Below are 135,093 nucleotides of genomic sequence, written 5' to 3'. Positions count from 1 at the left end.
GCGTGATGAGATATTAATGAAGTAAGTGTCAGGTTAGGTTGGAATAGCTCTGCGACGAGTAAATGATAAGCGGTAGCGGCACAGTCGACATATACAGGGTGTCTTTCATGTACTTGGCGTCGAGACGCTACCGCGTCTCTAGATTGAAATGTTCAAGGGCCCAGGGGCACCTTTCGCCTTAGCCAATGGGGCTCAAACTTTGCACAATTTTTTTCATTATTTGGAACTATTCTGGGTGGTGCTGCGAAGAAAATTCGAAAGTCGAAAATAAGAGCCACCCTAGTGTTGCACCATAGGTGTCGTATATCAACCGATAATCCAATATTGTGTTTCCTGAATACGGACTTTGATATTTGCTGTAATAGAAAAAAAAGAAAGAGAACACTCTTGCGTCAGAATCGTTAATTCATTATGATCTATGGCTGGAACGATACTTGAAGTATGTGGGCGTTGGTCCTGTGCTTGTCACCTTCGAATTCCAATCGGTCAGAAATAATCGAAAAAAATACCGATCGATTTACTATGAACAGACACAAACAAAGGATAAGTAAGAGAACGTTTGCAGAAGGAATGGATCATACACGCTTCTACAATATATAAGTACACATGGTTACATAGAATTTTCTGACCGTTTAAAGTTGTGATATGGGATTATGTATAGCGCGGGAGTCTCTCCCTTCTATCCTAGACGCGATTGTTATGGGATGAAAGAGTTGTAATGATCCTTATGCATTCATTAAAATCAGCTAGCGAAGGATAATAAAAGGTCCTACAGCTATAGCGTAATAATTTATGGCTACCGTTACGCGTGCATAAGCATGCGTGAATCACGGAATTGTCGTGCATGTGCAACATGTATCCATGGAATTATGAAATCTTTCGTCGTGCCAAGTGCGCGTGCACCTTCCTTTTTTTTTTTATTCTCTATTAACAAGGCCCTGGTTCCGGTTACATTTACTATCGTCTGCTGACCGATTAATTGCATTGGGATAGGATATCTAATTGTAAGTGGGATATTTAAAAGTGTATAATATGGATGAATTGGCAATTTATTTTTCCATCTGTTGCCATTTGAGATTGCTGCTTGGTTTTGTAATTTCCTAAGAAATTTTCTTCGTTCTTCATATTATATGACCTGACGGGTGGTCGCATATAAGACAAATATCCTTTTCTATAGCTGTTTTTATTATAAGCATCAGACACATTAGAGATATTTTAAAATGTTCAATCTAAAATATATTCTACGGCAATCAACCTACATATTGAATTGTATTATTATTATTATTATTACGTATTATTAATCATCTTTACGATAAAGTGCTATAATTACTATAATAATTTGTTATTATTATTATATTTTGCGATAGTATCTCTGCTTCTTGTACCATTGCTTACTTATAGTATAGCCGTGATAAATTATCAGGTACAGCAAAGGAGCAGCCAATAAATGAAAGGTAAAATTGACCCTTGAAAATTTTTAGATTATGTGTTATTACTCGCGAAATGCAGGAGATAGAAAAAAGTTTTCAGGAAAAAGTTAGTTCTTTTAATTAGGACTATCATTTGGTAACTTACAGCCCCTACAGTTCTTACAGTTCGCGAGTTATAGCGCAAAATCGGAAAATAGCCGGATTTTCAGGGGCCAATTTCACCCCCCTGGACTGAATTTGGGCAGCAAAAAATTGAGTAATACATACCTATATATCCTCCACATATCTCTAAAGATTACAGTTTAAATTTATTCACTCTAAGGGGGTGAAATTGACCCCTGAAAATCCGGCTATTTTCTGATTTTGTGTTATTTTATGGCTATTTTCTGATACGTATTACGAACGTGGAGTAGTGATTTAATATCAAATACGGGGACCATAAAAAAATGTGTGTATATATACTGTTACAGTATCGAAATGATTAATTTATTACTGTATCAGATTATAGTATACTATGAAACGAATGTAGATTAGCATATGTTGACGTCAAGAGCGGCTCTCAAGTTCACGAATCACGTGTTTTCTTGCATATGCCGCGTCGACGCGACGTTGTAGTAGTAAAACACGTTACAATATAGTTTTCAAAAATATAAAGTTATGTTATATGCAATCTTATTTAGGGATATTAGGGTTATTTACGTTTGATTTTTTGTGCTCGTGTTTTCATTTTATTCCAGTTGCGATGCCAACGAGAAGTATGCTGAACTCAATATACATTTACAATATCGAAGATTGTTGTCTGACTTTAGAAGAAAAATGAATAAATAAACTTTTACGGAAGACCCTAAGTACATATAACATATATATATATATATATGTTATATATATGTAATATGTACTTATGTTATATATATACACATATATATATGTACTTATGTTATATATATACATATATATATATGTACTTATGTTATATATATACATATATATATATATATGTTATATGTACTTAGGGTCTTCCTAAAACCGCTAAAACCGTTTAACCTAGGAACGTGAAATTTGGAAAGCATCTACATATGTTATATGTACTTAGGGTCTTCCTAAAACAGCTAAAACCGTTTAACCTAGGAACGTGAAATTTGGAAGGTATCTACATTGTTTTCATGGCGTAGGCACCCACCAAGGAAGGATTGTTTGAAATTCCAACCCGAAGGGGATAAAAAGAGGTGAAATATGTTTTTTTCTGACTCCTTAATATTTCTTAGGCCCGATTAGATATCAACTTAGTTTTTACTTACAAAGGTTACCCACACAAATGCCTAAAACCCAGATTTAGCATTTTACCCTAATCAAAGCTTAAGGGAGTGAAAAGGAGTGAAATTGTGTTTCCACGGATTTCTTAAAATCTCTTCGGCCCTATTAGATATCAACTTGGTTTTTACTTCAAAAGGTCTAACTTACCACCTAAATGTCTAAAAACCAATCTTATGATTTTGCCCTAGTCAACCCCTAGGGGCTGGTGAAAAGGAGTGAAATGAATTTTCATGGCCTCCTTAATATCTCTTAGGCCCGAAGCGAAGCGCGGGGGTAGTTTGCTAGTTGGTAATATACAGCTAAAATCAAGTTGAATATACATCCTATAGTTATCAACAATATTTATTTATTTACGGGACGAGCCCATTAAGACCAAGTTGTGATAATGGTACACAATACTTAAATTATTTCGTGAGAAAAGTCAAGTTGTCACAAAAAACAAGAAATTTGGATATTTTTATTACAAATTAAAATATCTGTATCTCTAGGTTTTTTAAGGTTTGTCACAAATAGTTGATGTTACTTCTTGCCATTGTTTAAGCTCGAAATATAATCGAAATTTAATCCGTATGTATATCGGTATTTTACACGTTCGAATGCGTTCACTATTACCTGTGTAGTTCTAGATCTGGTTAGAGGCTTCCTTCATCCAAGGTTAAGGAAAGGTGGCTGCACGTGTCCCTCGTTACTATATACGTTATATTGCAACCGTTTGCAACTTGTTCATTGTTAACTGCAGAAGGAACCAAGAGACGTGCAACCTATCACGGACCTTTGTACATAGTACATATGTACGTAGAGCAGGCATCTGGTTCCTTTCAGCCTTTTCTGCGGGGTTACCGTTGCGTGTATCGATACACATTTCTCAATCTGACGTTTCACATTGCTCTTGGCTAACTGATTTTGTGATGCTTTTTGCAGGCCTTCGGGAAAGTGGTAACTCATGAAAGTGAGATAAAAGTCTTGCAACGATGGCAACAGTAACATTTCTATATACATACATTTAACGAGGACCATTCTGAAATCAGTTTTACAAAGAACAGTTGTAGCTATGATAAAATGATCGCATTGTGTACATGTAACACTTATATGCTATCGATGAAGTTTATAAGCGAATAGAAATTTTTTCCTCAACATGGAATTCAAAGATGTTTACTTACTTTTGTTTGCAATTAAAGTTAAATTCATCAGTAGCATTGATTTCCATCATCTCAGTTCAGTTCGTTCAAATAGATATTTTAATTGTTAAATCTGTGAAAATGATAATGTCCTGTTACTTCATGAGTTAATGATCTTTGCAGTTCGTATGTCCTATTCTCTCATTTAGATTTTTAAATTTGAATTGTACAAAAAAGTAATCTCCTGCAATAATTATTGAAATACTGCTTGATAATAATTCCAGTAATGTGTAAGTGTTTAGCAGTAAATTCAGTAGATCGATCACTGGGCGGGGTACTTTGAAATGAGCTGAGTTCGGGTAGACTGCTAAAGCCTATTTTACAGTGTATACATTGTATGCAATACCACTCATAAGTATTAATCTGTTTTTACACGCATTTTCCAATTACAGCTCAACAAATTTTGCATTTATTTGAAGAGAATTTTTAGTAATCGAGTTTTCTATTTCATTAAAAATATAGCGTATTTTCACTATTGTTAGTTGTTTACATTCTCGTTGATGAAAAATTTACTTCCTTGAGAAACATTGAAAAGTTCCTCATAAATAGAAGGAGCCTTATAGTAAATGTAAATTATTTTTTAGAATTCTTCAAAGAAGCAATCCTGTATTATATCTGTCTGCTAATCTTTACTGAAACGTAAAGAAATATTTTTAAAAAAATTGCCACTCGGTTGTGAACATTAGAAATGCATGGGTGATTGAACACGTGAAAGCAGTTGTGTACATACATATGAACCAATATTAGTATATGGCGATAGGTCGAATTAAATTCAAAACTTTGTTATGATACATTACATCTAATAATTCAGAACGTAGCGTGTATACACTGGAGACGCTGATATGAAATTGGATTTCATTTTCAAAAGTCGTATTTATGTCCTTCTATGACACTCGATTGTAAAGATTTTACGATGTAGTGACGTAAAACTACGGGAAACCTTGGGCGTAATATTAGATTAGCTGTAATATAATTGATTGATATTGTTGACATTTTTCTAATGTCCGTTTAAACCACGCAATTTTATAGCATTAAGTAATGGAAGATGTCGCGATATCGGTTTTGTAACTTTGGATGAACTTTGCAGTTCCATACAGATGTTTCAACTCTCCGAAAATTAAGGAAGAATTACTTTAAAATACACTTTAAACGATCACGACACGTACCAGTAAGTGTGATTTTTACAACAGAATAGATTAGGCAATAATAAACTGGCCGCTAAATAAATATCAAATATTTGTGCAATTCCGGAACGAGTACTAATATTATATCAAATGTGTTTGGCTTTTTAACAGATTTATCGCCTATTTAAGTATTCACTGAATCAGCAATAGGAAGTTAAAAGGCAAACAGCGCGAAATTATTCCGCGTTGCGCGTGTGCCATTCATCTGACCCCCTTTCATTGTCAGTCTTTTCTTCGGGTTCACTGGCGTGTGTCGATTCACGCGGCATGCACGTTCCTAGTTCTGACGTTTTCGATGCATTTGACACATACCGTATTTAAATCGTGTTTTGCCGTCGTATTGTTGCCACCACAGGATTTGCAGAACCAAAATATTAATACGCATGGCATGAATGGAATAAATGTTAACGACACATCAATTTTTAGCAGGACGATTTAATAACCTGCTAATTATTTACTTTAGGTTTTCATCACTGATTTCGATGAGTTTGAAATATGTTACTGGGGGCATGATTCTGAATACCTTTTTCCTATACATATTGCCGCCGCTCGGTTTTAGTTTTCGGGATATTCATAAAAGTATTTTGGTATTTATTCGGAATCTGTGCTGATCGTTTCCGAGATATTGGTACAGGTATGGAGCTAGATTTGCGAGCGGGGGAGGGGGAAGCTACGGTTGTGCACTTAAGAAAAAAGGTAAATGTTTACTTTAGAGGAGGATTTTCCGATGACTTTGAGCTTCACATATGTTGTCAAGGTCATCAATCTGAACAACATTTCCCTCTAAATTTGTTAGCGCTCGGCTTTGGTTTACGAGATATTCGCAAAAAACTTGGTATTGTTGCGAGCACCCTTTGGTTGGAATCCAGGGCCTGCTGGTGCTCGCGACAAGAACAAGAGGACAGCGAGAAGAAGGCGATCGGATCGATCGCCTGTCAAGCTGTCATTCGATAGCCAGACGCCATTACAAGCAGACGCATCGACATATACATACTTCTTGTGCGTTTGTGATTACATTCGGTTTATCTGTTACCCTGTTTCTGTTAATATTCTATTACTTCTATTGTACTTTTGTATTAAATGTCTACTATGCCGAACCGAAACTATAACAGTATATCTGCCTATACAGACGTTACTAACACAATCACCTTCTCGTCGCCGTCGACTGTTTCACAGCTGACAGTATTAGTATTGGCTGGGGCTAGATTAGGGCGAGGACCGCGCGCCCTCTCGCGGGAGCGTGCAGCATGGTAGCGAACCGACGTGAGTATATGTTAAATTCGGTAGTTTTAGTGTTAACTAAAGATTTTTGGGAATATCTCGTAAACTAAAGCCGACCGCCAAAAAGTTTAAAGAGAACTATTCAGAGTGATGACCTTGACAACAATAGCGATATTGACCTAATCGCGGGCTGCTTGTAACCGCAGTCTCATTTTGAATATCCCCAAACTCACATCGGTTCGCTACCATGCTTTAAGTCTCGTATAGGCCGGGCAACAATTGCTGGCAACTTTGTCGCCAGGCGACTCGCTGGGATGCATCGACTTTTCTCGAGCGACTTGTACCGAACAGCTGGTATTCAGCGACTTTTGTCCGGCACCTTATGATCAAGACCGTTCGGCAGAGCCGCCCTTAGAGTTTGCGGGTCCTATTGGAAATGGGTTATGAAATAAACTGTAAAACAGTATATTCTTTATAAACTCTAGTTTATTTTACTCAGCTCGGAAGGACGTCGTATCGTGCTGAAGGCAAGACTCGAAGTAAAGAGAAAACGCAAAGGCAATTCGAAAAGTCCGTTGTCCACTTGAAAAGGGACAGGCCGGCGTTCTGTCTCTTACCCTTGCAGTTAGAATAAGGATTCCCTAACAGACCCATGGGCCCGCTGGCCTCTGGTTTATTGCTTTTGTCAGCGGTTCTCATACGTAACCAAATTCAATTTTGTGTTACCAACAATCCAACAGGTTCCGGGACAAAAGTCGATATTATTGAAAACATCTAATTGAAAACTGATAACCTTACGTCTCTACTTCATGCATCACTTAGGCTTGACGAAAATCTATTCTAGAAAAATTGATACCTTGACAATTATACTTAATTCAATTAATTTTTATAAAATGAAGTCCCTGAGCGCGAGGCCCGGGGCAAGGGTCCCGTCTGCCCGGTGCTAAGGGCGGCTCTGCTGTGCCTTCGGACGCGCAGGTACCGTTGTCAATCGCTGACTCGCGGGGCAGTACGGTCATAAACCGCGACCCTGGCGAAACACTCTGGCCGATAAGCCTGATTAATTTTCGGGAACCAGATGGGGTACACAAATCAGCCCCTTCAGTTTTTACCTAAATCTGCCAGATATAGCAATTAAAAAGTATAATCCAACATCAATTCTCCTCGCAGAGAGAGAGAGTGAGACACAGGAAGAAAAATGGTAGTCCGCTGACTGCGCGCGGTCCCGCCTGCGCCGTCCTCCCTGCAAATTCGAGATGGATCCCTTATCTCTCGAATATAAACACGCGAACGAATTTCAAAACAAAAACACGTGTTGACGTATTCCGTGCGAAAGAAGGTACGCCTCGGGGAGGAATCGACGCACGCGGGGCCACGCGCAATCAGAATACTACCTCTTTTTTCCTGTGTCCTTCCCTCAAGTGTATTGGCGCTTGTCGCGGGTAAGCTACATATACATCGAGGCATCGAAAATATTCGATGTTTATTATTCGATACATCGAATCAATCCGATATATCACACAGGTCAAAATTTATTCGATACATCGATGTATTTCATTCGATGCATCAGAAGAGGCTGATCAAACCAATGACTCAGGCTGCTGGTAGATTATGTCCTGATTTTGCTCGACTTTGGCAAAAAAATACTCGTTTGATGCTCTGTGCCTATGGTCAATGCAATGTTTAATATTGCAGCAAAAAAAAATTTTGGAAAGAACAATTCAGAATCAAATCTATTTATTATCATTACTATAACAGTATTTTATTTAAATGTCCCAGTATTCCTTCTTTAGGCATAGTAAGAAAGATAGTTTGTTCAATCGTTTACTCTTTGATGAAGGGTCTGGGTTAGGTCTGGGTTAACAAATCTCAAAGTATTTAACGTTTTCCGACCAGGGCACTGCATTGCCGTCAATGGTCAGATTAAAGTGATTTCTAGCGGCGAGACTCTTAACACTATTCGTACCAACACTCCATGTATACCTATTCCTATAGTCGAATGACCGGTCCTCGAAAAAGAGTTATATTTTTTACAATTGAACGTAGATAGTAGTTAATTTGGTACTGAATGTAATAATAAACGAAACAACTTTCACCAAATAACAAAATAAATTTTTTTTTTTCAGTTTACTTATACACTTGAAAAGAAATTGACCGGTCGCGGTAAGTTGGACAGGCTACATATATTTGTCGGAAACAAGTAAATAAGAGTAGAAGTAAATACTGAAAAATTCATTGTATACATATTTTGAGAATAACGTTGTATGTGGGAAAATGTACGCCAAAGTTTGAAAACGGTCAAATTGACCGGTCTGGTACGAATAGTGTTAATGCCCAGTGAGAAGAAGGTGGCTTCAGTTTTGTCTGCGTTTATTTGGAGCTTCCAGATTGAGAAGAAGCGGAGGACCTCATCGGAGTACCCCTGAAGCCGCAAGACCAGCGCCGAGGGTTGCCAGGAAGAGGTATAGAGAGCGGTGTTATCCGCGTGCAGCGCAAGTTCGTAGTTGGTAGACAATAGAAGGTCGTTGATAAAAAGATTAAAAAAGTGGGACCGAGGATCGAGCCCTGCGGCACCCCGGCAGGAACCAGGTGGAGCCTGGAGTGTCCGCCCCTGGTGCACACGAACATGTATCTGTTTGTCAAATAAGAAGCTATGAACTTGATAATGGCAGTATCGAGGCCAGCACCGTACAATTTGTACACGAGCGCGCTGTGCCATACAGAATCAAACGCCTTGGACAGATCGAGCAACACCATTGCGATGCTACGATTAACATTCAGCTCGTGCATGGTGTGCTGAGCAATACGTAGAACCTGCTGGATGGTTGAATGTCCCGGATGGAAGCCGAACTGCTGGGCGACAATGATTTTAATCTTCTCTAGGAAATCATTTAAGGAATCGTGGATGCAACGTTCGAGGATTTTTCGGGGTATCAATAACAGGCTTATTGGCCGATAACTAGTTGGAAACTCGCTTGGTTTTCCCGGCTTGTGGATGGGAATGACCTTGGAAATCTTCCAAGCATCCGGAAAGTAGCTAAGCGCGGTAGTACTAACATAGATGTAATAAAGTTGGCAAATGACCTTCCGCGACGCGTGCCCCAACATAGGTACCGTGATCCCATCCTTACCTGGGGCCTTCCGAGTCCCCATGCGCTTGATAGCCTCCCCGATCCGACTGGGGGAGAGAGGAATATTGTCGGGTTGCTCGTCGTGAGCTGTCTCCAGCCAAGTGGAAAAGTTGGATACTGTGTGGTCCATAGCAGAAGGAAGTTGAGCCGCATATTCATGACTACCGACGAAGGTAGAGGCGAGAGCGTCGGCCTTGTCGGAGTCTGAGGTACAGGTAATAAGGCCTTGGCGAAGGGGTAGTAATGATTTGAGTTTTTTAGAGTTGGCAATCTTACGGTATGTTGCCCAAAAGGTGGGATCCGGTCTTGAGAAGAGCCTGATGTCACGGTCCCATTCTCTTATTCGCAAGTAAGAAATTCTCTTACGAATTGCTGCTGTAGCGTCGCGAATAGCGTCTGAGGTGATATGGGCTCCAAGTCGGTACGCTTGTCTCTGGAGAGCACGTTTATGCCGAATGAGAGTGAGTAGTTGAAGGTCGGACAAAAGGTGCCTGTCTTTGGGAGGCATTTTGTCGTCCTGTTTTGCGCGCCGAGGGCATGCATGGAGGAAGGAGGTAAGCTCCCCAATTTTCATGTCTACTTCAGCTTTGGAGCCCATGTGCTGTTTGATTTTGCAGTTATGTGTCAGCTTATTGTATGTTTCCCAGTCAACGATGGGGTTTAGACTGGTCGGCCCCACCAATTGTTTGGTCTTCAGTATAACCGGGCGGTGATTTGTATCGAAGTAGTCCGAGATTTCACATGAAAAGTCCGTCCTATGGTCGGTAATAAAGAAGTCCAGCGTGGACGGTCTGCCTCTACCGGACTGAAAAGTGAAATCCTCAAGGTGGATTGTTCGGTAAGTTTGCTTACACATGTGTGTAAATAGAATGTTTCCAGCTTTGTTGGACATATAGTTGTTCCAGTGTGAGTGTTTAGCGTTCCAGTCACCTTCAATCAGGAAAGGGGTGCCCATACGGATCAGTGCATCAAATACAGTTGAGTGTCGGATGGAAGACGGGAGGGCATACATAACGCCGACGATAAGTTTGGGATTTGTGAGTCTGGTGAAGCACGCGTCCTGCTGTGGGGCACGCACCGGAGTGAAATTTGAGAATTTAATAGACTCGTGAATGAAAATGGCTACTCCGCCGTTTTTAATGGGACGGTCCGCGCGAACCACCTAGTAGCTCGGCAGTGAGAACCTATCTTGTGGAGTTAGCCAAGTTTCTGTGGGAAGTATAATACCGACCTTGCAGTCTGGCCGCCGCCCGGATCAATTCATTTCGCTTGTGCGAAATAGAGCACGCATTCCACAGCATAAAACTGGGCAGGGGCATCGATCAGTCCAGGCACTGGAGTGTGGAGCAGAAGACTTGAAATTTGTCTGCCAGGGTACGGCAGGGGCGAATTTTTTCTATGAAGTTGCGCGTAAGTGCGAGCATTTGCTCAATGTCGACAATTGAATTCAGTTCTTTGATTGCAGCTATCAAGTCGATCATTGGATTTACATTTCCAGGCTGGAGGGTAGGAGGCCGCTCCGGTCGCTATGTAAGAGGGGGGATTGAGGGCCGCGTCGTTTGAAGTCTTAACTGGATTTTTGCGCCTGTTTAAATATTTTAGATGAGCGGCGCATTGGCTGTAGTTTGCGGTGTGTTGGCCTTAACAATTAGCACATTATGGGGGTGCTTCCTTCACCTTTTGGCAGTCCGAGGAATGATGCGAGCCTGCGCATTTGGCGCATTTGAGAGGGTGGCAGCAATTTGTTGCCGAGTGGCCGAAGGCTTGGCAGCGGTAACACTGTGTGTAGTTTCTTTTTGAATGGAATTCTTCCCAATAAATCCTGGTGCTAAAGATGACGCTGACTTTTGTTACTGCATTTGGGGAGGTACCCGGGGGGAAATTTACCCTGTACATTGGAAAGTTGACTCGATTTTTAAACCCATTTCCCGCCAGTAACACATAAGATGTGGGGCTTAGTCCCTTACTTTTAATTTCCTCGAGGATTTCCTCTGGAGGGGTATCTGGGAGGCCCTTAAGGACCATTGCGAGACTGCGCTCGGAGTTAAGAGAGAAAGTAAAATAGGGGATGTTGCCTTCGCTGAAGGATGATTAAATTTTTTTAAAAGATTCGACGTCTTCGAATTGGAGGCGAATCCTGCTTCCTAAATACTTGATAGTGAAAGTTTTTCCAAAGTGGGTCGCGAGTTCACATTCAAATTTCGCGATATTATATGAAAAGTTAGAAATGTGTAATGGGGGTTAACGTTTCGGGCTTCTTTAACGTTAACTGTGGGTGACCCAGAGCGAGGTTGTTGGTAAGGAGTCGGGTTATATGCTTCCGGTGAGGTTTTTTTCCCCGGCCCGGCAGTGACATGTTGGAAGTCATTATCTGTTTTGAACGCAGCAACTACGTTAAAACGGTTTGCAATAGATACATTTGGAATCGCCTCGGTTTCCATACTTTTTTCATCGTTTGGAAGCTGGATTTGGGGAATTGAGACCTGAAATCGGGCTTTGCGTTTTAATTTGCAATTATTGGAAGAAGTGGAGCCAAGCTGGGCTAGTACGAAAGCGTCGGCACGTCTTTTGCCGGGGGGGGGGGGCAAGCTTGCGGTTTGATTTGGTACCATGAAAACAGAGGTACTTACCTTTTTGGCTGAGCTGAGATGATCTAGATTTATCTCGAGATCATTATTGATACCGTTTGTGGCCGTAGTCAGGGCCACGTTGCTGGATTTATTTTTGGTTTCTTTTCCCTCTATTTAGGCAGGAGCGGTGGAAACCTTGGTAGGGTCCCTGGAAGGGACTTCCTGGATCGGTGCACCCTGGTTAGTTTGGGCACACGTGGCAAAAGAAACAGATTTGAAATATCCGGGTAGCACAATTCAGAAGAAAACGGTTTTATGTTGCGAGCGGTAGCAGCGCACGTCTAAACAATACGCCAGTCGCAAGAGAACTGTCGTTTCAACTGAGGAACGGAGAGCCTCGATTGTGCTCGCGGCGGCCTTTATACACTTGTCGCCGCTTATCTTCGTCAGCGAGCCGAATGCGGGGCCGGCGGCCGCCTAGCGGCCGCGACGCGCGCTATACCTATTGCCTTTACGGAGCGCGCTTGCACAGCACGTGACGTCACTACGTCACATAATGTCGAAAACACTACGGTCAGAAGAAATAGTGTTTAGCAAGGAAGCTGGGCAAAATAGAGAAGATACTAGAAGACATCCGTAACTCATCAGATGAAGCCCAGCAAACAGGAGACGCGCAGGATAAAGACGCGCATGTTGAAGACAAGCAAAGAAGAGGCCCGCTTCAAAATGGTTAGTTATAAAAACAGAAAGGTTGAATAATAGACCCCCCGCAAAAGACGAGACAAGGCACATTAAACTATAACGTCAATAAACTTGCACGAGAAGCAAAGCATATTGGTAAACAATGAGTTTACACGAGAGGTAAAACGCGTGGAAAATAACCCCTCAAGAGAGCAGCCGTTTGTGAGGGATGCAAATCCGATTGGTTCTGATACAATCTGCTCTCTATGGTTGAAATTTAGTCTAACAACTTTCACTCCTCCTAACCTAACCAATCCAACTTACATCCCTCCCAAAAGAACCGGCCATCCGAGTGTAGATGCAAGTGCGAAATAAAAGTAACGGTGCGCTTTTCGATATCGCAGATGTACCTAGCTAAGTAGCATTTTTGACGGAAAAGAATTGTCCAGCTTTTGGGCCTGCGAACCCTGTCGTAGACCTTTGGCAGGTAGGTATCAGTTTCAACAGGCAATGCCACTCGTGGCGCCAGTAAGACCGACCCCGGTCCTTGCTATTCCAGAGGGTTTTCTTTCAGTGAAAATCAGTCATTTTGCAAGCGCAATATCTTAAAAACCAGTAGAAATAAAGTGTATACATTAAAACTTATTCAATTTGTCATGGAACGCACTATCAACTCCGGTGTTAAAAGAAATAGTTCCATTTGAAAAACCGAACTTGACCATCGTATCTTTTAAAATAATAATAATAATAAAGAAAAAAATCGTCTCGGCTAATAAATTGGCCCTCTCGAACCATTCAATTACATATTTTTAAAAATTTTTCATCTCCAATACTTTAGGAGATATCGCGCTGTCCAGTCTTAGGTGGGACACCCTGTATAAGATGTGCATCCCACCGGTGCTCACCTACGGTGCTCAAATCTGGTGGGCCTCCTCTGAGTCAGATCACAAGAAAATTCATGTTATCCGAAATAAAATCCTAAAAATCATCACGCATAAGCCTAGGTGATATCCTACTATAGATTTGCATCAAGACACCAACACTCCTCTCATACACACATATGTAGCGGCCCTCATGGCCAATTATCACGTCACGGACCACATAAACCAATTGACTCGTAACACAGGATCGTACGATATTAACAAAATTCCATATCGGGTTAAAACACCTTTCCCCATGATGTTCCGTTCCATCTAACGTACTTCCCCTCATTGCCTCTCATTTCGAATGGCCTCTCCACTTGGAAAGCCAAGCTCTCAAATATATCCTCGCACTACAATAACTAAATTGTAATTAACCCATCTCAGTCCGCCTCCTCAGGCAGTATACCTCGGTACCTGCACGCTCCCCCCACTAGAACGGGCCCACCCCTTTTATGACCTTACTACCACTACTATCTGCTTTAGCTTACAGGACCAACCTCAACTCCCATCCATACTTTGAAGATACAGCGCAACACAGGGACACGCATGCGCCACACTTACTCTACGTTCCTGCACTCTGCGGCTTTACCACTCAAAATTGAACGCTGTACTCTTCGTGACGTAGCAGTCGCATCATTTCATACTTGTACCGTTTAATTCAAGTTTCTCTGTTCTCAGGTATGCGTTTTTTTTGAAAATTTTTCCGCTGAAATACATGCTGGCGATAACTGTTACATTTGTCGGTAACTCCACAACATTTCTCCGTCAGTAAATGGGCCACGGCTTATAGGCACGACCCAAAGGGGACGCTGAGTACCACGTAATGCCTCCTCCCCTACTCAAGCAACGCAACATAAAAAAAACTTTCTCCGACCACTCGCGCCCGGCGCGGCCCGCTGCAACCGAACGTTGCCGCGAGATGGCCACGCGCTGAGCGGCGCTCGCGCTGGCGAAGTACGCACGGCTCCGCATATAGGCCAGCGCGGCGGGCCCGCCTCGCAGACTACTTCGAGCGCTACGACTACTGGTTGTATCTCTCCCAGCGATCTCTTGTACCTAACAAGCTCTATCACTGCGTCTTTTTGGCTTCCACTACATCCAATCAATATACCCTCCAAATACGTTACTAAGGTCGGGGCCAGATATTTTGGCCGGCGAATTTCGTGAGGGGTATTCTCCCACCATATCGCTTGCCTGCTCGGTGTTCCTTTTTTCAATGTTCTCACTCTCTCTCTCAGGCTACGCCTGCTCGTCGCGCGGTGGGGATTTGGTGCCCCTGAGGTTCGCAAATATGCAGCGAAATATGCAGTGGTACGCATGTACCACTATAATTACATAGACGGGACACGATTCCGAGTGGTTGTCTCTCTCGCTTCTTTCTCGCCGAAGGCGAGGGCGAGATGGAATGAAAGCGAGTCTATACACTCTAAACGCTCATGCCTGGCGCGCACGCAAAGGACGGAGTATCAGACGTACGAAAAACGGAGCGAGACAAAGTACATATGTATCAACGCGTCATCTGTCTCGTACCCTTCCTTGCTTGCTTTCAGTCCCTCTGACTCGCTACCGTTCCACCTCGTTCTCGCCTTCGCAGAACAAGAATGGGCCAGAAGTAGTGGGGATAGCGCCAAGCTTCTGACATGTAGGCCAAACCGAGTTCTTAGCGTAGAAATACACACATCAGAATAGGTATGCGTTAGGTCCGAAAAAATTCAGAAGTTTCATTGGTCAGAACATTGATTCTTTCTCGATTGCTTCATGTAGTATTGGTCTACGTATAGCTTCGTAACGCACACAACTATTACGTTAAGAATAAACAGGACCCACACAGCTATGTTACAGGTGGAGCCGAGCAGCGTTCACGTTACCTCACCATACCCTTCGGGGGCCATGCAACTCCAACTGTCAAACCTTAGTTAAACGGTTTGAGTTGGGTGTTGATAAGTCAGTCAGTCAGGACGTCTTCTTTTATTGTTGCGCCGGGGCGTTTCCATCACAGGCCACCCCGATGCAAAGGAGTAGAATAATACGCGTGTACACATTGCACAACTATATTTCACACACAGAGCAATATCGGTATTCAACAGTTCAACCCGCACGTCCGAACGCTATGGCGTTCGGTACAAGACCGTCTTCCTGTCGTCCTCCCGATAGTCCTCTTGAAGGGGGCCGACCTTCTTCTTTCTTCAGCTACGAGCACAAGCAGGCCATGCACAGGCCAATACCCGGTGCTCGCAACAATATGTATGTTGCAGTTCAGTATGTTAAGTTCAGCGAATGTATACATTCCCTAGTCAATATACGCATTCAGTGATCGAATTAGATAAAGTGTTCACAAGAAATGAAATGTATACTTTTACTAGTGGATGTATCAGTGCGGTCTTATCCTTTTCGGGGGTCGTGAGGCGAGCTTCGTATGTGGTCCCCTAACTTATTCTAAATTATATAACATCAACATCACCGCTTTAACAACAGCACCTGAGAAACGATATCGATAAATCGATATGTGTAACTTAAACGTATTCGATATGTGCCTACTTACCTATGCCACGGTCCAGCTGCAGTGGACCACGCTGACGCGTAAGTGGGCCGGTTTGAAGAATTTGGTGTCTTTTTCGTATAACGTTTGAACTATAAAGGATATCGGGATGCAATTTGCGCCGAAAAATGGGGAAAAATTATCCCCTTTTAACTAACTAACCTGTTGCAGCTATTTTTTTTAAATTTAGACTGATACGAGACCAGTCGATATTGTTTTCAAACCTCATTACAGTAATATGGGATACGAGTAGTAAACCGACTATAAAAACGGAGCGCGCGGCTTGCTTACCTAAGCCGGGAAATTCCGAATAGGTAGTTCTTTGCGACGTTAATTTGAAAGAGACTATCCTAAAATTCTCGAAGCTCGGGCATCACTGCTGTCCAGCGGTCGCGGCAGCTTTCCGTACGCTGCACAGTGGCGTGTTTATAGGGAAAAATTGTGAATAAATTATTTTATGCCCTATTCCTACGTATTTCGACCTGCTGATTTCAAATATATTGTCATTTTTGTTGTAAACTAAACTGTGGTAAAAATGAAGGTTTTATTTGTTTACAAAAAAAACATAACTCATAAACTATTTATATGTGTGAAAAGAGGTTATCCAGTGGTATTTCTGCATATATTTACAAAATACAAAAACTGAATTTTAAAGGTTAGGGGTCGGGGTAACTTGCAAAGTCTCGATGTTTTGAAAACTAATTTTATGCGGTTTTGTAGATATAACAAAATATGTAACTTCTACTTAAACTTCTTTTCGATATCTCTCACCGTTCTCGAGATATTCCACGAGAATGAAATTCTGTATTGTTTCAAGGACTAATTTCACCCCCTAAAGCCGTACGATGGCACCAACTAAAGTATAGTTGTGTTACGGATGAATTACTTTACTTGCATACCAAGTTTCATAATTTTCTGAATTTCCGGATTTTCTAACTTCCCTTGTTAATCAGCTATTGACGACGATTCGGACGTTAAGTTCTTACTACTTAAGGGGGTAGGTTACCCTCAACAGACCAAAATCAGCCCTTCGTCATGTTCTGAAGTAATAAATGAATATGTAAATAATTTTTGTTTCAATTTTTAATCGTCATTTCGCTAACGCACAAAAAAAACAAATTTTAAAAACCCACAAAAACAAATTTTAAATATATTTACAAAGTTATACATATAAACGTGCGAGCGTGTACGCAATGAACCGTCTGATGGTGAACACGATTCCGGACAGGTGAGTTACCTAAAACACAATGTAAAAGCATTTTTATAATCTGTACGACACTCTCCATCTTGTGCCGGAAGCAACATTTTGATAAACAAATTATTAAAAATTTTATGTTGATGTATATGATTTTATCCTTTTTTTGTGGGTGTCACGTCCTCGGTGGCGGTGTTTAGGACAATGACAATGTGAGGTTGTATGGGAACGAGATGGGAAATTTAGACACAAAGGCGAGCTTCGTAGCACAAGGCAACCAGGGAAGGTTAAGCAATAATCGCGCACCAGGGTGACACCCGTTAGAGCACAGGTGGTGGTATTTAAGGGCTTGGTAATTGGATATACAGCTGCATTGAAATAAGAAGCCACACGTAGTATTTCTTTGAAATATGTGTAGCCATATGGTCGTGCAAGACCTAAGCAAAAGTAAGCCTTGTAAACACTATAAGAACTCCTGGCGTTCGCGAAGCGAGATCAGCTGTTGCAATGGCTTAATGTGATTGGGAATCTCCGTAACCGATCAATACAATAATTCGAAACGTTATTTAAAACAAGAGCGTTTATTTAATTGATCGCACAAGAATATGCCATGCACCATTAATGCGATAGCGGTGGAGTTAATATAATAATGCGTGGGACATTAAGCATTAGCACATAAACATGTATATAAACGATAAGCAATAGCAATATATAGTCATATAAAAGAAATAAGCATTTAGCAATAGATAGACGAGAAATGCAATAAGCAATAATGTGAAATATGAAACGCGGAAGTAATAAGAAATAATATAATGGCGATGATTTACACGATAATTAATTATAATTGCTCACTGTGGATGTCGTAGATTAATAGTTTTTCACAGAGTAGCACTGATTTTAATATAAGAACACTGAATGGGTTTTCAATAGCTGTGTACTTCGAAGTGACTTCCGCAGAAGAGTGCGCCGGCCTCTGGGGCCCTTGTATTTATATGGTGCTCCGGAATGTCAGGTATGAGGGGTATGCGCGGTATGCACCATGACTCATGTAAGAAATATGCGTTATATAATTGAAATGTATTGATGACTCATGCGCGAAATATGCGTCGCAATAGAATATCAGGGATCCTTATTTGGGGCTCTGAAAAGGGGGTACTCAACCCGTTGGATGTATTTTGGCGTTTTGGTTGGAAAGGGGTGAGAGTCGCTTTGATTTGGTGGGTCTTAGAGAGGGGGTGAGACGTGGTCTCGATTTAAGAGGGGGAGATGGGGACCGCTAAGGTACGTCTACTGGATGGCCCAGTGGTTGGGGGAAAAGAGTAAGAGTTGAGTATTAGGGATAGTGGCGGAGTTGTGGTGTAATTTATGGGGAAGACCCTAATTATGACCGCGCGAAAAATAGTGGGACGTCACATAGGAAAAATATTTTTTATCTTTTTTTAAGAATTTATATTGAAAATGTGCTCGCGACACATTGTGGGGAATAGTTCCCTGCACCTCTCAGTAAATTTTCATTCAAATCATTGGAGCGGTTTTCGAGATTTTATGTTCACCGTTTTCGAAATCGTAGTTTCTGGGAAATCGCGTTTAAAGTTGGACATGCAGTTTTGTCGCCATCCGATCTCATGTGCACGCTCGTACATTTTTGGCTGTAATTCCTTCAATTTCGGGAATTTCGGGCCCAGTTGGTCTTCAAATACGTAGAAAAGATGTAACTAGTGGAATATGCCAAACTTTAAGGGGTTTTACCTAGTCAGGTGATCGAAAACAGGCGAATGTTTGTGATTTTTTTTTGAAAATGCGAGAGCATATATTTTTACAGAACTTTTTGCACTTAAAAAAGCAATATTTAAAGAACATTTGGTAATGTTTTTGTAGAAAAATATTTACGTTTATAATAAAATTACAACTGACATCCAAGAAGCCTTTCTAAAAAGTTGTTTTGGCAGTGAACACTGCCATTCGGAACGAGATTATGTCAAATACAAAAACAAAAAAGAATTCATTAGTACATTAATGTGGCCTCTGATTCACGGAGGGGATTCCTGAAATATTAATTTAAAACAACATGGCCGCTATTTAAAGTTGAAGTCCTCATTTTTCGCGTGGTTTTTGTATACCAAATGTTCTTTAAATGTTGCTTTTTTAAGTGCAAAAAATCTGTAAAAATATATGCTTCCGCTTTTCCAAAAAAAAATCACAAACTTTCGCCACTTTTTGGCCTAATGAGATAAGTCCCATCCCGCAGTTGTTAAAACATAGCTATATAGTCATATAGCTATGACGTTTGTTGTCAATATTACTATGTGTAATGTTTGTTGTGCTGGGTACCTAAAAATTCATAATATTATTCAATACAACCTTCACTTTTTAGTTTACATGAAAAATAACAATATATTTGAAATCATCAGGTCGAAATACGTAGTAAGAGAGCATGAAATAATTTATTCACATCAGGCCGGAAAGCGAATCGGCCGGCCCTGAGTCATAATAAAAAAATATATAAAAAAAAATTGTATGCTAAACGATTTGACTAAAAATGCACCAAAAACTAAAAATAATTATTTTCTTGTACTACAATTTCGCTGGTGATATGTGACTTGAAATAAAATCATACAAACTCTGTGATTATCCTTCTCCTTTACTATTGATTTGAACAATTCTACAGGATAATCACAGAGTTTGTATGATTTTATTTAAAGTCACACATCACCATCGACATTGTAGTACAAAAAAAATTAATTTTTAGTTTTTAGTGCATTTTTAGTAAAATCGTTTAACATAATTTCTTTTATATAGATTTTTTTATTTTCTAGTGTTTAGTGTATGTGGACTTCTTTTTTTTATATATTTTTCCCCCAGTTTTTAGTGTATTTGGATTTTTTTATATTTTTTCTAGTTTCTATTGTTTGTGGATTTTTTGTATACATTTCTATTCATATATTTTATTTTTTACTTACTTGAAAAAAAAATCGTATTGCCGTCGAAAGTACACACGCCTCCAAAGTTTCAAGATAATTGGATTAATCGAAGTGGGTGAAAATTGAGTGGCCTTATTGGAACCATACACCAAATAAACAAACACCACACATACAGAGAATCGAAGCTAAGTAAAATCATTTAAAATTCGAGACGGTTCGCTGCCTAAGTAGTTTTATTTGCCTAAGTAGTACTATTTCTTTGAAATGGTTTTCGGCACCTAACACAAAAAGCAGCCCCTAGTAGCAGCTGGTTCTTTTTCCATTTGTAGTGTACACTAGGGCCGAGCGATACTATATAGGCGAAAATTTAAGTCTGAATTTTCAGTTGGCCTGGATGCGGGATAGTTGTATTTTGATTAACCAAACACAACTGTAAAATTTTTTGGAAAAATATTCATTTCCGCAGGTTCCTTCTTTCTTTTAAAAATATAAAAATTCACAATATGAATCTTATTTTTTACAGTTTTAAGAGAAAAAGGAACCTGCAGACACGAATATTTTTCCAATTTTTTTTTACAGTTATGTTTGGTTAATTAAAAGACAACTATCCCGAACCCAGGCCAGCTGAAAATTCAAATTTAAATTTTCGCCTATGTAGTATCGCTCCGCCCTAGTGTACACTTCTGCCTTCTCAATAAAACAACTTTCATCGTGACACATTGTGACAGATTTTTTATATACATAAAATCGCCACAAATAAAATGTCATTATCTAAAAACGTAAAACATTCTCTAACTCCCTACACCTTACCGTTCAGAAATGCCAGGAATTTTCATACCGGACTGGGTTACGCTAACCCAGTGTGACTTTTGAGGGCTAATTAACTGGGTTGCGGGGTAACATTGGCACATCATACCTATGAATAGCACTAACAGCTAAAGTTTTACCAATCTGAACTAACATTGACGCTTAAATTTGTTTATTTTTATGTTCAGTGCAATCTCTTTTATATTTTTTATTTTTTTATTTTGGTAGGAAATATTGTTAGATTTGCTTTAGGTATTCTATTATAACATCACATCATTTGTGATTGCAATACAAGTGTGGAAATGCATACAATTTTTGTTCCTTTCCTTCTTTAAGGGGGGAGCCTGGTGTAACGGATCGAAGAAATCGATTTTTTTTTGCATAAATCAATAGTTGAACATCACGACAATATGTTCCCAAAGCCGCAAAACGAAATTCGAAAAATTAAAGCGGATATAGCCGGTTTTGCTACGGAGCGCCAGGCTACCACAAAACTTTAAATGCGTTTTTCTCGAAACGACAGTTTCACACTTTGCGGGCAATGTAACTCAAAAAATATTCAACCAATCGACTTGGCCTTGTGCACGGATATTTGTGAACATATGCTTCACAGAGCTAAGTTATTGGTATAATGATATTGTTTAAATACATAACTTTTTTTACACATTTAAGGGGGGGAGTCTAGTGTAGGGGGTCGAAGAAATCGATTTTTTTTTGCATAAATCAATAGTTAAACATCACGATAATATGCTCCCAAAGCAGCAAAACGAAATTCGAAAAATTAAAGCGGATATAGCCGATTTTTCTACGGAGCGCCAGGCTACCACAAAACTTGAAATGTGTTTTTCTCGAAACGACAGTTTTATACTTTGCGGGCAATGTAACTCAAAAAATATTCAACCAATCGACTTGGCTTTGTGCACGGATATTTGTGAACATTTTCTTCATAGTACTAAGTTATTAGTATAATGATATTGTTTAAATAAATAACTTTTTTTCAGACATTTAAGGCAAAATTTCGTTGGAAACAGTGAACTTTTTATTCAAGAGGCCGCCATTTGTTCATTTTGCATCTTTTAAGTTTCAAATTTCTTCATTCTGTGCGTACACTCATAAACTAAAAGAAAATTGTTCGATTTTTGGTTTCAGATGACACCAAAAGACGCTACGTTGCGCGCAGTGCAATAATTGCGTCGCCAACGGACTGGGCATAACTTTGTTATTTGCCGCTCTTTTTTAATAAAATTTTTTTGTTATATACCATAACCTGTTAATACAATATCCTGAAAATTTCAGAAAGATCTATCAAATACTTAATTTAAAAAAAATTCCCAAAAAATGCCTCGGTTTTCATTTAGTTATACCAGGCTCCCCCCTTAATACATATTTAGTAATTGTCAGTGTAACCCAGTACTGCTAATGTTCCCTCAGTTTACGGTAACTAGGAAAAAATATTTTCACCATATTCAGGAATAAAAATGGAAATACCTAATAGGACATACGTGTCCCGAAAACGCATAGCCACATTCTCTATGCCCAATAAGATAAATAAAAGCAATAACTCAACAACTTTTTAAGCAAAACCGTTATATCATACTATAAATTGAAAGGCTACGAAAATTCACTGGGACATATGAGTCCCAACAGGGTCGAAAGGGTTAAAATCCCCAAGACCATCCATTTCTGAAACACACTTTTTTATCTTAAATCTCTCAAAAGTTGCCCTTCCCTCTCCGCCCGCACAGGGTGTCGCTAAACAAATCTATCTCCAACCAGCTTTTTACCTATCAGAGTTTTTTGCGAATATCTCGAGAACTAAAGCCGAGCGAAGGTTATGTATATGCAGAATAGTTGTTCAGAATGTTGTCCTTCACAACATATTTCAAGGTCATTGAAATCGGTGCTGAAACACCTTTTCTGCATAATTACCGTTCAAAAAATTAATTGCTATAAAAGTTAGATTTAAACAAGTTCAGGCAGCTTTTATAAAGTATTTAATCTTGTTTTACTTGTCGAGCAAAAAACTGTTTGTGAAATTCATGCAACAATGCCGAGCCATTAATACCTCCATGGGTGACACAGGAATACGTGATGGAATAGCGATCGTTTTTTCTGTATGCATGTTCACGGCTTCCTACAACAGATATGCCTAAGGCGAATAAAGTCCTTGCCAAGTGGGTAGAGTAAGAGCCGATAGGAAGTCCTCTGACAGAAGTCGATGTTTATCAATGTGTCTTTCATAGCGCACCTCGCCCGAAAATGGATTGTGCAATAAGACCACGGACACAGTAATAATAAAGGCAGCTATGATCAGACGCAAAAATTTGATATGAAACGATTATAATATTGCAATAAACGAAATTCTGAACAGTTCAAAGTAATGTAGAAATTTGAATATTAGTTTCACAAATAAATGTTAATTATTCTACGACTGTTCGCCGCTTCATAAACTTTCACAAATTGAAGATGATGGATGAATGGGTTTCGTGTATGTGAAGCAACGTTTAAAACTCTAAATAAATGCACTTAAGATAAAAAACAGATTTAAAATCATATAGATACAGAGCTGGCAGGACTTGCAAGACAGATGTAAAGCTTATTAAATCTCAACGTAGCAATCACACACATAATTATTAGTGTATATTTGTACGTAGTGTATATGTAATGTTATCAGGCAAACAAAGCCCGATCATTAAACCCGTAGGTAGGGGAGACCGGGGCTAGTTGATACGTTTTACAGTTTTCAATTTTTTTCATTTTTGTTTGAATTAATTAGTTGATAACAAATATGCTAAAATTTACTTGGGTCTTTCGTCTTTAATATATTGTAAATAAAAAGTTGAGAAAATTCGTACTAAATTAATGAAAAAATGTTATTTGGACGAAGGTAGAATGTATCGATTTACCCCACTGCGGGGCTAGTTGATACGTTATTCTGTTTTCAATTTTTTTTTCATTTTTTATTTGAATTAATTACTTAATAACAAATATGCCAAAATATAGTTTGGTCCTTCCTCTTTAAAATATAGTAAGCGAAAACTTGAGAAAATACGTACAAAATGAATGAAAAAATGTTATTTGGAAGATCAATTTGGATGTATCAAAACTATTTAATTTTTCTTTATATTTTTCACATATTCGGTGTAGAGATAATTCGTCTGTATCAACTTGCCCCCTGTATCAAATAGCCCCGGTCTCCCTTACATCTCAAGTACCATATGAAGATTTAGTGAATTGAAATATGTTTATATATTAGGTACATCTTGCATTTCCCTCGACCTTTCACCAACAGACGTTCATATGTCTAAGGATCTGGGCCCTTTTCTTACGAAGAAAAAGTTATTTGAAGATGAAAACTTTGTAGAAATAACGTTTAATGACCTTTGGATTTTTGGAGTTTGGACCACCAGGAAAGCAAAATAATGAAAGTAGTTGATGAATGTTTTTAAAATTGTAAAAAATAGCAATGGTAAATATTTGAAATTTAATTGAGAAAAACGATGTTTGACATTCAATAACGTAATATTTATTCATAATCCTCACAGAAATCAGTGACACTTAAGATATGTTAAATATCAGAGTAGTAAGTAATTAGGACCAGGTTAAAGAAATTATTTTAGTCGAAAGTAACATGATGCACTTATGCTTATTTTGAAAGTATACAACATACACAGAAACACAACGATGAATCACTATAAAAGGTCGGTAATTATATTATTACGCAAGAAAGAAATTTAAAAACTAAAATTTTTGAATATTTAAAGTATTTAGAGAATTTAAAAATGAAACAATTTTAAATTGAAAAAACAACTATAACTCGAAAAATTACAGTTCATTGAAAGGCGTATCTCGCAAAGACAGAACTAAAAAATGAATACAATTTTACAATACCGTATTTAATCTGCATAAGCAATATGTAAAAAAGATAGATACCAGTAAGTTTATCACAAATCGTAACATTGCTACCGTCCGTAAATAATAAGCCAGTAAATAAGAGGTATCTACACTTTGACTCTCAGTTATCCCATTATCCTCCAGTTATTAAAACCCCGTAACTTGTACATTTAATATCATCACAACATTCAGGAGAATTGTGCTTTTTTTAGAAATATATTTTTGCTATTCCCAGAGTAGTTAGAAATACCAATAATATTGTGTGTTCGGAAATGAGGCACACCTAAAACAACGAGGTTTCCTTGCATATACCTACATATGTACATTTTCTGCGTAAACTTTTGACCGCAAACAATGCTCCTGGAACGTACCATTCCTTGACAATATTTTAAAGCCAGCAAAGACTATTAGCATCCATGGATCAAGGTACTTACGTATTTCTTGACAAAGAAGGTGAACGTAGGTGGGCCTCGAAGAGATTCCAATACAGTTATACTATTGAACGTGTAGAGAAATGAAAGGGTTCCGGAGCACGGTGTATCCAGGGATTCGAGCGGAGAAGGCATCTGTGGGACAATAAAAATGTCCCACGATAGAGAAGAGCCTCGTAGATGTAAAAGGAGGGGGATAATGATGGAGGGCACGTGATAGGAGCGTAATAATTGCTCGTTGCGATACAGTTCAACGTCGTGATTTCATTATTCTCCTCTTTATCTCTCTTTCTTCTCTTTCATTTAGGTTACGGTGCAGATGTACCTTTCCTCGCCTTGCGTACGCGAGACAGCCCGTGAGACCGAATTGCGAGATAGAGTACCTACACGCGAGCGAGTTGTAATAAGTATATATACGTGGAAACGGACCCATGCTTTCGAACAAGCCGATCGGTTTTAACCGCTGCTACGGCTGCGAGCAGAGGTATGTATAATTTTCCACGATCGTTTTTTACAGTACCCATTCAGCAGTTTAGTTGACCATTGGATTAATTCCCATTTTTCACTTTTATGAGGAAAGAACTTTGTTTCAAACAAATACTGTGAAAGTAATTATAATGACATACCTGAAGAGAAAGAATATATTTTTATTAAGAGGCGTTTGCGCCTTGTTGGGCCGAAAAATAGGTAATCCTTTGTGAATTTTTTCTACAAAAACGGTTCGACAAATTACTTTGAGGTTTGGCAGGCTGATTTATTGTATCTTCAACTATTGTTCTGAATTTTTGTGTGACAGTGAAAAAAAAATTTGGCACATACGAAAAGAGCGTTGAAAAATAATCGGGTGGTCCTCGCGTTGACGAAAAGTTCTGTAAGGTTTATCCCCATAAAAAAACTTTAAAAAAGTAAAAAAAAATACGCGAAGTACATGAAATCAATTAAATCGCAAAAAAAATAGAAGATAATAATAATCACAAAATTAAAAAAAGATGTGAAATTAAAATGAGCTGGAAGTACATAAAGGTGCTTTCCCGCAGCGTGCAAAGGCGACACTGTCTAACCAATAAAAGACAAAAAAGATGGCCGAGCCTGGAAGTCAAATACTTGGCGTGGCGTGGCAAGGTATTATTCTCAGATCATCAATACCCACATACCTTCCCCCTCGCAGGCTTTCAGATAATTTGTCAATTTAAAACTCTGACAATATATGAGTACACTTTCATTATCTTGCGTTTTTAAATAATTCTAAGATCATTCATCGACACCAATACCTTCCCTTTGACAGGCGTGCAGCTAATAATTCATCAATTTAAATAAAACTTTGACACATTGCGAACACTTGCAGCATTTTCCGGTTTTTAAATAATTCTTATTCATCGACACCTTGATCTTGCCTGGCCACGCCATCAATTTAACTTCCAGGCCCAGCCATCTTTTTCGTCTTTTATTGTGTTACACAGTGTCGCCTTTGCACGCTGCGGAAAAGCACCTTTATGTACTTGCGTATTTTTTTAATTTTGTGATTATTATTATCTTCTATTTTTTGTGATTTATTTGATTTCATGTACTTGGCGTAATTTTTTTACTTTTTTTAAAAAAATTTATGAGGATCTCACTTCTTTTTACAAAGATAATTTGCACAGGGAATAACTTCAGATAATTTTTAATATTATAAATTACAAATGTTCATCATCAACAGCAATGGACAGTCTTATCACGGGACAGAATTAAGGATAAATTCTACGCAAGTTTCACAACTACGAAAACAAACCATGTGCACCGCATTGCCAAGCTATATGTATTATATTGTATTGTATTGTATTTTTGTTTTTCCTGTGTAGTATTTACACAGGATGGCGTTTCAAGCATTTTGCTTATATTGCTCAACGAACATTTTAGTCATTCCATTTTTTTCCTCCGTCTCTCCGGGTCCCAGCAGCAGCAGCGCACCGCGAGAACGGTGATGGTCACCCATCTTTCCCCAGCACACTGCCCCGCGATGCTTAACTTCGGTGATCTAACGAGAACCGGTGTATTCATCACGGCTACGGCCGCTGGTATATGTATTATATGTATAGTACTTTGTGTATAGTACAAGAAACACTGATTAAATTCATGCATTATCGAAGGTGTCCATGTATCAAAATAACTGAATAAGTATGAATACGAAATCCTTCCTGCAAAATTATGCGTACATACAGTGACTCGCATTAATATTCGGACACTTTTTAAAATCGCATAACTTTTTTAGAATTGGTCCAAACAACTTGAGTTTTTTTGAGAACCTAGAAGGATTAGTTTGCTAACTGACGGGTTTCGTCATTTTGAAAAAAAATTGTATTTGGTTGGAATAGCGAAAAGAATAGTAAAGGTCGATTTTTAAACTTTTTTTTGTGAGCGTGTAATGAAAATTAAAAAAAAACCGTTTGTAGATTGCAGTAAGTTGTATACGTGCCTAAAATTTCATCAAAATCGGTTAACGTGAATTTTCATTACAAGCTCACAAAAAAAGTTTAAAAATCGACCTTTACTATTCTTTTTGCTATTCCGACCAAATACATTTATTTTCAAAACGACCAAATACGTCATTTAGCAAACTAATCCTTCTAGCTTCTCAAAAAAACTAAAGTCGTTTGGACCAATTCTAAAAAAGTTATGCGATTTTAAAAAGTGTCCGAATATTAATGCGAGTCACTGTACATAGCCTGGCGTAGGTGACAGCTTCATTTTACGCTTCGATTATCTACATATACATAAAATCCTCAGTTTAGTTACAAATAAAAATGAGTTTGATGATATACAAACATGTCGCAATTCAAATTTCGACAACTTACCATGTGTTTGGGACTGCATTTTGGTTGCAAATAAATGGTACAACGATACGTATTTGTAAAAACACGTGGCAACTCAAATTTGGGCAACTTACCTTATTTGACACTCGTCAGGTTATAACCTCACTGTAAGCTGTCAAAATTTGGAGTAGATTGCATAGTGAAGATAGCGATTGACGAACGAAATATGTATTAGTTCGTTTTGGCTGAAGGTGTGCGTGTAACGCGTATACGAATTATGTTGACGAAAATTTGGCTTGAAGAATCAGAATCAGAATTAGAAGAAAAATCTTACCGTTTCCGACTGATCCATGAGACGATATTACAATATCTCTGTCATGCGTGGACCGATTTTATTGAATTTGGTCTTGATCGAAAGCTTATATGCGGTTTACATAAGAAAAATGCCTTTAAATTTAGAAAATATTGCAGGCGTGATGAGATATTAATGAAATAAGTTTCAGGTTAGGTTGGAATAGCCGTGCGACGAGTAAATGATAGCGGTAGCGACAGTCGACATATACAGGGTGTCTTTCATGTACTTGGCATCGAGACGCTACCGCGTCTCTAGATTCGAAACACAGAAAAGAAAAGAGATTCTTAATCTATATGAATGTGGCTATCGGTGATAGTAGATTTATTGCCGTATCTGTACCGTTCCTTTTTTATTTAAAGAAGTTTTCCCGATTTTGCGGCAAAACCTGTTTCAAAAGGCTGTCATATTAACATTTTTTTTATATTTATTAATAAATCTACTACCATCGATAGCCACATTCATATAGATTAAGAATCTATTTTCTCTTTTGTGTTTCGGATAAACCTTACAGTACTTTTCGTCAACGCCTGGACCACCCGATTATTTATCAACGCTCTTTTTGTATCTGTCATGTTTTTTTTTCACTGTCACACAAAAATTTAGAACAATAGTTCAAGGTACAATAAAACAGCCTGCCAAACCTCAAATTAATTTGTCGAACCCTTTATGTAGAAAAAAATTCACAAAGAATTACCTATTTTTCGGCCCAAAAAGGCGCAAACACAATTTAATAACTGACTAATGGTATCGTACTGAATAATCAAGTTGCATAATTATACTGAATCGAAATGTCATGTTCTCGTAAAAAAATGGCTTACACCTTACGGCAATTTTATTAATAATCGAAACATGTAGGTAAATATTGTTTCTAAAGCTCTGTAAGAAAAAAATGGTATTTAAAAATAAAGAAAAATGCATTGTGTGCGAGAAATTGAGATATAAATATCTTTTAAAAAACAGTACATAATGAAGTTGGAGAATGCGATGTTGTTTACTTGAACATAAAGTTGATATTGGTGATTATCCTCCAATTAAACAAGTGCCATAGCGATTGTTAATTATTAATCGTCGAAATGCAGTTAAAAGATATTTATGTACCTATGTATAATAGGGGGCAGCTCGTTATTGGTTGCTGAAATCATCACTTTCTGTTATCACATTACTTACTGTTGATGTAAATTATTTGATGCATATATATATATTCTCGAGTGGGCATGTTGTTCGTGCTTAAGACAGCGCTGTTCGGCCAGCTACCGAACTACGAGAGAGGCATCCTACCACCCATCGAGTTGCCTTTCTAGACAGGACAAGCAAGCGTGTCTAGGCCTGGGCGGGTGCGTCGAGAGAAAAATGAGACCAAAGAGATACAAGTGCAAGAATTTTTATAAGACTGATTTCAAAGTATTATTTCATTGTAAACTTCATATCTAAATATATTACCGAATATTAATCCAGAACAAACACAGCCTATTTTATTGCAACACTTACTGTGCCCCGATGGAAATAACTCGGTCGAGAAACTGTAGGGTCCGAATATCACGTCCGAATAGTATATCCCTATTGGCCGACGCGACAATGTCGACGAACACAAAGTAAGCAAACGGGACACGGGCGGCGGGAGCCAATGCGAGCGAAGAACTCCTCTTGCCCCTGTGACATTTCAACCGACTTCTTTCCATCGGGCCACAGTAGTTTTCAACGAATATGAAAATGTATGATGAATCGAAGGAATAAATTTAAGAAAATTTAACACTAATGATATATAAACATTATATATTATACATATAGGTACTTATTATAAATTTATAAGACACTTTTACTTAAAATGAAACATTGATCAATATTTTTTCTAACATAAAATATGATATGCTCGTGTTAGTCTGGTAAATAAAACAAGTATCTTTAGTGTTTATTATTTTTACGAGAAATTCATTTTTATTCAATTTACACTCATGCCCTTTGTCAATAATTGATAAGCTCCATTCTTGGTTCTGTCGAATCACCTTATCGTTCATATCTCATGTTCTAAACGATATTGTAACGCACTATTAATCCATGTACCGAAGCTGTTCTTCATCCAGCAACGAGATATACATTAATTCTCTGATAACATTAAAGGTTAGCAAACGTTATTTGTGCCAGTGATTATGAATGTGACATATACATATATGCAGATTTCAATGTACAATTATGCCAAGTTTTTTGCGAATATCTTGTAAACCAAAGCCGAGCGTCAAAAACTTTAGAGGGAAATGTTGTTCAGAATGATGACCTTGCCAACATATGTGAAGCTCAAGGTCATCGGAGAATCCTCCCTTAAAGTACACATTTACCTAAATTTATAACACCAAGAACACCGTTGGATTCTATAGTCCTTACGCTACTTTTTGACGTTTTACCCAGATCTTTACCTCACGCCGAAGTGTAAATATTAAATGTTTACTAAATTACCGAATATGGAGTAAAGCGGAACGCTTTTGAGTGGGGTAAAACAGAACACATATTTAACCCACTTCCACGAATCCAATTGTCTTGGAACTTTGCAGACATGCGTGGTTATGATGACACTACAAAATTATGGAAAAAACGGGGGGGGGGGGAGAAAATTATCCAGTCATCAATAAATATAACCCATAGCCACAACTTCAAACGACTTGAAATCAGCCTGTAACCCCAAATCAAATCAATTCAATCTATACGAAACAGTATATAAGCACAAATCAAAACTTAGATACTAAAAAGTAAATAATAAAAAAATATACAAAAAAAAATGAAGTTAAACAATTTTATTTAAAATGCACTAGAAACTAAAAAATTCTCCATGCACGTGTTGATTGTTGCGTACCGTACAACCTCATATTGGTAACAATGCGTTTTCCACTATATGAAGGATTTGGGGATTTTGGAGCTACTGTTAGGGCGGTATTCCCAGTCGCATCTTAGGACGGTATTCACAAACGTGTCTTAAGCTTAAGATCGTCTTTAGCATTTGCTTAAGATGCCGCCTAGATTCATAGACGTAACTTAAGATATTCTTAAGGTCGTGCTTAAGCATTTGCTTGAGGAAGATCTTGTTCAAATAAGTAAATGCTTGAATGACGTCACATGTGTCAAAATAGACGGTAAAGCGAGGTTATATTTTTAAGACGACGTTTTAGATATCTTGAGACGGTCTTGAGTCTAACCCATACGTTATTATTTGCGTAAAGGAAGCAAGAGTGACGTGAATGAAAATGGATTTTGAAGAAGACATCAATATTAATATTGATATTAGCGATATTGATGATCATAATATAGCGGGCAATAGAGTTATTAGAAGATATATTCGTGATGTGCAAAATAATGTGAGATTCCACGAGATTAACTTACTTAACTTGCAAGTAGGTTTTCATTCATGTTTTTATTTCATAATTGGTGTATTATTATGGTTAATCGATTATGTGATTGAAAACCACTCCATTTTACAGCCCAGGGTTTTTAATTAAAAAAGTTATTGTTGTAAGGAATGTACGCCGCCCGATATCCCCGGTCGAGGCACCGGCAACCTCGGAAGGCATTGCGTCGCGGCATCGTGCGTTTTTTGCCGATCTTCGTTTGTTTACATTCGACGGCGTCGCTCGTTACCGAACGTCCAATTGTAGTTAGTGATGAACCGATACCGTCAAGGTATCGAAACTTTTACTCATAACTTGTATCGAAAGAAAGTATCGATATCTATTCAGTATCGAATCAAAAGTATCGATACCTACTTATATCGAACGAAAATTAGTACAGATTTTTGTTTATTAATATATTTTATTAACGAAGACGTATTTTATTTTACTATTATTTAACGAGGAGTAGCCTTTAGTTACAACGAAGTATATAAGTAAGTAAGTACGAAGCAGTCTATAATAATTAATCTATATAACGGAAGAGAAAAAAAAATATACAGTCGTTTCGTGGCATGGAAACAAGAGAAGTGGAACATATAATAACATAAATACATAATTGATAAAATGATATATACAGATGTTTATCACACCAAAAGAATGCAGAAAAGTGTGTGACGAAGTCACGTCACGCGCCGCGCGAGCGTACAGCGCCGAGACAACAGACCTAGTTCGTGCCGCGACCGCCAGGCGGCCGCGGCCCCGCGACTGCTCTCGCATGCGAAGTTTTCGGCCTCGCGTTATAAAGCCCCGGCGAGCGAAATCAGGAGCACTGGTGCATGATAGCTATACCGCTTCAAGCAGTAAATCCAGCGCTCGATTTTTGGAACTCCCGAGGTTGTGCCAGTTTCGGCCATCGCCATACTGTGCCAATACCAGCTTCTATTCAAAATAGGCCGAGAACAATCTTGCGCCCTACCTGCGTCAGAGAGGTGTCTCCGCGCCGATTAGGCCAGTACCCCATTGCACTCTAAACCTCTATTATACGACTTCCGCGCGGACGCGCTTTATATGCCCTCCAGGGTAGAACGTGCAACAAACTCCGCATCCCACTTCCGAAGCTCGCCGCTGCCGCGAAAAAACGCTCCGTCGCGACTAACCGTACCGGAGTTACCGCACGAGACTCACCGCGACCGGACACATACCTCGCACCTGTACTAAAGACAGACCAATAAACAACTGTTATTTGTTTAAATACACGCCTCATCATTCGCCGAACCGGTAAACCGTCTCGCCACCGGAGACGGTCACAAATGAAAGGAAAAATAGTATTTTATTAACAAACATTTATTTAACATATAAATTTATAAAAAAAAAATATATGTTCTGATACGAGTACCTTTTTCCGATACCAAGTACATATCGCAGCCGTAGGTATCGATGCTAAAATTACTCGCTATCGAAACGAAAGTATCGAGTATTTACTCGTATTTACTTGGATCGGTTCATCCCTAATTGTAGTCAGTCGCTGCCGAACGCCAAGCTGGCGTGTACCTGTTCAATAAACTCTTACATTGTGACAGAAATAAGAAGAAAACTTGGAAGTTATTTACAATAATTACGATGATACTTATTATAAAACCAGGCTGTACTTCCGAAAGGCATCGGTAAAACCGATCGAGATGAAACTTGGTGGGTATTGCAACGGCTGTGGAAAGACCTCAATTATAAAATTTTAGCTTCGGAAATGAATGCGTTAAAAAAATACAGGGGTAATTGTGCATAAAAGTGTACAACTTTTTTAATTATGATCTTTGTTGCAGGCTGTCGATGATCCGAGGCTGGCATTTTTACACATTGTACCAGAGTGGCTGAATTGTGCACACGACATCTGTATATTCCAAAAATCGGCATCGCCTTTTAATTTCATCTTCGTCATAATATTCAAAAGGATTTTGCACGACAAGAATATATCCTCCAATAACACTATTGTCTGCTACATTATTAGAATTATCAATGTCGCTAATATCAATATTAATAGCGACGTATAACAAGTGTATGAATTATGTACAAAATAAATTATAATTAAATTGAGTCCCTACTATCTGAGGTGTTTTTATTTTTATATTTGTCACGCCGTCCGACACTCAATCACCACCTAGCAATCCGATGCTTCATATCCGATCGAACTCCAGATATAACTATAAGAATCGCCCCTCTGTAAATTCCGATAGTAATAATCGATTCCGTTGCCAAGGAATAATAAATGAACGTCAGTCGTTCCAAGCCTATTGTCGTGTGACGTTCATTCTGTCCGATTCTAGGTCTAAGTAATACATAAGCGTACTGTGTCAGCCGAAATTATTATTAGACCGCGTCTACCTCTAAGGAGCTGTCGCGTTACGAGTCTTATTTAGAAATTAAACATTGTTTTATGTCACGTCCACTGGTTTCACGTGCTATTCCGAGCCGTCCAGGAGGACACGTGCGAACCAATATACTGTGTCACCAATTTTGCGGATTTCCCCGTGACATATTACATCAGTTTAGTGGTTGGGTTTATATATTAGTGTATTATGTAAATCAATTTTTCATGTAATTTCCTTCATTATGCTCCGAATTACGATGTTCTTGAAGTCGTTGTAAGGCACTGTGGGGGGTTATCCTCGCCATTCCGGAGACTCTCCGATGAACTGTTCCCCCGGCATATGATTATAATATAACATAAAATATAACCTCGAGTTCTCGATGCTCACACGCATTACTCACACATGTTCGAACCCCTACTCCGTCGCCCGTCAAGGATCGAACGGAATATCCTTCAATCATTGGTTGTTGTAACAGAATTATTCCGAAAGTTTCCGAACGTGAATGAGTAAATGCTTGAGTAAATGCTTTATAAAGAAAATGGATATAAGATATAAGCAATTGCTTATTTGAAGCAAATCCTTAAGATCATCTTGAGCAACGACTGTGAATACCTGACGTCTTCAGGGAAACCAGATCGTCTTCTAGAAGATGATCTTAAGCATTTGCTCAAGACGTAACTGTGAATATCGCCCTCGGTGATTAACGAGGTTGCCTCGCGGATATGTCGGTTTATGGTTATATTGTCTCACGAGTCAGCCATCGATGTTCACCTCGCATAAATTACCAACATCGGCAATTTTAGTGTTTTATGGATAGGGGCTTGTTATTCCGAAGCAGCGAGGTTTTTTCGTATTTTTTGCTTTCATAAATTTCGACACCAATGTGTTCTTTTAACACGTTGGCTGCCAGATTTGAATTACACTTTTCTTTCCCCAGATGCCAACGTGTAAATCAATAGTATGGCTTCTCAAATACTTATTTTACGGTCAAATACTACATTATTGGGTTCCACCATACCATTTGCATATACAAATGATAAGACAAACATTCCTGATGTGCCATATAACCTTCAGAACAACTTAACGGTGTCATTAGGGTGTTTCAATTTCCCATAGGTGTTATTTTCATGTAACTTTGCTCACCCCTTTGGTTCTATTCATCTAAGTGACCGGTATGCCAAATTTTAGACAAATTGAATAATATTTAGGGGTTGTACATTTTTATCACTAGGATAGAGCGGGGGCGGCAGTAATACTTTGACTTTGGAATACGATTACGCAGGAACTATTACATTCACAACAAAAACTCTTATACGGAAATGTTACTTATTTGACATCATTGAGTCACAACAGTTTCACTGTAGGTAGGTCAAATAATATCAAAGTTAGTAAGAAAAAATGAGAAACGGAGTGTTATAACAGGACTATAGCCCTAACGTTACAGTGTAAAGTGTTACAATCGTCTCTGACTCCGGGTCAGTTGTAACACTGCATGGAATCGATAGTAACCAAATTTAACTGTACAAAATTACAATATTTATTGATTTAAATTATAATAATAAATGAAAGAAAGTAAAATTTATAACCAAGTATGCAGTATCGCAATCGTGGCAGAAATAAAAAATGCTTGGGCGGGTGCATTCTGCATGTGCAGTCCATTGCACTGATTTTTCATTTGAGTTGCTTGTGCTATGCTATAGGATTCTATGCAAACAAGGCAATTGTATTACGCGCTTCTTCCTTCAATCTCCTCGTAGTACCCTCTACTTTATGCCATTGTCCCCACAAGATTTACAGATAAAACTTAGAAACAAGCCTTGATCTCGGTCCCCGTTCCTTGATCCGTGTCACTCCGTCCAAGTCCATCATTCTTTTGTTTTGTGTCAAGGAAGCCACACGAACATATTGTGTATTTTGCTAAAATAGATAAGTGTTTCGAAACGTAGTGTTGATGACACGGAGAACAGAGTATGTAAAGAACTGAAACGTATAAGAAAGGAGTTTCAATTCGTCGGTTAAAAAGACGCCATAAGTATAGCCTCACTCTTCGGTTTCAGATAATTCAGTGATCGACGTAATGTTAATCGATATCGATGATCGAGTCATACAGAAGTCATTTTATTTCCTTTGAATATAGAAATGCTGGATAAAATTCCAGGGAAGAAGCAAGGTTTCTCTTTCAGCTCTTATAAGATAGTAAATGCGTCCAAATAGTTATTTGGTTACGAGAGAGTTCATGAACAAGTTCCAGAAAAAAGGGCAATATAGGTATAAATTGCCGTTTTCAAGCGTGAGATGCGCTTCACAGGTTGAGTAATTCTCTAATCCGTGATCCCACAGGAGAAATTAATGTACAAAATGGAAAATGTGTCAATTACGCATACTGCAAAGTGCATTGGTGGGAGGCTAAATTTATTTTCATTATGTTAGGTGAAGAGTCCTCGCAGTCAGGTTCGGAGAGTTTGACGTAGGAAATTCGACGTAATTCATTTGTTCCACCGCTCATTCCATTAGACAATCTGCTCTCAGGGAATGAGGGTTCCCAGAGGGAACAATCAGCGCCTGAAAAGGAGGTTGAGGTTGTGGTAAGGCAGCCAGTGCCTGAAGTGGTGGAAACACCCACGCAGGAGCCTGAAGAGCAGGCGCTGAACGCAGAGTTATTGAATGCGTTAGGAAAGCGAGTGGACTCAGCGAGGCCTCTGACACCTCCTTTGCATAAAGATATTATGATCAGGTGGGGTGATATCCTTAAGGAAGGGCTCCTGGAAGAGGAGAAGAAAGAATTGCAGAAAAAGTACCCGACGCTGGAAAACTGTACGACCATGGAACCTCCGAAGTTAAATCCGGAGATAAAAGTCACGGTTTTAGAACCAATCATCGTAAGAGGTAACAAAATAGAAGAAAAACAGCAAAAGGTGTCAGTCTGCCTTGCAGCAATGGGGCAGCTATTCAGTAACCTTTTGAAAGGGGATATGCCAGACAGTTTGACGTTAATTGCGACATTGAGCGACGTATGTAGATTATTAGTGGATTTCACGGCGTCTTAATAGTCTTGCGTCTGCCAATAGAGACTTTGAGCTCATAATCACGGGTGTCTCCGAGGTGCCGAAGGAAAATCTGCAACATACTATTTCTAACGTTACCGCGGCAATTAGTGTTTCCTTCTCCTCTACTGAGTTCGCTCACTTTGCCAGAATCAGGGCTAAACTGAATATGGCTCGATCCATTACGATACGATTTTCAACCACTTTTACAAGGGACGCGTGGTTGATGGGCAAAAAGAATCCGAAGGACCTTTGGGTGTCGGACATTCATCCTTCGTGGCCGAAGACGCTAGTTTTTATCAACGAGCGCTCCTCTAAAGAGGAGAGACGCAGACTTGCGGAGGCCAAGGTTTTGGGAAAAACCCACCACTGCAGTTACATGTGGATGAAGCGGGGATTGTATTTGTCAAATTGAACGATAACTCGCGGCCGATCAAATATACCTCGCCGCAGCAGTTTGCTCAAATGATACAGATGGGCAGCAAACTTATACGAATAATCCCAACGCGCGGGATATCTCTTCAACGCCTCAGCTCTCTTCTACCGGTCTACTAGACGGTTCGATACAGGCTCACTCCTTGCAGCCACAGCCGCACCCCTCCACACTTTCTGCAGCACATTCTGCAGTAACTTCCTCTCATCTGCAATGACGCTCCTCGCCAGGCTATCAGAATCGCACAGGATCCTACTTCCGGTCGGCTCCAGCGGAATCATGCTCCTGGTCGTCAGCATCCAGCTCGCACAGTCCACTGCACTCCTCGCCCGCTACTCCAGCCTCCACCGATGCCGGCTGTACCGACCTGTCAACGGGCGACGTCTCGCTTTCTAACATTATATCTGCGTACGCAATCCATCTAGTGATTGCTCATCTTAATGCACGGTCACTCACCTTGCATTTCTCGCATATTGTTGACTAGCTAACGAAGTACAATTTTGATGTATTAGCTTTATCCGAAACGTGGTTGCACGCGGGTATTCTCTCTTCGTTCCTAATAATACCCGGTTACACCTTACTACGCGTGGACAGGCACTCCGATTTCCTTCTCCGCGGTGGCGGTATTGCAGTGTACGTTAAGTCTAGTATTCGCTTTGATATCATGTGTGATAGTGTGCCAATTATGTACAACTGTGACCCGCTTCTTGATATCGCTGGTATTTTATTAGTGTTTAACCGCACTCGCGTGTTATTCTTGGCAGTATATTTCCCTTCAAGCTGCCACATTGGGTCTCTTGACGCACTGCTCAACTATCTCCTTGACACGTACTGCAATGCTGATCACCTTATCTGCCTGGGTGATTTTAATCTTAATATGATCTTGGCGCGCAGTATGGACTCGAGGCTCCCAATTCATTTTATGACTGTTCTCTCTCTTAAACAAATTATCACCCAACCTATGCGTATCACTAAATGTTCCGCGTTGCATTAATACGCGGAAGAGGTTTTTCTGGTCTTGTTAACAAAGCAGAAATCCAGATTCACCGTTAGGCATTTCTAAGATCCTCACATCTGCGTTACACACTATATTAGACGGTTTGACCGTTGCACGGGCCAATTTGTCAGCTGACAATTAAAGTCAATGGCCATCATAAACGCCATGGTAGGCCAACGCATCTGGCAGCCTCATGGTCACCTTTGGAAGGGTCCCTGGTTAACGCAGCCGCATGTGCAACGCAGATGTGGGTGTCTTTGCGCTTTCACGCCGACCATACGCAAGCAGGTAGGAAATATCTTGCCGCCAAAATTCCCGCCAAATCTAGCCCCTTTCCGGAAATGATGCGCCAAGAGCGCAGGGAATAGATGGCGTGATTTTGCTAGAGAAATTACCCGATTGGTTGACACCGACTACGTCGACCAATCAGGCCAAGACGGCCACCGCCGGACTCTTCTGGATACATCGAAGGAATCCGGAGAAGTCAGTTAGCATCTCCCGTCAATACAGGACGGTCAGCGTCAATCCGTCAACGCATTACAGTTAGCGCAAATCAGTAGAAACCACAATTCTGACCAACGCAACAATCCGCAAACCATTCCTCCGTGTTCACTTCTTTATTCGGTTTATTTGTTGTTCTTATTGTTGTATAAATATAGTTCCATTATTGTTTACCTATTATTATCTCTTTCATTTTAATCAGCCCTATCACTGTAACGCGTATAGGGTATCCGCGTAATTCCGGGGTCGATAAAATCGTAATGGAGATTTACGACCTCCGTTGACTCGACATTCAGAGGTTGAGTCTCTCCGAGGTTACGCACGAACACTAAATCATCTTCGACGCTTATTGATTTAATTATGTTATCTTGTGATCTTATTCCAGCTGCGTGTGGCTTGCTGTACCCTAGTCATATCAGTGACCACGCTTTAACTTACACCGCACTTGATCTCCCCTCGCTGTCACGCTCGCACCAATATCTGCAACGTAGGAACTTAAAAGCGATCCCGATCGATGAGTTCGATTCGGCTCTCCAATGTATTGACTGGTCTCCTCTTTACGATGCTACCTCGACAGACGATAAAGGGAACATCCTCCATGCACATATAACCTCACTTTTGACCGCTTCACGCCTATTGAACGAATAAGGGTAACGAAACCCCCGTTGCCGCGGATGCCGTGCAATGTACAAAGATTTATTAAGATGCGTAACAGAGCGTTAGTCAAATTTAAAAGATTCCACACGGCACTACAATGGTGTAATTACAAAAACCTACGTAATCTATATACATGCGCAATTCGGGCGGAAAAACGTGCCTTCTTTCTACACCTGTCTACTTCAACCCCTTCCTCCAGGCAATTTTGGCATTACATTACACTTTCCGGTCTTCACTCACTTCGACGACGCCCCTCTTCTTTCACACCCCTACACGACCCCAACCGTATAAAAAATCACTTCCTCGACTCTCTCCCTCATACCAGCATCCCGCCAAAGCTTGTTGCAAAATGTCTCTCCTCCACCACAGTCAACACCTTCACCTTCTCTGCGTTCTCTCTCAACGAACTTTACCTCGCGCTTAAGGACATAAAACTTACATCCGCCGGTCCTAATGGCATTTCTGGCACAATGGTCCTGTACTGTATTCCTCACCGTCTTGATCCGATTCTCCATTTTTTCAATTCATCCTTATCTTCTGACGCAGTCCCTTCCATCTGGAAACATGCAATAATTCTTCCTATTTCAAAATCTACCGTTCCTTCCAATGCTCAGGCATTAAGCTTGCTTTGTCCTATCTCCTTAATGCCGTTTCTGTCTAAACTTCTCGAGAGGTTATGCTGCGGGCAACTGCAGCACTTTGTAGAGCAGTATGGTATCCTTCCGCATCACCAGTCAGGTTTTCAGGTGGGTTCAGTACCACGACCTCCATGCTACATATTTCTGATACCATTCTGCGTTCGCTGGGCTCTCGTCGCTTGGCTGTCATTACGTCACTGGACTTTTCTAAAGCCTTTGATACGCTTAATCACGATCTGCTGATTGGCAAGTTGCATCATATTGGCCTTTCTTCTCTCGTGCTTAATTAGTTTCGCTCCTACCTAACGGATCGTAGTCAGCAGGTCGTCATCGTCAATGCATGTGGCCCTCAGTACTCTTCCTCACAATACATCCTGCGTGGTGTTCCACAGGGATCTGTATTTGGCCCACTTCTGTTCCTGATATATGTTGTGGACCTTCTATACGTTCCTAAGTTTTCGGTATGCGGATGACTTGCAGCATATTACTCCTGTTGGCGCTGCTCATATCGACACAACTACCGCTGAACTCGAACAGGAATTAGGGTATATACTGAGCTGGACCGAATCGCACGGGCTATCCCTTAACCCATCTAACAATAAGACCTCCTTGATTGTAGTCGGTTCCCCTACTCTATTAGCCAAGCTTCCGCCTTTCTCACTCTTCTTCGATTCGGCTGGCATCATCCCAAGCAGCTCTCTTAAAAGTCTTGGGCTCCGTTTCGATCCTCTTTTAAATTACGAAAATCATATTTCCGACCTTCGCCGTGCTACGTATACTCGTCTCCATATCCTTTACCCTTCGCGTTATCTCTCTACCACTCAACAGAAACTTCTCCTCTCACAATCGCTTATCATCTCTCTCTTCGATTATTGTGATGTTGTGTATGGTCGTCTATCCGCCAGTCTTGCCTCCTGTTTGAGAAATGATGATAACTCGGAGCGATAGGGAGCTGGTGAGATTAGGTTCGATAATGTACATTGAAGCACAGCATGTCTGAGTAAGAACGATTTCGTCAGTTTATTATAAAACACTTGGTGAGCAACAGTGAGCGTTTGAATATGAGTTTGTGAGTAATGACATTGAACTTGAGATTTTGAACAATTTGCACACGGTGCCCGGCACGTGGCGATGATCGTGAACACGCCGCGACGCGTTTTAGCACTCACGATGATCCACAATCAATCCGCGCTGACGCGAACACGCGATTGAGCTATGAGATGATTGATGGAGATTAATGCAAGATAAAGAGCTTAATGAGCGTTGAGAATTCACGAGTTGAAATATAAAGATACGGTATCGCACGCGACACGTCCTTCTACCCACGCTACGTGAACAAGAAAGCCTCAAGATAGATGAGCATTTCCGTAACTGGCGTCGTCTCGAACATTCTCGAAGATCAACCGACAATGATTGACTGAGGATCCGCCGATGAATTTCGCTGCCCGGAAGGTGCTGCGGTGAAAGTGAGTGCGGCAGTGAGATGAACTACGTGATTCTCAAACACCTCCCGTGTTCAACGCGTCCAGAATTCCTGCCTCCGCTTCTTGTTTTGTGCCCGTAAATTTGACCACGTCTCGCCTCTCCTGGAAAAATCCGGCTGGCACCCGATGAGACAGAGATGATGCGCGCCCGCTCCCCTCCTTACCTATTTAACCTTCTCCCTAGTAACGCCTCCTTTCACCCAGCTCTCAGTACTCGTTTGCAAGACATGCTTTCCATCCCTTGTCATCGTACAAACTACCTTCGCGCTTCCTTCTCCTACGTCGCCCCCCCCATTTTTATAATTCTCTTCCTTCTGAAATCCGCGCATTTCTGACTCTCTCCTCTTCCAGAGGTTCTTGTAAATGCTGCTTCACCCATTACAGTGCTATATATCTTACTTGGCGGTCTGCTCAGTATGTCCTGTCTTCTTTTCTTTTATTAATTCTCCGTATTCAGTTAAGCCTAAGTTAAGTTATCGTCTTAGGTTGAAAAACAGTTCCTGACTGAATTTCGCATTTGCGTTTGTCTTTGTTTACTTTCTTTTCGTTGTTTACTGCTTGTGTTGTGCAATAAAGACGGCTAATAACAATAATCTACAGCGCGATGAATCGTGAACCAGGCGCCTTCTTATTTTGTCTAAGCTAAACACCTCTTTGAAAGAGTCGTTAAACGCAACGAACTTGGATGAATGGCTGTTTGGGAAGGACTCGGAACAGACCCTTAAGGCGGCAAAGCTGCTGGAGCGGTCATCAAAAAACCTCAAGCTGATGGTCAAGAGTTTTTCCTCTGGCAGTGGTACAAAAAACTCGAAAGGCCCTTGTTGTCCCTCGAATTATTACCGAGTGACACGGGGAAGGTAACGAAAATCGGACTTCCAGTCTCACTACCAGAAACGGGGGTTAGAGCAGAAGAACCCGAATATGTCGCAGACCGATTCCCAACAAGGAGCAGAGCACTATGGCCAAGAAATAGTGGCAACGGTGGGTCCCAAAGGTGGCAGGTTAAGAGAATTTTCACATATATGGAGGGGAGTTGTTTGAGGAGGGGACGGTATTAAAATGGATTGACGCCTATGAAATACCGATCTCTAACAAAGTGAATCAAACATGGGCCCCGAAAGAATATAAATGGGCAAATGGTGAAAAGAATCAGGTTACTAAGCAGGTTAATACGCTGCTGTCAAAGGGAGCAATCCGTAGGAGTCATGAGGACGAAGGACAGTTCATTTCGAAAGTTTTTCTAGTGGCCAAACCAGAAGGATCTAGTCGCCTTGATTGGGTAGACTCTATGAGAATATCCGAAAGAATGCAGGAAATAAATTCCTGTTGGATAACGAATGTTATGTCAGCATTCAATCCCATCAGGAAATCAAGATTCCAGTCAGAATTTTTTTCGGTTGTGTCCCGAACGGGGTGGGGCGCATACAGCAAAAGAGAGAGAGCCCATGGGTTCTGGAATGAGACGGATCAGCAATTGCACGTTAATGCTTTAGAACTTTTAGTGGTGTTCTTCACACTTGACATTTTGATCAGAGTAGACAATACTACGACGATTTTATATGTATATCGCATGAGTGGCATTCAGCATAAAAGATTGAGTGATATTGCTAAAGAAATATGGATGTGGTGTGAGAGTCGCAGTATCTAGATTTTTACGTCCTACATCCAGTCTGAGGATAATACAATCGCGGATTTCGAGTCGAGATGACTAGAGACAGAAACGGAGTACGAGTTAGGTTCGGAAGCATTTAGATCGATATATCCGACATTTGGAAGGCCCGAAATCGATTTATATTTGCAAGCAGAGCAAATTCCAAACGTGCGAAGTATGTTTCGTGGAAGAAGGATCCGGGATCCGTGGCGATAGATGCTTTTACGATAGAATGGCATCCTTACTATTTCTATGCATTTCCCCCCTTTGTGATTATCTCGAAAGTGTTAAAAAAGATTAATGCAGAGGAGTGTAGAGGCACTCTGGTGGTACCGAGATGGCCGCCCCAGGCATGGTACCCAAGGGTTATGGCAATGTTTGAGTCGCAACCACTTATATTTAAACCTAGCAGTGATTTGTTATCCTCCTCCAATAAGGAGCCTCATCCGCTGTCTTCCCAGCTTTCCCTGGTGGCAGGAATATTATCAAGGTTGCCTACACGCGAAGGGGAATGAAACAGGAAACTGTTACGATTGCCATGGCGTCGCTGACGGATTCGTTTCTACGCCAATACAACGGGCGCGAAAGAAATGGTGGCAATTTTGTCAATTGACAGACACAAGTGTGTACGAGGCTCAAATTCCGGATGTGTTGAGATTTTTAACGAACGAATTTGAAAAAGGAGCGTCGTATGGCTCGATAAATATGGCTAGATCAGCAGTGGCCTTAATTCTAGGACCTGACAGGACGACCAAGTGAAGAAATTCTGCAAGGGCGTATCCAATCTTCGGCCATCGCGGCTGAAGTATGATTCGACTTGGGATCCCAAAATAGTTCTATAGTTAGTGTATAAGTAGCACCCGAACGAAGCGATACGTTGGATCAGCTTTCATTAAAGGTAGTCTTGTTAATGGCACTGACTACGGGGCACAGAATGCAAACGTTGGTTAAGATTGATGGCAGGAATATTCAGCTAAAGAAGGGCATGATAGAAATTAAGATTCCAGCCCGAGTAAAAACCTCTGGTAGTAATAGATCGCAACCTATCCTGAGGTTGCCCAGGTACGAGAAGGACCCTGCGCTTTGTGTAGCCTCGGCAGTAGAGATGTACATATTAAGGACTAAGGAGTTGCGAGGGGATGCGGTGAGTCTGTTCATCTCGTGGAAGAGGCCGTATAAGCTAGTCTCAACGCAGACTTTGAGTCGGTGGATCAAGACCGTTCTAAAAAGAAGCGGCCTGGATACCACAGTGTTTTCGGCTTACAGTACCCGTCACGCGTCGACGTCGGCGGCGAAGAGAGCTGACATTAACATTGACGTCATTCGAAAAACAGCAGGCTGAGCACGCCAGTCAGAGACCATTGCAACATTTTATGATCGAAGTATAGAAATAAGCAATGGTAGTGATTTTGCAGAGGCTATTTTAGATTTAAAATAAAAAAGAATGGAGATTGTGGAGGATTGGTTTTTCCATTTTGATATAAAGTAAAATATATATATATGTATACATAAATCTTGCTACTGTATGCCTTTAAACATCTACGAAGTGATTGAAGGAGGAGGCGCGTAATACAATTGAACGATTAAACGATCTAACCTAAGTGAAGTTCTATCGTAATTGTATGAAGCGTCTCCTCCTGAAAATCAGTCCGGCCCAAATAGTTCCCATACTTAACTTAGCAGTGAATCCAATTTATACGGCAGTTTTCTTTGTCTTTAAAATAATAATGGACTTGGACGGAGCGACACGGACCACGGAACGGGGACCGAGTTCAAGGCTTGTTTCTAAGTTTTATCTGTATACCTTGTGGCCACAATGGCATAAAGTAGGGGGTACTACGAGGTGATTGAAGGAGGAGGCGCTTCATCCAATTACGATAGAACTTCACTTATGTAAGATCGTTTAATCGTTCAATATTATTCGCCTTCTTTGACACAATTCGGTTCTGTTGCGGTACAACTGCCGATGTTACAATCGCCCCCGACCATGCTTTTGAAATTCAATTATAAATTTTGACTAACGAGACAATTAAAAGTGCTAAGTAACGATCAGTATTGCTTTAAAAAAACTCAGATTACAGATTTAAAAAAAAAGAAGAAAAAGCACATACTTTCAAATTTATATTACAATTATAAGTCGGTAAAAAAAATTGCTTTAGGGTATCGAAAAGTTATTTCGTTCACTCTCCATGTTAATTGCGTATCTATACTGCTAGAACATGGGTGTGTGTATTCCAAATGTCATTGTTTATCATACATCCAAAATTGGTGTTAATATCTATTATATGTTTTGAAACATTAGCGAGTTACATTGACCCCCCCCCCCCCTTCAGGTTTTAAATTGTGGGTAAACTAATAAGGTACAAGGTTGTATAGGTACAAATACTAATAATAATACTAATAATAATACGTATATTGTATATTTAAAATGAATTTGATGATTTTTTTTAATTTAAGCCTAACTCTTCTTTGAAGTTTAGTTTCTTTTTTTTATGGACTTAAGAATAAAAATAATTGTCATTGGAAATCGAGTTTCTTTAGCCTACTACATAGTATTTAGAGTGCAAAGTTTACAACCTCTAAATAGTACTCAATGTTGCTAAAATTTGTCACATATTATTTTTATATCAATAGGAATCAGGGGCATGCGGAAAGAAAAAAAAATGTATTATTTTAGTTTCAACCCTATAAAATGAAACACCCTACGTGTCATCCTAGAGTAATGTTTTAAGCCATGTTTAAAAAATAGTTGTACAATTTCGGAGTTTTGTTCTGAATTATTAATTCTTCTCGATTAAAATAAAAGAAAATGAACCTAATGCTGCTGATAGTTTTCGAGATAGAAATTCATAAGTACAGCATCTTTTCACGAACATAGGCAGAAATCGCATAATTCAAAATTCTATATTTTGTAACAAAGTTCAAAACCCGTTAAACAATGACTCAAACCTTTCCATCATTTCACGTGATGCACATAATACATATTGCATTCTGATCAAAGTCTCTAAAAATGTGATCGATTTGGCGTGGAGTGACTTGTAGATGATGTCGCAAAAAAGTGCAAGTTCATATTTTGCATATACATTTCTTACACTATAGACTATCAAATAATATAAGTTTCAAGGATGCCCGTCCATTCCAAAAAGTGTAACATGCGATTAATTACGCCCATCACATAATTTCTTATATTCTTGTTATTTATAACTTTTTATGTATTCCAATAACATCGAATGAATGCATTATTTCATCTTATGGATAAATGAAAACATTTTCAATATCAGAAGTGTGAATTTATACAAGTTATTAACCTCCTAGGTTCCGCGCGCTCAAGACCTTTTTCTCTCATAAAAACACTACCTCTGTTAATTTTTCTGAACATGATGCGGTAATTAATTTGAAATAACGCAATCGAATCAGACAGTACTGTTAAACAAAACATAATATTATTTTTTATTGTTTCAAACTCATCAAAATTTTGACCTCGAAATCAGATTCTGCGACCCCCCCCCCCCCCCCCCCCTCCAACCGAAAGACCATTTTCATAATGATAAATAGTGAAATGTGAACGCAAAGATCACGTTTTCGGGGATTCGGACCACTGTGCTCCCGAGTCATGACTTCTTTATGTACATACATTATGTTTACTCGCTTTACGTGATAAAACATAACCTATATTCGTTCTTGTTGTTCAATGATACTGTAGTTAAAATTTCGTGATTTTTGTAAGCATACAAACAAACGCTGTAGCTTTATTATAACAGTATACCAGTAGGAAGTATGATAGTATGATAATAAGGCAGTCCTTATTATTATTATAATTATTATTTTGACATATCGATCAAGCCCGTGTGCAATTTTCCACTCGTAAATCATTATGGGCCAAACAAAAGAAATCCATAATTTTATTAACTCCTGCAAATATTAATCTATTACTTCTGCTCTTTGAAACATCCTACGAGTATGTACAATACATACATACCTACTTCTAAAGATTTTGCGCATTAAATTTGACTTTTATAACTGAATACCGATAAAGAAAAAAATAAAAAATATCACGAATCTTCTATTAAAATGATCGAACCCAATATTGAAATTTTTTCTCTTTAAGTACAAAATAGTTTCAACGATTCTGGGGGACAAAAAACGTAACGCAACGATTGGAATTGGAGGTAGTAGGGAGAGAGAGGAGTGGGACATCGAGGAGCGAAAAGTGAGAGAGGACTTGCAGGCCGCGCTACTCTTCATGATCGGGGGACACCTCTCCTTTATCCCCGTTCTGTTCAGCCGGCTAAAAGTTAAAACGCTTCTCTTTCAGTCGTGTCTCGTTAACGTAGCGTTTCGGGTGGTGCGACGTACGCGAGCCTCCAGCAATTTCAACGAGCCACTCATATTTCGCGGAAGCACGTGCATCGTCCTTTGCGAATGCGTTCTTGCGGATCTCTTCCTTTCCGATCCCATCGCGAAGCGAGGTGTTTCATTTCTTCCTCTCTTGTACGTTTCACTTCTTCCTCTTATACGCTCCGTTCCTCCAGGCGGTTCGGTTCTTCCTATTGCACGCTTCCAACTGTTACTTTTCGCCCGTACGTCGTTGAATCATCGAAAGTGAAAGCGAGAAAAGAGATTTTTGTTTCGGTGTGCCATGTTGATCGTGCTTCCGCTGAATTCGTCGACCTTTCGTGACTAAATGGATCGTTAAATCAGGTGAGCTTGTAACTGTATACTGTAATTTACTAAGTTGATGCAGAAGGATTGTCGCCTAATCTAAATTAAATTACGAAGTTCCATTGAATAACGATCGCCTGTATGTAACTCGATGTAGGTAAACGGAGATTATTGAAAACCGACCCCTCTTATAGATTTCAAGGGGGTGAATTTGGGATACTTCCTCATCCACCTTACCCTTCTGTTCTTTTGCCCTCTGATTTCCATTTAGTTAAACATTTCGATCAGTTTTTACAGGGTCATTGGAAATACTGTTCGAGACATCGTAACTTTTGGAAATCTTGAATTCTATGAAAAAACGGATTAAGTAATTGAGTTCTAGGTAGTAAATGTGTATCGAAGCTAATGAAAATTATTTGACAAATACGACAAACCTTTTTCGTTCATCTAGTGCGATATTTGTATGTAGGTGATCAGTTTGATTTTAACATTCTTTTGAAATACTTAACTAAATAATAATAATAATAATAATAATAATAATAATAATAATAATCTACTAATAATCGTAACCTGCGTAATAACCGAACTAATTGTAAGTAATAATCGTAACCCTGACATAACGATCGCTAAACATATTTACGAGGAAAAGTGACACGTCACAGTTGCAGTATATGTAGCAGATTGAGATCTGGTTCGTTAAGATTTAAAAATAAGTTTCAAGTACGCCGTGAAAGACATCTATGTGGAGAATGAAAATACTGAGTACTTACCAACGCCATAAGTTACCTTTAGCCCAACTACCGAGGTTAAATATGTAGATGCATACTTTAACCTGCAAATAGATTTCACTTCGAACCAGTGAACTGCAGTGCAGATCGCACTCAAACTAATCGACAAATTGATGGCTTAACGATACTCTCTACTAATTATTGTAATTACAAGACTGTTAACTTAGAAGAGCAGTTATCCAGTAATTTTCTTTGCGTCAGCCAACAATTTGGTAAATCTCAAAATATGTAATATACCAATATAAAAGGGAAACTAAACTTATTTGTCGTTGATAGTGGGTAGGACGGAAGGAACTCGGTTCGTTTTCGGTGAAAGTGCGCTTTGCATACTCGAATTCCAAGAAAGTAATTCGGTGGGAGAAAGTGACGGGTGGCCCAACATGTACGCGTAGAAATGAATTTTATCGGTTCGCGGGTAGATCACAATCATCGTCACTTTAGTATTACATGGATATCTTTTAGGGACACGTGGTATATGCGCGCGAATTTGTTATTCTCACTTGAACGACTGTGTCCACGCGAACACCGACGCATCTGCATAATTTCGTTTTATGAAGACATTAGCCATTACTGCCTCTCGTTGAAAGTGCGCATATTTTTGAACGACACTGCAAACACCTATACATAACAGATTTAATATCGTCTGGTGTGTACTTCCATGACAGTGATAGTTGTCACTTACAATGGGAGTGCACAAAATTTGGCATGTATGTAGTAGTTAGTTCATGCCACTTAGATATAGTAACCTGTTAAATGCATAGGGTGCATTATTCAAACTTCTGTCAAAAAAATCAGTTCAAAGTGTTATCTTTACAGGACTATGAATATGGATCCATGTGCAAGAACGAGGTCGATTTAAGTACCCAGTTTTAAAAATAATTAACAAATTTTAAATAATTAAAAATCAATTGAAAGGTGTACCTACGTAATCCTGCAATTACTGGAATTGATTACAGGTAACCTACTGCTGTAACTTAATTACAATGTACATATACCTACAATATCGAGGGTCTGGAAAAGGAAAGTGTTGAAACTTGATTTTTTGACAAATTTTGCGTAGTGCCCCTTGAGCCTTTCATATATTATCATACAAGTAGTGCACTATATGCAAAATTCCAAATCGGTGATCCAAACCTCGAGCAGTCCCCTTGTGAGATTCCTGTAAAATATTCTTTAATGTTATTAATGACTATTTCATGCCTGTTGAGTGTCTCAGTACTAAAATATAATTGTTTCATCACACCCTGGAGCACGATATTATTGTTATTTGCGAATATTTCAATTCAACAATTAATGTTATTCCAATGCGCCTCTTATTTCGAATGATTTTAGATATTCGGCATTGGTCGTAAAATAAATTTCAAGAAAACGTATACCTACTTTCAGAAAGCCATTTCTTGAGTCACAATTACGTTAATAAATAAATGGTTGTTAGAAACAAATAAAATAATAGAATTCATACGTCTGGTATGATTTGGACACTTCATAAACGTGCTAATATTGTTTTGTTTCGGTATTCGTTTTGCACAAGTCAAGGATCTGCCCTTTATAAATCATACATTTATGGAGTAGGTTCGTGTCTTTCTACAATAATAGTTTAATTTACTCCGAAGCTTCCTTTACGAACAGTTGGTAATTTTTGGAGTCGATTAGTATCTACTCTTACGTATACTCCATCTAGTGTCATTCATCAATCCTGACCCGTCTATCGTACTTTTATATTCTTCTATTTCCATTAACTTGGCGTCTATCGTAATAAGATATTTATTTCTATTGTTCGTTGAATTAATTGCGAGCTGATTTGTGAGTGTAATACCCATATTACGTTCAGAGACTGTCTGTTGACAATTTGACTAGGGCTGGTATGGAATTCCTACTCGTAGTGGAGGGGAAACACGAAACGCATGCGCGTGATGTCGCCGTGAAGTCAAACCAATCGACGTCAAGGTTGGTTCCCCCTCCACTACGAGTAGGAATTCCATATCAGCCCTGATTTTTACCTTTTCGGGTGTCTAGAATAGAGGTGTGACTATTGATTATCGATATATAATCGATATCTTATTGATACTCAACCCGACGGCAGACGTGCGCGTGTACTCAGTACACGGAGGTTACTTTTTGGCTGAAAAAACCGTTTTACCGTGATGGTCAGGTACATCCGTTAAAACTGCAACCTACGCGCGCGCGAACAGACGAAATGGCAACACCGCCTCACGGACGCATTCCACTACAACCATTCACTGGCCCGGCGTTCGGAGGGTTGCTGGCGACCGCTGGACAGCGGTGATGCCCGAGCTTCGAAAATTTTAGGATGGTATCTTTCAAATTAACGTCGCAAAGGGCTATTTTAAATTTCCCGGCCCGGATTGAAGAATTTATGGCCTTTTATGCATACCTTTTGAACTATAAAAGATATCGGAATGCAATTTGCGCTAAAAAATGAGGAAAAATTATTCCCTCATGATGTTGGAGAATTTAAAATATTTTACGTTTACTTAATTTTTCTTTTATCAATTGTTTAACCATAATTGATGCGAAAAGCTTTTGCAAACTGTTTATTTGATACTGTATTTAATGCTGCTTTTAAAATTCGTGGTGTTGATAAATAATAGGCTAGTTGTTTCTGCATCATTATTTTCATAAATTGAGAAATTAAATTTTTATTCAATTATGTGTTAGTTCTGCAAATCTTAATGCAATGCATGCATAGATCGGACGTAACGAGTAACTAATAGAACCTGTCTTTGATTGTAGCGGTGTTTGATTTTTTCTCTACAATTTTTGTGTCTGAATGTTTTTACCTTTTAGCTACTCAACGGCACGTCTATATCGGCTTCCGTTAATGTCGATTTTTGGAACGATGCGTCATTATTCTAGCTTTTACACGCAGGTGGCAAAAAATCTCTCCGTACAGGTGTATAGCGCCGCGGTCAACCCTCTCGTAGCTAAAAATTTTTAAATTAAGATGGGTACGAAACCCCAGACGACATTGTTTTCAAACCTCATTACAGTGATCTAGGGCGCGAGTGGTAAACCGATCATAAAAGCGGAGCGCGCGGCTTGCTTACCTGGGCCGGGAAATTTCGCACAGCTCTTTGCGACGTTAATTTGAAAGAGACCATCCTAAAATTTTCGAAGCTCTGGCATCACTGCTGTACAGCGGTCGCTGACAGCCCTCCGAACGCCGGGCCGGTGAATGGTTGTAGTGAAATGCGTCCGTGAGGCGATGTTGCCATTTTGTCCGTTCGCGCGCGCGTAGGTTGCAGTTTTAACGGATGACCCTGTATTGTACCCAGCACCCCTATGTATTCTTCCAGCGGACATTTTTGCATCATGCTACATACTTGTCAGGTTCAAATTCAGTTTGGAAGTGTCTCTGATTGAATGAAAACGAAAGTATGCCTCGTATCCTGCCAGCGAGCGCGCCCGTGTACTCACAAGTTTCCCAGGTGTCCGCCTCCAATTGCTTTGGTTTTTGGATATGTTTTAGAGGACAGAAAAATAAGAAAAAGGTGTTTTTTATTTTGGCCTGTTTGCATGTTTACGGGGTAAAACCACCCCTCAAAGTTATAAGAAGAGGTACAAAAGTAACTGACGACAAGAATATCATGCACGTAACAAGTTATGATGCAAACGAAATTTATATCATGTTTTATTCAATACAATGTTATAAAAGCCACATTCGGCTTAAAGCATTAAATAAATATATATACAATGTAATAATATACTTTAACAATAGGAACTTACTCAATTTTAAAACTAGAAAAATGATAATGTCAATAAACAACTTACAGAAATCACATAAAAAATGAGAAATCTTCTTGCTGCAGCTCCATGTCTGTAACTTCTTCAAGTTCCGTACCTATCTTCAGTAATTACTATTAATTTCGTAACTTGTTCTGGGATATTTTCTTTCTTCTTTTTTTTTGGAATTCCGTATTTTGTGACCAGATAAGGATCGGACGATGCCAGTAGGCGGTAAAAAAGATCCTTATTTACCTGTAATAACGATTTCTTCTGTGTATGGTCCTCTTGATACTGCCATATATTTTTATTTCGGAATTCTAAGGCCTCCTCTGAATACTCGCCTATTGGCAGAGTAAAATTGTCCACTATTTGTGACCCGTGGATTAAAATTTTATATACACTAACTGGCATATAATACCAACTTATAATGTTTCACGTATAGTTCGGCAGTCTCTCGGCAATAGTCGTGAAATAGTATTTTATTTATTGGATAAGAACTATTAATAGCTTTTAGTATTGTAGAGAACCGAGAACATTCTTCATTAACTCCAGTGATATCTGCTGTTAAATGAGAATTGTTAAATATACGTCCAGCAGTATTACCGTCATTTGTATTTCCATAGGATTGTTTTACACAGTCAACTTTCAATCCCATGTGAGTCCAAAACTTTACCTGCACCATTCTTTTGCGCTTTACTAATAATTCATTGTTCCCACTTTTTTTTTTGTTGCAGTCCACGAACAAATATCTAGTCTGTAAAAAGTATGTAAAATACATTCCAAAAACCGGATGTAGCAATGCAGATAATCCAAATTGTAAATATTGTTCACAAATTTCTGAATTATACTTATCCAATTTGTTCATAGTTTTTGGGGTTGCATTGCATAAATAGCAATTCTGAGTGCTCGTGTCGGTCATAGCACTACAGACTTTACCGTCCACCATGGTTAAATACAACTTATAATTTACTGAAACGTCACCAACTTTAAATTGAGTCATTCGCGCAATTTGCTCTTCCGCGTTCATTTTTTCAGCTATAATAACTTCATTAGTTTCGTGCTTCCACTGAAGCCGGATAGGCCGGCAAAAACGTGTACTGGATGGCCGAGGATTCTTCCAAATAACTTCTTCACTAGTATTCTCATTTAATTCCGGTGGTACCAGGGAGCACTGGAAGAGGCACTTGTCAGTTTCCTCTTCGCTAAGTCCCTGTTGCTTCCACCCCGAATGTCCCGAGCTTCCATCGAATCCATATTTTACAGTTAATGTGTAAGATTGCCCTTGTAATCCTTAGAAACATTGCAACCTTATTTCGCATAATTCCTCATTTATGTGAATTCCTTCTTCTAGAAAGTTTCCTTGCGTGTTTTAGATAACGTGTACTCAGAACGATACAAGTTATGTCCGTGTTTAAGCGCACGATTTCTTAATTTTCTGTATGTAGACCTGCTCAAACCTTCAAACATAATCATGACCAAGGCTTCTTCAACAGGCATGGAACTTCGATCCGGGCTTCTCTCTCGCCATTTCTTCAATATTGTTGAGCCGGGGCATTTCCATCGCAGGATACCTCGACGCAAAGGAGTAGAATAACTGATTAGACGGGAGCACACACGACTGAACTATATTGTTACACAGAGCAATAGTTTACAAACGTACGATTCGCACTCCGAACGCAATGGCGTTCGGTACAAGATCGTCTTGTTGTCGGCCTCCCGATCGTCCTCTTGAAGGGGGCCGACCTTCTTCTATCTTCAGCTACGAGCACCAGCAGGCTATGCACGGGTCTATACACGGTGCTCGCAACACTGTTCCCCCCTCCGGAAGAGCGGTCGTCCCGGCCGCATAGGATCCTCTTCGGAATCTTCGTACCCCTGTCTTAAGAAGTGGTCGTGCTGCCCCGTGGCTTCATCAGACATCCGCCTCGGCATTTGCCTTCTCGCTCAGGGGAAAACCACGGAAAAACCCTGAGCAAGGCGTGGGTACAGCGGGTCTTCTCAGATGCTCCAACTTCTGGTCCCACGACGTCCCTGGAACTCTGCAGCTTCACGTCCCACGACGTCTCGGGAACTCTGCAGTTCTTAGTCCCACGACGAAATCCACGGAGAGCTCCGAGGCCAGCAGCCAGGTACGGGTACCGCGAGGCTTCTAATTCTCCCTCGACGAGTCGCCTCTGCTCCTTGTCCCGCGCACACAACGGCTCCTTGCGTATCGCACGCAACAGCTCCTTGCGTTTCTTTGGGATCCGTGGCTATACGGATCCCACTTCTGACACAAATGTAGCGCCGGGGCGTTTCCACCGCCGCCACCCCGACGCAAAGGAGTAGAATAATTGATTTGACGGGCGCACACACGACAGAACTATATTGTTACACAGAGCAATAGTTTACAAAGGTACGATTCGCACGTCCGAACGCAATGGCGTTCGGTACAAGACCGTCTTGTTGTCGGCCTCCCGATCGTCCTCTTGAAGGGGGCCGACCTTCTTCTATCTTCAGCTACGAGCACCAGCAGGCTATGCACGGGTCTATACACGGTGCTCGCAACACTGTTCCCCCCTCCGGAAGAGCGGTCGTCCCGGCCGCATAGGATCCTCTTCGGAATCTTCGTACCCCTGTCTTAAGAAGTGGTCGTGCTGCCCCGTGGCTTCTTCAGACATCCGCCTCGGCATTTGCCTTCTCGCTCAGGGGAAAACCACGGAAAAACCCTGAGCAAGGCGTGGGTACAGCGGGTCTTCTCAGATGCTCCGACTTCTGGTCCCACGACGTCCCTGGAACTCTGCAGTTCTTGGTCCCACGACGAAATCCACGGAGAGCTCCAAGGCCAGCAGCCAGGTACGGGTACCGCGAGGCTTCTAATTCTCCCTCGACGAGTCGCTTCTGCTCCTTGTCCCGCGCACACAACGGCTCCTTGCGTATCGCACGCAACAGCTCCTTGCGTTTCTTTGGGATCCGTGGCTATACGGATCCCACTTCTGACACAAATGTTGCGCCGGGGCGTTTCCACCGCACGCCACCCCGACACAAAGGAGTAGACTAATTGATTTGACGGGCGCACACACGACAGAACTATATTGTTACACAGAGCAATAGTTTACAAAGGTACGATTCGCACGTCCGAACGCAATGGCGTTCGGTACAAGACCGTCTTGTTGTCGGCCTCCCGATCGTCCTCTTGAAGGGGGCCGACCTTCTTCTATCTTCAGCTACGAGCACCAGCAGGCTATGCACGGGCCTATACCCGGTGCTCGCAACAATATTTTCTGACCACGTGTCGGAGTTGTTGTCGTGATCTCTTTCAGAATTTCCGCCGCTGCCACGTCTCCTTCTTTGCGCAGACTAATAGTTGTTGCGTATGTTAATTCCGCAGTAGATGTACTTGCTTCAAGCTCAGCAATCTTCTTCCTTTTCGATCGATCCCCAGATCTGTCGAATGTCTTTTTCGGTCTGCCTACTGCACGATTGGTTGAAGACCCGGCGCACAACTCATCCAGTATTGTGAAATCTTCGTTTAACCACGCTTCATACGTTAAACAAAATCGACTTTCAATGCGGTAACAGTTTCTCCACCGTTTCTTATACTTCCAGAGAAAATGTCTCTCTAAGTCTCTCTAAATGTTTCTTTTTCCTTATTGTTAACTGGTATATGGAACGTATCGATAACAAAATCAGTTAGTGTTTTCACGTTACCATGGAACTCACTATATTTTTTATGTAAAATTTTTCGAGTAACCATTCTCACTATTTTTCACTATGAAATTAAACGCGAACTGATTGCGAATTGGTTGCACGGGTCAAAACAATACGTATTGCTCGTTTGAGCTCTCGGTGATTTCTGATTTCACATCCATTAGTTTGAAGGCAAGTTTACTCGGGGGTGTAAAGGTGGGGATAGAAAACTATTGTTATTGGCTAAGGGATGAAAAGGGACAGAAGAAATGGTAGAGAAGGGATTCAAGGGTGTTTCCTTCAATAACGGGCAATCGCATTTTCTCTTTTTTTTTTAACTATGAATGTATGTGAAACCATAAACTCCCAAGTAGCGCCGAGAAGGGTGCGAGTACCCGATATTAAAACAGGTAGTATGGAATACTCTACCTGGAGTGCGCAATGCCTTATTGTACAGAAAATTAGACAAATGACTTTATAGCCATGTTTTGACAACTGCAGAATGGTTCATCAATGGTTCATAGCAAATAGTATGTCATTAAGTACTTAGGGGGACATTCTACAGTCTCGGCCGAAAATTCGGCCACTTTTCAGTGATGGTTTTTACAATGAAATAAACTCTTAACTATTTCAAACTGTTAGGGGTATATTATACCACTCTTGAAATACAAGAGAAAATCTTTGTTGTTTCTTTAATTCATTTGTTTACATAAATATTTTACAGTGAAGTTGGCGTCTTTAGAATTGCTGGCGATTGAAATTTCGGGCGACTGGAGCACTTGAAATAAAAAACCAAACATATTTTTAATTTGCAAGAGTATGGTTATCGGGTATCCTGTGAAAAAAAAACAATTTTCGACAAAAATTACTAAAATGGTGATCGATCAGAGTAGGAAGTACCGAAAATGGCATTTCTTTCTTATTTAATCGATATAAAAAAATGGAAAAATATTAAAAAGTTAACATATTCGCGGTAAACCGGATAGCCATACTCCTGCAAATTAAACAATGTTTGGTTTTTTATTTCAAGTGCTCCAGTCGCCCGAAATTTCAACCGCCAGCAATTCTAAAGAAGCCAACTTCACTGTAAAATATTTATGTAAACAAATAAATTAAAGAAACAACAAAGATTTTCTCTTGTATTTCAGGAGTGGTAGAATATACCTCTAAAAGTTTGAAAACATTAAGTGTTAATTTCATTATAAAAACTTTCAGCCGAGACTGTAGAATGCCCTTAACGTCCGAATGGTCAACAGCTGATTAACAAGGGAAGTTAGAGAACCCGGAAATTCAGAAAATTATGAAACATGGTGTACAAGTAGAGTAATTCATCCGTAACACAACTATATTTTTTGTTGGTGCCACCGTACGGTTTTAGGGGGTGAAATTACCACTTGAAAAAAAAAACAGAATTTCATTTCCGAGGAATAAATAATATGCAGAAATACCACTGGATAACCTCTTTTGACACATATAAATAGTTTATGAGTTATGTTTTTTTTGTAAACAAATAAAACCTTAATTTTTACCACAGTTTAGTTTACAACAAAAATAGCAATATATTTGAAATCAGCAGGTCGAAATACGTAGGAATAGGGCATAAAATAATTTATTCACAATTTTTCCCTATAAACACGCTACTGTGCGCCGGCGCGCCACGCAAAAGTACGTGAACACGGGAGTGAAGGATTCTTCCTTCGTGCAAGCCAGAAGGTTATACTCGGCACTACTTAGAGACAGTGGGTTCGGTCTCACATTTCTACGTCGACTCCACATGTTTTTTCCACGATCCAGCCCAGTCTTGTATTGTGTACTACCTGTTCGATGTATATTATCGATCTGCGAAATGATCGGCAAGACACGATCGTGATATACGTTCGCGAAAAGTATACGAATTCCTCGATATACCTGGATTATGGAGGATATCATAAATGCTGTTACTGTAGGGCACACTGAAACATCTGCTTTGACGGAGCTACATTTGGTTGACCTGAAGGTGCTACAAATTTTGGAAATGGTTTATAACTGAGTTATAACGACTGTAAAATTTTACAAGGGTACATTAAAAAATGTCCAAATGTTTCCCCGGCACACAGTGGGGTATTTGGCCTCAAAAGCTGGCCAAAATTCTAGATACTTTAAAATTTGTTCAAACTTGGTATATAAGGGTTTTTGGGGTCGCTGATTTTGAATCTGATGTCAAAACTTCAAAATTCAAAATGACAGCTCCAATATAGCGTCAATAATTGCAGAAAATTGGCCAAAATTATTTTTTGTTGTTCAATGAAAAATAGAAATACTTTATTGATCTCAAAAAATATAGTTGTGTTACAATAAAACAATTCGAGATCAATCAGATGATGATGTCCACGGCTCCTCGTCGGAAGACACCTCAGCTACGTCCTCTTCATCATGGGAACATGAATCTTGCGTGTCCAAGAGCCTGTCCGAGTCACCAAAAAGCATTTCTATGGTTTCTTTGAGGAAGGCATTACTTTTTTTCGTGGTATAGGTCTCATACCTGCTAACACGGGATCTGAGCTAAGCAGTAATCTATTGAGTACGTCGAAATTACAACATTTCCTCGAAAACTTCCTCGCGTAATTTTGTCTCAATAAACGGAAGTGTCTATTACGCGCTTCAGCAGCCTCCTCAGACAGTTGGCCGATTGGTAGTAAGGCCTTTTCAATAACTGTTGGACCGTGAATGAGTATCTTGTGAACAGCAGGAGTCATTGGATACCAGGGATATAATTGAATGTATAGTTTTGCGGTATCCATGGTATATGAACTAAACTTTTCTATATTAATTTTGAAACCACTAGATATTGTCTCCAAAAGTACTCTGAAGCGGTAGATTAGTTGCGAGTCAACACCTGTGATTTACGCTGCTAACTCCGAATCTATGAAGAATCTTCTGCTAGAATTTCCATCGTTTGTGTTCCCAAACCCAGGTTTAGGAACATCGACAATTAATCTCATTCTTTCTCTAAAGGCTTTTTGTATATTGAGTTTTCGTTCTTTGGCAATTGCTTTGTGACTCTCGGATCTCAGTTGCCATTTTTTGACGGGCAACTTGTACGAAAGATGTAACAAAGTTTCAAATAGTCTTATTCTCGCATGTAACACTGGTAAGCCAAATTTTAATGTTTCTGGGTTAATTTCCTTCGTTTTAGACAAGTCATTAAAATTCTTAGACGTTGCTCCACAGATGTAGCATTTTATGGCAGACGTTGTCTCTGTAGCAGCATCACAAATTTTGCCATCGATCATTGTAAATAACAGCACATGCTTAACAGTAAGGTTTCTACCTGCTACAGAAACTCTACTTTTTTGCAATGATCTAATTTTATCTTCAATGTATTGTATTTCTTTTGTGATCAGGTCAGTGGATTCTTTAATAAGTTGAATGCGAATAGGTCTGCAGTATCGTGGCGATGAAGGTGTTGGATTCTGCCAAAGAAGTTTTTTATTATCTGAACCATAAGTCAGTTGTACTGGCACACACGAGCTTTGAAATATGTTTGCGTCAGAATCCGAGACATTTTCAAATCTTTGTTTGAACTGTGCCTGTTGCGACTCATCGCATCCCCATTTATACACGAGTGTTAATGTACTCATATCTTCTTCACAATCAGTAAGCATTTCAACAACTTCTCGGAGATGTAATAAAAGTCTAGATGCGGTATGGTCTAGTAAATCCTGCAAATTGATTTCTGCAGAACTTGCTGTTACACTATATGCATCGGAATTCGGATAGCAATTTGTTTTTTCCTTCTGTAAGACAGTATAGCAAGGATAAAACTTTTTGTTGGCATTTCGTATGATTTCATACTGTCTTCTAGATAATCCAGCTTCGACAAACATAGACAAAGCTTGTACAGGTGTCATTTGTACTGGTATTTCTTCTAGGTTACTAGAATATGCCTTCCTGTATTTTGTTGCTCGTTTAGGAGATTTAATAATATCTTTTATAATACGTGAAGCATCTGTTTTTTCTTCAGCTCGCAACTTCATCTGTGTAACAAAGGTTAACTCTTCTGTATCTATAGTCCTACGAAGTTCTTCAATCTTGCGTCTTTTGCTTCCTTCACTTGAATCCTCGAATGTTTTAATTGGCCGACCGCGACCTAATGGCGTTATTACTGTAGCTAATATTTCAAACGTACCTTCTAGCCAAGTATCATTATTTTTCAAAAATATATTTTCTTTATAATGTGATTTTATCCACCTCTGCTTGATCTCAGTTTTTATGTGAGATATTTTATGCTTTAAGTTTTTTTTTATCATCTTCCGAATAATTATCGCAATTCAGTAGACAATTTTCAGCATAATCCATTTTTTGCTTAAAATCATTCTCATCACATCGTTGCACGATGTTATAAAATTGCCGTCGAGTCATAATTTTAACTCCTGATGACCCTGTAAGAAGGAAAAAACCACTTATGAATATTATAAACGAAACTCCTAAACAATTTTTATAAAATATCATTTTATTCCGAAAATTATTGTACTGTTGCATGCCACAATCCCTCCCGTATACCGTCATAAAAAAATAGAACTCGGACATTCCCAGAAATATAACAAAATCGGTCTTATTACGGGGTATTTGAAAGAAAAATGAAGTAGATTTCGAACGAATAATTGGAAACTATTAATATATACTTAAAATGTGTCGCACATACCTGCTTCTATATAATCCATTCTTCACCACTTTCCAATGTTTCGTGAAAACAAAAAATTGACTTATGGCCAGCATTTTCATTCAAATACCCTTCTGCAGCACTTATATATGAACTAAACTAATTAACTTAATGGACGCAGGATAAATATATAACACGCACTAAATATAAACTATACAAAATGAAACTTAAACTGAATAAATTGAAAGAAAAACTAGAATATAACATATAAGTACGTAAGAAATGTTTTGAATATTTTGCTGTGTAGTCTCTGGTGGCACAGTTTCGACTGAATGCAGCCAGAAAGTAGAGGACAGTCAAAGCTTTATCTACAGCATAGCATAAACATCTCATATGTCTATAATCTAAACAGTTCCTTTGAAGAGTTTCTTAGCACGGAGGCCCGGCGAACGCGACCGTATAGTGCCTCTACGAGCTATAGTGACTTAGGTGTGAGGCCTCTCAGCGGGGTCTTAACCGATATCCTGCTGGGTATGGGCCCCTAAACGTGGCCTGCTACTACCTCTTGCAGGACTGTGCTTAGGGATGACTAGGACAAAACCGGGGCCCTAAAGATTAAGTAATATAATTTCGATTTTAATAAAATAAAAAAGAAATTGAAGAAATTGATTATCAATATTAAAAGACATCAATTAAGCTTTGCTACTGGCAATTAAAATTTGTCTCGTTGTCAGCACATACTAAATAAAAATCCATTGTAGTAAGGTATATGTACTGCATTAGAACAGTTGTAATATAAATTATTTTATATTAACAACTTATTTTAAATTAAAATCACTGCATGTTTTGAAGTAATGTTGGAGACTTTGGCCTTTAGGACCCCAGGTTTGTTCTGGTCTTCCCTAAAGACAGTCCTGCAAGAGGTAGTAGGGGGTACGTTTGGCGGCCCGTACCCAGCAGGGTATCGGTTAAGACCCCACTGAGTGACCTCACACCTAAGTCACTATAACTCGTAGAGGCACTATACAGGCGTACGTGAAACGCTGGAACTCTCGATTGTCATTTCTAGCTAAATTAGCTATAAAACTACCATCCGGACGAATCCGGAACCAATTTTTTTTGCATTGTGATCACAAATCTTTATCAAATGTAATGACACCAAAAAAAGCATCCGGACGCAGCCGGAAGTATAACAAAATCGTTAATGAATTCTTATGATCGTAAAGAAAATTTACTGAACTCTCGATTATCTTCAAACGTTAATAACTATACAAATATATATGATGAAAAACTAAAACTTGTTCGAAAGTGCAGTATATACTTACCTGAAAAGCTTCCATAATGGAAGAATTCACACACTTTCCTTACAACATGTAAACATCACTAATAAGCTAACGATGTTTCAGAGGATAGTTAAGAAAGAAATGCGTGCTCTAAAATCTCCTAATTTTCGATGAAGCCCGTTGCTTCACGAGTGCACAAATGAAAAAAACAATATTGCTACATTGTTCCTCACATATTCAACTGCCACGAGCAGCAAAAATTTTACGACTTACGCGAAATTTTTTAAATCGACTTTTGGCCAGCTTTTATGGCCAAATACCCCACTGTGCGTCGGGCAACTCCTGCCCGAGAGGAATACGATTTACATAAATTACAGTACATGTGTGTTTTGTAATAAAGTGTTTCTATCGTCTCCTGAATTCAACAACTGGCATCCAGACATCTACGCTCCTACAATCCACCGGCAATACTCCTCGTGGAGAGACACAGAAAGAAAGGGGGTATAAACACAAGCTTTGATATCAAAACAAAAGCATGCGTTGACGTATTCCGTGCGAGAGAAGGTGGGCATTGGGGAGGAGGTATTGCTGTGAAGAGGGCCTCTTCAAGAGAGCAGCCGTTTGTGAGGGATGCAAATCCGATTGGTTCTGGGTTAGGTCTGGGTTAGGTTTGGGTTAGGTGCAAGTGCGAAATAAAAGTAACGGTGCGCTTATCGATACCGCAGATGTACCTACCTAAGTAGTATTTCTGACGGAAAAGTATTGTCCAGCTTTTGAGCCTGCGAACCCTGTCGTAGACCTTTGGCAGGTAGGTATCAGTTTCAACAGGCAATGCCACTCGTGGCGCCAGTAAGACCGACCCCGGTTCTTGCTATTCCAGAGGGTTTTCTTCCAGTGAAAATCAGTAATTTTGCAAGCGCAATATCTTAAAAACCAGTGGAAAGAAAGTGTATACATTAAAGCTTATTCAATTTTTCTTGGTACGCACTATCAACTCCGGTGTTAAAAAAAAATAGTTCCATTTGAAAAAACCAACTTGACCATCGTATCTTTTAAAATAATAATAAAAAAAATCGTCTCGGCTAATAAATTGGCCCTCTCGAACCATTCAATTACATATTTTTTAAAAATTTGTATCTCCAATACTTTAGGAGATATCGCGCTGTCCAGTCTTACGTGGGACACTCTGTATGAAAAGTAGAACACATAAATGAAAGATACAAAATCTATTTGCAGGACTACGCAAACTAAGTATATAATTGCAACAAATGCTAAAGTTATACTTTCTGCGCTGTACCAGCTATCTTCCAAAATAGTGATATGAAAGGATAAGATAACGACTTCCCACGAAAAATAAAAAATAGATATATACTTACTTACTTAAATAATACTTGCTGATTAGCGAATCCACGGATTATACAGCATAAACGCTAAACGGTAAATCACGAACTTGATGACACGGTACCTCAGAGGGTTAGTACAAGAGTGAGAAACCGCGTTTTTTTTTTTTAATTTGTTTGCTGAGTAGGGGGGGGGAGATCTTGCTGACTCCTCCTCCTTCCTGTGGGTCGTCCCTCTGAGCACGAGGCCCAGTTACCGACCAGGGTGAAGTAGATAAGGTATTACCGGCAGCAGGTAACGTTGGGAAGCAGTGTTAGGATGTATGTTGCGGAAAATTTGCAAAAAAACCGCAATTCTTGACGGAGCTGAAAGAAGGGTAAATTTATAGCGCCAAATAAGTGATGGGAGGTGACTGGATCGTCAGAAAAGAAAGCAGTTCCGCGCCCTGAGGCTGCAGATGACGTGAGCAGAAAGGTAGTCTGTAAGCAGGTGGAAGATATACGAAAGAAGATTTTAGAGACAGTGAGTCGGAAGGACCATGCAAGGGGACCTTAGTGTAAGGATGGTCTGAAGTAGAAAGTACGTGGTGCAGAAGCGTGCGTTGAACAGATAGAGCTATAAGCAGAATAAAGAAAATTAGCGTAAGGGGGGGGGGATAAAATGGTGAAGGGGGGAACAAAGAGGATAGGGGGGGAGAGGGGAATGGGAGGGGCAGAAGGGTAAGTTAACTGGACATTGGAAACGGAATTTTGACCTTATAGGGTATCCTATTACGGTCGTATGTGCCCGCGAGCCGGACGAGGGGATTAGGGTGGTCAGAAACTAAATAGTTTTGCATGAGAATGTCAATGATATCATGAAAGTATGGGATGTTGGTGTCCGAATGCAGTGCCCTAGTGGAATAACTAAGGGGGGAGTGCGTGATGATTTTTAATATTTTGTTTTGGAAACGTTGAGTTAGGATTCTATCGGATTTTGAAGTGGCCCACCAGACTTGGGCCCCGTATGTGAGAACAGGCCTGACGCACGATTTATAAATGAGTAGTCGGATGTTAAGTCTAAGGTGAGACCGGTGACAAATATGACGGTGAAGATGGCCGGCGACTTTAAGTGCCTTGTTGACGCGGTCTTTGATGGCAGCATCCCATAGCATTATAAAGTGAAAAATGATTCCAAGGTATTTGACCTCATTTGCCCGGGGTACTGCGTTGGCATTTATGTGTAATGTATGTCTTTGCCTGCTGGCAATAACAATCGGGTCGCGGGAAAAGATAATCGCTTCCGTTTTTTTTCGAGTTAATACGGAGTTTCCAAGTTTCAAAAAATTGAAGAACTTCGTCCAGGTAGGCTTGGAGTCGGGCGACCAGCGTCGAGAGCTGCCAGGACGACGTAAAAAGCGCGGTGTCATCCGCGTAAAGCGCGAGTTCGCAGGCACTGGTAGTGGGAATATCATTGATATAGAAGTTGAATAAAATAGGGCCAAGAATTGAGCCCTGCGGCACGCCGGCCACGACTCGATGCAGGGAAGATCTTGCTCCACCGCAGGAGACGAGCAGCTGTCTGTTAGTAAGGTAGGAAGCAATAAGCATTGTGAAACTGCGAGGGAGCCCGATGCAGTGAAGTTTGTACACAAGTGCATCGTGCCAAACTGAGTCAAACGGTTTTGACAAGTCGAGCAAAACCATCCTAACTGCCATATTCACATTTAATTCGTGAGTGACCATCTGTGCAATGCGAACGGCCTGCTGAATCGTGGAGTGTCCAGAGCGGAAGACGAACTGCCGGTCGGAAATAACGTGTCCCTCGGGAGGAACTCTGATAGGAACGAGTAAATGCATCTCTCAAAGAGCTTGCCGAAAATAGGGAGCAGGCTAATCGGCCTGTAGCTAGTCGGTAGTTCGCGCAGTTAACCAGGTTTGGGTACCGGAATGACCTTGGAAATTTTTCAGGGGTCCGGAAAATACCCATGTTTGATCGCAAATACGAAAATATAGTACACCTGGCATATGACCTTTCGTGACGCGTGCTTCAACATGAGAAATGATACTCCATCTATACCGGGGGCTTTCTTGGAAGACATCTTTTTAATATATTCCGCGATTTGAGCCGGGGAAATAGCGAAACCAGGAGTCGAAACTGGAGTACGAGGGACCGGAGAGAAAACATATTCGTTCACGGGCTGCTCCATGGGCGAGGTGAGGAGGTGGGCCTCGGAGTGAACCTTGGCAAAGGAGAAGGCCAGGATTTCAGCTTTTTCAGCCTCGGCGGTTGCAGATGATTGGCCGACGAGGAGAGGAGGTAATATTTTTGATTCCGTGGTGCCCGAGATTTTTTTAAAAGTGCCCCAGAAGGTAGGGTCGGGGCTGCTGAAGGCCCTTAGTATTCGGTCCCATTCAAGAATTCGTAGGTACGAAATTCTCTTTCGGATAGCCGCAGTGGTGTCTCGGATAACTTCTACGGATAGCTACTACCATCATTCCAAAAAGCTGGCCTCTTCTACGCTGGGCTCTGCGGTGACGGATGAGAGAGCACAGTATTTGGTCAGAAAGGAGATTTACATTCCTACTGAGATATGCAAAGTCCGGGACAGCAGAACGTTTGCGACACTCGTGAAGGAATGAGGTCAGTTCCCTTATACAGTAGTCAATTTCTCCTTTAGACTTAAAGCTGCTCATAATTTTGTGCTTTTGTGTATGATGATGGTAAGACTCCCAGTCAGTGGCCGTTTCCAGGGTGGATGGGCCACTGGAAGGTTTAGCAGTAAGAATGACTGGGCGGTGGGGCGTGTCGAAGTCATCCGTCACAACGCAGGCAAAGTCAGCGTGGTAGTTAGAGATGTAAAAGTCGATGACAAACGGTCGACAACGGCCTGACTGGTGAGTGAAGTCCTCAGGGTGAATCACCCTCTAGGGAAACTTGCTGTTGTGCTCGTGGAGTATTTTTCCAGCTTTGTTATCCGAGATATTCCCCCAGAGACGATGCTTAGCATTCGAATCTCCACCGATCACGAACGGGGAACCCAGGCGAATGAGAGAATCGAAGAGCCTTGTATCCTTAATCGCACCCGGATCAAAATTTTGGGAGTATTTAAGTTGATGAAGCACGCGTCAAACTCGAAAGCCCTGGCAGGGGTAAAGGTCGTGTAACTGATCGAGGCGTGTATAAACATGGCAACGCCACCGTTTTTAACCGGGCGGTCGGCGCGAACCACCGAGTAGCCAGGAAACGAAAAATTAACCTGAGGGGTAAACCAAATTTCGGTGATAAGAATAATACCGGGTTGCAGTCCGGCAACCGCAAGGATGAGCTCGTTTCTTTTACGCAGCAGCGATGACGCATTCCACAGCATGATCTTTGGAAGGGGCATTTGACTAGTCCAAGCAACTGAGTACAGTGCAGAAAACTTGAAACTTTTCTGCAGGCGTGCGGCAGGGCTTCAGTTTTTCTACTAACGAACGGGTTGGTTGGAGCATGTGGTCAATATCAACCAGGGAGTTCAGCTCCTTTAAGGCACCAATTAAATCCATCATGGAGTTTACTCCGTATGGGACTTGGCGGTTTTGAGTCAGCGAGGAAGGATCGTTGTGTGGGAGAGGGTAAGCGGGGGGTCTGTGAGGACCGGTGGCAAGCGCGTCAGCGTAGGAGAGGAAAGGAGAGGGAAATGACTGTGGCGGGCGAGAAGCGGAAGGACGGGGGGCTCCAAGATTTGGGAAGGAAGAAGGACCCCATTGGGCATTAAGGGCCAGCCCATTTACTGGCTTAGGATGAGAATTTCTTTTTTCAAGGTACCTTAGAAGGGCTGGACTCTGGCCGAAACTGGCTGTATGCTGACCCGTACAATTTACACACTTAGGTGGAGTATCCCGAGTCTTCTGGCAGTCAGAAGTGCGATGCGCCCCGGCGCACTTAAAACATTTTGGGGGAAGCCCGCAATTTGAAGCCGAGTGGCCGAAGGCCTGACACGAGAAGCACTGGGTATAATTTTTTTTGGAGAAAAATTTCTCCCAGTAAATCCTCGTGCTGAAGATAGCATTAACTTTGGTGACTGAAGTTGGGGAAAATTCCCGGGGGAAAGTTGACTCTGTATTTGTGAAACGGGGACGTTCTGTTCAATCCGTTACCAACAAGAGGTACACAGGATAAAGGAGTTAAGCCTTTGCTTTTTAGTTCCTCGAGGATTTCCTCGGGGGAAGCGGCAGGGAGGCCCTTAAGCACCATTGATAGGCCTCGCTCGGAGTTCATGGAGAAGGTGAAATATGGAATTTTTTCCGGAGTTGCTAGCAACAATGATGTCTCCGACGACAGTAAGGAGTAGATGGAGAGGCCAAATACGGTGAAATTGGGATTCACTGGGATCTCCGTATTTTTCCGGCTAAATAGCATGGGAAACGAATAACGGACGGAAAACGCCACCGAAAAAATAAGACGTGCGACACGCGAAAAGTGCGCGACGAGCACGAAAAACAAGCTGTTAGATAACACGTGGGATAGCACAAAGAGTCACTGTAATTCGTAAACACGACCGGTCGCGGCAGGAGACGCGAGCGAACTGACGCCAAAAACGCGCGGGAAGAATCGGCGCGAAAATGCGTGGGCAGTGGAAGGTATCCACTTCCGCACGCCGAAAAATACTGACCTGGGCAAGTCTGGCTACCAGATGGGTAACGCGACCATAGCCAGATTCACCCAGGCCCACGGGGAAAAACCCGAGAGTACCTACGCCTAACGGTGAGTCCTATCTGGAGGCATGCTGGCGACGAAGCCTTTACAACTATAGCACAAAATTGAATATAAAGTTGAGTGTTTAGAGCAGGCCTGTCCAGAGATTTGTTTGCACGAGCAACAGCGAGTTCCTCTTCGAAGGCAAGAACACAAGTTGGACAGGCCTGGTATAGAGTCTTAAGTTCGAATACCTTCCAAAGTTGAATGTTTTCGCTAGCGAAATTCGTAGAGTTCAGCTTATATACTATTTGCATAGGCAGTGCCGGTGACTAATCACCGATCGCAAACGTTTCTATTGGTGCGGGCGTTGCTTCGAACCACGGCTATCTAGTTGGACATCGTTGGAGAGTCCGCGGTCCAAAAAGTCGGAAAAGCCGGACCTAACGGTGCCTGTCCGGTGGCTCATGATTTTTCTGGAGTAAATTGTTGAAATAGTACTATAAAGATAATAAAAGAAAAATTTTCCCCGGAAGGCGAGCGCGTGTCCCCTGCACCCCTTCTTTGGATCCGCGGCTGGAGCAGGTAGAATGGGCTTTTCCTGATGCGGAGGTAGAAGACCGTCTGCCCGCCTGAGCCTGGGATGTTATAGCACCAATAAAATAATAAAACGCTGTCTCTAACCCAGGACAGAAAATAAAAATTTCCTACATTCGGTGTGCTAGTCTGGTAGTCGTCGTTGTGGAACTGCATCTACGTATACTAACATTTATTCTACAAAAACCTTGAAATAGTTGTCACTTTGGTAGATTAGTAACACTGAAGCTTGTTACTCCAAAATAGAGCTAGGCATTATTTGAAATGTTTCGAATATTTGTCTAAGATAATCATCCAAATAAATTTTTATTAGTTGAATATTTTCACCGAATACTAATTATACGTTACTTGTGGTAAATTATTCTGACAATTTATTCCAATAACTCGTCATTGTTTATACTCGTAATAAATTCGATCAGTCATTACTCGGATAACATTAAGAATAATAAACATCCAGTATTATTCCAATCACCTACTTGAAATAAATATTTATTTTCGGTCAATAGTTGAATCCGTTGAAAGTTATAAGATTTTCAGGTGTTGCCAAAATCCACAGCGATCGGAGACGGGCACCACCTATTCTCATGAAATTTAAAGTGGTTTGACCCCCTAAACATGCAAACAGGCCAAAATAAAAGGACACCAGTTTCTTATTTTTCGGCCATCCAAAACATATCCAAAACCCAGTACAATCAGAGACGAACACCCGAAAAACTTTGTGGGGTGGTTTCACCCCCTAAACGTGCAAACAGGCTAAAATAAAAAGACACCTGTTTCTTATTTTTCGGCCATCCAAAACATATCCAAAACCCAGTACAATCAGAGACGAACACCCGAAAAACTTTGTGGGGTGGTTTCACCCCCTAAACGTGCAAACAGGCTAAAATAAAAAGACACCTGTTTCTTATTTTTCGGCCATCCAAAACATATACAAAACCCAGTACAATCAGGGGCGAACACCTGAAAACATTTGAGAGGTAGTTTCACCCCCTAAACGTGCAAACAGGCCAAAATAAAAAGCCACCTGTTTCTTATTTTCCTGTCCTCTAAAATATATCCAAAAACCAAAGCAATCGGGGGTGGTCACCTGGGAATCTTGTGAGTACACGGACGCGTTCGCCGGCAGGATACGAGGCATACTTTCGTTTTCATTCAATCAGAGACACTTCCAAACTGAATTTGAACCTGGCAAGTACGTAGCATGATGCAAAAATGTCCACTGGAAGGATACATCGGGGTGGTGGGTAGAATAAATCATGGTAAAACGATTTTTTCAGCCAAAAACTGACCTCCGTGTACTGAGTACACGACGCGCCCGCCAGCAAGGTACGCGGTATACTTTCGTTTTCAATGAATCAGAGATACTTCCCAACTGAACTTGAACCTGACAAGTACGTAGCATTATGCAAAAATGTCCACTGGAAGAATACATGGGGGTGCTGGGTAGAATAAATAACGGTAAAACGGCTTTTTCAGCCACAAATTGACCTCCGTGTACTGAGTACACCGGCGCGCCTGCCGGCGGGTTAACAGAACGGAGGGTCTGCGCTCTCAACGGGACAACACTGTACTTGTCGTTTGCGAGAAAATATACGAAAGACTAAATAGTAATATGACACCTTGCATAGATTAAGGTTTACAAGATAATATTCGATTTTTAATATTCTTTACGATACTTTAATATTCTATTGTAGAGAGGAAGGTAGAAATGTCGCTGGTCAACTTCAGCTTGCCGTATCAGTCGGCGACACCTACACCGTTCTTCTATGGTGGACAGAACGGAGGACATTCCACAGCGAACAACCTCCGCTTGAATGCGGTACTTCCGCCTGCACCCGCTCACAGTTTCAATGAACGGGAACCGTTTCAAAATGAGCCATATGTACCGCCTGCGAACTACCAACAACAAAGGCAACATCAACCAGCCTTCAATCGACAGAGCAGTCCAAATTCATTCGTCGAACATTCATCGTTCTCATCGACGCAGGACACTCGATACGCAAATTACAACCAGGACTTCAGGAGGACTCATCCACGGCAGCAGCAAATGAGACCCCCGCCATCACCGCCACAACAACCACAGCAACCACAGCAACGAATCCATGTAGAGAGGGATGAAGATAATCTTCGAACATCGAAAATATCAGAGCAGGAAAGCTATCCTGAGAGACCAAATGGGTAAATACTTTTCCACTTTCGAACTGTACCAGTGTACCTGTAGTTACTCATAAAAGTATTCGCACACTGCATATGTAATTACAGAGTTGGGTAAAATTTAAAGTAATTACTAATTACTAATTACAATTGAAATGTAGTTGTTAGTTCAATTACGAATTACTTTCTGTAATCGTTAATTTTTACTGGCCTCAATTAGGTACAATTGTAATTACCGCATGTAATTGCTGGGCAATTGCAATTACATACGTGTTAATTATAATTGTGAGTGGTTAGAGCGATTCCCGGGGTTCTAACTGTTTTAAGGTGCGAAAGTACACCTTGATTATATTTACGTTACGGAAGAGGATAGAAATTCCCGAATTTTCGGGACTTCGGTGTTGCTAAATCGTTGTCGACGGATACGCGTGCAGTATAACCGCTTCCATTGGTTTTAGTTGATTCGTTCGTCCGAATACGTCCGTATAGGGCTGCGGTTATACTGGATGCGTATTCTGGCGACTAGCTGGTCGTCCGAATTTTCTTTCCTATACGCTCCACAATGTTCCGGTGGGATGGACGTATTCAGACGACCAGTAGTCGTCAGAATACGCATCCAGTATAACCGTAGCCTAAGGACAACGAGCTAGTCGTACGACTCCGCATCCAGTATAACCGTAGCCTTAAGGTAGGATTTCCTAGACGCGATTCGCCGCGGCGGCCAAACCCTAAGCACCGCTGTTATGGAGAAGCATGCATTTTAGAGTGTTTCAATTTTCCAAAGGTGGTATTTTTATGTAACTTTGCTCGGCCCCTTGATACTATTCATCTAAGTGATCTGTATGCCAAATTTTAGACAAATTTAATACTACCTAGGGGTTGCACAGTTTTATCACTAGGGTAGGTCTGGGGCGGTAGTGACACTTTGACTTTGGAATACGATTACGTAGGAACTATTACATTTACAACAAAAACTCTTATACGAATGTTACTTACTTATCTGACATCATTGAGTCAACAGTTTCACTGTATGTCAAGTAACATCCAAGTTATTAATAAAAATGAAAAGCAGAGTGTTATAGCCCTAACGTTACAGTGTAAAGTATTGTAATCGTCTCTGACCCCGGGTCAGTTGTAACACTGCATAGATTCTATGGAAACAAGACAATATTATTCGCCTTCTTGGACACTATTCGGTTCTGTTTCGGTACAACCGACCCAGATTGCCGATGTTACAATGGCCCCCGATCATGCTTTTGAACTTCAATTATAAGTTGAGGCGGGTTAACTCACATTAAAATTTGTTTTCCAATTCTTTATGATTAGTAGAGTCTATTGGAATACGTTATTGCTACTAACTCAATTTGGAAAAAAATGTGGGTTAGTCCGCTGTTGCTCTCACTGCCTCAATTGTGATTAACGAGACACTAAAAAGTGCTAAACAACGATCACTATTACTTTAAAAAAGGTCAAATTACAGATTTAAAAAAGCACATGCAAAGGGAGTGTTAACATTACAATCATAAGTCAGTAAGAAAAAGTTACTTTAGGACAGGGTTGACTAACTGGTGGCCCGCGAGCGACCGATGGCAGCTCCGCCTTGCTGTCACGCTGAACGGCCCCCTACATACCGACCATACTCTGACGATCGCAGTCGATTCCTCCTTCTTTCCTTCTCTTTTTGACTGCGATCGTCAGAGTCTGGGAGGTATGGAGGGGGGCGTTCAGCGTGGCAGCAAGGCGGAAGTGCCCCCGGTGGCTCGCGAGCCACCAGTTAGTCAACCCTGCTTAAGGGTATCAAAAAGTTATTTTGTTCACTATCATAGGACATGGACGCGTGTATCACAAATGTCATTGTTTATCATATATCTAAAATTGGTGTTAATATCCATTATATGTTTTGAGAAATATCTCATCATGATAATATGCGTGTTACATTCGCCCCCCCCCCCCTTCCTCCCGGTCTACCCTACATATTTTCGCTTCTTCAGGATTTAAAAATGTGGGTATAATAATAAGTTATAAAATTTTTACACGTGTAAACAACAATAATAATAATAATAATAATAAAATGTAAATTTATCTAACAAGGAGAGGTGCCCAGATGTCCGCCTCCGATTGCTTCGAATTTAGAATATGTTTTAGAGGACCAAAAAATGAGATATACGTGTCTTTTTATAACGGCCCGTTTTCATATTTGGGGGGTGAAACCAACCCCCAAAGTTATAAGATTTTCAGGTGTTCATTTTCGACTGCGTTGGTTTGTGGATATGTTTCAGAGGACCGAAAAATAAGAAATACGAGTCCTTTTATTTTGGCCTGATTGAATGTTTAGGGGGTGAAACCACCCACCAAAGTTCATAAGAATAGTTGGTGTCCGCCTAAGATTGCTTTGAATTTTGGATATGTTTTAGAGGACCGAAAAATAAGAAATACGTTGTCACGTCCTGGGTGGCGGTGTTTAAGACAATGACAATGTGGGGTTGTATGGGAACTTTAGGCACAAAGGCAAGCTTCGTAGCATAAAGGGAGATAGAAATTTAGACACAAAGGTGAGCTTCGTAGCACGAGGCAAGCAGGGAAGGTTAAGCAATTAATCGCGCACCAGGGTGACACCCGTTAGGGTACTGGTGGTTTATATTTAAAGGTTCGATAATTGGATTTAATATTTCTTCAAAATATGTCTAGCCATATGGTCGTACAAGACCTATGCGAAAATAAGCCTTATAAACACTATACGAACTTCTGGTGTTCGCGAAGCGAGATCAGCTGTTGCAATGGCTTATTGTGATTTAGAATCTCCGTAACCGATCAATACAATAATTCGAAACGTTATTTAAGACAAGAGCGTTTATTTAGTTAATCGTACAAAAATATGCCATGCACCATTAATGCGAAAGCGGTAGAGTTAATATAAAAAAACTTCAAAAAAGTAAAAAAAATACGCCAAGTACATGAAATCAAATAAATCACAAAAAATAGAAGATAATAATAAGTACAGAATAAAAAAAGATGTGAAATCAAAATAATGAAAATGTACTCATATTGTCAGAGTTTTAAATTGACAAATTATCTGAAAGCCCGCGAGAGGGAAGGTTTGGGTATTGATGATCTGAGAATACCTTGCCTCGCCACGCCAAGTATTTGACTGTATGCACCTTTATGTACTTGCAGCTCATTTTGATTTCACATCTTTTTTTTTATTTTGTAATTATTATTTTCTATTTTTGTGATTTATTTGATTTCGTGTACTTGGCGTAATTTTTTTTTACTTTTTTAATTTTTTTATGGGGTTTCTATATACAGTTTGTTTATGCAATACTTAATATTCAAGCTAAAAATTATAAACAAAATATTTCTCATCATCCAAAGTCAATATTTCTTTAAACATAAATTGCAATAACATGACTTAAAATATAATTTCAGAAAACTCTAGCGAAGCCGCAAAGGGTATGTTAAAAACGCTTATGTTAAAGAATATAATAATATTTAATTAAAAAGTAATACTGGTTTGTGGTTACAGGCTGATTTCAAGTCGTTTGAATTTGTGGTTATGGGTTATATTTATGATATACAAACAGGACGCAATTTAAATTTGGCCAATTTACCTTGTGTTTGAGACTGCATTTTGGTTGCAATTCAATGGTACAACGATACATATTTGTAAAAACACGTGGCATCTCAAATTTTGACAACCTACCTTATTTGACACTCGTCAGGTTATGACCTGACTGTAAGCTGTCGAAATTTGGAGTAGATTGCATAGTGAAGATAGCGATTGACGAACGAAACATGTACCCTGATAGCCAGATCTGGGCAGCAGAATCTGACGTCAGAACTGCAGCAGTCTGTGTCCGCATTTGGCTGCGTTCTGATGTGCAGAGCCCGAGGTGCAGTGCCTGATGTCAGATGGACAGCAGATCGACAGCAGATTTCGTCGTCTGCTAGGCACAGCAACAGCGCCATCTGAGATCCAGAATTACCAAGCAATTGCCTACAGATGGCGCTGTTGCTGTGCCTAGCAGACGGCGAAATCTGCTGTCGATCTGCTGTCCATCTGACATCAGGCACTGCACCTCGGGCTCTGCACATCAGAACGCAGCCAAATGCGGACACAGACTGCTGCAGTTCTGACGTCAGATTCTGCTGCCCAGATCTGGCTATCAGGGTATTAGTTCGTTTTGGCTGAAGGGGTGCGTGTAACGCGTATACGTATTATGTCGACAAAATTTGGTTAGAGAAGACGAAGAATCGGAATTAGAAGAAAAATCGTACCGTTTCCGACTGATCCATGAGACGATATTACGATATCTCTGTCATGTGTGTACCGATTTTATTGAATTTGGTGTTATTCGAAAGCTTATCTGCGGTTTACATGTGAAAAATGCCTTTAAATTTAAAAAATATTGCAGGCTTGATGAGATATTAATGAAATAAGTTTCAGGTTAGGTTAGATTACCCGGGCGACGAGTAAATGATAGCGGTAGCGACAGTCGACATATACAGGGTGTCGAAACATGTACTTGGCGTCGATACACTACCGCGTTTCTACATAATGCGCGGGACATTAAGCATTAACACATAAACATGTATATAAACGATAAGCAATAGCAATATATATGAACATGAGATACGTGAGTACTAGCGATAGAAAATGATATGAAATGCGATAAATAAAGCAATGATAATAATATAAAGCAATAAGCATTAGCAATGTTAATAATATGAAACAATAAGCATTTAGCAATAGATAATAATATAAAATGCGATAAGCATTAATGTGAAATATGAAAAGCATAAGCAATAAGAAATAATATAAATGCAGATGATATGCACTGGTACGATAAGTAATTATAATCGCTTACAGTAAATGCCGTCGATTGATAGTCCTTTCGCACAAGGTAGCACTGATTTTATAATCACTGAATAGGTTTTCAATAGTTGCGTACTCGGAAGTGATTTCCATAGAAGAGCTTCCGTAGAAGAAGGCAGACTACGGCCTCTGGGGCCCTTGTATATATACGGTGTTTAGGTATGAGGGGTATGCGCGGTATGCACCATGACACATGTGCAAAATATGCGTTATATAACTGACACGTCTTGATGACTCATGCGCGAAATATGCGTCGCAATAGAATATCAGGGGTTCTTATTTGGGGCTTCGAAAAAGGGGAGGTACTGAACCCGTTGGATGGATTTTGGTGGTTTTGTTGGGAAGGAGTGAGAGTGGCTTTGATTTGGTAGGTCGTAGAGAGGGGGTGAGACATGGTCTCGATTTAAGAGGGATTTTAGGGAGTGAGTCGTGCTCTTGATTTAGAAGGGTTTTTGGGACGAGGGGTTTGGTTAGATTTAGATGCGAGGGAGCAGATCATGCCTCGTGGAGCGAAGAGGGGAAGGGGGTTTCGCACTTGACCATCGCGAGATGGGGACCGCTAAGGTACATCTTCTGGATAGCCCAGTGGTTGGGGGAAAGGAGTAAGAGTTGAGTTTTAGGGATAGTGACGGAGTTGTGGAGTAATTTGTGGGGAAGACTAATTATGACCGCGCGAAAAATAGTGGACGTCACAACGTATATCTCATTTTTCGGTCCTCTAAAACATATCCAAGCACCAAAGCAATCGGAGATGAACACTTAAAAATCTTATAACTTTGGGGGTTGATTTCACCCCCTAAATATGAAAACAGGCCGCTATAAAAACAGGTATTTCTTATTTTTTGGTCCTGTAAAACATATCCCAAAAAAGCAATCGGAGGCGCACACCTGGGAGTCTCTCCTTGTAAGTCTAAGTCTTCTTTGAAGTTTAGTTTCTTTTTTAAGGACTTCAAATAAAAAATAATTATCATTGGAAATCGTGTTTCTTTAGCCTACTACATATTATTTACTGTGCAAAGTGTGCAGCCTCTAAATATTATTCAATCTTCCTAAAATTTGTCAGATATTCTTTTTATATTAATAGGAATCAGGGCATGAGCAAAGTAAAAAAATGTAATATTTTGATTTTAACCCTATACAGTAAATCCTCGTTATATTCCCGTTTTTACAATGTGTAGAACGCCCGGTGACTATCCCCACCATTTCTTGGAATCCTTCAGTCGAGAGTGAGAGAACTCGAGAGCTTACAGTGCTTATGACCATATCGGCTTTATCTACTGTACTCTATGAATGGTTATAGTCTATTACACATACAGGCTTTTGGAGAACCTTTTTCCCCCTATGTCTGACTAAGGTGAATGTCCCAGCTTCTGCTCATTTAAGAGGTTACTCGTCAGAAAGAAGGTGTAAAAATTTGTTTGTGATCAAAATTTGCAGAGTAATTGATTAATTCTTTAATAATAATTCAACCAGTCGAAAACTATTTAAGAAAGATATTTCAAGATGTTTAACTACTAGTAATTTATAATTAAATGTAATGCTTTAAATGTCCGTATTTCTGCTCACGAAAAATAGCGATGTACGTATTTCTACTCACCATTTGTACCAATTTCTGCTCACATAATATGTTGCCTTTTCAGGTTGAAATAAGTTACATCTTTTATGGAGATGTTTTATAACACAACAGTAAAGCATAAAATAATGATAAACAAAAAATAAAATGCCTTCAAATAGAAATAGAGGTTACAGCATATATTGAATTGTGAGGTTAGGTTGCTAAAATTTTGGTGAGCAGAAATTCGGATACGACGGTGATTAACTTGACCCTAAACCTAATCACCTGTTTTCTACTTAAAATAATAAAAAATAGTATAAAATCTACATCCAGAGCACAATACGGTATCTGCTTTTGTTATTAAATAAGAACTTTTACTGCAAAAATTATTTTCTGCCCAATTATCGAATACCAATAGCGACCCTGTTTCTTACCACAACCAGCTAAAACACGGTCGAAAAATCATCAGTCTCTCATTTTAAAAGTTTTTCGTTGCTTATGCTGCACTTTGATTAGCCCTAAGCTCGTGCAACACTCGCGTAAATGTTTAAATAATTTAAAATTATTGTGTTGCAACTATAGTACAAACGTGACGCTTATAATAATAAGAAAAATACGAAATGAGCAGAAATAGGGACATGACCAGAATTCTGCAGTATGCATAGTAGAAAGCATGTACAGTACTTCCTCGTTAGCGGCTCGCTTCTTTCTGGCCGAAGGGGGGAGCGAGATGGAACGCTTTGCGTGCGCGACGGGCACGAGCGCTCGGATGAAATCGACGCATGCGCGCCACGGTCAGATAGCCAGGCACGGCACGAGTCTTTTTTGCGCCCTAGGCAAACTTGTCCAATTGAGCTCTTTATTATAATACATTTATTTGAGATTACGATGATCTTACTCTGAATTTGTATTCGTACCTTAAAACAATTGCAGTACAATTTGTAATATATTATTTTAAAGTTCATATTCAACAATACCAGCAATGAAAATACCATTTTGCGTCCCTTGTCAACCTTACGCCCTAGGCAGTTGCCTAATTTTTCAGAGTAAACTCATAAATAATCTCAAATAAATGTATTATAATAAAGGGCGCAATTTGACAAGTTCGCCTAGGGCGCAAAAAAGACTTGAGCCGGACTTGCGACAAGATTTTGCGAAGCAGTTTCGTGCTCACGGTAAGAGCTTGCGACCATCGCGCACGCCCGTCGCGCACGCATAGGACGGAGTGCCAGACGTCCAAAAGACGGAGCGAGACAAAACACCAACGCGTCCCCTGCCTCATACCGTCCTCGCTTGCTCTCGTTCCATCTCTCTTCTGTCGGAGTCAGGGTCCAATTCTTGGCTTGTATGATCGGCTTTGAAGTTGGCGACGGGCAAAACAGGAATTATGTTCTTAAATAGGAAATGCATACCTGAGAACTATGTCATGCCTCTGGCGTCACGGATACCGACTATTTTCCTTTCGAATTTACGCTTTACTCCATCCAGAATTCTATCTGTAATCAGCAGTGCTACATCATCTGCGTACCCAATAATCGTACAATCAGGTTCAGTGGGTTTTCTTAGTAAGCCGTCATACGCCATGTTCCATAAGAGAGGCCCGATTACAGATCCTTGCGGGACACCCTTAAACATCTGGCGCGTCATTTTCTCAGTCTGTGCATCGTAAACTATTTTACGACCTATAAAATAATACACCAAGGTCCTCCGTAAATACAGAGGGATCTCACGAGTCAGAAGATCTGTGAAAATGTTTTTCCACCTCACTGTCTTAAAAGCATTTTGCGCATCAAGTGTTACTATCAGTGCATACACCTGTCTCAGCAAACTCCATCACCATGTTCAAGGGTTCCAATGTAGAGTATCCCCAGCGGAAGCCATGTTGATTAGGGGCCACTCCCGCACTATATACTCAAACAACTTGAGTGAGGCATCGATAATGCATAGCGGCCTATATGAGTTAGGAAGAGGGAGATCCTTCCCGTCCTTTGGGACCAGTATCACTCTAGTAACCTTCCATCTCGCTGGCAGCTGTCCTCTGCTCAAAAATCCGTTGTACACAGCAGCCATTACTCTCGGCTGTTTTATCACTATCGCCTTAACTGCTTCCGGTGGAATCCCGGGGCTTTTCCCGTTGCCATCCTCCTGGTCGCCTCCGTGACCTCCTCTTCGCACACCCTAGAGAAGATTAAATCTTCCACCCATGAGTGTTCCTGGATTCTTTTCGCGGTGGCTACATCCTCACGCCTCTCCATATCATTACATATCTGGAAGAGTCCATCCAGTATACGCATCGCTGTGATCGGGGCCAGTACTGAGGGCCTAGCTACTCTTCGTACCTGCGCCATTACCGTTTTATACGAGCGCCCCCATATATCCTGTTCTAACATGCTGCAATACTCTACATACGAGCGTTTTTGCTCACGATGACTGCGACATTCTCGCCATCTTATATTCTATCACACTCATCCTTCTTCTTTCAAGACCTCCCCTGCCCGGTCTCGTCATTTGTTGACGATTAAATAGCGTTCCACGCCTCAACTCTGCTATTTCAGGCGTCCACCACTTCGATGCCCTCTTCTTCATACGCCCCGATCTCCTTTCCATTGCGGCCCCACAGACCTGGAAAATCGCCCACAGGACTATTGTCGCCTCCTCATCCTGAAGCGCGTTTGCCTCCACGCCTTCTGTAAGTCTTTCAAAGGTATGTACCAGACTCTGTACATCCAGTGTCTTAACTTTCCAGCGACTCGCCTTCGGCGGATATTCCATCGGGATTCTTTTTATCCGCACTTCATGCTCCAAATACATATGATCGGAACCAGTGTAGTCCTCACTGACCTCGTTCTTTATTACTCGACGTGACACTCCCAACGAACAGGATAGAAAATCGATCTTTGTGGAGGCGTTATGCCTCCTAAAAGTATCCCCACCCTCCGAGATCGTGGGCATTAGGTGTTTTCCCACAACTATCTCATGGCAAATATTCCCCGCCAATCCAAGGTTTTTGCCCCCCTCCCCCCCAACAAGATTTTGCGTTTATATTGCCACTTAAAAGCACGTCCTCTCCAGGCAGTATAAGCAGTTCATCCAGCATTTCCATTTGATCACAAAACTCCTCATATGTCGTATTAGGTGATAGATTGTTGCTGACAAAAACAAGACCCTGTATCCGGTTCGCAACATAGCAGTCCTCGACTATTATGTCCTCTGGTCACTTCAGACGGTCGTTTGCGCCCGTTAACCATACGGCCGCATTTTTCCTCCGGCTCATATGCCATTCCCCAGGGTCATACAGTGGTTCCGCAATACCACAACATCCGGCTTGTATTCTACCACTTTTTGCCGTAGTAGGCCATGTGCCAAATGACAATGATTAAAATTTATCTGTAACACTTTTAATATCGCGAATTCTGAGCTCGGCCTCTATAGTGATCCGCTAACGTTTCTTTGTATACCGGGCACATCGTTGACGAGGCTATGTGTCCGTACTGTGCCGTCGGCCTCTTCCGTCGTATGCAGACTATACATCTGGGATCATTCTTGTATTCCCTGAGCCCGTGTTCTGCGCCCCCACATTTCTACAGATCGCTCTGGCTTCCATTACTTCGTTGCATACATATGACATATGCCCTATCTCATGACACCGAAAACACCGTATAAGGTCCGACACCGAACGAATCTTCGACATTACATATCCCACACGGATCCTGTCAGTTTCTTTAAATTTCTTAATCTTCATAAGTGGCAACACCACTTTCGCAGTTCTCGTGCCTGCAAAGCTTCCTCGTATTGTTTTAAAACTGGCCTCCTCCGGCGGCATCTGTTAATGCTCTGCGAGGGTCGTGATTATTTCCTGTCTTTCTATGACCGGATCCAAGTCCCTTATCTCAACAGTCACAGTCGGGCACAGATTTCGCACCATTTCTCCCTCGCCCACAGCCGACTGTATCTGACGGCTGAATTGAGTCGCATCCCCGTTCTTTAATAACTTATCACCAGATGGCCCGCCCTCGTACGCTTTACAATTTTAATCCCTTCTATCTTTCCTTCAACCTTGGCAGTAACCGCTTTAAAGACCTCGGCATAGGTTCGTTCTGGTTGGACTCGGAGGAGTACCGCCTCTGGTCTCATTCCAACTGTTCTATTCTCCGGTCTAAGGCGCTGTTATGCCCCTATTATTGTGGGCTTTTTCTTCGGTTTCATAAGGCGCGTGATCATTTGCGTCGTTTCCGGGCACCCTTCCTATCCAGAATGCTATTATCCACTAACCTGGTGTTTACCAGCCGCACTGTTTGGCGTTTTATCGATCCAGGCGAATACAAGTCTACCAACACACCTCCCATTGTGATTTCTGGAGTTTTCGGCAAATCGCCTCCGTCTCCTTTTCCCTCTTCCCTGTCCCTCATTTTCGAGCTTCCTGGTTCTAGGGTGGTCCCGAATTCCTTGAGCCCCTTTGCCACGTTGGCAATTGTCTCGTCTATCTTCGTCCTCTCTTCTACAAGAGGGATTTTACTTGCACCACTCAAAATCTCTCCTAATGGGGAGAGTGGGTGCCTGATCAAGTACCATCGTCGTGAGCATCACCTAGTCCGCTGACACGGTCACCGGTTAGCATGACCGGGCCCGGGTGATCCCCCTGCAGCAGCGGTTTTCCGAGGCCTCCTACATTTTCATCATCCATCCTCCTATCCACCCCTTCCGGCTAGAGTCAACCCACCATCTCATCGGACAACACATATGAAAAAAAAATGGGAGTAAAGTTTGAAATACCTGTCTATTGTTTACTGTATATGTGTATCTATTCTATGCCTGTATAGATTCATTACAAAATTGATATGGAGTTGAATAGTACTCTCAGACTATTGACATTAATGACCCAGCTGTAGGTTCCCAGCTGTAGGTTCAGCCGGTGAAATGTTTGCAAGCATATTCACCGACCGACGCGGCCTCCGAGAACTCCCGCCGCCGCACCGGGGGGGGGCTGGACGACCCTTAGCTAGGGCAGTAGCATCCCCTGTCGACCAGTGGGGCAGGGACATGTCCCTACCGCACCGCTCGGCGCGGAACCTGCTGCGCAGGAAGTGTCCGTACAACGCCACTCCGGAGGATACTTGGAAGATATTTGGACACGTGGAATGAAACACGCTCCTTGAAGCGGGCTACCCGACCGTACGTCGGGCGCCGAGTCTGAAGAGCCTTCTGGGATGACCCAACAGGGGGAGAGTCGAAGGGACGACCACCGGTAGTGGGGAACACCACTCGTGACGGCTAAGTTCTTGAAGGATCGAGAAAGGTGCTGAACCTAGCGAACTTTGCACTGGATTCTTGGGGCTTGCGACTTGTGAACTTGAATCTTGAGCAGAACACGAGGTTTACAGAGATTCATCCGCTGACAGTTGTATAAGGCCCAGGGGGGCGGAGCGCCCCGCCACGCGCGGGGCGTCTCCACTCGTCGCCGTCTGAATGCACGGCTTTAACGCGTTAACACCAGAGGGTGCAAGAGATCCGTTTAGCAACGGTCGCCAAGCGAAGAGTAAGGGATCTGCTCGCGCCGATAGTTGTACGCTTTCGTTTATACCTTGAAATCGGCGGTATACGCCTGCGCAATAGTTCGCGGCTTGCTTATTTCAAATATTTGACGTATAATATGTTATGTTTTGAATTTGTCTTAATGTAGATAAATATAATTAATTTTGTAGAATATAACAGTAGTGTTTAAAGCTTTAACTTATTTGTTTTGACAGTAGAATATATAAAAAGGTTATATGAGGAGTCTTTAATGAATATACAACTGTAGGATAGATGGCGTTAGTAGTGTGTTCTGTGTAATAGATGGTGTTGGTGGGGAGTTCCGTGGGACATTACACTACTTTCTGAACTTCTCGAACTTCAGCGCTCTGTTTATTGCGGCTGGTGACGGTTCGAGAGTTTAAAACTGAAAACTGGTCAAGCCTCATTAAAATTCATTGAATGTCTCTGAAGAGTCAACAACGCGTATCTTTAATGAGTTCTACACATTTCATTTATAACGGGCGAATAACTCGACTACACGTCAGATGCAGAGTTCATTTTTACCTATAATTTCATTCATACACAGCTCAAAATAAGATGTTATATTAAAATCTAATCTTGTTACGATGTAAAATAACAAATGTAGTTTCATATGCAAGTTAGGTCAAAATGGAACCTCTATCTCTCAGGCAAGGGTGAAAGTATGTTAGCGCCAACATGTTTATGAGTGGGGCCGAGGACGGATGGCCTCATGCTGTTCTGCTTCGAGGGTTTTATGACTCGGGCTCAGACTGAATGTGACCTTGAAGAGGGGCGTGTGAGAATAAATAGTCCTGGCGACAGGCGATTGTTGGTGATTATATTGGGTCTTCCAGTTATCGGGTGTCGAAGGAATGCTTCTTTGAATGAAGAGCGAGTTTAGAGATGGCAAGCGGCCAGGCGTCGTATTGCTAAAGAATATAACTCAATTCCTTAAGGGGAAGACGAGGATGCCTTCTGGTAAGAGGACTGTGATGAACCACACTTACTACCAGGATTTGTCTGGAATTCCTAAAGTAAATCCTACTCGTAGTGTAGCTGTTCCCCCTCCACTACGAGCAGGATTTACTTTAGGAATTCCGGACCAGCCCAACTTACTCCAGAACTTCGGATTTCGACAGTCATTCCAATGTATTTCTAACATATACGATTGCTGTTTGAAAATTATAATTATAAATAGTCAAATTAAATCATTACTTTGTTAAAGGTACACGCGAGTTAACGGTGGAAGTGGCCCAGATACAAAAACTTCAGTCCACGCTGTCCTAGATTACGATGATGACTTCGAAGACTATTATGATAACGAGGAGCAAGCAATCCCAAGGGACGCGCACGTTACACCTATTCAAGGGCCGATCTTGTTAAAAAATGGCTCAGTTCCCGTAGTGCCATTATACTCTTATCCTCAACTAAATAATGGTACATTTGTACAAATACCGGTAAGTCTGATACATCTTTTACGCTAGCTGTATGTGTGTTTCATCCGTGGAAGATTTCTCTGACAAAGAGGTTCAATGACGATGAAATAATAAAAAAAAAATGCAACAATCGTTTAAAAGTCGCGAGAACAAAAAAGTTTTTTGAAGAGTAACAGCGTAAAACAAGTGATCTTTCAATTTTTCGGATCATATCGCATGTTTGACAGATCCAGCCTTTTGCACAGTGTTTAAGAGTAGATTTAACTCGCAAAAAACGTAGACACTTGAATGATTTCATGATTTTCCTTGAAATGGCACCATGTTTTGTCAGAAATGGTAAATATGCAATTTTTGGGATCATTTTAAAATGGATTTTCTACGATGGAAAAGATCTCAATACATTGGAAACCGGAGGCTCTGAAAGAAAACTTTCTTAGCTTTCCAAAACATTTATTAAATTTTGTCTACGATCACAAGATATAGACTTTCAAATTGAAAACTATCTATTTTGCTTTGATCGCGTATAACTGGGTCAATAAAAATCAAAGAATAAAACCAAAAAAAAAAAAAAACGAAATCAAAGGAAAATGTTTGTTCCATAAGATCCCGCCATTGGATTTACTTGAAAAAAAATTTTCGCCCGTACGTACGTTCATACTAGGCAACAAATTTTTAAACTTCATTTCCTGCGCTTCATCTTGATAAAACGGTATCATAATAAATGAAAAAAAGTTGAGACCTTGATTCAAAAACTAGAATTTCAAACGTTAAAATGCTTGTTTTAAATATTTTTTTGCGATCATTTTTCGCGGAGATATAGCCATTTGAAAATTACCAAAATTTTCGGGAAATTATAGGGTTCCTTTAATTTTGAGCAATAGTGTATTATTCAGGTAACGGTCAATTATTTTGCATCGCCGTCAACCTTCAACGACCTTGAATGAGCTTTGAGGAGACCTTCCAATCAAAACGCTCGAAAAGTAGGTGATTTTTATGAATTTTTACAAGACGAGGTTATAACATATCCTAAAAAATGTTTTTGCTTTTTATTAATGTGTTAGGCCACCTTGGACGAAGCAAAGTTATAGTCATTATCTTCAATTTTTTGAGGGAGTTAATGAAATAAATGGAAAATTCAAAATGAAGACTGTTATTGAACAACTCTCGACGGAAAAAGTCGTATTTTTTTCATACAACATGGTGGCGGTAGAGCCGCGATACGCAACATCTTGCCGAACGACGTTCTCAACGATGTTTAACCTCACGGCTATACCATTTGTCCTAGAAAAAAAATCAAAATTTTTATTTCCACATAGTCGAAATGGTAAACTTGCGGACAAAAGTGCATTTTTGTTTTTATCAAAGTGTCAATTGCATAGAATATGTTCAACATATCGCAAAATCAACATTGTGGCCTAAGGGGAGGACCTCCTTTAAAACGTCTAAAAAAGGGACAAGTTTGAGATTTTTTTTCAAAGAACCAGTGCAACGAATCTTTTTCGAAACCTTTGGGATATGATTGTGTACATGTTGACTAATAAACAAATTTTGTTATGTTACAAAATGGCTGCTGGTTATCGAGTAATTAATAGCAGATTCCGTTTTATGGTCTCACAGCCGGAGTTGCAAATCGGTGTCGGTTCTGGCGTGCGTTGTACTCAACTACAACGAAAAGACCAAGAGGTCTTTCTTCTTGTTCTGTATGAAATTACGCTGTCGGTGTCCCTGGGGGAAGAGAAAAATTGCAAAAATTGAGAAAATAATGAGCTTTCAAGCGGTGGTACGCAAGAAATTGCGAATTTCAGAACACTTTTTCATTCTGTTTATGGAAAAAAAGTCGGTAAAAACTTTTTTTTACGCGGTATAACCTACGTGGAACGTTCCTGCAACGTCGACCACAAAATACGGTGTTACGTTGCACTCGCAACCTATGCGGGTCGTTCCCGCAACGTCGATCACAGAATAGGGACTTGTATATTTTCACTCGCAACCTACGCGGTGCGTTCCTGAAATGCGAACAAACGGAATACAGTATTAGATTCTATAGGCAACCTCCGAGGGAATAAATGCGGACATGGACAATATGTGATACAAATAATTAATACAATTACTTAATTTGCACTATATTGTTTAAGCAAACTGTTAAACTGTGTACAGCAATAAAAGATATTTGTAAAGAAGTCTGAGCTGTGAAATGTAAATCCACAAACACTAAAAATTAGAAAATAAAAAAAAATTATGTGAAACGATTGTAATAAAAATGTACTAAAAACTGAAAAAAATCTTTTTTCAACACCTGCATGAAAATGGGTGTTTTTTTACGCCTACTGGGCGGGAGCAAGATGACAAATTTCAGACGTATTCGCGTTTTCTACTTTTCCCAAGGGAAAAAGACTTTATGCGCATGCGTATTCGCAATTTTTTATTTTGCTCCCAAGGAAACTTGAGTTTGCGAGCTGAGTGAACCCTGTTACCCTGTGGTATGAAGAAGCAATTGGTTGACTAATCGATATCGATCGTGTGTGTTTATGTTGACTTTACAACTATCACAGCACCTCTTTTCATTAAAAGATAAAATGAGTGATAATAAGAGTGATCGTGATACGGGATCCTACCACACGTCCCCGGATGTAGCAGAACCTGCAAAAACGATTGAGGAAAATTTGCTGCCGCCGAAATCGAGAGAAAAATAGACAATGTACAACAAATTTATGGAGTGGCGAGATATCTAAAAAGTGGAGACTTTATCACAAGCAGTGTTTTTAGTTTCTTTCTTTTTATTTAAAAAAAAAAGCAATCGAACATGCATATTTGTTTGCGAATCTCTCAGCAGGCTATCAAGAACACAGGGGCGGACATAGCAATTTACTTATAACGTTTCTGGAACATTCCGTGCAATGTTCCAAATGCTGCACCGCAACATAATTGAAACATTCCTGCAACAAAGTATGCTGTAGGGGCTATGCCAAAAATGTTGCGACAGTTTGCCTACGAATATTCAATGTTGGGCCTACAATTACTATGGTTGGTTAATTAACAAAAAAGTTACAACGATGATACAACATTGGGCCAACCAAAGTACGTCAAGATTTAAATGTCTTACAAACGTCAGAAGCTTTGATACATCCAAAAACGTGATATTATATTCCAACTTGCGATTTTTCATTTCTTATTTATAAATACTTACATACATCGCAGTTTGTTAATGTCGGGCCATAGTTGGTCCACTAAAGTTTTGTTGCATGCAGTCTTGGAATTTATTTATTTCTTTAAATTTTTCCGCGTTAGTCTAAAGAAGTGAAAATAGTATCAATTCAGAAAATAAGGTGCTTTTTGTCATCGATACCCAGATAGCACACGACGCACAGTGCTTTGGAAAAAAGGAGATGGAGAAGGAATGACAGTAGTAAGGATGAAGGAGGGGGCGGGGAAAAGAGAGATAATGCTGAAGAAGAGCAAATTGAGGGGCAGGAGTGAAAGAATAGAGGAGGACCTGACTTTTGAAGAAAGGAGAATGCAATGGCAGATAAGGAAGATAGCGGTGCAGGAACGGGAGAAAGGAAAGAAGCTGAGGGTAAGCTATAAGGGAATGCGGATAGAGGGGGAGTGGTGGGAATGAGACGAACAGGAAGTAGCCTTAAATGGCAAGGGAGGAGAAGGAAGGGAGAAGAGTGTTAGAAAAGAAGGACGGGGAAGGGATACGGGGAGGGAAGGAAGGGAAGGAGTAGTGACAGAGGGAAGTGGGAGAAAAGAGAAGGAGGGGAAGGAAGAGGGGAGAAAGAGAAAGAACACAGGAGGGGGAAAGAGAGAAATGAAAGAGGGTTTTTGGACTGTGGCAGGGCTAAAAAGCAAGGATGAGGACTTTTGGAGGGAGATACAAGGATGAGAAGTGGTAGGGTTGACAAAGACCTGGGTAGAGGAGAAAGATTCGGAAAGGGTGAGAGGAAGGTTGCCAACGGGATACAGATGGGAAAGTCATAACGCATAAATCTTTCGCCTTTTACTAAAGTTTTCCGAGCAACATTATATCGTTTACCCGTCTAAACTGCCGCCTGGAGTTGCTCGGCGATGTGTCATCGATTATACAGAAACTGAATTTGTTTATTTTTGTTTGTTTCTTATATGTAAATATGTATGTATGTATGTTTGTTTGTATGGTTCGAATCTGACAACTCATATTTAACCTACTTCCACCAATCCAATTGTCTTGAAAGTTTACATGCGTGCGTAGTTTGGATCACCATACAATATTTAAAAAAAAAACCGAAGGGGTGAATAAATTACCCAGTCATCAATAAATATAACCCATAGCCACAAATCCAAACGGCTTGAAATCAGCCACTCACGTTCTTTACGACAAAAACCAGCTGGTTTTGGGACACTACTTATATTATTTTCTAACAATTGTAATCACCAATCCTGTATATTATTATAGAAAGAATAAATATTTTTGGAAATAAGTAGTATTAATTATTTAATAAACTGCATAATCTGCTGGCAGGTTATATACGGGTAGGGATACACCTACAGTAATAACGGTACATTTGTATTAGTGCGTAGGGACGACCATGTGACGTCACGCGTAGAGAATTATCTGGCAATTTTGGCGTTCAGATGGCGCTGTTGGAAGTGTCAGACGGGCAGCCGGATCTGCTGCCGATCTGCCGTCAGACCCTGGCAGCAGGCACTGTACCTCAGAACGCAGTCAAATGAGGACACAGATGGCTACGGTTCTGACGTTAGTCTCTGCTCCCCAGATTTGGCTATCAGGGAAGCAAGATATTTTCTGTCTTGAACGTGCAAGGGATTAAAGTAATGAACTTTGGGCGGCACGTGTTTGTTTGTTAAAAAATGATGCTATTTGAATTTTTCTTTAGATAGTGTACAATATCCCCGAGTATGTTTCTGAGGAACTTTGACTAAATCCAGCTACACGTATCTCGATAAGTTGGAAATTTTTCTTCAACAGTGATGAGAAACAATAACAGCAGAGAAACAGCAAAATTAGTTTAAAACCTATTACGTATATGCAGATAAAACAATGCTTTTACAAATTTATAAACAGAGGTGTAAATATATGATAAGCCAGATTACCATTCTGAGTCAATTTAAGCTCTGATAAAACGAAATTGGTAATAGTTTCTTTAATAAATAGAAACTTTTTCGTCTCTAATTTTAAAGATCTAGGGTCACGGAACCAATTACTGTCACCTTGAGAATTGACTGTGACATAATTGCGTAGTTTTTGTATTTATTGGCCAAAAGTATAAGTTTTGTGAAAAAAATCTTTGTGACTCTCAAACCCTTTATTTTTACTTATAAATTCATTGATTTAAAAAAAATATGTCGGTAGCTATTACTTTCACCCTTAAAACGTAGTCGATGGAATTACTGACACTCGAATAATGCCACCTAACCAAAAACTGTTTATTTCATTTTAAGGTTATGTCGTTGCATGTACATGAGCAAATACTGCTATGACAGTAATACCAAAGTGCTTGAAGTGCTTGTACCAATCACTGTCACCCAATTATTAAATAAAAAACTTAATGAATCGTTGAATTCCGATCGTTATTACTTTCTATGATGCTTAGACCCTGATAGCCAGATCTGGGCAGCAGAATCTGACGTCAGAACTGCAGCAGTCTGTGTCCGCATTTGGCTGCGTTCTGATCAGGGGGGCCAAGCTTCCCTCTTACGAAAGTTGAAGCAGAGTTTGTAGCGCCTCCTACCAATGAGGTGCGTACTAAACTGTGAATGTGTGAATTGGTGTGACTCGGGACGTATGTGTATGTGTATACGTGTAATGCACCGTTTACTTTAAAACCTGTCCACGGATCGTTGCTCCAGCGACACGTATGCAGCAGATAGTAGGATAAACATTGAAATTGAATATTTCTTCTTTTCTTAGGAAAAGAAAATATATTCAATTTCTTTGTATATCCTTCTATCTGCTGCATACGCGTCACTGACGCGACAATCCATGGTCAGACGGCCTTAGAAAGGGTAAACCAGGGAAAGTGAGGACACTTTCTCGTGTCTGCGCCAAACATTTCTAAATGACGACGGTCGTCATGGTAACATTTCACCAACGTCGAAAGGTTGTGTGTCGTGCTCACTGATACACGTAGGTATGTGTGTGGGATGTACCTAGCGCCTCCTACCAATGCGGTGCTAACTAAACGGGAAAACTTCAGCCAAACAAAGACGGCTTGGTCCCCCTGGTTCTGATGTGCAGAGCCTGAGGTGCAGTGCCTGATGTCAGATAGACAGCAGATCGACAGCAGATTTCGCCGTCTGTTAGGCACAGCAACAGCGCCATCTGTAGGCAATTGCTTGGTAATTCTGGATCTCAGATGGCGCTGTTGCTGTGCCTAGCAGACGGCGAAATCTGCTGTCGATCTGCTGTCGATCTGCTGTCCATCTGACATCAGGCACTGCACCTCAGGCTCTGCACATCAGAACGCAGCCAAATGCGGACACAGACTGCTGCAGTTCTGACGTCAGATTCTGCTGCCCAGATCTGGCTATCAGGGTATTATCTAAAACATTATATTTTGTTATGGTAATAGCTTAAATATTACAATTACAGCATTTTCTTTAACGCCTTGTTTTCTCGTTTGCTAGGAAGAATGTCATCGTTTTCACTCTCCTAATATCCGCAAAAAATTTTTGATCGTCTTATGCAAATTAACGAAGAAAAAATTAAATCCTGTTATTTTGTAACGTATAAATAACAGTTTCAATTGTAGGCTAAATTTTTTTATGTATCATTTCACAAGGTTTATTCGTTACTTTAATTAAAACAGCTTGGGGTGATGGTAATTGGCTAGGTGGCAGTAATTGGGTCTTTTACCCTATACATAGGTATATGGGGTGGTCCAGAATTGAGGGACAATCCGGAACATACAATATCCTGTTCAGGAAGACATCGAAAAGTCCTTTACCGTTTTGGGATCCGATGTTTCGTTCTCGAGATGTTAACAGTTGAATATTAGCGGTGGAACCTTCCGAGTCACGCAGTTTAAAGACGCAACAGCTGACGCGGAGCAGTGACCCCTAGCACTCTATTGACAATTAGCGTCTCTATTCCATTTTCACGGTTTGAACCAGCACGGTCGGTTCTACTGCGAGTGTGGGAATGTATCTACGCATGCCTCCAGCGTTTGAGTGCTAGGGTTCACTGCTCCGCGTCAGCTGTTGCGTCTTTAAACTGCGCAGCCTGGAAGTTCCACCGCTAATATTCCATTGTTAACATCTCGAGAACGAAGCCTCGGATTGCTCCTAGGTTTCTCCTCATCTTCCTTTCCCACCATGTCAAATGATCATCTATCCTCTCTTTTCTGCCTACTAATTTCTTCTTCGCCGCCGTGACTCTTCTTTTCGTTTCCCCATCCCTTAGCTTCGCTACCACGATCCCTCCGCCTTCCCTTACATTTTTTACCGTCACGATTCCTTCTTCTATCTTCATAATCCTAAATAATTCTTCCACTCACTCCTTGATCTTATCGCCCATATCTGCCATCCCCTTTACCACGCTATTTCTCCTCCTCTCCTCCCTTTCGTTTTCCTGTACCTTCCATTCCAGCTCCCTACGCCTTTTTTCTACCTCTTCCTCCACCCCATACTGCTCTCCTGTCCTACCTTCTTTTGAGACTATCTTCAATTTTTCTAACCTATCCCGCAGCCCCCCCCCCCTCCTTCCCTCCTTCTCACTCTAACTTTTCCATCCTCTGCTCTAACTCCCGCATTTCCCATTTTATTTTACTCTCCCCCCCCCTTCTTTCTCATTTCGTCTTTTAGCCCTTCTATATCTCCTTTCAGTCACTCCTCCTGACCATTTGTCCTTTCCTTTGCCTCCTTCCCTACCTTCCGCTATCTCCTCCCACATACATCTTAGCATCTCCATTATATTCCCTTCCTCGTGTCCTCCTTTTCCTAGCGGTGACCTAGCTACTTTCTTGCTTATCCTAAACAGCTTTTCCTTCTCTTCTTGTAAACCCATTTTGCCTACCCCTTCTTTCTCAGCAACTCCTCTACTCCTCCTGTATTATTTCTTCTCTCTTTTTTTTTTTTTTTTTTTTTTTTTTGACGTGGAGAAATCCCTAACGGATACCCCGGCCCCCGGGGGAGGGACGGGGTTATGTGGGGCTTGCACCCACTAAAACTCCACGGTGGTCTTCCTCGGGCGCGGAGTCGCGCGCACGAGGGGAGGGACTTTACGCGGGAGCAAACTAGCGATACATCCGCTTGCCCCCCCCCCTCAGCGCAAAGGCGAACTCCGCGCTCAACAACCCCGCGCGATGACGGCGGGGCCTTCCCGAAACTCCGGCGACGCGCGACGGACCACTCGTCCGCGTCGCCACTTCTGGGGGTCGCATGGTGTTGCGGAGGGGTGAGTGTGCCCCCCGGCACCCTCACCCCGCGACCCCCGCGATCGAACAGTAACCCGGACAGTGGCCGGGCGGGGAGACGGCACCTGGTCAAATGATCCAAGGGACCGTTCTTCCGCCGCCGCACCCGGGAGAGCCGCAAGCGGACACCCCGGGGCAGGGGCAGAGTGCAATGACGGTCCCGTTGACCGCCGAACTCACCCTATCTGTTCGATCGCCTACGACGGGAGCGCGTTAAAAAAGAGCGCTTATAGCGCGGCTCCCGGGGGGGTAGCGGATGTTCGGCTACCCCCCGAGGGGGCCCTCAGAAACGAGGACCCCCAGATCTCTACGCCGCCGCCGCACGCCGCGACCTGCCACGACGCGACGCCGACGGCAACCCCGTGGCACTGCCACCACCTCCCAAGGTGGCCCCGAAGAGGGGGGCCCCCCAGACCCGGTGATTCGCCGTCGGGGAGCGGGGTGACGCGCTGAACTACGTCACCACCCGACCTCCCCCGGCTCCAGGTCATCTTCGCCGACCTCGGCGTCTGGGGGCCGCGAGACGGGACGGGTGACCCGTCATCTCCCGCTCGCGTTCCGCCTCCTCCTTCTCTCCCATGACCGCCTCCGCATACACGGAGACGGCCACCCAACACGCCCGGTCTCTCGCCATGCGACGCACGACCGTCGGCAGCGAGAGATCCGGGCCCAGCTGCAACTCGAGGACACGGCGATCGTCGATCCACTCCCGGCATCTGGCCAGGGTGTGATCCGCCGTATCCTCGTCGCCCGAGTCGCAGCTGAAGCACCGCGACGTCTCCTCCCGCCCGATGCGACGCAGATAGGTGCCGAAACAGCCGACACCTGTGATGATCTGCGTCAGGCGGAAGGTAAGCCTGCCATACCCGCGCCCCACCCATTCGTTCATGATGGGCAGGAGCGCCCCGACAACGCGACCCTCCCGATGTTCTGGGAGGGCCAACCATTCGAGCCATTTGGCTTCCATGCGCTGCCGGGCCTGGCCCCTCGCCACTTCTTGCCCGTCGGCCAGTGGGCCCCCAGCTTCGCGGAGATCTCGGACGGCGGAATATACTTCCGCCTCCATCTCCGCGAGCAGATGGAAAGGAGGGGACCCGGCCAAGGCGGACAGTTCGACGTGCGACACCGTGCGATAAGCTCGCACGGATCGGAGGACCGCCAGGCGATGAACTCTTGCCAAAAGTTCGCGCCCAACGCGGCAGTCCTCCAGGTCGCCGGCCCAGACAGGCGCGCCGTACAGCGCCATGGACCGAACGACCGTCACGTATAACCGTCGAACACCCTCGTGTGGACCACCCAGGTTGGGCATGATTCGTCGAAAGGCGAATACCTGCTTCTCCAACCTGGGGGCGAGGGTCTTGAAGTGGCGCGTGAATCGCCAGTAGGTGTCCAGGGTCAGACCGAGATACTTCATCGATCGGCCGACCCTGATGCAGGCTTCCCCGATCCTCAGGGACGCTCCGTTGGGGACACCGCTCCCAACCCTGTCCGCGAGCCACATCGCCTCGGTTTTCTCCAAGGCGACTCGCAGACCGAGCGTCCCGATCGAGGCAACGACGCGTCGCAGCGCTCTCTCCGCGAGGCCGATCGCGTCCCTCCACTTCCGCCCGGAAGCCACCACCAGAGTGTCGTCGGCGTAGCAGACCAACGAGACCTCCGGCGACGGCATCTCAACCCGCAGCACCGCGTCGTAGGCTAGGTTCCATAGCAGGGGGCCCAACACGGACCCCTGCGGAACCCCGCGGTGCACTGGAGCCACCCCGTTCCCTCCACGACCGACGTACGACACCGATCGGTCGCGGAGGTAGTCCCGGACCAGGCGGCGAAGGTAGAGCGGGACGTTGTGAAACACCAGCGCCCGCTCGATCGCCGCCCAGGAGACGGTGTTAAAGGCGTTGGCTATGTCTAGAGAGACAGCAACGCCCACACCGCCCCCCTCGGCCGCTCGGCGCGACAGCGATCGTACGAGCTGAATCGCATCGATGGTCGATCGCTGCCGTCTGAAGCCGAATTGGCGGTCGGATAGGTCCGGGCCAACTGCCTCCAGGTGCGCGCACAGGCGGGCAGCCACGACACGCTCGAGGAGCTTGCCCGCCTCGTCCAGGAGGCATATCGGCCTATAAGCCGAGGGTGACTCCGCGGGTTTTCCAGGCTTCCGGAGGAGGACCAGCCTCGCCTCCTTCCAGGCAGGGGGGAATCTGCCGGTTCTCAGGACGGCGTCGAACAGCCGCCTGAGGCCGACTCCAAGGGCACTCAACGCGCAGGCCCATACTCGCCCGGGCACACCGTCGGGACCCGGAGCCGCGTTCCTCTTACGCATTCGCTCCACCGAGGAAGCGAGCTCCTCGTCGCTGACCCCGGGGGCATCGGAAGTATCCGCACCCCCGATCAACCACGGATCCCCGGACTCGTCGGCGCCACCCTCCCCGTGTACCGGGGGAGGGGGGAACAGCGCCACTAGAACTTGGTCTAGGAGCCGGGGATCGAGGCCCTCCGTGACGGGGGGCGCCCAAGGACCGAGTTTCACGGACACGGCCTTGTACGGGCGCCCCCAAGGGTCCTCGTTGAGGGTCGCGACGAATTCCCGACAGCATTGATCTTTCGCCCGGGCTATGGCTCCGCGAAGTTCGCGCCGCGCCGCCGAAAAGGCGGAACGCAGCTCGCGGAGCCTTTCCTCCGAGACCCGCCGTCGGTCCTGACGACGGGCCCTGGTGTACTGGCGTCTGGCTGTTAAATTAGCCGCGCGGAGGTCCGCGATCTCGGCGGACCACCAGTACACCGACCTCCGACCCCCACCCGGCGGCCCGGTCCGTGGCATAGTCGCGTCGCAGATCGCCTGCAACGCGCGACGGAACCAGAGCGCGCCGGCAACGGGGTCATCGAGGACGTCGCCGGGCAACGGAGGCCAGGCGACGACGGAGGAAGCGAGCAGGGCCGCCTCAGCATCGAGGCGCGCGAGCGCCCATCGCGGTGGATGCCCTCCGACTCGGGGGGGAGGCGGGGGAGCGGAGGTGGCCAGCATCACATACATGTGATCAGAAGCTGGCTCGCAATCCTCCGCCACCCAGCAGTGAGACGTTGACGCGGCGGCCGCGGGATTCACCCAGATCAAGTCGATCACCGACTCGCCCCGCGGGCCGCGATACGTCGTGACCGCGTGGGGGTTCTTTAGCGAGAACCCCATCGCCTCCGTCCACTCGAGAAGCACCTCGCCCCTGGAGTCCGTTCTGGGAGCACCCCACTCGGTGGCGTGAGCGTTGAAATCCCCCAGAAGCACGACCGGCTGAGCTCTCTGGGGGACTATAAAGGCCCCCAGCTCGTGTAGCCGGTCCTCGAACTCCGCGACGGAAAGTCTCGGGGCGAAGTAGCACCCAACCGCGAGGAATCCCCCCCACCGGGCAGCCATCCAGCCTCTCCCGTGTCGGGCGACCGAACACGGCAGGGCACCGCGGCCCACTCCCCACATCATCGCCACCTGCCGATCCGGATTCGTGGACCGAAAGCATCGGTCCGGCAGCGGATACGGCTCGGCGGCGACGACCAGCCCGACCCCCAACTCCAGGCGAGCCTGCTCAAGCAGGTCGTGCGCTCGCATGGAGTGGTTGAGGTTGGCGAGCAGAATCGGCGGGCCTCGAGGCATTACGTGTATTTCTTCTCTCTAGCTCAGACCTGCCCGGTAAGGAGCAAATGCCGCCTTAAGTTCTGGGACCCGGGTAACAAGCGAGCGCATAACTGCTACGTTTCTAACCACAGCATAGGTTGTGGGAGAACTGCAAGATCGTGCGTCCATGCAGGCTTGTACAATGAGTCTATATCAAAAGTGCACAAACAGCCTCTTGGATCGGGAAACTTCTTTGCGATTCAGGGCGCCGGATCAGGAGCCGAGTGTGGAGCTATTTCGTTGCTCACCTCCACGCTCGGCTCTGACCCGGCGCACCATAATTGGAAAGAGGTCTCCAGATTCAAACGGCTATGCTATTTGTACACCTATGGTGCTACCTATTTATTAGTATATAATTTTCTGCCTTTTGTAAATGATATATCGTTATATACAATTTTGTTCTTTTCCTTTGCGAGTTATTTATTTATATAGTAATAACTGTAGTGTCCGTTCGCGTGCCTCTCGCCTAAGGCTCGCTCGACTCTCTCCTTCACACACGAGGCTTGCCCCACCACACACCGCATCACGGGGTACACAGTACGCACCCATCCCCATGTTCCACACTACAATAACATTCTAAATATATTATGTGTCGGTGAAATTTAATAATACTTTTCTATATTGTCAATTTTTCTGCTTCTTGTACATATACCTCATTCCGGGTTGCTTATTATCATTAAACATTGAGGACGGCATAATTCAAGTCGCACCAAATACCGGAAGTAGCAAACGTTTTGTGAAATTTACTATCCTCAATTCTGTTGCGGGATCTGTTCCGCACTGAGCCCAACAAGGGGCCCAGTTACATAGACTCATGGTACGAGCCTACATGGATGCGCACTCATGCAGTTCAATCAGAACCCTCGCAACGGTTAACAACGTAAAAGTTCAGCGTTTGGCTGTTGCATGTGGCAGACCTACTCTAGGTTAAACCTTTCCGCGTTCGTAGGCCTGTCTTTTCTCCTTGCTTCTTCTTCCCTCTGTTCTACCTCCCTCCTCTCCTTGAACATTCTTTGCTGTCTGTTCTTACTCCTCTTTTGTTCTCTCTCTTACGCCCCCCCCCCTACCTCTTTCGCCTAGCTCTTTCGTCCTTTCCTTAGTCGCCACCTTTTTCCCCCTCCGCTCTCTTCCTTACCTCTTCCTTTCACTCCTTCACCACCCGGTATCGCCTGCTACCTCTTCCTATCCGCACTGCTTTTGTTTGTCTTATCCCACTTTTCTCCTCAACCTCCATCTACTCTTCTCGCCCTTTTCTTCTACCACCTTCCCCTTTCTTTCACCCTGACCATTTCCTACCTTCCTGCTACTCCACCCCTCTATTTTCCCCACATTTTTACCTCGACAGTTCAATCCAACACTCAACATACATCCACTTTCAGCACTGCACTTTTTCACTCCCCTCTCCATCACACTGGGAACGGAAGTCCAATTTCCTCAGTGCATTTCCTTAGAATAGAATAGCATGTAAATATGTACGTGCTATAATTATTGAAAATTAATGTTTAGAATTTACGTACATGGAGACTTTATAACAATTACTGTACAACGTTGCAAATGTCGATATATTTTGTATTTCAATTAATTGTATTAAACACAATAATTTATGAATAATATCAAAATCACATTGATAAAAATCTGTAATTATTTATTATTATGCAATTAAAAGAAAGTAATAATTATTTTGAAAGCAATAGCAATTTCTAAAATAATACAGTATGTAATAAAATAGTGCGTACTTAACATACGTTCTTTTCATGTTGCAGATTCTTTGGACCGCGCTATCTGTTGCTTTAGGTGTCGAACTGAGGGGAGATTTGGTACGTGGTGTACCGTGCATTAAAAAATATCATCAGCTGTTTTGTCCAACTGCCGGAAACTCATACCCAATGTAATAGTTGTAATTATAGTGTAATAATATATTATATGATTATCCTAATATCTTAATGTGTCCAGAATACATTATTCAATAATTTGTTCTTTGCTACTACATGTAAATATAGTAGTATACAATTTTATTTCACCCAATATTTATTATTATGAGAACAAATTTTGATACGCAAAGTGCGTCTTTTACCAAATATTCTACTATTAAAAATCAGTTTTAAATATCGGCACCTATATATTTGAACAATACAACAAAATTCTTAGATATTAACTTAATTCTTCAATCTACAGTTTCTGTGTTCAGAGAAGTATTTGAATTAGGCCGTTAAGGGGGGGGGGGATTGCGAGGGAAAATTAGCTTAAAATCAACTTGATTTATTGTTATTATATGCAATCAAACGCGTAATATTAAATATTTTAATACGGCTGAAATGTAGTAAACTGGACATAACAATATGGTTTCAGAGAACGGATAGAGCGTTTTATCGATGAGAATAAAGCGTTAATGAAGAGAATGTACGGTGACTTCGAGATGACTTCAGGATATGGTTCATCAACCAGAGAATCTGGGCATCGAACACGTAGGAGAAGAAAAAGCAGAGAAGTTGTAAAACACGATATCCCAGACGGTGGCCCTAGTTTTCAGAGGAAATCGGAACCACCAATTGAGGCTGATGGTGACTCATTCTTTGCTAATATCAGGAAGACTAGAAATCCAAGGCAGTCTCCAGGAAAAAATCGAAATAACGAAAGTGGCAGGTACATAATTGTAGAATTGAATTCATTAAAATTAAATAATTCATTACTTTGTGATATCGGTACAGCAAAAATGATTAACAAATAATAAACAGCGTAACTGATCCTTTTTATGTGATCTTTGTAACCCTTCGACAGCGGTGTCTGGGTATTTGTTTACCCAAGCGTATGATTCTTAAACGCAACACTGAATAGTAATAGAGAAAACTTCAGTTATTCGTAATATGAATTGCTATAACAAGAAAAAATCACCCAAGTAAAGTGCGTATAGTGGAACCGATACTACAGGCACCAACTTCAGTATGATCGCTCGAATCGTCCACCATTCGGGGATTAAATAATGAATAATTAAGTAGTCAGACTACACATTGGCTGTATAATATTATTGGTTTCATCTTCCAAAAATTTATTGTAATGCATGCTGTGGGAATATTTGGGTTCAGATTCCTGCTGCGTTGGGTTGGGCCCCGAGGTAGGGACATCTCGGCCCCTACATGATAAGCTCATGTAACATTTTTATCCAATCTCTTCGCAATTGACAAAACCTGCACCATACCGCCAGCATTAACACTTTCGCTTAATCAACGTTGTATTTTGTCCAAAATTGTTTTTCTTTTGATTAATTTGCGGGTATAGTCTGTTTAGATATATTTGATTTCTAACTTTCATTGTTACTCAACTGCTAATAGCACTATTAATACAAAAAATTGTATTTTCTTCCACGAAGAATCTGTAATTTAAAAAAATACTGGTATTTGTGCTTTTTAGAGTTGATGCGTGCGAATCTAAAGTGGAAATCGTGACGCCTTACTGGGCTAGTAACAGCGCTGGTAAAATTCGTGCCATTGTAAATACACAGCACTTTGAGCAGGCCATTCATCAAGAAGTTTGCTCGTAAGTATACAAGCCAAGCATCATTACACGCGTAAATAAAGTTTCACTCATGTGTTCATTAACGAAAAAGAAATAGCTGAAGAATGCACGAAATGTAAAAAAAAAGGAAAGAAAATACGGTTACTCACAAAAGTATTCGCTCATCGCATATGTATATACATATGACATATTTTGCGCATTTAATTAATGTTACAGTTAAAATTATTAAAGTTAAAATTACCAATTCTTCTATCAAAGAATCATGGAACAGCATATGCGAGAAGTTTACAAAACGAATTAGTCTATGCATAATAAATTAAAACCTATAAGATCTCGGCGATGTCCGGTAAAATATTTATCGGAAGTCGGACAAGTGAGGAGAGTTCGTGTATTTTTCACACACATTATTGTTTGTCTTTTATAAAAAAAAAGTTCGTAACGAATTTGAAGAAACCAATCTGCGACCTGGGGATTTCACTTGTAGCTTCGTCATGGAAAGAGTCGAAGGACGGCGAGTGCATTAGTGGTAGGGGTGTTGTTTTCGTCGCGAAGGAACGTCTTCCCATACCACAGGAGGTATGGTTAATTAAAAGTTTGCCGTTTTTGCGCCGCCCGGGTACGTCTGCTCTTTAAATTTAGCTGTCGGGTATCGAGACCGAGTGTAACTGACTACTTACGGTTTGGTTTTTTTTAACCTCTTGTATGAGGGTGCTGCAATGCCGACGGTAATGCTCCTTTATGCCTGCATTTATTTTGGGGTATTGGATGATAGTAATGTCTTGGCGTATAGAGAAAAGACATGTGTGGGATACAGGGAAAAGTTTCAAAATATATAACACTTGAAATAGATTCATTAGTATGTAGGTTATTGGGTAAATTCTGATTTAGGGAGTTCAATTTTCTGTTTAAATGGGAGTTGGGTTTCACCCTAGTTTTTGAATAATATTTTCGCTGAGGAAAAAGTTGTTTCAAATCACCCCACGAGTCACTTCTTTCAAGGAACTCCAACATTTTTGGGACACTGTATATAATTTGACAGTGGTCAGAAGGCAAGGAGAGTCGGGTGAGTTTTCAGAGAAGACCTGAAGGCCTTATTGAGGTCTAAAGGGACAATCTAACAATACGTAAGTCTATTCTTGTTGTGCTCAAAGGTTATGTTTTCCGTTCCACTGACAATGTGAAGAATGGTAGAGTAGCTAGATCTAAATTCAAATTGTTATGGAATAATAGTATTTTTGTTTTGTAGGTAGGTTTGGATCTGGAAGTGGATGATTCTCATGAAAACTTTACTGACAATGAGCATGCTAAGTTGGCTAATTAGCCTGCTGCTACTGAGGTCAAATGGGTTTTTGGGTTTTTTGATAAGGAAAATTTTGACTGTCTTCCAAGCTGAGGTAAAATAGGTCGGCAGATGACGGCTTCTTAGTATGTGGAAGAACTGAGTAATGATTTTGGGAGACGCGTTCTTAAGTTTAGCAGTGGTGATGCCATCCAGCTCTGGAGATTGATTATTGGGGAGTTCTTTGATGACGTCAAATATTGACTTTGGTTTGAGATAAGTTGATAGTTTCCGCTTGCAATGGGAAGTTGAGTTAGTGACAGAGTTGTGAATGAGTTGAAAAGATGGGGCTAGAAGCAAGGCTTTGTCTGTGTCAAAGTGGAGAACATGATTGTTATGCATCAGAGGTAGCATTGCAGAGCTCTTAGTTCTTAAGAGTTTGTAGGTGTTCCAAAGAGAGAGGTGGTCTAATTGCTCCCCACCCCATTGTCAAAGTCGCCGCAGAGATAGTTGGGCATGTCTAGTGTAAGGGATACCTATTATAAAGTTTTTTGATACTCAGTCTGTGTTAATGATTTTAGTGATCTGCTTCTATTAAGGAATAGTTAGAATGCGAGTGTGCATTAATGATATCAAGGTTGTTAGTGGTTAGTTTCTTATCTTGAGGGAGATATACTGCCCCAAGTGGTAGATTTGGGTTTAATTTAGTGCGAATGGATATGAACTCCTATACGAATAAGAGAGTTTCATAAGGTATGGATTTGTAAAGGAGAATGGCAACTCCGCCACGTCTGGCACAGGTTCTGTCTTTCGGGCTAATGTTGTAGTTTTGAAATTTCAGTTGGGTTTCGGGTGACATTTCATAGGAGAATGTTTTTACAGGCTATTTTTATCTAGTTCTTGAGCTGTATAATTGTATGGTGTCTTTCAATCTATCGGATGAATTTGTGGATCGAAGAAAGTGTTGTTAAAGACGATCTATAATTTTTAGAGCTAGGAGAAAAAGACCCGACTTTTTCAGGGACTGAAATTTGCCTTGAGTGTTATTTGATCGAATATTGGTGAGTTGTGAAGAATTGGGGTATGTTGTTGGGTTTTATGGATGAGAGGTGGGATATGTGCTCTGGGAGGGAAGGTCTTTGGCTGGAGTCGTATGAAAGACTGAGCACGAACCGGTTCAGGTATAGATGCATTTTTTCCTTTTTGGCTAAAAATGCCAGGGATGTTAGACATTTGAAATAGTTTACTGTATGGTTACCTTTGCAATTTGCACATGTAGTAGGGGAGTCTGGGGTTTCAGCGCAGGTGCGGGCATCGTGGGAGCAGTGCATTTTAAGCACTTGTATTGTATATTGTAATTATGTGACGAGTGCTTATGTGGTTGACAGCGGAAACATTATATAAATAGTTTTTTGGAGTCGTATTTGCCCCAGTATATTCTAAAATTTAAGAGGGAATGTATGTTTTTAATCTTGCCAAGAGACGTATCTACCGAGAAGGTGATTTTGCACATAGCGTACCTAATGTATAAATGTAAATAATAAAAAAATCTTTATCGTTCGTAATATTTGTAAGTGCTGTTTTTCGGATAATTTATTTCCTCATATATCAGAACGTAAAAGTGCCGAATTTTATATATTAAAAATAAGTTTTCAGGTTTTGACCACGAAAATGGATATAGTTCTTCAATTGTCATTTGCATTAATTTTGTCAAATTCAAAATTTTCATTTTTGTGGTTTTGGCCATAAAATCGCAAAATTTCCCCACTGTCAGAATCCAAATCCAAACGAAATATTTCCATTATCGAATGATTGATGAATTTTTTCTAATGGCTGACTTATTACCGAAAAAGAGCTGGCCTTTATACTATTTTGGGCCGCAAGGCCCGACCAATCAAGGCTGTCCCTGTTGTCGTATTTGGCGCGAGGGTAGTTTTTCCTAGCATGATCCCTTGCGAACAATACTCTGTCTTAAAATATGTGTTACGCTACAATATAACTAGATTTATATAAAATAAATATTGAATTTATTCGGATATTTTTGTATGCGTTCTTTGCTCCTTCCACGGATTTTCAATTGAATGCATCCTAATGTGAAGTACCTTGATCAGGATTTATACTAATGTGAATTAGTATAATTAAGATATGTATTCCTGTTTCGTTTCAGAAAAACACAGACGAATCGTTGCAGCGGAGACTGTGGCTGCGAGCAGAAGTACAAATGGCACAGATTACTTGCATACGACCCCGATAACGACTGTAAAGGTATCTTCATGGACTGGTTTCTTTTCCCTTCCTGCTGCGTCTGCAGATGTGACCCGGTTGCTAACAAATTTTCTACGTCGAATAACCGAAATTGAAGTGATTTCTCAGGGGTGAACGTTTCCTAAAACTCTTTGGTTGTATTTCAAATTCAATTGTAGTCTTGAATGGAGATGCAGCACTGGGAATGGATTGGCACTTCCTTCAAGTCGCTGGCTTGTATTTCGATTCGCGTAGAGTCCCCGTGACAGTAGATTGCATGTCACGTAAATCCTGTTACGCTCTTATTGTCAGTCTGTTTGATTCGTTACAAACGCCATTATCTTAATAGAGTACATAGGTTTTTTGCCATTTTTCTAATTAGAGTCTTTCATTTTAGCAGATACATTTTGATGAAAAAGTTTAGTTATTTATGAATTTATTTTTAGGAAGCGATCGCAATAAACAGTTACCTTTCGTTTTTAAAAAGATTCTGTTAGAACTTATATGTTCGTTTAAGAAAATATCTATTCCTCTGGATTTTTTATGGGAATAAATCCCTTACGAAACCCCTTGAAATCCTTTAGGAACTTTTTTAAAAAGTGTTCTCATGGAACAAATATTTTAGAATCTGAATAATAAAAAATGAAAATTCCATGGAAACAAGTTATTTTAGAACGTTTATTAAAAATGGTTCCATAAGATAAAGAAAAGTACGAAATTATTAGGTACTAGTTTTATTTAACACTGTAATATCATATTACTCGTATGTTTGTTTAATAAAAGGTATGGAAATCATAACATAAGTAATTAATCGTTTCATTAGAACGATTCAATTGCGTCCTTCGGAAATCATTCACATTCAAAATAATTTTATAAAGATTTTGAGCGACCTCTCTTATAATTTCAAGTACAATCAAATTTTCACTCTAAAGTCTCAAATCAGTAAAAAAATAAAAAGTAGAATTAGTCGTACTTACATATGTATCTGTTGGCGTACGTAAAATTTTGCATATAGTCATTTCTTGCATTTCCCATAATATTTTGAACTACGTCGTCTTTTCGAAGCACTTCAATGAGGAAGATGACTGTAAGTTTTTCCCACCCGTGACGCTACTAGCACACGTGTAAAACAATATGTAACACTTCATGTAACACTTTTCACAAATGAAAAATTCGCGCGCAAACCATTCACACATGCGCACTCATTCAAAACCACAGTACAGGCGCTAATGGCGCCATCTGCGCCGAGCTTAGCATCATCTTCCCCAGTGATGCCAGAACCGTGGGTTTTCGCACTGTGATGCCAGATCGGGGACGGGTTCCCTCGAGAATTTCCCCCACCTCGCGCACACTACGCCGGAGCTGCGTGTCCGTGAGTTGGACTCCGAAGCGCCGAGCTCACGGACGCGCCGCTCCGGCGTAGTGTGCGCGGGGTGGGGGAAATTCTCGAGGGAACCCGTCCCCGATCTGGCATCACAGTTTTCGCCCACGAGCGCTACCCCCACTCTATAACCAAGCGTACCCCCATTCTACGACCAAGCGTACCCCCTCCTAGCGCCTGTACCGCACCACACAAGCATACCCGTCCCTCTATCCGTGCGGCGTACGCGCTGCCTGGCCTGCGCTCTCCACCGAGAATTAATTTTACCGAGGTTCAAATGCCGATGCGAAGATTCTACTTTTTTCATTAATTATTCTCTAATTTCTGTTTCTATATTTTCAGTAGAATAAAAACTTGAAAACTATTAATTTACAAAGCATTTTCGCAGCTGGCTAATGACGACGTTGGTCTTCTGACTTTTTTTATACATACACAGAGATTTAATATTATACATAAATAAGATTTATTTCTGTTTATGTATAAAAAAGGCAGAAGAGCAACATCGTACATTAGCCATCTGCGAAAATGCTTTGTAAATTAACAGTTTTCAAGTCTTTATTCTCCTGAGAATATAGAAAGAGAAAAAAGAGAATAATTAAAGAATAGAAGTAAAATATCCGCGCCGGGATTTGAACTCTGGAGTTTTTGCTTGTGACCCAAGCGCTTCGATGTCGGTAAAACGAATTATCGCCGGAGAGCGCCGACCAGGCAGTGCGTACGCCGCACGGATAGAGGGACGGGTATGCTTGTGTGGTGCGGTACAGGCGCTAGGAGGGGGTACGCTTGGTCGTAGAATGGGGGTACGCTTGGTCATAGAGTGGGGGTAGCGCTCGTGGGCGAAAACCCACGGTTCTGGCATCACTGATCTTCCCCATTACAGCTAGTATAAGGTAATGTGTTGCAAAACGTACTGTTCCAAACGAGTCAAATTGTATAGCATCCAAAGATTGAGTAAATGTTTCACGTTCATTTTAATTTTCAGTTTCAGTGTCAGTTTCAGTTTCTGTTTCAGTTTTATTTTCGTTTTCATTTTCTTGCAAAATATCAAAACCACAATGTTCCCGTAAAAGATCAACGCTTTTATTAAACTCCTTTAGTTATCCGTTGTAACATTATAGATCTGACTCACATCGATATTATACAGTTGAAGTACATGTAAAACTTCGGTTTTCAATATTTCTGTGGTGTGCCTATCATTAAGTTCAATCATTGCAAGGGTCTTAATTATTATTTTGTTTGATTGAATGAGTTGAATATTTACTTTCATCACAGATCGGTTTAAGTGAGTAACCAGATCTATTGTTAGAGACAAAAGTTTTCCTTTTTTTATATTTGCTTTATAAATATCATATTTGTATTCAGTAACGTCCTTAGCTTCCTACTTGTTCATTTCAAAGAGAAATACAAACAAACTTTGAACTGTGAATTATCTACGTAAATATTACAAATAAATAACACATTCAGAATGTCAATTTAACTGTAATAATTATTTAATATTGTTATAGTAGGTACTATTCATTGACTAGTATTCAGTCTTCGATACAAGGATTGAGAACTTTTGTAATATTGTTGAACAAAATATCTGTTCCTGTTATAGAAACAAATTTATTTGTATATTTTATAAGTTCTATTCAAACTGAACCTTTTATGTTGAAGGACTTTTCTTTATCTGTTCTCATCGGAACTTATAATGTGAGAACGATTTTTAAAAAAGTTTCACAGCCCATGTTTTAAATAGAACCTATTAAAACGTTCCATAACTCTTTCAATTCCTGTTAGAAAGTATTATGGAAACACCTTAATAGGTGTAATTAAAACCTTCGTTGTAATGTATGAGATAATAAGGAAATCATTCAGAAATAAAAATAATCCCTGTATATGAATGATTAAGTAGGAAATAAAATTAGAATGAACGCTATTGTTATAAGGCTAGAGTAAAAGTTATTATAATGCAATTGTAAGCACCAAATGTTACCTTGTAGTTGTTGTTAAAGAACTACACTTATTGTTAGGAAACGTATACGACATATTGTCTTCTTTCAGATGTAGGCTTACGATATTATATAGGGTGTTTATAAATATGTGGGACAATATTTCAGGGTCGGTTCTACTCAGAGTTAGGAGCGATGGGGCCGCTGTGATGGAGGGGGAAACACCTACAGGTGCGGTGGTAATATGTGCGTGACTGACGCAGGCGCAGTTCATGCACACATAACCACCACTCCTGTAGGTGTTTTCCCCTCCATTCACTGCGGTCCCATCCCTCCTAACTCTGGTTCTACTCATCAAGATAATAAAAAAAGTTGGTATACGCATATGTTCGATAATGTTTAGTTTTACAGTTATAAGCATTTTTATATTCCGTACAATACCGGCCCGAAACGTCTATTAAAGGGCAACCGGTGGACTGACGCGTTCGTCAGTTGGCCTAATATAATATATTTTCATTCAATATCTTTTCCTTCGTGCCTTTAAGGTAATTCCTAACCAACTATGTTAGTCAAATTAGAGTTGAATAATAAACGATAAGTATAAAGTAGTATAATACTATAGAAATCATCATAATAATTTTTAACATCATGTATATATATTTTACAAAATTCAATGTTAATATAAATAATGGTAATACGAAAATAGAATAGTAAATTGGTTAGCGTAGTGAATCGGAGCAGCAGATCTGACAACGTCGCATTCGTTCGGAGCGTCTTTTATAACCAAAATGTCAGAAAAAATGTTCATATGAATTTGAATCTTTGTTCGTTATTTAAATGTCTAAACATATCGATTGTGCGCCGTTGCCACGTTGACTACTCTATGTAGTTTCTAAAAAATTTGCACGTAAACCTATTTTTTATGGGCATTTACGAAGAAACGATGTGGCCAGTTTTGCAGAACTTAATAAATTCATTTCCTGAAATTTCGATGTACTTTTGTGCCAATTTTGGTACATTTTTTTAATATAGTTTTCCTGTTTCAGAAGAAAAACTGAAACTATAACCCTCTTTTTTCGACTCTGCCATATGCCACCGTGGTAAAATGCATCAACTTTAAATAAAAAATTTTCGATAACTATGTGGTAAATCGATTTTAAACTTTGTACAAGGGTTTCTTGTATTCCAAATTAGTTTTGAACGAAATTGGAAAGAATTCTTGAATTTAGTAAATTATCCAGGAACTACCTTAAAAACACAAAGGCGAAATGATAATCTATTGATATATTTATTACTATATATTTATCGATCCGCAGAAACACAGCTGGGCTTCGTTAAATGAATAGCCGTTTCGGACCCATGTTTTACGAAATACAAAAATGCTTATAACTGTAAAACTAAGCCTTATCTGACATTCCCGTATACCAACTTTTCTTATTATCTTGATGAGTGGGACTCATCCTGAAAAATTGTCCCACATATTTATAAATACCCTGTACATAGTTACAAGTTAGATGGACAATAATTTAGACTGGATGTTTCATGACAAGTCAAATATCTATTATCTGTGTAACAGAATATATATGAAGTGAAAGCATGATATTAATTTGTATCGGAAAATAGGTTTGGACGCGAAATTCAAAAATAAATTTCATTTCCTGTTTGCCTTGTGAAACAGACATAGGAAACGGTGAGAACGAAACGAACAAAGAAATTTTTATTCTACAATGAAAGGAAATCGAGTACTGATTGTGAGAAACGAAAACATGTAAATTTGTTTCCACGAGAGAACAGACCTCTTCTGCTCAGCTTGCCAACATTGCCCCAACTGTGTTGTCTCTAGCAATTGGTGACTAACAAGGGGAGTACACCATGTAGTAGACACCGATTTTGATGAGCCTTGGCACGATGGATCTATGTCGAAAATAAGTAAATAGGTGTCCGAGCGTTTCTGCCAATGGGCCTTCATAATAGAGATATTTACATGTAAATTATTAAAAATTTCATAGTGGCTGTGGGGTTTTAGTCGGTAAAAAATCCCACAACTACCCTGGCTCCCGCGGGGAATTCCCTTCTGGAGGCGTCAGGGTGCCTTTTGATGATATTTTCACGTTAAAAAAAATTTTTCTTTTTATAAATTTTTTTTTTTATAAATTCTTTTTGTTAACTAGGGGAAATCTTCAAAAGGTACCCCGACTCCTCCAGTGGGGAATCCCCCGCTGGCGCCAGGGTAGTTGTGGGATTTTTACCCACTTTGTGGTGGGTAACCCAGTCCTAACCCAGACAACTTTTTAGTGGGTAAAAATCCCACAACTACCCTGGCGCCCGCAGGGGATTCCCCTCTGGAGGAGTCGGGGTACCTTTTGAAGATTTTCCCAAGTTAAAAAAAATAATTTATAAATTTTTTTTTTTAACGTGAAGATATCATCAAAAGGCACCCTGACGCCTCCAGAAGGCAATTCTCCGCGGGAGCCAGGGTAGTTGTGAAATTTTTACCGACTAAAACCCCACAGCTACTATGAAATTTTTAATAATTTCCATGTAAATATATCTATTATTAAGGCCCATTGGCAGAAACGCTCGGACACCTATTTACTTATTTTCGACATAGATCCATCGTGCCAAGGCTCATCAAAATCGATGTCTACCACATGGTGTCCTCCCCTTGTAAGTCACGTGCCCAGCAAGGATCCCCCTTGACCTATCCTACTCTACACATACATATACACAGTGACGAAATGAAACAAATCTTTATATTTATGAAGAAACGAAATTTAGATGGCTTCTGAGCTCTTGAATAAGAGTTGTCCGTTACTTTAAAAAGTTTTATGCACAAGTGAAAGAATGAAGAGGAAGCGGCAACGATGGAATTTTCCCGGTGTTATAGAACTTCGATGCGACCACGTAGTTAGAACTTCGTGTAACGAGGTCCTTGTATTTCATATGTGGATTCTTTTTTTCTTTGGTCCTATATGCACAAACAATTATCTTCTTCTGGCCAGTTCGAACCCACTGTAAAACAATTTTACAACAGAAAAATAAAACTCCGAAACTAATTTTAAATGATATGTATAAATTCTTAAAATAAATAACAGTTTAAGAAATGTAAAATTAGCTTACCGTTCCTTTCAGATTTTTCCCAAAAGGCGCATTAAACGAACCAGGTACCCCATCCATTTTGATTACACAAGTAATAAACACAGTAAATACAGAAAATACAATAAAACAACAAACAATTCCAAAAGTAAATAATAAAAGGTAACCAAAATAAAGAAATAAACTAATACTACTACTTGTACTAATGTAATATACTACAACTATACTAATGTTTAAACTAATAACGCGAAAAAGTAATGAATACAAAATGCTAATAAATAAACTACTAATACTGCAAAATACCTACTAGAAAATACTAATACGAACATTAAAAAATATGGAAAATAAAAAAAAATAAAAAATAAATAAAAAGAATACGAAGAAATGTCTTCTGTGTATTCAAAACTTATGTCGCAACGTATCTATCGTTACCGCTCAAAGAAATGACTATTATTATATGTATAGAAGTTCAAGGCTCTTACAGGCGGTAAGTGAGTAAAGAGGCGTGCAGTGAAGACGAAGCCAATGACTTAAGGGAACCTTCCGGTCTAAAAGTCGATTTTTTTTATTTCATTTTTCGAATGTTTAACCTTTTAGGAGTACGTGTTTCAAAGGATTTGTTGAAATTCGTAAAATTCCCGAAGTTATAGGCATTTGAGTAGTGGCAAATGCATGGGCAACAACCGGCCACTCGGCGCCCACGTAAAACTATAAACGCGTTTTTCTCGAAACAGTGTTCTCAAAACGGTGGAACCTGTATTTCCAAACGTTATTATCCGATTCCACTGAAACTTTTTTTATTTTGAAGAATATACTTCTGGTTAGAGGGGATACCAGACAAAAATACAAAAAATTGAAAATTTATAATTTGCAAGGGCGTTGAAAGGATGAAAAATATAGGGGAGAAGTGATTTCAAACTTCAAGTGTCGTTATTTTCTTAAAAAATGTCATTTTTGTATTTTTTTCTGGTTCCCCGCCTCCCTAGCCAGAAATATAGTCTTCAAAATAAAAAAAAGTTTGAGTCGAATCGGATAATAACTTTTGGAGATACAGGTCTCACCGATTTGGATCAATTTTTTGACGCCTTGACTTTAACGACTCTCCAGTGCCGTCTGCAATGAGTAATTATAAAACAAAATATATATTCTATAATCTAAGGCATCCTTAATACAATGCAAAAAGTCCCATTAAATTATATATATAGTAGTTTCCCTTTAATTAATTCCTAAGGATCACCTATTTTTTTGGGTTCTAGACCAGAAGGTTCCCTTAAAGAATGTAGGCGTCAACTGCGCAAAGCCTATGAAAAGTGGTCAGCAGACGGGTTAGTTCTCTCGTGGAACCGAGTTTATGTATATTTCCTTAAACAAGTGTTAAGTCACTCTTAAATTTTCACTCACACCCATAGTCATACATCGAACAATTCGAGTATGAAAAATAAGCCGAACTTGTTTCGCAACATCTTCAGTGCGCACCTTTATCCTAGGTGTGAGATAATTAATTTCGGGTGAAAAGAGGCAGCTCTGGCGCGCAACCACCGTGTTTCGTCCTGTGTACTTACTCATTGTCACTGTTCTTTTTCTCTTACAGTTTAAGTAGGCATATAGCAAAGCGTGCGAGTGTTTCAATGAAATGTGTACCGCGGATCCATTACGCAATTGAGAAGATATGTCTTCAGTAGATGATACCGATATGTTAAGCATTTACTCTGTGTCTTTTTTTTACGATGTGTACTTAAGGTCACCTTTAATTCCACACTGAATATTATTTCACTGAAGTTTACACAGCTGTATTCAATTTCATTGGGGAAAAATGGTGTAATTACAATTAAATGGAATGTGAAGCGCTACATATTTATTTATTAAGTTATAAAGAAATATGTTACACGACATGATATCTAGAAATAACTATGTGTAAGTTAAATTCATGTATTTGATAAAATAAAAATTTCAAAGATACATAAAATGGAGTGCAACTGCTGTTTTTTTAAATTATAGTAATTTCCATTGGAATTATTATTTGAAGCATTTAAATTGTATCCTTATACAGGGTATTCGGCTATACGTGGAAATAAATTGAAGGAAAATCAAGAATAACCATATTGAGGCTTCGTTTGTTAGTTGTAAGCATTTAACATATTCCTCTTTCGAATGAGTCCTCACCCAGCCCAAAATCTGCTCATATACGGAAGAAAAACGTATTCTCGTGACTGCATTCCCAAATACGAGTTCCTCCATTTTGACGATAATACAGAGCAAGTCACGTGACAAATTTAGTTCAGGTAGGGGATACGAGATGGCGCCTACTCGAGAGGACTAACAACGTGGAATCATAGCAAAACTGTAGCGTTAGGTAACTTGATACATATGCCAGTGCCACAGTAAAAGCGTGATGCAGTCAATTGATGTAATTTCGTACGATTGTAGGTTAGGTTATATGGCATTTTATTATGCATTTTAGGCATATATTAACTACGAACTACATACTGGGAACTCTATACATTTACTAAAGTAACGCATTTACTGTACACGTACATCACGCGAAATCGCTGTCGAATTTATGTTATACTTATATGGCCACATTATTGGAAATAAAGAAAGAGAGATTGGAACTCTCCCTGATAGCCAGATCTGGGCAGCAGAATCTGACGTCAGAACTGCTGCAGTCTGTGTCCGCATTTGGCTGCGTTCTGATGTGCAGAGCCTGAGGTGCAGTGCCTGATGTCAGATTGACAGCAGATCGACAGCAGATTTCGGCGTCTGCTAGGTGTAGGATATGTTACTTTGTCAACTTATATATCCTTGCACTATGTGCAAGGATAGCAGTCCCACTCTGCTGATTATCAATTTAATGCCACACGGGTAAATAACTTCAGTCCAGTTGAGCAACAATAATTATAATTATCTTTTTGGCTTGTACAAAGTGTCCACACGTGGCGTAAGACCTCACACACCACAGGCAATGCCTTTACGAACGCCTCACTCTTCCCCACTCCTCGTGCATCATCGGCGGGCTTCGGACACCCCAAGAGGGAGAGGGAACATACTCCCTACATAGGCATAGCAACAGCGCCATCTGTAGGCAATTGCTTGGTAATTCTGGACCTCAGATGGCGCTGTTGCTGTGCCTAGCAGACGGCGAAATCTGCTGTCGATCTGCTGTCCATCTGACATCAGGCACTGCACCTCAGGCTCTGCACATCAGAACGCAGCCAAATGCGGACACAGACTGCTGCAGTTCTGACGTCAGATTCTGCTGCCCAGATCTGGCTATCAGGGCTTTTACTAATACTGGAAGTATTGATTTACTCATATCATATTTTCAGAATATGGATGTTACAGTATTTATTTGAAATTATTGCTCTTACTATTATTCTTTTTTATTCTTCCGACAATTATATAAAACATATAGTAAGGGAAAGTCTCCAAATCAGTCAACACTTGACTCCCTGATCTTTTTTGTAATCCTTTACGGTCCTATGCTGAGATGGGCATTATTTAAATAAAAGGATATACTTCCGAATGGCCCCAGTGGCCGATCGACACGAGGTTTGAGGGAGGGAATTGCACCCTAAATCTAAAATTCTAGCTTCGAGTATTTATTCGTTTCCGAAATATTAATAAAAAACTTTTAGGTTATGGTTGGGGCTAGACGAGAACCTTTACGGCCCAAGCCGTGCGAGATCGCCATTGCTCGGCGATGTGTCATCGATTATACAGAAACAGAATTTGTTTATTTTTCATCGTATCAACATGAAAGTGACACCAATGGATTCCTGGCATTCTCCCGGTTAAATTGACAGAAAATAATTTAAATCGGACTGTTTTTAACGAAACGGATTTTCAATTCTGCAAACAAATTTTTCACGTAATTTCCTTAATTATGGTCCGAATTATATGATTTTTGGGGTCAATTTAATCGAGAAAATATAAGGAATCGATTGGTGTCATTTTCGCAAAGATCTGATTAGAAATTGCAAAACTTCAGTTTCGTCACTGCTTAGTGCTCAACATTCTGCGCAACTTGTTTCGAGCGTCGAAACCCACGAAACTCAACGAGTCGCATGATTGCCACCGCGATGGACAACTGGTCAAGAGGAGACTTTCCACGGCGAAGGAAAGTAAGCCTTCTACAGAACTGAAATCGACAAAGACTTTGCTGACAAAGTTTATATTCATGACAAATAAATATTTTAATTGAAAAATTTAGACGACGAACTATTGTTGAATTTCGCCAGTTCTTACATATGCACCACTTGGTTTGGAATTCCTGATCACAGAGTTTCATACATTTACCTATTCAAATGTTACTTCAAGTCATCGGGCAATTGCATTGCTTCTTCTCGTACATATATCTGTTCGCGAGTAGGTGTCATGAATGCCGCGGCTTTTGTTTCCCAAATAAATTCACCCTTGTCAGGGCCCTCGCTCGAACCACTTGATAAGGAGACTGAACGATGTGAACCGAGTGCAAGTGAAATAGCGCAACAGCGAGAGACGACGGCGACTTGAGTCATCCAGTATTGAACATGAAAATGTTTATATTTTTCATTACACCTTGATGAGAGTGTTACCACCGATGAATTGGTGAGTTTATGTCGACGAAAATATAGTCGAGACACGAAGCAATTCGGTTCGTTTTTGTTACAAGCTTTTATTTTACTTCACTTGTGAGTTTGTTAGTTCGTTAGTTAGCTTGCGAGGATGAAATCTTGTTAGCTAATTTTAAACCACTTCCAGATGTTCGATCGACTTGAAATTTTGAACACATATGTAGTTTCGATGACAAAACAGTAAATCCTCGTTATAGTCCAGTTTTTACCATGCGTAGTACACCCGGTGACTATCCCCGCCATTTCTTGGAATCCTTCGGCAGGCCAAGTATTTGACTAAAAGCACCATTATGTACTTGCAGCTCATTTTGATTTCACATATTTTTTTTATTTTGTAATTATTATTATCTTCTATTTTTTTCTGATTTATTTGATTTCATGTACTTGGCGTAATTTTTTTACTTTTTTGAAGTTTTTTATGGGGATCTCACTTCTTTTTACAAAGATAATTTGCATGGGAAATGACTTCAGATAATTTTTAATATTATATTATTATTATCTTCTATAAAATATGTACAACAGTTTACAACATTCTTTCTTTTAAACTATTATTTAGAATTCTCCAAAAAACGAATGTAAATAAATTGTATTGTATTCAAGTGCTATTCCATACTCTAATGTAGAGAAATACATATTTTTAACAGTAAATATGGTGTACCTTGGATTCTAAGTTTATTAAATATTTTCTAATCAATCCTGCCTTTAACATTGATTAAATATGTAAATTATGTTATACGTATTCAGTCGATTAGTGGAATTGGTTTAAATTTGAGTTTTCAGGTATGAAGCAAACATACAAGAAGAAAACAAAGCATCGAAGCTGAATAAAATCGTTTAATTAATATAATACTATGTCCCAATTTATTTTTTTTTCTCCTCTGAATTATACATTTTTTCACATTCATAATAAAATTCTTTTTTGTATATACATATTTCTTAAAACTTTATAATAATCAAATTATACATGAAAATGTGCTTATTGCATTTGCTCGTGCAGCAGGGTACTTTCTCTTTCTCTTCTGCTTTATCATCTGTGTATATATATATATTTACTAATCGGCAATGGAAAGAACTGGATTACCGCGGATATATATGTTAGAATGATCGTAGGGGTACTTTGCCAATATTTGAATTCTACCTCTTCCGGGTAACGCCGGGTATTTCAGCTAGTATCAAATATAAGTTTGTCTCGGCAAAATCATCTCTCTCTCTCTCTCTCTCTCTCTCTCTCTCTCTCTCTCTCCCAAAAGACTTGGCCTCACCTGAAGGGGATTCCACTGGCGGACCTGGACTTCACTGGAGCAGGTCAAATCGAAGTCCTCCTGGGAGCTGACACCTTCGCTAGACTTCTGGGCAATGGGATTCGGAAGGGCGGCCCAGGGGAATCTATTGCGCACCTGACAACATTGGGTTGGCTCGTCTCCGGGCCGTCGTCGGCGACGACCGCGACGGCTAGCGACCCATGACACGCCAGCGGACTCGTTGTCCTCAAATGCCGCGTGGAGAACGAGCTCGTACCGCTGGTGCAGCGCTTCTGGGAGCCAGAGAACCTGACGGTTTCATCTGCATACACCGTCGAGGAGCTGCGCTGCGAACAGCACTTGGCGAAGACGCACCAGCGGCTGCCTTCTGGCGATTTCCAATCAAGACCAACCAACATTAGTGCTATTCGAAGACGCTCAACTGTTTCGCGCTCTCAAATTTCTCTGGCAACCACGCACAGACTCGTTCGTGTTTGCCTCGCGCAGCCGCGACGAACCGCCTCGTACCAGTAAACGCATCGTGCTATCGCAGGTCGCTCAACTCTTCGATCCTCTCGGATGGATTGCGCCTGTCGTCGTCCGCGGAAAGATCTTCATCCAGGAACTCTGGTCAGTGAAGCTCGACTGGGATGACCAGCTACCTGAAGAACTCAACACCCGCTGGAGGAGTTTCGACAAGGATCTGCAAGACGTCTCTTTAATCTCACAAGGAGACCGCACAGGTTATGCAATCGGTTCTGGAATGAGACTGGGTGGACATTGTAGTGCACACCTAGTGTTACAAAACCGTAAAGGGTTTTTGTACAGTGGGCCTTCGTTTTCGAGAAATTTGAGTTCAAAGTTTTGCGCGACAGTAGTATTTCAGTTGTGTAAACATTCTTAGGAAGCAACGGTCGTAGCTGCGATATTAAGATGTTTGGCTACGGTGCTGGAGGTTCGATTCCTGGTGCCCGCTTTTTTTTTTCTTTTTCTTACCGTAGTAATGTAATGGCTGCACCTAAAATTATTTTGCGCTGTAACGATGTTAATAATATATATTATTACAATAATACTGCACACAAAGTACAAACATAATACTCGTGCAGATATAATATAAATATAATAAAACCGCAAATTACAAATAATATCAGTGCAACAATATTACTGTATACGACTATCCCTACGGTCAGATATGACCGGAGCTCTAACTGCCGTTAAAGTCTATTCGATAGTCTGCAGCCCGCGACGTCTTCGGCATATTTTTTAAATATATAAAAGCACTCACACTTATAGACGTAGTAAATTTAATACATCATCGATAATGATAATAATATTAATATTGTTGCACTGATATTATTTGTAATTTGCGGTTTTATTATATTTATATTATATCTGCACTTGTTTTATGTTTGTACTTTGTGTGCAGTATTATTGTAATAATATATATTATTAACATCGTTACAGCGCAAAATAATTTTAGGTGCAGCCATTGCATTACTACGGTAAGAAAAAGAAAAAAAAACAAGCGCGCACCAGGAATCGAACCGAAGACCTCCAGCACCGTAGCCAACATCTTAATATCGCAGCTACGACCGTTGCTTCCTAAGAATGTTTGCACAACTGAAATACTACTGTCGCGCAAAACTTTGAACTCAAATTTCTCGAAAACGAAGGTCCACTGTACAAAAACCCTTTACGGTTTTGTAACACTAGGTGTGCACTACAATGTCCACCCAGTCTCATTCCAGAACCGATTGCATAACCTGTGCGGTCTCCTTGTCAGTGCCCCGGTGGCTCGAGCGCGCATCATCGTGCGCCGTGGAGAAAAAATAGCAGAAAAAATTTAGATGATAGATTTTTTCAATTCAGCAGTGTATCCAACTGATCCAGAGATCTCGTTTATTCTAATACACTACCGATTGAAATCCTACAAAGAGGAGAATATGCAACCAGAAATTAAAAGAATTGTTGAAGAGAGGTAAGTAAATTGAAACGAGTGAATACTTACGTTATTCGCTGCAAAAATGAATGCGTAATTATAAAGAAATTTACATTTACTTTAAAATACTTTTCAGCCAGTTTAACGAAGAAAACGGATGTGACAGCGATGTGTTTAAGCACCAAACCTCGAACATTTTTCTTGTTGTTGGATTGTCGGTAACAATTGCGTCAGCAAGAAAACAAAAATGAATTTGATTATGTGTGACAACCGCTGACGAAAGCAGTAAACTAACTGTCACCGGACCCATGGGTCTGTGAGTGTTTGTCTATACCTGACTGACAGGGTAAAAGACAGAACGCAGGCCTGCTCCTTTATCTCAAGTGGCAACGGGCTTTTCATATTGCCTTTGCGTTTTCTCTTCACTTCGAGTCTTGCCTTCAGTGCAGTACGACGTCCTTCCAAGCTTAGTTTAATAAACGAGAGTTTCAAAAGAATAAGTATTTTGTGGTTTATTCAGTAACCCATTTCCAATACTTGTCACCGTAATTTCAAGGCGGTTTATTGCGGGCAATTTGTAACAGCTCTAGGTCTATGTAAGCTAGATGTCGCGGCCCGAGCCTAGGTCCCGAAATGTTTGGGCCCTTCGAATGATGTTGCGAAGTTGAGATTTGCCAGACCCGCGATTCGGGGGTGAGAACAGCTTTCCCTTAGATAAGGACATCTTCTCACCACTTATGACGAGTAACCTCTTAAATGAGCAGAAATTGGGACGTTCACCTTAGTGACAATCTTTCCGTTTCTCAGGGTTGTGATCTTCTTTTACTTCAGCTTTTGAACTTCAACAGGTAAGCAATAATGTCTAATACATTCATTCTTGAATATTATCAATTAGACAATTTCTGAAAATATTTACTTTTGCAGTTGCCGAACCTATTCAGAAACAAATGAAGCTATTATCATTCAGTTAGTCTCGATATTACATTTGCGGTAAGACGGGGACATTTTCATAAACAGAATAATATTATTAAATTATAATAATTCGAGCAGAGCAAGAAGAAACTAAAGGAAATTATTCTTCACCAGAAAAGGAACAAAGATTTTTCAAAGACAGACACTGGCGACGCTGAATGAATTTTCTGTAGCCATTTGTTTTCTAAATCCACAGAAGAGTCGGTTAGGTGTTTAGAAGGTTCACTGTGCATGTGCCGGAGAAGAGGACGAGTCGAACACGTTATTTAGGTGTGTGTGTGACACATGTATTTAAATATGTAGTTGCAGCATCATCATTATGTCCATAATTATTTTTCTGTATTTTTTGTGTTTAACTTAGGAAATTTATTTTAGTATACTTTGATAGACAGATACTGACACCATATCTACTATTACATATTTATAAATATATCATCAATAAGTATAATGTTCTCAAGTAATTTTTTCTTAGCGTCCCCATCTTGCCCCTCCCCCCTCCTCCCTACTTACATTTTGGCAAATGAAATAGACTAATAATGTTACTTCTGAAAAACAAGTGCACGAATGAAAATGTTTTATATCAGGTATGAAATAAAAACACAGCAAAAGATTAATAGAAAGATATCAATATAGATGTACAATAAATTTATAATAGCTTTTGGAGATTACATATGGTGTGACGATTGTTCTTCATTCTAAGAGGGGAGAGGCTAACGAAGCTATTTTCTTCACAATCGGGAAGAAATCTAATCTACAAATTTTACAAAAAACAGAATTTTAAAAAGGATTACAATAAAACACTGTTTAATTATTTAATAAAAACGTAGATTTTCGCCGACCGTGAAGTAAGAGAAAAATTTACGTAAATCTAAGCGCTGGACGGATATCTGATAAGCTATATTTTTTCTTTGTTTCTGCCCCTTCAAGTACTTCTGTTACAAAGGAAAAGTAACGTCTAATATAAAATTCGGAAGTCGAACAAAGAAGAAGCTTAGATTAAAGAGTGCATTAAAATTAAAGAAGGGCATTATCTACAACAGCGTGCAGTATTAGACGTGTATCGGTTAATCGATCAAGAGCCAATTACTCATGACGCGAGAGTGCAGTTGCGGAAACCGTGGCTGTTGTAATTAGGAAATAACTCAAATTAACAGTTTCACTTTATTATACAACCACGTCACATATATTAAATCTATATACATATTTCGTACAAAAATAGTCATCTCATAGAATAGTTTCTTCTATACGAAGACATTGTGAATCATTACGCAATTAGGTTAAGTAAAGCTTTTAGCGTGTAGCGTAACTACGGTAACGTACATATGTAGGATAGTGTGTATCGAATATTCTTATTTAATACGCGACTAACGACGTGTCTATCTATAAAACGCTAATGAGCTCGCCTCAGCCACGTGGCACTATTTTAAATACCTTGTTACGATAACGAAAATCGGCGGCGACGTGGTTCTAAAGTAATAATTTTATTAATGTAACTACTAAATAGTAGGTTTAACTGGTAATCCGGCAAGAAGAAAAACTAAGAAAAACAATACACAGAATGTTGATCACGTTTCGATTAACTTGTAAGTGATATTTTGGTCAATTTTGTTTATACGACAGTGGCGCCGCGAGGTTAAACGACGTTATACTTTGTTTGGTAGAAACGGTAACTGACAGCGGCTAGTGCAGCGATGTAAAGTGGTTGCATAACCGATGCACTTGTCGCAGAATTGCAGAGATCGGTACTGCAAATATGGCAGGACTCGATTACATTTCGACCTGAAATTGCCATTGCGCTGCAAGGACCATCGTGGATATCTGCCTCATCGACATTCGGAGTTGAGCACTGGCGTATCACTACTCGTTCGCCATTTTCTGGGGGAAAAAGTTGTGCCGTTAATTCGTGTATCAATAAACAACTTTTTAATTGAATCGAAACACTTTTAATGTCACTCATTACTAATTTGAAAAATATTACATTAAAAACGGAGCAGTAATTGCCTAGTTTTATAAAAAATAAAAGAGTATTATAATGTGTGCAGAATTCAGTATCATTTCATTATCTATTTTCATGATGTACAAGTACATGTACATAATACGTAGGGAAGACCGGGGCAAAGTGAACCTCGGGGTAAAATGTAATTTCTTAATTTATTCTTTAACAATAGAATATATTTACAAATTTTGGTGACGTAATAGATGTGTGTAATACCACAATGATAATTATGCGCACTGAGATATCGAAAAATGGAAATTCATTTAAAAAATTGAAAATTAAGTTTTAGAGACTTCCAATTGGTTTTCTTTTTAATTTAGCTTTTTGGATAAATGAGTCTTAAATGTGTTATTTTCACTCAAAATTTTTTCTGCGTGTTTATAACAAGCTTATAAACGTACATGTACACGCGTTTGAGAAAACATTAATCCTAACATTATTAAATAATTAATTTTCCACTGAGTACACATTCGGGGAAAGTGACCAGGGTAAACTGAGCTGCAAAGAAAAGATGCGCGAGTGATGTGCGCAGTAACCTAACCTGTCAGCTAGCTGGGAAACCACGCGGTGTAATGGAACAGAATTTAATCTCAAAAAAATGAAAAATCTGCCACAGTTTTTGACAACCACGGTTAAAAAAAAACAGAAACTGACGTGCTACACACGTCATCCCAGCGTAAGGGGTTAATAATTACCTACATCCTTAATTAAAACTCGTATTTTATTTCAGCTCACTTTACCCGAGATAGTAGCTCACTTTACCCCATAATGGGGTAAAGTGGTCGTTTTAGCATTTTCTTTTCAAATTGAATTTTAATATAGTTTAAGTTTATTTTAAATATTGTTATTCGTGATTTATGAATAGTAATGTTCAAATTATATTATAAATCTATTTCCATACATTTGTATTGAAAGGGAAAATTTTTATTCGACTTCAAACTTTTTTCGCGTCACTTTGCCCTGGTCTTCCCTACATTTGCGCCCGTATTACGGATTTCTAATATGATCACTATTAATATTGTGTTCATTGTTCACTATGAAAATAACATTTCAATTATAATGTTTACTTTAGTTAAAGAATATGAAGATAGTTTTATAACATTGCAGGGGGTTGAAGAGAGGGAAAGTAAGGGTGGAGGACATACCCAGTCGGTGGTAAAAAAAAGTGAGGTAGGTAGTAGCAGAATGGTTGGAGGAAGTAGATGAAAAAAAAGAATAAGATAAAAGGAAGATAAGGGGAAGTAAGGGAGTATGTGTGGATGAGAGAGTGACAAGAGTTTATTTAAAGCAATTCCTCTGTTATGGCTGTGGGGCCGAACAATAATAAAGTTCTATTTTTCTATAAGTAAAGATAGTTTTATTAGTCGTAGCTTCATTAAATTATCCTAGATGTAGTCTAATTAAAAAACTTGTGTCAAAATTTCACTAACAAGGGGAGGACACTATGTGGTAGACACCGATTTTTATGAGCCTTGGCATGATGAACCTATGTCGAAAATAAGAAAATAGGTGTCCGAGTGTTTCTGCCAATGGGCCTTAATAATTGAGATATTTACATGGAAATTATTAAAAATTTCATAGTGGCCGTGAGGTTTTAATTGGTAAAAATCCCACACTACTCTGGCGCCCCCGGTGGGATTCCCCTCTGAAGGAGCCGGGGTGCCTTTTGAAGATTTCTCCAAGTTAAAAAAAAATTATAAAAAAAAAATAATTTATAAAAAAAGATTTATAAAGTTTTTTTTAACGTAGACACATCTTCAAAAGGCACCCCGACGCCTCCAGAAAGGAATCTGGCGGGCGCCAGGGTAGTGTGGGATTTTTACCCACTAAAACCCTAAATGTTTAATAATTTACATGTAAATATCTCTATTATTAAGGCCTATTGGCTGAAACGCTCGGACACCTATTTACTTATTTTCGACATAGATCCATCGTGCCAAGGCTCATCAAAATCGGTGTCTACCACATGGTGTCCTCCCCTTGTAAGTAGTTTATGAGTTTCATCTCTAACGAACTTTAAATCAAATTCAAGCATTCTAACCAGCTCGGAAATATAAATTAAACACTCATAGGTACTTAATTATTTTACATAATAAATTAATTTCTAACGAAGGTCTGGTTTGATTCTTTTGATCAATGCATTGAATGTAAGAATGTGTAATGTTTTCTAAACCTTCAGTTTCAAACCACTTGCTAATGCTAGAAAAGTATCATTCAATAAACTGATATAATATCGGTCTGTAATCAGAGCACAGAAGGTTAATTACGACTACACTAATGCATAGCATAATGTTTGCTAAAATGAGCGCGGCGAGTCACAGTTATAATATCCGGTTTACGAGCATAATCGACTGCGCCATGTGAAGCTTCTCTTATTTGTACCAGAGTAAACTATTGTTTGTACGATCTAACGCAACAGGTTGTGTAACGCTCATGATTCAAACTATACCAAGAATTTCCGGATCTCTGGCTTTGTGAATACGAATAAAACCAGGTTCTTTTATACGATGATTGATACATGTGACACGCGGCCGTCGTTGGTATAAATTCCAAAGTCGTACTCAGACGTAATTACTGTAAAAATCATTCTCTTTTACCAGCAAGAAAATGACTGAAAAATAGAACTTCCGAAGTATAAGACTGTGAGATCGAAATTATAATACCTACTAAATTTTGAAACCTATACCTATTTTTAATTTCTTCATTTATAGATAGACAAAATTATGCTATTTTCGAAAGATAACACAGTTCGACAGCCATCTGGACTTGTAACATTCAATAGCCATTTCTTAAAGGTTTTCGTGCCCTGAAAACGAATCCGCAAACCGTTTGTCACCATCCCCCTCAGTTTTTGAGAAATTCGATTTTGAAAAAAACTGCAAATTTTCAAATTTGAATATCTTTTGTGTCGAAATGGTAATACTTATTCGGTTGCTTGTTGTGCCAAATTATTCTATGAACCCTACCGAAAAAACGATATAAGTTATTATTGGATTATGGACATTTAAATATGTTTAAATATCGATCAAAGGAAAAAGGACACCCGAAATGCACCCAGTTTTGAAGATACGTTTGCATTTATTTCCAAAAGTAAAGGTCTAGGAGGAAATCTGACTATTCCACGAGATGCAGCAGACATTTTTCCATCGGAAAGCATCAACAGAAGTGGTAAGTCACGTTTTGTTTTCAACACAGAAGCGAAATAGTTTGGCAAAACGCGCGGCGCCGACAGTGGTAGTCAACGGCGGCGCGCGATCCACTGCCGCTCAGCGTTACAGAATCGCGTAACGCGCGTGACTACCACTGTCGCCGCCGCACGTTTTGCCAAACTATTTCGCTTCTGTATTGAAAACGAAACGTGACTTACCACTTCTGTTGGTGGTTTCCGAAAGAAAATTTTCTGCTGCATCGCGTGGAGTAGTCAGATTTTCTCCTAGACCCTTAGTTTTTAAAATATATAGCAAGATATCTGCAAAAATGGGTGCATTTCGGGTGTCCTTTTCCCTTTGATCGATGTTTACATATTTAAATGTTCATAATCCAATAATAACTTATAGCGTTTTATTCGGGAGGGTTCATAGAATAATTTGACGCCACGAGCAACCGAATAAATATTACTGTTTCGACGCAAAAGATGTTCAAAGTTGAAAATTTGCAGTTTTTTTTTTCAAAATCGAATTTCTCAAAAACTGAAGGCGATGGCGACAAACGGTTTGCGGATTTGTTTTCAGGGGACGAAAACCTATAAGAAACAACTATTGAATGTTACAAGTCCGAAAAAAGTCAAATTTTGTCGAACTGTGTAATTCTGTAATGCAACTATTATATCATTCTTTTTATGATTACGGGAAAAATTGTATAATGGAATTTTCAATGTGCGTTACATATCTACGATTAATGTACAGTTTATAAATATACTATACTTTACTTTACTATAATAATACGACGAGAAAGCTGGAGATGATGTTGAAAGAAAGAAATAAATGTACCTACAGGTTGGTCCGTTATTAATTGTATAATCGAATTATAAATAATTTTTTATTTACACTTTGATTGGCGTCGACGTGTTTTCACGCCTAATTCACGCCGGTTGGATTTTCACGCAGTGTTCAGAAAATTTGATTTTGTTACACTCACAACTATGCTCTATGAAGGAAATTATGATTCCCTTTTCCCTGGATATTTTTTATATTGCTGCTATTGGGGTCAATTATAAGCACAAATAGAAAAGATTTGCCAGGCTATATTTTAGACCAGTGTTTGCATACCCAATAAGTTTTTAAAGATTCTTTTATCAAGAACGAATGTTCGTTTACAAAAAATGTAGTTTTCCAGTTATGACATGAATAACGGGCCCTGTGTGTGATAACACACAATAATATACCCTGTATATGACTTAAAACTTTAAAGCATCTAATGAGTCCAAAGTGCCCGTTCCCAATTATTACCTGTTACGTGCTCATTGTCAGTCGCATACAATTGTAATAATCTGGGTCAAAGTATTTAAATCATTCAAACAATAATAACAAAGTGCATCAGCATTAGAATTTCGTTCATATTCGTAATTAGAATGGGGCAATACTATATGTTCTTCCATTATTAGGCACTGTTAACGTATCAATTCTTTTCCATTCACACATTATAACAATAGTCCCTGCACGAAAACGTCGAATTTTAGTGATACTTTCTAATATTTATGCAATGTTATTTTAATATTTTTCAATACCACATTGCCTATTTTGTTAAATCAGTATTTCTTTTCGGCACTGAAATTTATAATACAAGTATTAATATATTCATGTACACCAAAATTATTAAGCTTTGATTAACACGTTCCGTACTGTCTACATCACATGAAACATTTCGTAGTAGTAATTACCACGTCATGAGATTCGTACGATGCACGCGGCAGCGTATCGATCTGTTCCTTACATGTTCTTTTATTCTAAACTTAATCTTCATATTCGAAGATTTTGTTATTCTCTTCTGAATATTATTTTCACCTCCACCTAACACTTGACTGCAGCCATTGTGGTAATATATAACCAGAGAACTGTATGATATTTATTTATTGAATGTAAAATATAAGAAACAGATATATTCGGTCCCTCAAAATTGACTGAATAAACATTTATAAAACCAATGATATTAACAGTACTGTAATTAAACAGGTTTATTTAAATTTAATCAAATTATTTTTTCGTCTTAAACGCACATAAGTCGTATTAAATAGGACGATAAGCTGTTTAAAACAAAAACTTTTGCTTTGTTCTGTAGCGCTCTTTTATTGTTAATAACCTAATAATTTTTTTGCTGTCGTATAAATGTCATGAAACATATTATGCCAGAGACAAAACTAGTAGGCTTGACAAATGTCCATGATACCCGACACGAAACGTGTTAAAGGGTTACATTTACCTGGATGCCAGAAAAGAATACACATATTCAATACTTCTCTAAGAAAGAGGTACAGGTGTAAATCATACTAAATTTTTTCAACTAAAAGGTATATTTATTACCTACTTTCAGTTTCTCAAATTTTGTTTGAAAAATAATAATAACCGGCTTACACCTATAGCTCTCAATGTGAGACGTAGGGTAAAGGACCCAATTACTGACACCTAACCAATTACTGTCACCTAAAGCTATTTTACTTAAAATAACGAATAAATAAACTGTAGTGTATAATTTTTTTTTTAAATTTAAAATCATGTTTTAAAATTTAAAAAAAAAATTTACTGTCGAAATTTCAACTTCATTATTTATAGTGTATAATCTATAGTATAGATTATAGGTCGAATTACATAATTCTTTTTGTGTACGACTTTACGACGTTTATTTGTTCGTTATTTTAAGTAAAATAGCTTAAGGTGACAGTAATTGGTTAGGTGTCAGTAATTGGGTCCTTCACCCTATCTATTTTCAAGGCTTTCTCCAATGGACACTGTCTAGTCACTAGTCCAAACAGTGCATCTGAAGACTAAAATTCGTTAGAACTTTAAGACTCGATTAAAAGTAGAGATCTTTAACAGTCGTCAATTTTTAATATTGCATTTCTTTACAAAATGGCGACTATTTAAATAACAAACATGAAATTTCCATTGTGAAAATCGTACTTCTTCGTAATTATCAAAAGACTGAGATTGAAATTTAAGAAAGTGAGAAGACCAAGGATCTCTATTTTTAATCGATTTTTAAAACTTGTTCGAGATTTTATCTTCAGATACGGTGGGGGGTGGACAACGCTTCGAAAAAACACACATCTCCTATCGTTAGCGATAATTCCTTTAATTATTATTATTTCTTTTATTAAAATTGGGGAAAATCCTTTTACTAAGAAAATGACTGAATCCATATCTTTTTTCGAGCGCCTAGAGCATTCTAAGAAATTGGTACATTTAAAAATTTGGTACAGTAAAACCACGATTATCGGTGGTCAATCCGTTTTAAGAAAAAAGGATTCAGTTTTCAAGTTGGTAAACTTTTTTGTTTTTAAACAATATTTACACTTAATAGTAATAATATTAATAGTAATAATAGTGGGATTATATGTATGAACAATCTATAACTATAATGAAGTTTTAAAGAAATTGAAAAGTTAAACACTTTATTTGAAAAGAACTCTTTTTAAATTACTTTTTTAAATCATTATCCATTTTTTTCGGATATCCGTTTTTTTACAGCCCCCTGTGGCACGAATAATTTTGATTCTACTGTACGTTTTTGCCCGCCTTTTGTCTGTAGTAAATGTTTTACCACTTCTATATTACGCGATGTTGCGCTGGTAAACACACTAAGCCATACGTATTCTTGCGTTGTAGAATTATCACTACTAAAATTATGCAAATCTTCATAATCCTGCACTTATTGTGCACATACATACTCATACGTATAATCCTGGAATTCTAGGCACTTTACTACGATTAACCTCAATATTCATGATTCTACACCAACGACTGATTTCTCTCTAACGCGGGTGTGGTTTCGACCTTGCCAACATATAATTATCGCAATTATGGCACAGGAGCACGTGCCGTGACTCACGGGTGCAACATGGTGCGCCATCACGATCAACTTGAAGACCATGATCATCGGGTGATGTTACAATTCCACGCAACGTTCAAATGCGTCATGGTGTGTAAGGACATCGTAATAGAGTAACGTATCGTTAATCTCGTAACTGTGACGAGATATCGTAGACGCTAGTGTATTTGCACGAATAAGTATGAGAAATTTTCATCGTTTTAAAATAAATTTAACACTGCAAGTAACGTATCTTTTTTATCCGAAAGGACGTTTTTAGAAAACAGTCTCACCTTATTCAAAAGGTAAATACATTAACTACGTTACTTCAAATCAGCGTTTCTCAATTGGCGTTCCGCGATACGAGGTTTAGAGTGAACAGTTATCTTACAATGAAATTTAAATACCTATTAAAAAAATGTGGAAATTATTCAACGAGAAACATAATCGTGCACTCTTTAAAGTCGCATAACTTTTTTAAAATTAATCCAAACGACTTGAGTTTTTTTTAGAAGCTAGAAGGGTTAGTTTGCTAAGTGACGTGATTCGTCGTTTTGAAAAAATGCACTTGGTCGGAATAGCAAAAAAAAAAAAATAGAAAAGGTCATTTTTCAATTTTTTGTGAGCCTGTACTGAAAACTAAAAAAAAATGTTTGTAGATTGTATGTCTAAAATTTCATGAAAATCGGTTAAGGGTTGCTCTGAGCTATAAACGCTTAAAGATCGCAGAATTAGGTCAGGAATCGCTGATTTTGGGAATTTCCGTGATTCTCAACCTTATTCTGCGATTTTTAAGCGTTTCTAGCTCAGAGCAACGTTAACAGATTTTCATGAAATTTTAGACGCGTATACAACTTACTTCAATCTACAAACTTCTTTTTTTTTAATTTTCATTACAGGTTCACAAAAAAAGTTGAAAAAAACGACCTTTTCTATTTTTTTTTTTTGCTATTCCAACCAAGTGAATTTTTTTCAAAACGACGAACACGTCACTTAGCAAACTAATCCTTCTAGCTTCTAAAAAAAACTCAAGTCGTTTGGATTAATTTTACAAAAGTTATGCGATTTTAAAGAGTGTACGATTATGGCTGTGAGCCACTGTATATGTACCTGACTACAAAATCGAAACGGCGCGGCGTGGTCAGCGCACTGTTTGATTTATTTCGATGTTACGACCCTTGGCATGCAAAAAAAAAACTGTGGAGGTAGCGGGACCAGTAAAATTATAGTGAATTTGAAAGAGTTCCGTAGCAAAATTTAATCGGGAAACGCTGACAATAAATGTATCAGAAAAAGTTCGGTTAAATCCACCATAATTACATACCTAACTTACATGGAAAAAGACAAATGCAAGAGTATCAAGTATGTCATGTGTAAAATCTCCGCTCATCGTACAACTATGTATCAAATTCATGAAAAATTCATTTGCACTAAAAACTTTACACATTCTTGTTCAATGGAAATATTTTTGCTACATCCTTCTACTTGTTGTTAAAACTCATTACTCTTGCCAAACGTACTCATGTAAATCTAATTGAGGTTGCAAATATTCAGCCGTTCAATATTCAAACGTTGTATGTCCATAGGTGACATCACAATTACGGTTAAATACAGACATTTGTCATCAATAAACGTTATTTATGTATATTCAGTTTCTGTTGTCCTTTATAACTAACCAATATATATATATATTTATATATATATATATATATATATAATTTCAATAAACTTATTAGTTTATATATATAAGATAATATATATTTAAATATATAAAATAATATATATATAAATATGTAACTAATAAGTTTATTTAAATTATAGCGTAAATACTTACTGAAATATTTCTGTAAAAAAGATCATGAATTTGAAAATCGGAACAGGATTTCGATTCCATAACGTTTGACAAGACAATGATAATAAACAATCCATAAAAACTAAATCTCCGAAATTTTGTTGATTTAACTCTCTTAACTCGGCGGGAGTCGCTACTGGGTAAAATTGACCACAGAGGCGCTAGTTACAAAAATATGAAGACTGCTTGAGTTTTTGTTAGAATTTTTTTAAAGAACTTTAATAAAGATTTTAAGATATTTCGTAAATTTTATTTGATTCTTAAAACACTGTACTTTAACATAAAAATTACCAAATTAAAAAAAAATATTTTGAAATCGTGATTTTTTACGTTTCAATTTTTGGTAGTTTTGACCCGGTAGCGATAACCTGTGTTACAATATGGGGTGCGCCTCCCGCCGGGTTAACTGTATGACAGTTTATTAGTTGCCAGTTCTGAAACTTTGTTTACCTCTCTTTACAATTTTACGGCAAATGGCTGTCGGTGTTTGATAATGGCCAGCTTCGCAGGTTTTCGTGTGGAAGGTCGCTTGGTGTTCCGTGACGTTCATTGGATCACCGCACAAAGCGTTCATGTTGGAAGCGCAGTCCCAACATCGTAGAGCCGAACCTATTAAACGCATTGCCGAATAAATACATGAAACGTAATAAAATCCGTCATTACACCAGCAAAATCCTGAGCAACACTATCGATTCCATAATTACTTCGAATTACGCTGACATTTCGATATTGTTGTTATTAATTGTCTATGTTATGTACTCCAGGAAGTCAAGAATTACGTTTATCCATGACGTGTATCGTTTCATAAGGATTACTCATTTTTCTTTCCGCTGCGAGTTACGGAAAGCTGTAGAAATGGAGTAGTTACGTAACAGTTTATGTTGTATCGATATTTACGCAATGTGAATGAAAAATCATAGCATTCCTAATAAGAAACGAGCAGCAGATACATATGTATACATGCATATCGATAATTTCGGTAAAAACCAATACAATTTATTTGAGACTCAATAAAATTCCAATTGGACAATTAGTCCGTACTTATGTAGATTACTGTAATTTCGTAGATTTAACATTTATGCTTAAATTATGTAAGCAAATGGGCGGTAACAACAAAGAGCGTAATACGTTTGATGAGAGGATAACAATGAACGGCGACATAACGAGAAGACAAAAACAACAATAAAAAGAAGCATAGTTGATACAAGGACAAGACAATAAAAATGCAAATGTTCGAGGTGGAGATTTTAATGGGGGAATGATGTGCATACCAGATCATATTCCTTTTTGCTCATACGGGCTCGTTTTGTTATTCGAAAATAACTGTACGCGTAAGTAGTTTACAGTTTTATAATCGTCTCATCCAAGCATATCACGACAAAACAATATAAGTACTATCAGACTTATAGTCTTGAAAATAACTGATAATAAGATGTTAAAAATGTGTATAAATCATTCGAACGACTATATTTATGTAAAAAATAAAAATTTGTTAAATAAACGGAAATAGTTAGTTTTTAACTCTCGTGCGACGTATGCAGGGCCCTTTTGACCCAAATTCGACAAATTCAGGTTCTCGCTCAGGCTCACAATCAGTTTACAATCGCCGGTGGAGCATTCGAACGATCCTCGTTATCGCTCTAAAGCAACATTGTCAAGCAACGTAAATAAGAAAATGTTAAAGTATTTATTTTTTATTTATGTATTTAGGTGTGATTATGTGCATATGTATTTATAATTTTAATTAATTCATTCGTTTTACATGCAATTCCTTCGTGAAACTCGTGTAAAATTGAAATTTTCCTGTGGATCAAAATAAACCTGCATTCGCCTCCAGCGTCCGTCTAAAACCATTCGCCTTCCGAGGATTAATAGCTTGTTGTATGAAAGGAAACGGATGTTAAGGTAGCTTCTGACCAACTATGTTAGTTAAATTAGTGTTGGGTAATAAATGATAAATATAGAGTAGTATGATACTATGGAAATAATAATAATAATTTTTAACATCATGTATATATATTTGAAAAAGCGTAGTGAATTGGAGCAGCAGATCTGACAACGTCGCATTCGTTCGGAGCGTCTTTAATAACCAAAATGTCAGAAAAAATGTTCATATGAATTTGAATCTTTGTTCGTTCTTTAAATGTCTAAACATATCTAATGTGCGATGTTGCCACGTTGCCTGCTCTACGTAGTTTCTAAAAAATTTACACGTAAACCTATTTCTTATGGGCATTTGAGAAGAAACGATGTGGTCAGATTTGCAGAAATTAATAAATTCATTTCCTGACACTTCGATGTACTTTTGTGCCAATTTTAGTACACTTCTTGAATATAGTTTTCCTGTTTCAGGAGAAGAACTAAAAATATAACCCTGTTTTTTCGACTCTGCCATATGCCACTGTGTTAAAATTGCATCAGTTTTAATTAACAATTTCTCAATAACTATGTGGTAAAACGATTTTAAACTTTGTACAAGGGTCTCTTGTATTCCAAATTAGTGGCGAACTTGTGGGTATTAGGAGCCGCGGCGCGCTGTTGAAAAGAGATGCACTTCTAAAAACCTTATTTTTCACGTTTGTCTGAAACTTTGTCAACTACTGATACATGGTCAACTACTGGCACATTTACCCTAGTTTTGAACGAAATTTGACAGAATTCTTGAGTTTAGTAGATTATCCAGGAACCACCTTAATAAATCTAATTTTCACCTTTTCGATACCTCATTTCCCAAAACAGCAGCCACATAAAGAAATCACGGATATTTTTCTCCCTTGTTTTTCAATTAATTCATCATGAAATTTCCTATTCCTACTAACTCCCATGACACACAAATCCTTCATACATCCAACACATGAGGTTTCTATATTTTTTTTTTTAAATATAAATTATTTCTATCGAGTTGCAACAGACTCTGAAATTATCCAAACTGCCTAATAAACTAACCATCGAATACGGAATTGAAACACCATACGAACCCAAATACCACACGATCTATAAAAAAGATTTGTACTTCGATATCGACAAACCAACCTGAACGTGCAAGAACGATCAGACCGACGATCACTAGCATCCAGTCGAATCTAGAAGACATTCTGACCAGCGGTTTCGAGATCTCGATGCTCGCCGATTCCAAATCAACCTGTTAACACGGGTGGCAGGTAGCACCTATTTCCAATGCGGCGAAAATAATGTCACGAGGGTCTTGGAATTGACGGAAGACACTTCTAGCGTCACGGGACGTGTTCACTACGATACTGAAGAGGCAACACCCCCTTTTTGTTGAGAGTATACACGCCGTCTCCTTTTTCCTTCACTCCCTCTCTGGAGTCCTTCCTCTCCTCTCTTGGGCACGCGGTATGGACTGGCGTAATAACGCATCGTGTGTAATAATTCCGAAACCCCTCCGTGGACGATGCAACTGCCAGGAAGTAGGAGTCAAGAGCAAACAACCGAAGGAGGCACTCCAAGAGAGCACAAGAGACGAAACAGTATATAACTGCGGGCGGGCAAATAACAGAGAGAGAGGGGGAGAGAGAGAGAGAGAGAGAGATTGCTCGTGAACCTCATTGGACTCATTAGGACAATTACGGACCCGCACTACACACTCAGATCTTTCGGACTCTATGCTGGAAACTGGGGACTAGACGTTCCATCGTCGTTCGCGGATTTTCAGATTCAAGTCAACGAAGATTGGACAGATTAGATTAAGTAGAGTTACCATCTTCCTACGTTTGCACGGGTAATATTGGAACACCTATGTACTAATCGATATTTCGAATGTCAGCGATATCACCACAAAATTACCTTTTTTGAAAAGAGGTACCAACAAGTGCGCCAAGTATACGCGCGCGCGCAGACGAACGAAAACAAAACTGTCGTAAATTTATTAAGGGGACAGTCTACTCTCTCGGTCGAAAAATCCGCCACTTTTCGGTGATGGTTTTTATAATGGAATATACACTTGACGTTTTCGAATTTCGGGGGGTATATTGTAACACTCTTGAAATAGGGTAAACTATACAACGATTGGCACCCTAAGCAGAAATCCGAATGGGAATGTATATATTTTTTTGTCAAGTTTTTATATGGTCTTCATTGTCAGTTATTATCAATGATTATGGATTTCTCATTAAAATAAAACATCCTGAGTGCCTATTAAGTCTTTAATTTTAAAAATATTTAATGAACAACAAAAATAGGCATTAAAGTACAATCATTGGCACCATAAAATTTGAGGTTATATAGAAAAATATATGTAGTTAAAAACGAAGTTTGAAGTGTTTAAACAGACTACTTCATTCACTATTAAATACCTACAACACATAGTAAATCTGTGTTTCACTCCATTACTTAGTTATAAAGCGACAAAATATAATTACCTACCCCTTATCAAAATTTTAAGAAAACACCTAAAACTCAGCCCTTTGTCCCACTTTGCGGTGTTGCCAGATGTAAAATGTGTAGTTCAACTACTGGACTTTGCAGTGTTGTTATGAAAGAAAAATAAGAAATTGTAAAAAAGTACTTTCTACTTCTTAATATTTGACTTTTTAATCAGGAGTGCCAATGATTAGTGCATTATTGCAGTTTACGCTACAAGAAAAAATCTTTGTTGTTTATTTATTTTACTTGTTTACTTAAATATTTCGCAGTGAAGTTGGCGTTTTCAGCATTGCTGGCGGTTGAAGTTTCGGACGACTGGATCATCGAAAACAAAAGAACCAAACATATTTTTAATTTGCAGGAGTATGGTTATCTCGCTAACCACAAATGTCTTAAGATTTTTTAATATTTTCTCACATTCTATATCTATTAAACAGAAAAGAAATACTCTTTCGGTACTTTCGACTTTGATCGACTCCCATTTTAATAATTTAGGTTCAAAATTGTGTTTTCGTGGAAAGCGAGATAACCATACTCCTGCAAATTAGAAATATGTTTGGTTTTTTTATTTTCGATAATCCAGTCGTCCGAAATTTCAACCGCCAGCAATTCTGAACCCGCCAACTTCACTGCGAAATATTTATGTAAACAAATGAAATAATCAAACAACAAAGAATTTTTCATGTATTTCAAGAGTGGTAGAATGTACCCCCAGAAATTCGAAAACGTTAAGTGTTTATTTCATTATAAAAACCATCACCGAAAGGTGGCCAATTTTCCGGCCTTGAGAGTAGAATGTCCCCGTAGGGGGCCTTCCGGTCCAGAGCCCAAAAAAATAGGTGATCTTTAGAAATTAATTAAAGGAAAACTACTATATACCATTTAATGGGATCTTTTGCA

The 135,093-nt window shown here is 40.1% G+C and overlaps 3 protein-coding genes across 3 annotated transcripts; 2 read left to right on the top strand and 1 right to left on the bottom strand.

Annotated features, from left to right (window-relative positions):
* The first annotated feature begins 36,445 nt into the window (after positions 1–36,445).
* LOC143366371 (uncharacterized) lies at positions 36,446–42,927 on the top strand. The gene is made up of 7 exons (XM_076807431.1): positions 36,446–36,502; positions 36,778–37,317; positions 38,912–39,068; positions 39,167–39,322; positions 39,667–39,881; positions 41,057–41,121; positions 42,681–42,927. Exons 1-7 carry the CDS (start codon positions 36,446–36,448, stop codon positions 42,919–42,921), a joined length of 1,431 nt encoding a protein of 476 aa, XP_076663546.1. The 3' UTR covers positions 42,922–42,927.
* Positions 42,928–48,008: 5,081 nt separating this feature from the next.
* Positions 48,009–104,582, top strand: Spz3 (Spaetzle domain-containing protein 3). The gene is made up of 7 exons (XM_076830304.1): positions 48,009–48,412; positions 70,794–71,277; positions 84,442–84,673; positions 98,491–98,615; positions 99,077–99,370; positions 100,136–100,261; positions 103,687–104,582. Exons 2-7 carry the CDS (start codon positions 70,808–70,810, stop codon positions 103,877–103,879), a joined length of 1,440 nt encoding a protein of 479 aa, XP_076686419.1. The 5' UTR covers positions 48,009–48,412; positions 70,794–70,807; the 3' UTR covers positions 103,880–104,582.
* Positions 104,583–119,546: 14,964 nt separating this feature from the next.
* LOC143378533 (UPAR/Ly6 domain-containing protein crok) lies at positions 119,547–133,184 on the bottom strand. The gene is made up of 3 exons (XM_076830361.1): positions 132,841–133,184; positions 130,258–130,416; positions 119,547–120,811 (listed from the first exon to the last, which is right to left on the bottom strand). Exons 1-3 carry the CDS (start codon positions 132,899–132,901, stop codon positions 120,570–120,572), a joined length of 462 nt encoding a protein of 153 aa, XP_076686476.1. The 5' UTR covers positions 132,902–133,184; the 3' UTR covers positions 119,547–120,569.
* Between the last annotated feature and the right edge of the window lie 1,909 nt (positions 133,185–135,093).

The sequence above is a fragment of the Andrena cerasifolii genome, chromosome 2, assembly GCF_050908995.1.
Source record: "Andrena cerasifolii isolate SP2316 chromosome 2, iyAndCera1_principal, whole genome shotgun sequence".
Lineage (NCBI taxonomy): Eukaryota > Metazoa > Arthropoda > Insecta > Hymenoptera > Andrenidae > Andrena > Andrena cerasifolii.
This window is presented reverse-complemented; position numbering and strand designations above follow the sequence as displayed.

What these genes read in the sequence shown, in the direction of transcription:
- LOC143378533 (XM_076830361.1), bottom strand. Translation starts at nt 132,901, where the DNA reads ATGTCTTCTAGATTCGACTGGATGCTAGTGATCGTCGGTCTGATCGTT. An exon ending in GATCGTTCTTGCACGTTCAG is followed by an intron (nt 130,417 to 132,840) that starts GTTGGTTTGTCG and finishes TGCGTTTAATAG; the next exon opens with GTTCGGCTCTACGATGTTGG. An exon ending in CCGTAAAATTGTAAAGAGAG is followed by an intron (nt 120,812 to 130,257) that starts GTAAACAAAGTT and finishes TTTTTCCCCCAG; the next exon opens with AAAATGGCGAACGAGTAGTG.
- LOC143366371 (XM_076807431.1), top strand. Translation starts at nt 36,446, where the DNA reads ATGCTGGATAAAATTCCAGGGAAGAAGCAAGGTTTCTCTTTCAGCTCT. An exon ending in CTTTCAGCTCTTATAAGATA is followed by an intron (nt 36,503 to 36,777) that starts GTAAATGCGTCC and finishes AGTTTGACGTAG; the next exon opens with GAAATTCGACGTAATTCATT. An exon ending in CAATCCGTCAACGCATTACA is followed by an intron (nt 39,323 to 39,666) that starts GTTAGCGCAAAT and finishes ATCTTATTCCAG; the next exon opens with CTGCGTGTGGCTTGCTGTAC.
- Spz3 (XM_076830304.1), top strand. Translation starts at nt 70,808, where the DNA reads ATGTCGCTGGTCAACTTCAGCTTGCCGTATCAGTCGGCGACACCTACA. An exon ending in TATCCTGAGAGACCAAATGG is followed by an intron (nt 71,278 to 84,441) that starts GTAAATACTTTT and finishes ACTTTGTTAAAG; the next exon opens with GTACACGCGAGTTAACGGTG. An exon ending in ATTCATCAAGAAGTTTGCTC is followed by an intron (nt 100,262 to 103,686) that starts GTAAGTATACAA and finishes GTTTCGTTTCAG; the next exon opens with AAAAACACAGACGAATCGTT.